At 40.6% G+C, this 120,148-nt stretch overlaps 3 protein-coding genes and 2 pseudogenes across 4 annotated transcripts; 1 reads left to right on the forward strand and 4 right to left on the reverse strand.

The window, feature by feature from the left end:
- Positions 1-13,379: 13,379 nt before the first annotated feature.
- Positions 13,380-71,261, reverse strand: hcn4 (hyperpolarization activated cyclic nucleotide-gated potassium channel 4). The gene is made up of 8 exons (XM_076077814.1): positions 69,783-71,261; positions 50,701-51,124; positions 39,739-39,900; positions 36,483-36,701; positions 26,880-27,026; positions 26,355-26,595; positions 17,329-17,493; positions 13,380-15,685 (listed from the first exon to the last, which is right to left on the reverse strand). The coding sequence occupies exons 1-8, from the start codon at positions 70,466-70,468 to the stop codon at positions 13,380-13,382; spliced, it is 4,350 nt and encodes a 1,449-aa protein (XP_075933929.1). The 5' UTR covers positions 70,469-71,261.
- A 2,388-nt stretch (positions 71,262-73,649) lies between these two features.
- Positions 73,650-80,180, forward strand: rec114 (REC114 meiotic recombination protein). The gene is made up of 6 exons (XM_076077620.1): positions 73,650-73,727; positions 75,148-75,237; positions 78,339-78,422; positions 78,711-78,884; positions 79,785-79,859; positions 80,016-80,180. Exons 1-6 carry the CDS (start codon positions 73,650-73,652, stop codon positions 80,178-80,180), a joined length of 666 nt encoding a protein of 221 aa, XP_075933735.1.
- A 1,413-nt stretch (positions 80,181-81,593) lies between these two features.
- On the reverse strand, positions 81,594-107,919 carry nptnb (neuroplastin b). Of its 2 annotated transcripts, XM_076077877.1 has the most exons (8): positions 107,129-107,919; positions 95,793-96,140; positions 91,106-91,280; positions 90,027-90,121; positions 86,451-86,584; positions 85,940-86,213; positions 81,765-81,786; positions 81,594-81,654 (listed from the first exon to the last, which is right to left on the reverse strand). In XM_076077877.1, the coding sequence occupies exons 1-8, from the start codon at positions 107,202-107,204 to the stop codon at positions 81,594-81,596; spliced, it is 1,185 nt and encodes a 394-aa protein (XP_075933992.1). In that variant the 5' UTR covers positions 107,205-107,919. The 2 variants fall into 2 exon arrangements, with proteins under 2 accessions (XP_075933992.1, XP_075933993.1); XM_076077878.1 differs by lacking the exon at positions 95,793-96,140.
- Positions 107,920-113,201: 5,282 nt separating this feature from the next.
- LOC142933773 (UDP-glucuronosyltransferase 2A1 pseudogene) lies at positions 113,202-114,791 on the reverse strand (annotated as a pseudogene).
- A 961-nt stretch (positions 114,792-115,752) lies between these two features.
- Positions 115,753-117,797, reverse strand: LOC142933774 (UDP-glucuronosyltransferase 2A2 pseudogene; annotated as a pseudogene).
- Between the last annotated feature and the right edge of the window lie 2,351 nt (positions 117,798-120,148).

The raw sequence follows: 120,148 nt of genomic DNA on the forward strand, positions 1-120,148 counted from the left end.
CTTAGCCTAAGTAGCTGACATGAAAGAACTATTACAAATTCCTGAAGATCTCACTCCATTTTCCTCTCATAGATGAGTTATATGGCCATGCTGACTTGTTTCCGATTTGCTACTTCTTCTATTCTGTTTAATAGCGGTTTACAGCCGTGCTACCTTGATACGCAAGCACTAACTTCTGACCAAACTACACTGTAGACAAGATTATTTGTTCCAAATCAGTTAATAGAAAAGTTCCTTATTCGCAATTATTTTTAGCAACATTTCAAAAGGATGTGTCACTTGATATAAAGTTTTAATAAAACCCTGTCTTTAATGTTTCTTGCTGACTTGTTTATAAATAAGAATCTTGTAAAAGGGGTCTTAAATATGCACTTGACAGCAAATTACAATGTAATGCTCTTTAAGAGTGAGGCTAAAGCTGCATGTTACAAACAAAAAAAATCCAGCGTCCTATTGATGATCCATGTAAAAGACATGTAAAAGAAATAAGGAAAACATAATTGAGTCCAGTGAGTCCTGGTACTATGAGTATGACAAGTAAAGATATAAAGAATAAATACTAACATTCCAAGTATAACTTTTAATGGAGCCCTATCGACACCACTTTAAATTGTCGTGCCTATAGTTACGGTTGCTAAACTAGGATTGGACAAATATTCTTCGGGGAGGGGTTTCGCAAACAGTCAATTGGGCAACAGGAAAAAAGACATACAGGTCAACAAGAAAAACAACAAACACGTCTGACTCTAATCACCATATCAGAACAGAGCATGCATAATACTCTAAATTTCTTTGTGGTTGACATAAAAATCATGAAATATTCAGAGTTTAACTGCCTCCTTTAATCCCAACGGCTGTGCCAGGATTAGAAAGGAAGCAGAACTGGATGTTCAAAAACACCATCTCTTTCTCTTCCTGTCTGTCCGTCTCCTCCTCACACTCAAACGATGGAGCACACCTACAGTGCCTACAGTGCACCTGAGCGTGGCCACAGACATACTCCATCGCTCGGCCATCACCTCGCAGGACCTTTCCTCTCCCCTGCACAACCCTCACACACATAAAACACACACACTCATAGACACAGCCAAAGAGGCACAGTCACAAATATAAGAGCACGAACACGATACAATTTTCCCCACCCCTCCCTCTGTGTTTTGCTCTGGGGAAGTTGGCACCGTACTGTAACTGTCTATTGTATCCACTGCTGTGGGCTATGTGGTTACACACTCACACATACACACAGACAATTACATGCAATATAAATCTTGCACATTTTGCAAATAAAAAATAAAAAAGAATCCCTGTGAAACACCTGAGGAGGAAACATCAAAGGTACAATAGCTCTGAAGGATCCACCTCTGCTAATGAAAGTGAGTCATCCTTTACACAAACTATATCTGCTCCCTTCATGTTATGTAAAGACTCTATAGCCTCTGTGAGACCTGCTCCATTGATGGCTGTTGGTAAAGATACAGACAGATTTTAGGGAGACACCTGACTCTGAAGCATGACACTTGACTACTGGAAAAACAACAGAAAATACCTCAAAACAATACATGTTTACATTCAAGTGACAAAGAGGGTGTACAAACTATCAGTCTACGTCTGGAGCGAAGGAGGATGTGATATTATTCTTCAGCCATAAAGTCCACAGAGGGAGGAGGTCGGGGTAATTGAATGGCTCAACAAAATGACTGACTTTGACATAGGTGAATGCTATAGACCCTTTTACAGTTTGTCAAAAATGATGACTTACGGAAGTATGCACACACAGTTTGGCAAGAGCAGCTGAGAACAATAGCGTCTCTAGCTATGCAAGGGCATTAACCACCAAAGATCGAAAATGCAGCCTAAATAAATTGACTTTGATGAATGGAGACGGACTTCCAGATCTGTGTGCTAGTGAGTGAGGTGGTAGAATACATTACCAAGTAACCCAATATTTAGTGGCCGGATATATACACATATCTGGTGTCCCAGAGTGTAATGTTCCACCAGCGAGAAATTACAAGCACACAGGTCACTATATGCCTTCAACTACGTTATTTGTGGTCATATACAGCATGTCAAATACCATGACATGAAAGCAGACTTTTAAGTTTTAAGAGGACTACATTTTTTTTATCGAGTCCTCAGTCTAGTGGTAGTCAATACGTTTAATAAAGTGCAGCCGGTGTTTTGGTTTAACGAGGGACCGTGATAGCTGGTGAATCTTAGCTGAGTGCCTCCGAGGCTGCAGTGACGGCAGCTGTTGAAAACATGAACAGAAGATGTAGGTGTCCATTACAAATCCTTCATTCAATTTTAGATACTCATCTGTGTTTTATCATCTACGCCAACCAGTTACAACATCTGGCTCAGAGTCACCAGTAAACGCACTTACTCGGTCAACCAAACCGTAACCATATGATTTGAAACAATTTTTGGAAAGTATTTGATAGTAAGACCTGTTTTGTATGTCAGTCACATAGGAGTGTTTTACAAATATATCTCTCTATGTTATCAAGAAACTGCCATAAATGGTCAAACGTTGCAGTGCTGACAGGCAGAAGGAGAGAATGGCTGCATTACCAAATGCCTGAATGACCTGCACGTCTCCTAAAGCGGTGTGTGACTTAATTCTTTCTGAATTCATATTGGCAAAAGCGCAGACATCCTTTCAAAGTGCCCTTTGCAACGGCAGCAAAAAGAGGACCAGGCCTGGTCAGTATAGAATATCAATCTATTATAGGTGTTTCATAATTTAGACCATGTAGATATTGTGTTAAACTTAATTCATTTTTCTCCAGGTCTCCCTTTTCGCACACCTCTCATTCTTAAGCCTCCTCTGCCTCGCTCCTTCCTCACCCACCCCTCTCTTTCTCCCTCCACAGCCCTCGCTTTGTGAATGAGCAGCAGATTGTTCAGCAGTCCTTTAAGCCACATAGTGAGATATATTTCTGACTCTTCAGCACTCCAGAGCTGGTCAGCGACAGGGACTTTTTTATTTTCCACAATGGGGAAAGAAATCATTCAGTGAAAGGCTTTTCAGGCTTTCATTGTACTAACTAACAATCACAGCTGATTCTGATTTCACTCACTACTGGTACATGTTACAGCGCTCCTGGACTACGTATATGACGTAACATTACAGACCACTTGACATGAGGAGGGTGAACGCAATGTTGGCTGTGACTCTTTTGCCATGTGCATTCCATCCGTTACCTTGTTGATGAGAAAGATTTTGTTTATGCATGCATTGAGATGGCTACTGCAGGAATGCCTGTTTGTTTATTTCTTTGGGGGGGTTTTAATGATCAGTCCATTAATGCAGGGGATTCCCGTAATATTTGATATGGGTGCCCACCTCCCCCGCCAGTAGAAAGGACATTCATTTGTGAGATGAAGCATGGAGGTCAGCAAGGCCAGTGTGACATTCAGTGCATTGGTTGGCTGACTCCAAAATTGCTCCTCCTTTCCGCTCCCCTCCAGGAATGATTCTGCTCAACAGACTGGCTCTTCTGCAACGCTATAACTTTGGGAGTCAGTAATGACACTGAAACCGTCTTAATTATTCTGAGCAATGGCTAGGTGTAATTAGGCCTCTCTAGCTGCATACGGTTGATGATAATTTGATCCTTGCTCCCCCAGCTCTTCGTGATTCTCGCATCGACATGACTTTATCACACGACATTTCGTGCTGCTAATATTCGTTTGGTTTTCATTGCCAAAGAGAATTTGATAAATGACTGTATTTTTCTGATCCATCTCAAAGCTAGAAGAGGAAAACAAGCCTACCAACACAGCCAATCAAGACGCTGCTTTCTTAAGCCTGGCGATGGTTTACTACAAGGCCATTTGCTGTCAGAATTTAAACCCGCATGATTTATGGTATGGCTGCCATGGTCTGCTTTCTTTCCTTAGTTCAAAGGATGAGCCTAGCTGCAAAACACTCAAGGGCACAGGCTAATATGATAAACTGGGAACAGAGGCTGAGGGGGTTGGGCCTCCTGCAAACTACAGTTTACCCTCACCCTGTGAAAAGCAAGCGCTGCCGTCTCTGGAGCAAAGGGAGGAAGAGGGATGTGATCTTTTTTCCTCCCATCAACTCTCACTGGAGGAGAGGATGAGGAGGAGGAGGATGGTATTGTAGGGATCACCAGTCATGGAGGATTATCATTGCTAAAAATAAGAAAATGGTATTTTCCTCTCTTTCAAATGAGTTCCTCTGTTTCTTTTTCTGTTATTATTTTCATGAGAGAGAGTGGTTTTATGAAATACGCATGAATCATCCACTGAACGATATAGCATGCTAATATATTGAAATGTATTTGGTTTCTTTGCAACAGTAAGTTTGTTGTGGAGAGAAAAGTATTTCAGCTTACTGTTCAGCATTTCAAAAACCAGCACTAAACATCACTCTCCTTTAAATTAAAAGCCCCCAAAATATCCGCTGGAATATTTTAGTCTCATGCCAGCAATCGGTTAAGCAGAGTAGGGATCATATTTTGGATATAGTGGATATCACATTTTGGAATTAATCTTTGCAATTCAATTTCAAGGACCGAATCAATAAACAGCATTTAAACATTTTATGAGTATTGCAAGATGGATTTAGGACTCCCTAGTCAGAAATAGGCAGCTAACTGTATCAGCCTCTGAGGGTTCATCTGGAGGGAGGATTGGCTGTGCTTGGAAACAGACATTTAGGACGGACTGTTAGCAGATGGCTGGGTGACAACTTGAGCTGCTGGTTCTTGTGTTGACATATCACAGTGAGGTCGCAGCTCAAGGCAGCACATCATCACATCAAAATCTGTCTCTCAGTTCCCATTAACACTCACCGGATAACATAGAAATGGCCAGCAAAGGTTAATAAAAGAAGAGTGGACGTGAAATACTTTCAATGTATCACAGCATGTACGCAATATCAATATGGCAGGGGTGGAAGAAGTACTCATATCCTTTACTTAAGTTAAACAACCAATATCACAATGTAAGACTATTCTATTAGGTAAACGTCCTTAGCTTAAAATCCTACTTAAGTATTACAGAAGTACAGTTGCCCACTTAGCAAATTTCATCAACAATTCTTTCCAATTTGACACCTATTCACCCATTCAAACACCAATAGAAGCAAGCTACCATGCAAGGCACTGGCCTGCGCGTGGGCAGAGGGAGCTCAGGACCGCCCCCTTGGTGTCATAAGGTGAATGACGGGAGAGGAAAAAAAAATGCTCTTCTGCTAGACAAACCTATTCTTGTTTTTGATACTACAGTATATGTGGGTTCGTTTTATTTTGTACTTTGAATTTGCACTCTAGAACAGTACTTGAGTAAATGTACCCGTTTCCACCACTGACATATAGTGTCCTCTGTGTCTTTATAACTCATGGACAAGGAAATCAAATTAGACATGTTTGCATTCACCACTGAGCTAATCAAATTTCACATGTCTTCTACTGATGATAGGAAGTATTAGCGTGAAGCCTTATTTTTCCAAATACTAACCCACACATAGTTCAGCTGTTTTCCTCTTCCTCTAAGTAGGGCATATATGGCCCATTCCTGACCATCATGACATTTCAGCAAGGGACGGAAGGAGAGAGCAGAGGGCCTGGGCTTTTTGGGCAGGGGGGTTGGCAGAGCAAGAGGCAGAGTGGGGACATCAGGTTAGCAACCTGTGGCCATTTTTCTGATGTTATTCATGCGTATGCTTTCATGAACTCAATCCCAGGAGGCATGCACAAGTACAGAGTCACCCACATGCATGAAAACACACACACATCGACACACACAAAAAACTTTCAGCCATGTGCATCAAAAGCTGGAGCATTGCAAAGTTGGCATTTGGACAATATTTGTGAACAAACTGGCAGATGTCAAAAGGCTTTGAAGGCAGGGTTTTAGAGGAAAAAATGCACTAATACGGATGTGCCGTAGTTACTGTGTGCTTGTTTCTGAGTGCTCTGGGCCCCGGGCTGCCAAAATAATATAGTGCCAGCCAGGTCTGCATCCTACAGGCGTGAGAAGAAGTGGGAAAAGAAAAAGCATTTCCCTTAAAAACAAACTTACAAATATATAAGATAGATAGGGGAAAAAAAGAGGATGTGATAACAAGGTAATGGAATTTTTCATTTACTGAATCTAAGTAACAATTCTACATTTGGTCCGTTACTGCTCTGTACAGATCTTAAGACTTTCAGGACACTCAAGGTTCCCTGAAATCCACCCAAATACCTATGTCCCTCTCAAATGCCACTGTTAAAACATCATGATAAATGAAAAAAATCGAGGCTTTCTCCCTCCTCCAGTACCAGAGTGAAGTTGAAAGGGGTTATCTGTAAAAGGAAAACACTTGAGACACACGCATATACAGTGCTTTAACCCCGAGGCCTGCAGGGTAATGGTAGGATTAATTACTGTTGAGTTTGACCCAAGAAGAACTAGAGCAGATTATCCGAGATGCTGCAGAGGAAGGCATTAGTGCTGGTCGTCCCGCTATGGCAGCAGAGAGACAGCCACCTCAAACGCGAGGATGTCACCATGACCTCGCTGATTTGGCCCACTGTACAAAACCACACCGAGGCAGCATACAGGACGCTCACGTGGCAGCAGCGGCCAAACAGCGATTACACCACGCTCCTGTGTGCTCTCTTGTCGCCATCAGATGCCGGTTGGGCGACTGTAAGCCAGCTCCTCTCCACTCAGCAAGCAGTCATCAGAGAAGGAGAATAATGTGTAATTACAATAGACAATGTAAAACAAAGCCCTTTACTTTCAATGAGTTGCTCTTGGAGATGGGAAGGTTACCTCAAGGGGGAATTCTAATGAAGCAGATGGCTGAGTGCTCACAGGGGCCGACGCAGACTGTCCCTCGTTTTACATTCTGCCAACATTTCAGTATTCTGAGGAGTTTCACCTGCCTCTTGACCGCTTTTTGCGTGCATCTGTGAGTTGATGTGTGTTTGCTTATAGACACATCGCACAAGATGGAGGGATAAAACAATTAACCTCACAAATTTGTCATTTCCTGTACATGTATAGGCAAAAATGTACAATAACAATTGCCTCAGAATACCCTAAAGAGGTGCATATATTGCATCGTGCTAAGCATCTTAGTGATGTGCAATTGATAGCATGCTGCATCTTAACAGAGAAAAAAAGACTCAGGTAGAAGTTCCTTATATTTATGCTTTACCGTTTTATTTCATCCAGTATGTGTGCTTATCGACAATGCAGGTTCTGCCTCACTCCTTTGACCGCCACACAAACCACGAGTCACGGCTTCTGTGTGTGTGGCTGTCGCATGGGTCAGTGCAATGTCCTGCAGGTACACATCCAGTCACACCATACCTGTACAGTTCCCTTATTGCTTTTTTCCCCCATAGTCACCATTTGAAATGCAGAAAAAAATAGATATCCATTGATCAATAGCAAAGCGGTCAAAATACTGTCCTCCCCAAAAGGTCATGTGTCCTTGTAAGAAGTGATGAACCAGCCGCTGCCTCGCAAACCAAAAAGGTTGAGCCTTCAGGTAGAAAGTCTTGTTCTGTAGCATGATGAAACGATAATGTCCCACTCCTTAAATGTTTCCTTAAAAATAATGGATATGTTATGAACTTTGTACATACACACAATTTGGTGAACATTGCTTATCATAATGGAGATGATGACACCACTTATTAAGAGAGCCTAAAATAAATACAGAAATATAAATAGGTTCTATGGAAATCTTCTATAAATCTGTATAAGTACCTTGTCGACATTAGGTTCCCAACATCAGATGAAGTGGAACTATAGTACATACTTGCGCAAATGAAAAGCAGCATTGTTAAAGTAAACCCTTATCTCATGTAGTATGAACATGCCCTTTCTGTTTTCCTCCAGACTAATCCAGTCAAGAGCAGCATCCCCTTTGGCTTCCACACAGGACTTTCTGATCAGCTACAAACAGTAGATAAACATATGAAACCATGTATTTTCAGAACCAAATCTAAACATCTAAGTATATTTCTTAGTTTACGGAACCATGTCAAAATTGAATATATGAACAAGCAGAAAAGTAGGATGAATCACTGACTTTATATTGACAGCTACAAAGAGAGACTCCTGCCTGTTAGCTATACATTGCCGTTACCGTGAAGGATCCGAAGGCGATACAGTCTTAGTGTGAATTTATTTGCTCCCCACTATTGCATGCTTTCCCTAAACTAGGTCATATCCAGGTTACACTGCCCAACAGCTCACTTTGTGGTCAAAATAACATTATTGTCGTGTTATTCCATCTCACTGGAGTGGCAGCAAAAGAGGTCAGTTGTATTAGACGCTACGATAAACACAACTTTTCACCACATATAGGAATCTTCATATCATATTCAATCACTCTGAGGTACATTGTCATACGGAACACCTGATTCTGGTGCGTGTGTACGAAATAAATTGTGCGATCGTGGAAGGGTAGGAGGGATTTGTGGTCATGAATGAATAACGAGGGCCTCGGAAATAACGCCCGTGGCTTTTTCTCCCCAGAGAAATTGCAGGTTCGATTCCGCTGCTGCTGCATCTAATCCTCAATCACAGCAAATGATTTCATTAGTGTGCATCGCTGATTCACCAACCCATATTCATGGACGAGTAGGGCAGCACAAAGAGAGAGGGAGGCTAACATTAGGCAGCAAAATTGGAAGTGCACCAAACAGAATCTGAGAGTGCTGCTTTACAGAAACAACCATGAATTTGGAAATTATAGAGAGCTGCCATGTGGAGCCCCACCAATGCTCTGCAATGACGGGTTACGCTGAAGCAACTTACAAACCTGCTGGCTGCTTCACAACACATCTCGCTAGGGCCAACAGCAGGACCAGAGCCAGGCCTGGCCTCAGGCAGAGGAGAAGATGCATTACTTCTGCCAGACATGATGAATTTATAATCATTTTCCTTTTGTACCCCTTATTCTCAAGACTAGGTAGCCCTGACCTAGATTAGATTCAGTTGAAAAAAAAACCGCTGGCAGCTATTGTGATCCTTCAACCCTTCATTGCTATTTCCTCTGTTAATCTCATACAGCCGTTTTCTTGCCTTGTTTAAATGGGTGACATGGGGAGACATCATGAAAATAGTTCCCCGCATGAGCAGGTGAGCCACAGATGTTTTTCTTATTTTGCTTCTCTCAGAAGACACAAAGTTTCAAAGGCTCCTTATCTAATTCCCAGCTGATTCCTGTAAAAAACACTGTCTCTATACTATATTACGCTACATACGAGGCTGCAGTAAATAGTCTGGGAGAATGGAGATATCAAATCCCCTTTAACAATAAACATTGATGTCAGGTGGAAATCTTGTTACTCCCAGTGTGGTTATTTTCATGTCTTTATTAAGAATGAAGGATAGTCTTCTGTGAGTTGAGACAATTATTATAAACCTCTTTTCATTTACATTACATCATTTCAAAGCTGCAATGCCATCAATGAAAAACTGCTTTTCTCAATTCCAAGTTGGCAGTTTTCTTGCATAAAAAGTAAAAAGACAGATGTTGGAATGATGTAGGCCCAAATGAAACAGACAGGACATCATGCAGATTGTGTCAGCTCTCTAACTGACAGTGACAGATTCAGCTTATCCACTGTGCCAAACCTCCCCTAAACCACTTATCTGTGGTAATGGACCAGACTACGTTCAGGCCAACTAATCAATCCCTGTTCAATGTCTATCTCTCAGTAAACTACGACCTGTGCCTCCCTTTCCCCACACTCCTCCGACAGCGTCCAGCCCCAGCCATCGACCCTGCTAGGCAGTGTGGGAAACACACACAAACACTCACACCCAAACACTATAGCTGCTAGCTAGATAGCAATGCTCCATATCCGTCCAATTAATTGTACATTGATATCCATGAGCTATATGCCACAAGTCCCCAAGATAAACAGATACCCTGTCAGCATGAGGCCACCCCATAGGGTGCCCGTCTACCTGTCCTCCCCATGGCTAAAAGTGTGACTACATCATTCCCTCAGTGCATCAATGTCTCCTCACATCTACACCTTTGTCTCACAGATCGACTTCAAACTGTTCTCCACCTCAACGTCTTAATAAGTTCATATTGTGAGGAAAAGAGGAGACTTTACCTGATGTGCGAGGCACAGCAGTCTGTTTGATTATGTGCAAGGCTAGCAGATACAAGAAGACCAAGGCTTTAACGCCTACACTGTGTAAAGACAATTAGTATTCCAGATGTGAACCTGTTCGATGTGTTTACTTTGTCATTTCTGTCGTAGAGCAGTGTCCATCCCACCCTTTAGTCACTCTGGGTGGTTCCTACCACGAGGCTCAAGGCCAACGAAATGTTTCAGAGCCTATCAGCTAGCTGTTTACTGCCGATGTAGACAAGGTGTTTAATGTGGGAGAGGTGAACAAAACACTGCTCAAGCTATTAGTAACGGCTACTCCATCTGTGAAGATGATCATGAAAAGGTCATGCGTCTCCAGATGAAAACTATGATCCATTATTGATTTCACTTATGTAATCTAAATCAAGAGTAATTCTATAATGATAAGCTAATCATAGAGTTATTGCTGTGTCTACTTCCCCTTATTCTGCCTAATTAAATCATATGTCAGTTCTTGATAGACTACATTTCCCATGACGAGCAACACAGATCATTCCTGGGGATACTGCATTCAGCTGTTGGTTATGCGGGTACTTGCAAAATTTGGCAATTCTGATAGAATGACAACAAAGATGATTGCTTAATCAATGTTATCATTTTGCTTTCTGGAATAATCTTGACATTACATAATAACGTCTTCATGTGGCCAGTTATCCAAATGAAAATGAGAAAATGCATCATCAAACACTGCACCCTAAAATGCAACACCTCCTCAACAGTGTTGCTTAAAACTGTTTTTCCACAGTGTTCCATGATAGGCCTTTCTTTTAGGTTGATGATAGAAGACTTGTTTTATAATAGTGTTGCCCAATTTCTTGCAAGGCAAATGATGAATATAGTGATGTATTAATACCAAGACTACCAAGGGTTACAATGCATGTATTAATGTCTTCAACACAAATAATACATAAAATCATTAATCATGAAAGTGCTGGCTATATAAACTGGCCTGGGTAATCTGACTGCAATAAGAAAGTGGAAAATCAATTGGTCATCGATTAATTTACTGCAAATTCAGTAATTTCACAAAATGCTGCACAAAAAAGTATTGTTGAATATTTATTATTTTTGCAAGGAGAAGTAAATGTGTACTCTTGTTGTTGTGTGCATTCAGTAAATGAGCATACGTGCAGCTGCGTGTCATGTCATGTGTATCACTATACCTTATTATAGGGACTTATGGGAACTTTAATGAGGGAAGAGCGTGGTCACTGTGCACCTCTGTGTGTGAATCCATGATAGCCTGCGAGGGTCAAGGGATTACAGATATGTCTTGTTAAATTAGACTGCTGTGGCTGAGTGCTGTGACTGAGTTAGGGACTCAGCTGTCGGATTGGAACCTGGGTCTGTCTTGGTGATGAGCTACAGACAAACATGTAGAAGCATATCACTGCTCCTCTCCTTTGGGAATTTAGTGATACCTTCCTCCACTGTGTATTCAGTTTTCTTGACCACTTTGAGGGTCTCTGACTGTTCCACCAGATTCTGAATGAATACACATATAATGTATGACGGAACTTTTCCCATCTTTGATTTTTAATGCGAAATCTAGATATGCTCCATGTATGTCTTGTATATTACTCAGACATGTCTACAGCAATGTAATCAAAACTAAAGTCAAAATCTGTCAACAATGGTTGTCAAGGTCTTTCCTGCACCTTCATTTCAGCAATTTCTCTCAGAGTTACAAAAGCAGGGCAGGAGTATGGCAATACTTAAAGGAGAACATGCAGTAAAGTGTGGGCTGTTTTAGGCAACTTACTGAGTCGTATATTCAGATTGCCTCACACCAATTGAGTCGATTCTGTGTCTTGCTCAAGGACACTTTGGCAGAAGAAATGGTTGCTGATGAAAACGTCAAAGATATTTAACCGATGACCAATATAGTTACGGAACAGTCTCTTAAGCCCCGGGGCCACAGTGCATCCATTGTTACAGTACCTACTTTTAGCAACACCAAATGGACATACATTCAACATCGCAAACTCAGCACTGGCCCTCAATGAGGAAACATGTCTATATTGATCATATAGCAGTTTTAGTAGACGTAATGCAGAAAACAAATATCAAGTGGAATATTTCAATTTTCGGACATTTCAGCTTGTATGTACTGCATTTGCTCAATGACTGTAAGTCTAGTTTTGGGGTCAATATACAGTATATTTGACTATTTTTGAACAAATGGTTCACAATGTAACACACAAGCTGTGATTAATGGAAGTCCTAGGGTTTGATTGAAAAAGGCCAACATCCTTTTGACCAGTCCAGGGTAAAGTCTTTACTTGCATCCGGCTGTTCCACTGAATCACACACTTATCCGCACTTACTCACACATTATCAGTTGCACACAGTCAGGAAGAAAAACAACACATGCTTTCTACACACATTAGCGGCATGAGCTTGGAAGACAAAGTTAGCTTGTTAGGACATGGTTGAGGACTCTGCAGAAAGCCAGCCACTCACATCTGTTATACCTCAATATTGAGATGGAGGGTTGCTCCTTGAACCCCTTGCCCCCTGCTTCAAAAAACATTATTACGATAAAGTGGTATAAAATAAGAATTGACGGGCGAAGAGGAGGTGAATGAACCCCACAGGAAAAGTATTTTTGGTTTCCTAAAATCTCTTCTCCATCTCCTATTACGTTTTTAAAAGTTTATACAGAGGATAAAGAAGTACAATCTAATAGATACATTTAAGGATCAACAATATGTGATCCTGTATGAGATAGTACAAGATTGAGCCCGTCTTGAAGCATTTTGTTTTCGCTAAAAATTTAGATAATTTTTTGAAACACACAAAAAGCATTTATACATGCAGGTATTAGTGCATAGGTTCCTGCAGAAAAAGAGTATTGTTGTGTAATCAAATTAATTGTCTTCCAAAACTTCACCAGATGAATTTGGCATAGTTATATAAATAAAGAAAATGACTGTCCTTTAGATTTCACACCCTCCTAGTCCATTGATTAACTTATCATTTAAATATATCTCTATCTATGTACAATATGTATGAATAAAAAAGGAGGTCAAAGCATAAAACAAATAGAGTATTCTAGAGCTCCGAGTTACCCGGTAAAGTGTCATTTAAATCACAGTAATTTTTAAGATCTTGGAAAAATGAGGTGGAACACAGTGAAGTCTGAAGACAGAAAAAAAAGCATCTCACACATGGAGATAGTTTGTGTGTGTTTCAGTTTCGAGGAGCACAGGAGGGTGTGATCAATCCTCACAAATTTGAAGGGAGTTTAGAGCGGACAGTTTGAGGTTCTAGATCTGATGAGTAGGCAGCAGATGCCCTCTGTAGAGGCAAGGCCGGGGAGGCCCCAGGGGGCTGAGTCTGGTGAGGGTGCCCCGGAGATATGTGGATTGGAGGAGTCATGTGCTCTGGCACTGAGCTACAGGGTTTGGGCACAAGAGTGGGCGAGGAAAAGGGTGAGGGGTAATATCCAGTTTCCACAGAAGAGCAAGCAATATGGTGGCCTAAGGCCTGGGCCACCTCCTGGGGCAGAGATTGGTGCGAGCTGGATAAAAGCTTAAGGTTCTCAGAAAAGTGGCCCAGTGGAGAATCTGTCTCTGTTGTGTGTGGCTGGCTGGGAGGCTGTGAAGGGAGCGAAGACTGAGGCATGAGCGGATAACTGTGGGATCCTGTGGCACTTGAGGGGTCGCTGTAGTGGAAAGTCCTGCCCGCCACTGGGCTTTGAATAGTAGGGCTGGGCGCCACTGGGGTAAGGCAGGGGGAGGCGTTTGCTGAACCATACTGAGCCAGGGAGGCCAGGGCAGACCTCTCCAGGGACATCTGGTGAGGCAGAAAGCCAGACTGGAGGCCTGCCAGGCTAAAATGGCTGAGAGAGGATGGGGAGCCCTCAGCAGGCTGCTGGCTGTGCTGTCTTCTGGTAGAGGATGGGGAGCCATGTGGAGGGGAATGGAAGAGGTTTAAGCCACTGGTAGTCCTGCCTCCCCCAGCAAACTGCTGCAAAGGAGCTACCTGAGGCGGCTTGGGAGGCGGCTGGCTGTGTAGAAGCTGACCAGGCAAAGGGCTGGATGAGCCAGTAGATATAGGACTCTGAGAGGAACCAAGAAGTCCAACTCTAATTCCAGCAGAAGTCCCTCCTACAGGAGAAGCTGTAGAACCCCCTAAATGGCTCCCAACTGCTCCGCCTGATGCTCTGCCAATATGTCCTCCAATCACTGCTCCCCCTGGCCCACTCACACCTCCTATACCTCCTATATGGCTGGTTGTGGATCCATCAGAAACCCTTCCCAAGAATCCTCCAGGATTTCCTACCATAGAATCACCGGACCCCTCTCCAACTGGTCCCCCAGAAGCCCCTCCTGTCAATCCCCCAGAAATCACTCCTATTGATCCACCAGAAGCCTTTCCCAACAATCCTCCAGTGGTCATTACCACCAGTGACTCTCCAGAAGCCCCTCCCACTGATCCCCCAGAAGCTCTTCCCATTGATCCCCTAGAAGTCCCTCCCATTGATCTCCTGGCTGCATCTCCTATTGACCCGCAGGTAATGCCCCCCACTGATCCCCCTGATGCCCCACCTGTTAACCTGCCACAAGCAGCACCCACTGATCCTTCAGATATCCCTCCCATTGAATCCCCTGAGATCTCGACTGATCCACCAGTAGCTCCTCCCAACCCAAAGTGCGCCCCAGGCAGTAGCCCTGTTCCAGTTATAAAGTCCTCTCCAGCCCAAGCAGTGTCTCCTCCCATGGCTCCTTCCACAGACCCACCGACTGCTCCACCTGAAGACCACCCTGTAGCACCACCACAGGCTCCAACTGCCCCTCCACTTATTCCTGACCCTGTGCTTCCAACTGTAGATTCTTGGTTGAAGAGGTTTGAGAGAGGTGGGGTGCTGGAGCGAAACAGCTGTTGATGCTGTGGTTGTGGGTGTAGTTGGGCCATACTAGATGAGGGTGAACCAGATGAGGAGTATGGTCCAAAAGGGAAGGCAGAGGCCCCTCTTCCACTGGACTCAGAGCCAGTCCCACTAGGTCCACTCTGGCCTCCGCTACCTGAGGCCTGTTGGCTAGTGCCAGTTGGCCCTGTACCTGACGTCATGTGCAGGGCCCGAAAAGAAGCCAGCAATGGCATGTCCATCTCAGCGCGCAGTTTAGAGGGTGTGCTAGAGGGGGAGTCCCCAGCAGAGCCAGGTGCTGTGGATTGAGAAACAAATGTGTGAAACTTCTTGAGCCGGCTGGGAGGGTCCTTTAGGGACCCCAGAACAGAAACCGGAGGCCTGAAAAGAGTTTGTGGAAAGTGGGGATGGTGTGTCAGGGCAATGGCTACTGAGGTGGTGGCAGCTGCTGCCTGGAGAGGGGCCTGGATGAGGGGGGCCCAGATGACAGGGGTAGGTGAAGGAGGCGTCTGGGGTGGGGCGTTCTGCAAGAGGTGGGCACAGTGGGCCATATCCCTGTCATGCTGCACAATCTGCTGAATGATCTCACTCTCGTGGTAGTTGAGTACACCAGAGCTGAGGTCGTGTTGTACCTTGTGCTGCAGGATGGAGTTTTTCTTGCCTGAAAAAGCACACGCAAACACAAAATCAGACACATAAAGAGGGACAGTTGAGAGAAAAAACAAGGAGAATGTTAGAACCAGTTTGACATCTATTTTCTAACAATCCTTTCCAATAAAAGAAGCTGGCACAGTGATTCCCAGGTAACAGGGACAAAACATAAAGCAAACATTGTACCATAAGATGCCGGTTCAGCCTGTGATAGAATGTGAGCTGCACTGAGATAATAGGTCAAGCCATCTCTCTGGTGTCATGTTTTCTTTCCTGTTATGGGTTGTTAATATCAAAAAGAAGTATCTTAAAATCAAAGATAAACTTGAAATCGTATTTTTCTCAAATGCTATAACTTCTGTGGGATAGGCCACCTGATGACACACACAAAGCATATTCACACAATTTTAAATGAAATATAAGAATGGACTTTTTCATAATATTTTTGCTCCTAGTTGCTTCCCTTCACTTTCCGCCTTACGACCACAAGTACTCTGAAGTCCCTGTGAGCTGAGCACAAGGTCAAAGAGACAAGTTGAAGTTGCATCACTATGACAGGCACACCAACTGCTGAGCCAACCTTACAGAGAAACGTGTGCAACTCTGACCGCAGAGTCCATTAGTCATTGTTGAATGGCCGCACTAGCGATGACAGGGTTAATTCATCTGACTGCCATTTTCAATTTGGTGCGAACAAAAGGCTGTGAAATCCGAAGCTATTGTAAATGCAATTAAGCCCAGATCAATCTCTCCATTTTCTGGTACGGCTGGTCGCAGATTAGAAGAGATGCTGCATTGAGTTATTATATCTACATCCAGCTCGGCCCTGTCATCATCTGACCCTTTATCGCCTGCACACTTCCAATCAGATTGTGAGCCCATCAAGACAGTAATTCATTTGTGGATCATCGCTGTGTAAGTTACGTAATACGTGAAGAAGGGTGGTCATGAGCATCACGCCCAGGAGAAAGGACATACGTAGGAGACAGAAACATCACTATCAGCCCACCACATCTTTTCAAAGCAGCCATTTTCTACAAAGAGAACCCCTAAAGCAGTTCCTCTATCTTCCATTCCAAACATAGCTGAGGATAAAACAGAGCATGCTGCGATGGCTGAGTGATGATATAGGCGTGCCTTTCATTGTGAATTTTTCATCTACTCAGGGCTGAGCCTGGGAACAGCGATGGATATGGAAAGAATACCAATTGTATGCGTAAGAGAAGTCACGCATTTCAATACCAGAGCTCTATCTGCATGTTTATATGCAGATGACTTTGGAAGTAATTTCTGTCTTTGAGTATCAGTGTGGATTTTCTTTTCTTACAGCATGTTGGGCCATGCTGAACATAAACACTCATGAGTAAATAAAAGGAAAAAGTGAACAGAGATGCATCCTCTCCTAACATAGTATAATGATGTCTTATTGATACGCTTACTGGGTAAAACCAGATTAATCATAAGCTTTATTTGCAAATATCTAAAATGCAAATTAAGTGTTGGTAAGGTTTCCATTTACAGCTAGGACTGACACCAACTAAGGCATTCATGTCTTGATGAAAGTTTGCAAGATGCAGTCGATTGCATCTTGTTTACAGTAATGAAAAATCTTCAAGATTTCCCTCTGAAATTGTTTAAATTATATTTTCTTACCAATACGGTCCAGCCTGTCCAGGGCAACAGTCTCAAATGCCCTTCTCATCATAGGATACTCCTCCAGCACCTCATTGAAGTTGTCCACAGACAGAGAGTACAGGCGACAGTATGTGTCCGCTCGGACACTGGCTGTCCTTCTGCCCAGCGTCAGCAAACAAATCTCTGCAACAGAACATAGCAGACAAGAGATGGTAATATAGAGTTAAACCCAGGGGCTCATATGTCTTTGACTTGAAATTTAAAACAGTTATACCAGTTATATATTTTTATTTTTCCCCAGCTGTTACTGTATGCTAAGTGACATTATCTAAGCAAAACGTGAACCCAAGACTGGTTTTATTTTATCTTTTAACATTAAAACCTACAACTTTTCTGTCATTGATCAGTCTGGAACTCACAGTAATGCCATATTCAGATCTCAGGGGTCTGCCAGCCCTCATCTGCCATGCCCAGGAAAATAATGCTCCATTAAACAAGCTGCACGGCTGTAGAGCCCTGGCAAATACACGGTGTGTGTGGGTGCAAGTGTGTCTGTACTGTATGCAGATGAAGCATGTGCATGCATGCATGCACTAGTCAAGTGGGATGTGTTTCTGCGTCAGTGTTTGCACATACAGAAATGTATGTGAAAGTACATTTGTGTGAAAGCATGATGTCCGTGTTTTATTCATGAGAGCAAGGCAGTATGGGAGAGTAGGTCATGGTGAAATATAAAGGTTAGATATATTGTATATATACTTTACATACAACATGTAAATGGATATACTTATATATATGTTCCTATATATATATATATATAAATATATATATATATATGTATGTATATATAACATTTTATATAATGTATGTGTGTATTTATATTTTTAGGGGTTAGGTGACTTTTATGTATGTGTGCCATGTGTTTGTATACATTCCCTAATGTATTTTCTCTTTAGCTTTCATCTCATCTTCTGCCCTCCCTTCCTGTGTTTGCTATCACACTCCCTCTTTCTCAGAAACCCATTTTCAGCTCATCTTCACACAAAAGCTCTCAATTCTCTCACAGACTGCACTTTCCCACCTTCCCCCCTGTAGCCTACATCAAATCCATTTTTTAAATAATTCTTCGTCCAAGTTATCTCCTGAAATGTCATGCATAGTTTGACTCTGCGCCATAACTGTATTTTTCTCCAGTCTTCCAGTCCCTCTTTGGGTATTGCACATCTATAGATCGTTGATGTTTGTGGGTTTTGTATTAACATTTCCCTGACGTGCAGCCACACACACACACAAACAAACAAAAACGCGTGCACACACACACACACACACACACACACACACAGTCTTGGAAAGTGTCTGCTTTAATCAAAAACATGAGTAACCCTGTTTTTTTTTCCGTGCACGTTTCATATGTGGGTATGATGATATTGAGCTGTGTGTGGTTGTGTGACAAAAAATGATGCCGTCAACGAGCCTGGGTGTGTTAGAGGATTGTAACAACCATGGAAAATCATGACAGCTCCTCTTTCATCTCCTTTAAAGCAGTTCTCATATCAACATATTAACAAAACCTGAATCTGGACAGTGTATGCATGCTGAAGGCAAATGTTATGGAAGCAGCACATTCTTGGTCAAATATTATTATTAACTTCACAACTTAAAAGATGAGATGGTACATGAAACTTTTTTGTTCTACCACCTTTATGTTCCATGGGTTGACATCTATCGTTTCCTAAGGAAGTCAGAGTTCAGCTGATTTTTACTGCATAAAATAGGAAGCTGTGTGAAACACCAGGACATAACAACACTACACAGATATAACTAGTTTGGCGTCAACAAGAGAGTAGACATTTGAGTGGTTTGTTGTGGCCTTCTGCTGTTTATGCAAGATTTGATCAAAGTAGCCAATTGCAATTTGACAATGCACACCACTCACATTAGGAACTGTAGGTGGAAAACTTTCTGTAAATGATAGCCGCATCAGGCAGCTGTATAAGGAGATAATTAACTGAGAGGAAAAGCCTTTCAGTTAATTAGCCACAGCATGCTAGCTGTTGTCGATGACAGATGCTTGTCAGCACCAGATATTTAATCCTCCCTCTGCCTTCCTAGCATTACTGAATAATCAGTTTTTTTCAAAATCTGTGTAATTTGATGTGTACAGGTAGAAGAAAGTGAAAAGACAAGTAACATGAAATAAACAGAAAAGTTGGACCTCATGATACAGCTGAGAGAAATCTTAGAAAATATTCTCTATGGACAGAAAATAATAACAACTATACCATAGAAAGCAATCTTAAACAACAGCCCTACAACACACATATTCCCTTTGTGACACATAGACCTGCACTTTGTGACTGCAAAAACACCTCTTAATATGATTAAAGTCAATAATCACCACCAATAAACATGGAATCTAAAATTGCTTTGGAGCAGAGTTACCACATAACAATGTCAACACTATACAATTGACATTATGAAGCATTCACGACCCAGCGATTGTAATCGATTACATTCGATTTTACCGGACTCTGCATTTTTTCTGGTCACTGAGTGGTTATGATGATTTTTAATGATGCTTTAAAAAAATAAGACAGGTCAGTGGATAAAGGGAGAATGCATGATTTGACAGGGCAGAGAATGAGGAATATGTACTATGTAAGTGGCATAAAAACAACCTCGTGTACAGTGCATTACTGTTTATGCATGTATGTGTGAGACAGAGAGAGCATGGGTGAATGGACAATGGCCAAGTTAGAAAGAGAGCTGTGTGAATGTGAGAGAGTAAAAATACCACGCTCTCCTGTTTGTGCGTGTGTGTATACACCATGTGTTTACATGTGTGTGTGTGTGTGTGTGTGTGTGTGTATGTACTGCAAGTGTGTGTTAGCGGGACAGCCCTGGCTGTAGCTGTGCTGGGGTTCCATTTCCCACAGCACTGCGCCAGTAATCCCCTCTGGAGAGGAGCATCGCAGCTCTGTATTAAATCCACTTGTCCCGTGGCCTTCTGGATGAAGCCCACACAGAAAAGATGAGGTAGTGAGCTGGAGTGGGCCCTCTGGCCTCATCTAACTGTCTTTGCAGAAAGCAAGTGAAGCTGAGTGCTGAGCGTCTAAATGCATGCGGCTGCTCTGAAGCTCAATACTCTCCTGAATATCTAGACTTTTAAAATTAGGAGCTAAGAGAAAAAAAGTACTGTCAAAGTATAAAATATGTGGTTTCACACAAAATGCAATTAAAAAAAAAAAAGAATAGAAAAACTAAAATAACAAAAAATCTAACAACCACATTTTTTTTTTTACTAATACATCATATACTATTAATCTACCATTGAACAATTCATTTCTGATTTTGAATTCTCAGTTTTTAAATTTCTCCGCAAAAATACATTTACCGTTTTTGTATGAAACCTATCATATTGTTTCTACTAATGTAATAGCAATGTGTACATGTCACAAAATGTGAAATGCTAAATGTATAAACAATAATTTGTGATCATGCATAAATTGTGTAGAATACATATGAACCGATGAATTGTCAAATAATTTAAGGACTTTTTAAAAACTAAGCTTGTCATTACGGAATTTCTTTTTAAATTGAATTTAATAAAAAAAAAAAAAATAATCCCAATCACATTTTTATTTCATGTCATTTTTCATGATAGTGGTTTATCACCGACCCTCAATTCAGCCAAATGCACTTCACGGTCGAGCTCAAACCGGCTTTCGCTGATGGTTCGTATATTTATGAATGCTCTACTCCCACTGCTTACTCACATCTCTTGTGACTCATCGCAATGCTGCCGAAATCCTGCATGAAATCATAGGACAGGCTTAGTTGATGTAGCTCTGCCTGTTTTCTCCTCAGACTGACTGCCGCCTCTACAATTATCCATTTCTGGGTGGTCCTTAAAAACAATGAGATGATTCATAATCAGCCCAAAATTGTGGGCTTTGTCAGCTCAAATTAGCAAAGCTATAATATCGTCATCACACAAGATAAATGATCGTCTCTGAATAAAATGTCATTGTACTCAATATTTAGTTAATTCTAAAAACAGCATTTTGAAAAAATAATGAGTAAAAGTAGTGAAAGCAAAGATGCAGCTCTGAGAATAATCCTAAAGGTCTACTTGATAAATCCGCCTGTCTGTCCTGTCCCCTGTTTTGTTCTGCTGTGAGTTTATCTGGCCCAGCTGTTATTGTTCCCAAAACTGTGTTTGGCAAGTGTGTGAGTTACAGACACAAAAATGCCTTAGTTTCCAGGAGAAAAAATGCATTTATGCACTAGAAGATGTTACTTTGCCACAGCTATGATTCGTTTCATTTTCACGCTTAAGTGACAATGCATTCATCAAAATTGAATGACACCAATTAAAATTGGATGCTGCTCAGGGAAAGGAGGACTACGACGTCATGTGCTGTGACCTTAGTGAGAACACATTTGACTCGTCTTTTGTGGGATGTTGCAGTCCACGTGTCCTAGGCTCTTACTGGAAAGATGCTTCCCCTGAGTCCCTGTACCAGCTCTCAAAGTGGAGAGTAGTCTGCGTGCATGCGAGATGTCCGTGTGTGTGTGTGTGGGGGGGGGGGAACCCAAGAAAAGAAGAACAGGGCACACACTTGTCTGCATTACTTTCTTTACCTTATGAGTACCGTATGCTCACAGCGTAAAGCCATGTCTGCATGTTGTACAGATAAATAGAGGGCAAACAAATATGCTCTCTATGAGTTCTTATTGGCTTTCTCCTGGCTACAACTGCACTGGGAGCAGAAAGCTGAGCAAAATACAGTCAATAAAAACAACTCTGTATGGAGGTAAATCTGGTGAAGCACTGAGATACTAACACCTATGACATTTTAAGCTCTAAAAATCATTAATACCTCAGAGATAAGTCTTTAAAAAATACAAAGCATCAGTGAGTAAAGGGTTGAACTTATCAAACAGTTCATTTAGACAATGAACACACATGGTAAATGGAAGAAACTTGGCAAGGTAAAATGTAGGTATAAACCGTAAATTGGGATAAAGACATCACTGAAAAATGCAACTTCATAACACAAATCTCACTCAAACCAAAATCAGAGAGATCGTCTGAGTAAAACAAATTATGTTTGTCTCATAATGTATTTTTAATATGTGTGTTTCTAGATCTACATTTAAGTCTATGTGAGCTGAAGCAGATACAGACCACATGCAAAGTACTGTGCGCCAATCTGAGTGAATGTAAATTGTGGCCTTTGAATGTGCTTTCAAATAGGTCTCAGTCTACATATATCTGCATGTGATATATGTGTGCATGGGTACCTGCCGTCCTCTCTGCTTATAAGTGTGCATGGCTGTATATTAACGAGTGTGAGCAGGACTGGTCTGTGATAAAGTATCTGTGTTCCGCAGCCTGGTCTGGCAAATCTCACCTGGACTCTGAGTCCTACTGTCAGCTTCCATCTCCCTCCCCAACACTGCCCCCAGCCCCCAGAGCGGACGCTCTCTAACCTTTGAAACATCCGCAGTGGGCCGCCTGATTCTCCATGACATGCCATGCTCATTCCCTCACAACATTAGCATAGCTGCGCAACACCTTAGGTTTGGCCAGCACGCAGACAGTTCGTACATTTCTGGTGTTTTTCTGCACTGTGGCGGATGCTGAAGTCCCGTCACATCTCATTGTCTCTTTTTCACCCCCTGACCTGAGGCTGGTTATGTTGGTGAGGGACAAAAGACCCAATAAAACAGCATTCAAAGACTGGAAGATGTTTGTGTATAGCTGCAAATCCACCAATCAACACATTTTTTGTTTAATAAGCCTAAAGTTACATGGGCACGCTGTACTTTTAAACAGAAATATAGTAATTACTGACAGAGAACACAGCTGACAGAGAACACAGAGAACACAGCTGATGATAGCAACACATATCCACTGTGGAAGCTGGTAAAGTAATTGCAACTGTGAGTATTGCTTGACCAGTAAATGAGAAATTTTTAAAACTACTGCTCTGCATTTAATTTTATTGTACCACACCTCTGTCTATCCAATAATACCATGCATACTTGTTTGTATTTGTATAATGATATTGTGTAATATCGTATTCCCTCTTTCGCATTAAGCCCTTAGTGTTTGGATGATGTAGCCAAATGATGTCTCACAACATATTGTGTCGTATCACATCACACATTGTATGAAAACACAGTATTGTATTGTCTTTGCCTATCCAACCTGTCATATTATATGAGACTACTCTATATATCATCATATCCCCCATTCTGTCACTCACTCAACTGCTGCAGTGCCTCGATCTTCAGCTGATGCTGCTCCAGAACAAGAGGTGCAGGAGTGTTATCTGGGTTAAGGACCGGGAGGATTACCTGGGCCTTTGCTGCTGCCAGGCCCTCTCACTGACTCACTCAGTCAGAGGGTCAATTTGGCAGTTCTATAGCACAGCCATGTCTAAGCTCTGAGAGGCAAAAAAAAGCAACAAAAAAAGGTAAAAGTCAAGGGAGATGGGAGGAGTTTTAGTTCTCTGATCCAGGACTACAGATGAAAACAGCCCCATTCACAGAAAACCGGTCAGAGATCTGGTAAAGCCAAAAAGATGAAACAGGAGATTGCAAACTGTGCAGTCAATGTACTTCCCTCCTTTCTCCTTACTCCCACTCTGACTCAGTTTCACTTTCCTCTATAACCCCCGCTCACATGTCTGCTACAAGCCACTCTCACAGAGGCAAAGTGAGCCATCTTAGAGGTGCAATCAAAGGCAGCTTTTGATAAGCACCTCTGACTGGCATGTAGGGCCACTGGGTCACCGAGCTCTGCTTCAACTAAGAGAGAGGCATAGTCTGCACTGTGCACTGGCAACACATCAATTTCTGCAGGCAACAAAGGATGAACTATAACAAAACAATAACCTGCTCAGTCTGGGCACTGAGCGGGCAGCGGAGATGCTGTTCAGATAAGTGTTCCAATACTGAACTATAAGGAGAAAAAGAGGGAAGTGGAGGCACGGGTGGAGGGTGCATGTTTTCTTTCTGAGCCCAGAGCAGCGTCCAGAGAGCAGGCTTGGCAGCTATCCATGTGTCCCTTGGCGTTAGTACTGCAGTCACATTACATTTCCCCTCTCCATTGGATCGCTGTGTGCCCAGCCGACGCTCCCATCCAGTTCATGTCGTGTCAACTTCAGACTTTAGGCTCTCTGGCTCGAGCTAATCCAACAGCTAACAAGCTGGAGCAGACTGCTGAGTATATAATTGTGTAAATAATTCAGGTCATTGGAATGAAAGAGTTACGGTACATGAGTTTGATGGGATGTTGATGAGCACATACGCATGCCATTTGCCGTACTGTAAACTGGAGCCTGCTGACGCGGAGTGTCTTTGACAAAAAAAAAGAAAGCTCCTCGATGACTGATGTTGCTCCACATTCACATGCTCACTCATTCACATGCAGGATGGAGAAATAATTACTGATCCTGTTCTTAAGATTAAAGCGAGCAAACCAGTTTCTGTTCCAAAACCAGTGCATTTGCACTTTTGTGGGTTACACTCAACCTCCGGCTCTTCCGAGTGAAGCAGATGCGAAATTGTCTTAAAACTTGTATTCTCTCTACTGACCAGCATGGGGCGACACCTCGGGTTGCAAGAAGGAGTCCGATTTTTTTGGAATATCTATGAGAAAATAACCCAACTTCTATTGAGTTTATGGTCTCAATCGCTAGTTTTAAGTCTTCTTCAACACAGCATGATTGACCTTAAAGCTGAGTATGCTTCCCAGTGGGCTTACTGTGATTGACGCGTCACTGCCGCTGCTAAAGCCGTGTACGGCGCCTCTACGTCACTCTTCTGCAATCTAAATATGGTAACCTCCGTTCATTGGTTGCGAAAAACATGGCGACGGCCGTAATTCAAGATGGTGACGGCGAAATCGGCAAACTCAAGGTTTCAAAACAGCAGTCCATAAAGCAATGGTTGATGTCACGATGACTACGTCCACTTCGTATACAGTCTGTGGTTACAGTACTCGTGTACTCAAGGAAAAAAAAAGTTAAATGTAGATGTATTCAATCTGATGCATTTGAGGTCTAGAGTACACTCAGTTCAGCTTATTTGAGCAGCAAAATGTCCAAGCTGTCACACAAACTGTGCCATTACCACAAAGCTTGAGCTAGAAACAAGTATATGAGGTCTCTTTAAATCTGATTTCTGCCTTGCCGAGGAGGAACCCATTTGGACAACATTTTAGACAACATGGCCCCAGCTCGCTCAAGGTCCATGTTGTCTCAAATGTTGATTAGTTTTGGCATGTGCAAAGATAGATTGCCTGCCATCTTTTCATTATTTCTCTGGAACCCCCCTGGAGAGAGGACATGGAGATGGACTTGAGCAGGCAGGGCCTAATTAAACTTCCACAGGCAGGTCATGTGCTGTTAAACGCTTTGCCACCATTTCTCATTACTTAGCAGCGTAGACTAAATGATACGCTGTCACTGGGCAAATTAATTGGTATTTGGTGAGGGCAGTATGGCAGCATTGTCTCCTACATGTGTCATAGGCTCTGTGGGACCATGAGAGGGTGATGCATTATCTGACCCTGATTAAGAGCATAACACGAGTTAAGTACATAACAGCACTGGGTTATTGCACAAGTCGCATTCATACAGTATGTCATTTCACAGATTTCTGTCCCCTTTGACCGTTGAATGCATATTTCCCATTTTGTAATCCAGCAAGTACAGTCTTCTTAATTTGGGTTTGCCCTACATTAAAGAGACAGCTCATGATGTGAATTAAGGGAAACGTCCTGCATGAACCATGCAGCAGAATTTTAAGTGAGGTGACAAGCACTCTACAACATACCACTTCTTCCTCACGATGAGCTAATAACAGAGCCAGGACAGACTTTTCCAAATGCCTTAAAAATATAAATTTAAACCCAAGCCAACCTCTCAAGGTACCAAAGGAGAGCATTATTAATATTAAAACAGAGAAAGATGTGTGTGTGTATGTGACCTTTGCGTAAGTGATTCTGGTGCAGCGCCAGCTCGTCTTACCTCCAAAGTAGCAGCCATCTGACAGCTTGGTCTCTTTATTGTCTTTGGTTAGTACGCCGACAACCCCGTGCTGTATGAAGTACATTTTTTTGCCGATGGTGCCCTCCCTGATGATATAATCCCCAGGCTGGAACACCTCAAACCTCAGCTTGGTGAGCATGGAGGTGACAAAGTTGGGGTCCGCGTTGGCAAACAGAGGCATGGACGCCACCAGCTTTCGACAGTTAAAGTTGACGATTTCCTTTGTGAGCACAAAGAGAAAGCAGTTAGCAAGAACAGCAGAAAAGAGCTGGCGCTTTACAAAGGGCATTGGCCTGTCACAACAAGAGAGGTATTAGGGTAACAACACAAAAATGTCGGCTGTGCCAACATTTTTTTTTTTCTGAGCTCTTCTCAGTTTTACTCTTGTTGGGATTCGGCCACAAGAAAACAAACTGAACTGAATAAGGGAAATGTTAAGCAGTACACAAGCTTTTGAATGCAGCACATGTGTAGAAGATCCCCAGACAGGAACTCTCATCCCACCTCTCGCAGCGGCTCGTTCAGCTCTCCCAGGATGCTGTCCTCATCGAACATCTTGCCCTGGTAACGATGCTCGTAGTAGTCGTGGATTCTCTGCCTCATATCTGCTGGCAGCTTGTGGAAGGACATGTACTGCTCCACCTGTTTGTACTGAAGGGACACCGAGACACACAACAATTAGGTTACTCAAAACAAAAGGCCATACTGCTGTAGCACAGATACACAGCCACAGGGAACAGCTGGCACCGAGGTCACACTCACAAGGAAATGGAGATTGATACATACATTGCAAGTTGTGCTCAACAAGACAGTGATTTTCCAGTCTTTGATCATGCCTCTTACAGTCAATACGTTTTTATTAATATTTATATTGTGTTAAAAAGCATACAAATGTAGAAAATGACAATAGGCATGACAATCTGTAGGTGTTATAGTAACAAACAAAGCCCTCAGGCTCCTCAAAGACCACATACACCAAAACAATTAACAGAATGTATGTGTCTCCACCCTCCAGTCTTCATGTTCGTTGTTAAAAATGAAAGTATTAAAATGTGTTAGATGGCCTTTCATTATTTTACAGTATAGGAAGCAAAGATGCAGATCAAAGTAGACTGAGAGCACCTCAGGAATAATACCAGGTAGAACCCTTGACCCTCAGTGAGAGAGAAGAGAGAAAAAAAAGAATAAGAACTTAACCATTCATAGGGCAATGCTGGAGGTGCTCTTTGATCACCATTTCCACAGTGCCAGTAGCCTTACCACTCAACGACATTGGCTGATCTCAGATGTCTCCCTCTTTGTTATTCCACTCTACTACCCTAGTCACCACTTTTCTTGTAGGAGATCATCAAAAGGCCATTCTTTTGGAAATATAGCACAGTGAATGAGGGCAACGGTCTCATGCAAGTCAGATTGTTTTTTGTGATAGCAGAAAAGCTGTCAGGGTTCCTGAAAATCAAGAGATGTGATTAGAGTTGGAAAGAAACACAGGGTTAGATTCCACAGTTAGCACACTTTGGAACAACCCACTGACACCCTGCTGTGTTTGTAACACAATTGTTCTCTATTGTCACCCTTATTTTTGCCAAATTGTGATAGATTTCAGTTGTGTTTGACCTGTGCCTTTTGAGTCCCTCACACACAAAAGAAAACAGCCTGGAGTTAGTCTGTGCGTATAGATGACACAGCTCCCTCGTTGGTGACCAGTTGTGTTTTAATGCCCCAGCTTATTATGATTTGTAATGCCTTGTTAGGTATATTATGTGTATATGAAAACACATGCACACACAGCCTATAACAAGAAATGCTGACGATAAAGCAGATTGGTTGAACAATCATATTGTATGTCCAACATAAAGAAATGACTCACCTTCTATTACTAAAATATCTATTCACCTCGTCAAGTGAATGATTTAACAATATATATGTGCAGATGCCGTGTAAAGTCAAATACTTGCAGAGGCAATAATAAGATGTGGAAAGGAACTTTTATATATCCAGTCTCATGTACGTATGTGGAGAGATGGATGGGGGTAAGGGTTTGAGTTTTTATCCACATAATCCCTTTGGCATAAAATTGAGCATTTACTGATCTGATGATGAAATAGAATCATCGCACAGAGAAGAACTTTCACTCCCCTAATACAAGAGACAGACAGCTCTAGAAAACAACCACAGACTCCAGTCCTATTGGCTGCAGAGTAGTGCAGCGAAGATGGCTTGTCTGCGTGGGACGCCAGGGTGAAGATGACAGGTGTAACCCACATTCTGCATCTTGTCTAATGTCTTAATGTCTCCTGCATTAGACATGCCCCAGCATGGCGCTCTGTTTCAAAGGCGTGGATTATCATCTCCTTCAGAATGTCTTTCCTTTTTTTTACATTCATAAAAAAAAATAAAAAATAAACATTTATCCTCAGCTTTGCAGCATTTTACAATTTGATTCCCCCAGCATGAAAGGGCATTAGGCAAGTGAACAAATGCAAGATAATGTCTTATTTTTGTAAGGACACCGACCGCGGTGGGACGGCGCTCTCCTGATGCTGCTATGGGCTGATAACACCCCCTGTGATGGCAAAATATCTTATTTCTGCACAGCTGCCATCACACTGTCACCAGGAAGACCCTTGCTCTACTTGGCTAAATCAAATCATAGTCAGCATTATGGAGGTAACCATTCCAGCATCAGCCACCCTTCCTGCACTCTGAAAAACAAGGGGTTCTGGCTGCAGGGGGGCTGTTCAAAATGTAGGAGTAGCTGATGAGAGCCACAGGATTGATTCTCTCTTCCTTTCCGTCTTGCTTTAGTTTGACATTTGGGATTATACGATGGTTAGATTAAAAGAGACATACCCCTTTCATATCTGTATAGTATCCACGAGCAGACTGTTAACTTACCAAAAGGGGAGACAGCTAGTCTGACTTTGTCCAAAGGTAACTAAATTAGCTTACAAGCACCTCCAAAACTCAGTCAACAGAGACTCCACTTGCCAGGCAATAAGGGCAACCTCACGGTGATAACAAGACTAGAGGGCAGGACAAAGTTTTACAATGGTGGGGGTTGAGCCTGTTAGCTTCCAGTCTTGGCAATATTACAGAAGAAGCATACTCGGCCCACTGAGCTATACAGAATTGCATCTTCATGCTATTTCATTTCCCAAATCCTTTCTCGCCTTTTCTTAGTTTTGATCTCTCTCCACTTGGCCATTCTTTGGTTTCCCATTCATTTTCTTTTTCTTTCTGTCCCTCTACTCCTCTATCATACTATTTATTTTTCCCCCAATTCCCTTTTCTCGCACGCAGCTCTCCAAACAGATGCAAATTTTTCCAAAATAAATATAAATAATTAATTTCCCAACAGAGATGTCAGCCACTTAATTATACTTTCTAAACATTTATTTTTCTCCACTGTTCTGTCTCCTACTCTATAACCATGGTCAAAAGGTTTGGGTCATACAATAAGGCTAACTGAAGTCTTTGATATTTGAACCCACCAATATATGCAGGAAAAAAGGACAACAGAGAAAAAATAACAAACCCCTTTATAGCGAATGCTCCACCTGCTTTGTATGTGTAGGAGGACAGCTTAGTCTTGCGCATGGGAATGCACATGAGAAGCCATTTATATATTGAAGTAAGTATCAAGCTAATGGGAGACAGGTGGTTTCATAAAATGACAGCCAGCACCTGTACGTATTATATCACAGACTGAAATGTCTAAACTATTGGATGCATTGCCATTAAATTGTATACAGAGATTCAAGGTGCCCAGAGGATGAAGCCTAATAACCCGGGTGATCGCCTGACTTTTCCTGTAAAGCCACTATGAGGTTCACATTTACTGTTTTTGGTGTCAATGTCTTCACAACTATTAGATTGATTGCAATGAAAAGGTTGGGACTAATCCTGATACTGAACCTAATTTTGTGTTCAGCGCTAAGTAGCAAATGTTAGCATGTAAATAAGAGAACTAAGAGAACATGATAAATGTTATAAATGCTTAACATCAGCATGTTAGCACTGTCATTGTGAGCACAGCAATTAGCTTAAATCACCTATGTGTAAGTATAGCCTCACAGAGCTGCTACTGGAGTATGGCTGTTGACTCTATTTCATTGCATAAAGTCTGCAATAAAAGCTTCTTCATTATGGCATAAATGCACTATATGCTCTTCTAGAGGCCTCAGAGCACATCTTGATTTTCCCTGGAAGATCACTAGAAAAAGCATGCGTGGGAATGGCCATACATAGCCAACATCAGCAATCCATATGTAGGCTAACGAAGACTGCCAAAACATAGGCAAGGAAGGAAGTATGTACCATGCATTGATTATTTAGTGCTGTATTATTTAGTGATGTAATTAGGCCAAAGTTAGTTAAGAGGGTGTTGCATCCTAGCCTAGTTAAGGATATCCCCTTGTTCTTCACAAACACCATGTTGCTACTGCATATCTAATGAAATGCTTGTTGAAATGTCTGTTGAAATGACAACCTTGACATGAATACTGCAGATACTGCAGAAAGCAAACATTTACCATGATATTGAATATAGAGAATACTGACATTGGTTGCATTATATTAGCTCTAGGGGCATGTCAACAGTCCTGGACTCAGCAGTGAAAGTTGTGTGGCAGACAGGGAGGAAAAGGGAATGTAACAGGGTTTAGATTATAATGTCATCAGTCAGGTCCAGACTAATGAGAACGTCTCTCACTGTAAGGCAGAATCAGACTTAAGCTCCTCAACATGTTGACAGCTGTATCCTTGGGATGATTGTATGGGTAAAGCATGACTTAACCTCTACAAGGCCACACAAAGTTATTGCTATTGTTGGATGAAATACATCCTCTTTCAAACTGGGGTTTTAAAGGCCTTCAAAATGAATAAACACAGACATGACTGAGTAAATAAATTAGCTTGAATAAGGAAACACTAGCATTGCATGTTTTACTAGTTCCCTGCCAGCATTAATACATTTCTTCCACTCTTGGAAAGAAAGGTACAAATCTATAAGTGCAAATATAGTCCCCCTCTGATGACTATTTACTGTATTTCCAAAGGTCTTGATTGGGGGATTGAAGTGGGGGAACAAAAGATCTCTAGAGCCTCTTCACCCACAAATAATCAGCTTTGGGCCTCTTATTAACTGTTCCCCAAAGAGCTGTGCCATGTGTTAATTAGAGACTTAAAGGGGAGGGACTGCAGCACCCAATTGCCATTTCTTTTAAAGCCATTTGGGACTGGCATGCCACAACACGCGTCTCATAGTCCCTCCTGGGCATCCCTGATTTCATCTCTACCAACAACAAACAGAACATCACTCAGTTATCCCACGCTTAATATTATTAATAATATACTATTGAAAACCTAAGAGGAGAAATGCTCAAAGGGATCAGAGGGTTTCTATAAAGAAAGTAAGACTAAATGAATCACAAGTCACCTACAAATGAATGAGATTATCTCTTTTGTTTGGTGTCCCTATCCCCATCTCTCTATGCATTTCCACTGTAGAGGGCCGTAGTGACAGATAAGCAGCGGCTTACAGAGAGCTGGAGTGGCAGGCATATCCTGTATGCACAGTCACATGTGCAGCCATCTTGTGCCCCCAATCTGGAGAGATGTAATTCTCTTTGTGTGATAATGGCTCTAAACATGTCTGAGACAAGAGGGAGGAATCCTTGGGGGAATTTGGCAGATGCTTAACCCATTCTAGCTCGCAATGTTTTAAACTAACTGCTCGCTGGTAGGGATGAGAGACCCCAATAGTGTATTGAATAATACTATTACTGGGGTATTATAATGCTACAGGAGTCTGAACTACTATAACATACTAAAAAGTATTGTACTATTGTGTATTACAGTGTAATTCTACCAGCGTAACATTCTTCTCCTGAAGTGACAGTTAATTACCAAATTAATGTTGGTACAGATACTCAAAAATAAAGATTAAATCACTGCCGCAGCTCAAATCTGTTGTCATATATAACTAAAATATATCAAATACTTAAACAATTTAAACAACACTTATTACATTTTACATATTTATATAACAACAAATGCTTATTTTTTTAATGATGTATTCGCTGCTTCATCCGTCTATTGTCATTGTAAATTGAATATCTTTGGGTTTTGGACTGTTATTTGGACAAAACAATCAATGTTAAAGACGGGATATTTTACTTATTTTACCATTTCATAGATTCATATTTGATTTGAAAAATAATTAACAGAAAATTAATAATGAAAATTGATAATGAAAGTCATAGCACCACTTGGTACAATTGAACTCTACTTAACTAGCAAAGAGTACAGACTTTAAAGAACGATAGCGTGTACTTGAAAATGTAACTAAAATACTATGGCTAGAGCACTCAGCACCTCCAGCACATGGGAGACACTGAGTAGAAAAAGGAGTGCTTCAGAAAATCTAATACCATGTCCAGCTTCAGTCTGTCTCTATTCCATTCACATCTGATATGGACCCAACCTAACCCATGCAGTCAGATACATCTGCAACAAATTGAGTTGCAAACAGGTGGAAAATGCACCTACTTTAATATTCTGCACCAACAGTCCTGCGTTTACACACAGCAAAAGACGGGCATAGTGAAGATGAATCTAATAAAAAGCAATTTCTCATCTCACTGTGAGCCACATTTCAAACCCTTGTGTTTAGTGTGATTGTTGGAATCTCTATTTTGTGTAACAGTTAATAACAGGCTGCCTGATTCCTATTTAAGAGCTCATTTAAGTCTTCTGACAGCCCGGGCATTTATCACATGGTGCCACATTGTAATAGAATTCTATTCAGAAAAGATTATACCCAGGCTTTCTGATGATAATTTCCACCATCTTCGAGGGCAGAGCTTTTTTTTTTCTCCCTACTTCCCTATTTCCCATCTGTACTCTTCTGAGATTCCTTAATAGACTGATTTTCTTCATAAAATTCCCCCAGAAGGGGGGTTACATTTAAATGTAACCGTTTCCTGGACATTACCTCTGCATGCCAACTTCACGGCTGACATACAGATGATACACATCTTGTGTATCATGTGTGCGAGAGCTCCATGCTCTACTTTTTGCAGCTCATTTACAGCGTATAAATACAGAGCCGGTGTCAAATCAAACCAGTGTGAGGCATTTTAATGTGGCGATGGGTGGTGCTGCACGGCTCAACGTTGATCTGCTTTATGAGGTCTTTTTAACAGAAGTCAGTATCTACACCACTATGAAAGTAATTTGCATTGTTGCCCATTGGCTGTTAACTGCTTGCAGGTCAAATGCCATTCACAAGGCAACTGTAATACAGTTCCATGGTAGCTAACGTTCATGTTTATCAATAGTGCCAACCACTTTTGAACTTTGTAATTACTGTGTAATAAGCACAACTATCGAAACACATGCCAGTGACTTATGGGGCTGCATAGCGTCTACATTGCAGATAAGTCACAATGCATGCTACTTCACAGAGTGGGGGTGTATGCAAATTATGCAGTTTTGTAATGTTGCTGACAGCGTCTTTGGAATATCAACATGGGCATATTTGGCTTTCCAACACAAAAACTCCAAACTGCAAACTACAGAGATCCATCTCAGCCTGCCAATGGAAAAGAGACCAGCATTAACTAATATTTCACGGTCTGTAATCTGCCACATCAGCTATGCAAGTGTTGAGTCAGCAAGCCAAATTATTTACTGAAAATGTCTGAACACTGCGATGTTGTTCAGAAACAATCAAAGGCAGTGGGACCAAGATGAAAAATGCATTTTATGGAAGAGCTTTAGTTTAACATGCTTTTGAGATTTGAACATTTTTTCCTCTTAATTTTCATGACAAACAAAAACAATCACTTTGTGCAAACCCGTTTTATATAATGTGTTACAAATACACACTGCTTTTGATGAGAATTAAAGCCTCTCAGTGTCCTTGTACTGTACCCACTCAGAGACTGAGTTTGTGAGTTCAATAACAGCCATAATAATGCCCGACAAGAGATTAATATAAACAGATATACTATTATTTAAAGTACCCACCATGCATTATGCAAATATCTAACAATAAAAAAAAAAGAAATCTTTGAAGAGTGTCTCTATTTGGTATTTCAAAGCAGATTCATGTTTTTTTATTATGCAGAGTGCCTTGATACATCATTCATTTCACCCAATATGTGGCATTCTTTTTAAAGTTGTGTACCTGGTATATGCTGCCGTGGATTTGTATCAGTGTGTTATCATCATGTATCTTATTGTATTGTCATGGTAATCATATTACCATTCAGATATTGTGTATGGTTTTTGAATGGTCTATTAACATTAAGCCAACCTGCAACGTACAAATGCCCTTCCATCACATCTTAGGCTGCTTTAACAGGTAGCTATTTGAGATGTTACACAGAGCCCCTGCATCTTTAACTAATGAGACAGCGTAAAATCACAGGTGTGTATAATAACTTTGTGCACGGTGGCTGCTGTGTTGTTGGTGTCTGGCAGATTTCTCTCGGGGCTGAGTCCCAGCAGAGAGGAACAGCTGCTCCTGTCATGGCCGCCCAATGAAAACAGCCACCTGCCTTCTTAAAACTCCAGGGATTGACCAATGGATTGTCCACTTCTTGAGTGCACGGATTATGGTATTAGTCTGACACGGAAAAGCAGAGTGGAATCTCCAGGAAGCAGATCCCATTGTCACACAACCGATGCGAGGGCCAATGACAAAAAGGTTTATGTCTTTGAAGGAACTAACCCTGATAAGCAGGGAGGAGGAGGGGCAATAGTATAGTAGAAATTACTACTATCCAGCATCCACAGCCAGATGTGCACGTAGTGACATTGCACTCACAGAGCGCCTTATCACTGAGGCATTTGGAAAGATAAATGAGAGAATTCGCACTCTTAAAAATTAATTGCAGTCTGCAGTAATAACCTTTTTGCAGGCAGGCACCGTGGGAAGCTGTGCGAGCACAGTGGAGCCTTTTTTAGCTCACTGGGGGATTCTTAAGGCGCCTTAGGGGGTGATCCCAGAAACGGCTGCAAATGGCTTTGGTACCACATGCTGACTAGTGCTGAGACAGGCCAGCTGTTCAGTCTACTTGGCAGCAAGGCATCTCTAAAGCAGAGCAGCAGACGCGTGGAGAGTGCTGAGCGGGGAGATGGTTTACTCCCCTTTCATTAAACAGCTACTCAGATCAGCAGGATTAGTCATGTGTCACGTGTTTTACTTTTTGGATTTTTCCCCTTTTTAGCTGGTTAGAATCTGGTTGAAAACAAATCTCTTTGTTACTCACCCCAAGGTTAGTGAGGTGTTAATTTATCCTGTACCCTTTTTCTCCTTTTGAAGATGTAGTAACACACACCTATCATGTCAGCTAATCCGTTGCTCTGCTTGTCTGCCTTCAACTTTTTATCTGCCCTCTTTCACTCCCACTCTCCCTTTTTCATTTGGGTGGGGTCTCTGGAGCCTCTGCCTCCATTCCCTGGAAGTCGTCCTCTCCCGTCTTCTCATCGCCACAGACAGTAGGCAATGTGGCAGCCTCGCGGCTCAGCTCATTATCGCCCACACTGCGCAAACAGAGGGCACGGCACTGTGGAGCATGACTTGGCCTTCACAGCCAACTGTCAGGGGTTTTCCTTTCCCTGAACTGGGGAGGGTGAGGTTCTGGTCACTAAGAACCACTGCAAAAACCCGTCCGGGATAAAAAGTCCGGTTGCAGGAGCAAAGGAGGATGTGGACACCTTGCTCAGTATGCCCTAATAAAACCCTTTGCACTGTAATGCTGCAATTTGCTTTTTTTGACCTTGGAGTAGACACGGCAGTTGTCTCATTTTTGTCTATGAGGGGGCTCTACAATGTCAGACTCTGAACACCCCTGGTTTAGAGGACGGATGTTTGTTTTCCCTTTTTGGAAGAGTGAGAATGGAACGCCTAGATGTCTGTGTGGTTGCACAATCACCAAGGAAAATCAATATGGGGGTGAACTGCTGCATTGAAAGACAAAATGAAACAAAGCTTTAAGACAAGGACGATCCAACATCCTGCCTTGCCACCCACTGTCCTCTCTTCAAAATAAATCAAGGCAACACAGCTGTAAGCAACACGTCATCTTGACTCACCTTCTCCTGGTACTGCCGTCGAGATGAGTCCAGTGATTGGATTAGCGCGGTGGCGTGGCCCACAAACATGGCGTAGCAGGTAGCACCCACAATCATGCTGAGGATGGTCAGCCACACGTCTGTCATGCCCACCGGGGGGTACATGCCATACCCAATACACAGCATGTGGCTCATAGCTTTGAAAAGTGCGTAGGAGTACTGCTGTCCCCATGTGTCATTCTGTATGAAACAAGAGGAGATGAGGTGAGTTAGGGTGACAACACTTTATCTTTTCATCTTGCTCTCTCTCTCTCTCTCTCTCTCTCTCACTCATAATGGTGTTGATGGCACATTAAAGGTCAATGAGCACCCTGACAGCTCACACACATACACGCACACATTCAATTACTTAAGACAAAACTAATGGCAGACGTCCACTTCAGACTTCCTTGGTTCAATACAGAGCAGCTGGCAGGGTAAAACGTGCTTTTCAATCTGCAAACATTTAGAGAAAGCAGCAGACATTTGGGCAAAAGCCTAAAACAGAGCCCCGAGAATGGGGGGATGGAGCGTGAGACACTAGAGGTTTGCATGACAGAAAGTAGGTCAGCTATTTAAAAAAAAGAAATGTGATTTCTCTTCGAGTTTTCTCATTTGTAGATAAATTGCCCCTTTTCCTTTAGATCCCGGTAGTAGTTTATGGCAAATCAATATCAACTCTCTCCTGGGGGTGACATGTCCAAATTGCTTTCAAACTCATTTCCACAGCGGAAAAGCTGAGAGAGATAGCAATTGTATTCGTGCCCTACTGAAAAGGTAAGGAGCGATGACCCATCAAGATAATTGGACAGCTACTGTAAAAGAGGACAAAAAAATGTCTCCTAATGATTCTAATCAGAGCCAACCCAACCGTGACTGAGTCAATCCAAACTCTTTGTCTAGCAGGTAATGCGAGCCAAACATGAGGAGCTTTCCATCAGAGAGGTGCCTGCCCTCGAGGCTTGAATTAATTCAGAAAGATATATTTGTTATTGTCGTCACATTGAGAGCCATTCTTCTACGTAATACAAATAATTAGACAGTGTTTACTGTGGGAAACAAAACAATCTCCATGTTGATGTTAATGAGAGGCTACATCCCTCACATGGGATTTTAAACTGAGTACATTATGAGTGTCTCATATCTCAGGGCCTCTGCACTCCTAGATGCAAAGGGTGGTTTGTGGGTGTAGAAATCTGAGGAGGCAGCCAGTGCAACCTCTTTGGAAGTTTTGGAAACATGTCTCTGAGGAGTAAAAAATGGCTTGATGTAATTCAGAACTGCATGAAATCACTTGAGTCCATATTCCAGAGTTGCTGAGATGAAGGTATACACATTTAGGAAATGAAAGACTACATTATCACGTTTTAATGGGAGTAAGTAAAGTTAGAAGTAAAGCTTTTGTTCAGAGTAACGGCAATATTTGTCTGAAAATGTAAACATATAAAAGGACTTTTTCATTTTTTTTGGGACAGCTAATTATCATATTGCTTTGCAGGATTTCTTTGTTGAGGTTTTATTCTTTTCTGCGCCTGCAATGTGTTTAAGGTTCAAATATGTTTTTAAGATTCATACAAACGATCATATCCTTGTTTTCACTGATGCAGAAAAAGCTTTAATGATGAACCATAGTTTACATTACGCTGCCTAACAGCTCAGCCTCATGTAATTTAATATAATCCTCTTGCAACTTGGCTTTATGCATATTGAACTTGTATTAAAATGCATCTTTTATTGAGGTGAAGGGAATATAACAAAAAAAATGGATGTGGGATATAGTCACGGTTAGGATTTCACCACATGCAACATAGAACTCTGAATGTATTTCTTTTGATTTAATCCACATTATTCCATACAATAGAAAAACAAGGAGGATGGTAAAGGGTTGTTCAACGAGGCTGCTGGTTTGATCTCCAGTACCAACGGTGTCCCTGAATAGGACCACCTCACCTGAGTGTGTGTATCAGGTATGAAAACGAGCTAAAATTAGCTAACGTGTGTAACATCTCAAGGGACAGCGGTTTGCAGTATCTGTCGTTTCTTATGATTAAATATAACAAGTGAGCATGCCAGGGAGGCAGTGAGGCATGATGAACCAAATGCATCATACCTTGAGCGATGCAACTACTCATGTGACATCTGTTCTGCCACGGAGAGCTGAACACACGGCTGACTAGTGCTGGTATGTGTGTACCTCAATGTTGCCACAGTTTAATCTGTCATCTTTCCGGTAATAAATGAAGTGTTCCATCTTTGACTTGAATTACTTAATTACTTTAAACAAGTAATTTCTGCCTGTATAATAAATATAAAATTCTGATAATGACGTTATAACACAACGGGAATTGTTACCATTGGATGGATACTGAGTAGCTAAATTCACTAAACTGACTGAGGCAAACCTGTTGATTGAAAACGTTGCCAATGAACCTACACAATCCAGGAAGCTTTTATTCCACCATCTGCACATCTTTTTATTTTTCTCTGAAATGAGTTGCCAACTACACAAAAGTGCAAACATTGCCCTATTGGCACTTACATTGAATTGTATATTGATAAGCCATCAGTTAGGGAACACTCTTGTCAGCTGCAATCCTTAAGGGTTAAATATATGTTGATTTATTGGTAGGTTGCACTGAAAAGAGAAGCATTCACTGATGTCAGATCGATCCTTATTGAGGTCCCCAACAGAAAACCTGACAATAACTCTGAAATATCATGCTAATTTAGCATGAGAGCCATCAGCTGCGGGTGATTCAGAGTCACACATCAGGTGTGACACAGTCCGCTTCCATAAGCAAATAAAAGATAACTTTATTATGAGTCGGCTTTAACAGAGACTCTACTACAGCAGCTGTTTTAACAATACAGCTAAATTAAAGCGCAGCGTGAGTGCTCACTGGAAACTGTCAATATTCAACCAGTATTGTCCAATATCTGTCCTCCTCAGAAAATCAATGTTTCCTGCACAGCCTCAGTGTCTCTCTCCTTTCACAATATGGACAGATGTTGGGAGCTCCAAATAAATGAAAAATAATCAGCAAATTGAATAAATGTGTGCAAACGTAGCAGATAAATATATTTGATTTAGGGCTTAAAATTACAGATACGTGAGGCAATCTTTCCCAGGATGCTAAAGGGTTTTAGTACAATAATTACTAAAGCTGACAGATGAGATAAGACAGGGCATAATCGTATTCCGGCAGGCAGGGGGACTCGATGCTGGAGAAGCACTCACCACCATCTTATTTTTGGACACCCAACAGTCGACGGGGAAGTCTTGCAGCATGGGCACCAGGAACTGCAGGCAGCCGTCCCAGTGACACAGCAGCAGCATCATGCCGATCAGGTTGACTATCCTCACCATGGCACTGGCTAGGTCATAGGTCATGTGGAAGATCTGAGGAGTGGGAGAGGAAGTAACCAGGAAACGGGTTAGGGTAGGACGATTTAATACGCTGATGGTCAAATCTCTGATAATTCTCTAGATCACAATGCACACACACGTCCTCAACAGAGCTTGTCTTACTCCAACATCAGTTGAATGACTTTTGGGTCTATTCTTTGATCACATCATGCACAAGGTTTGTGGTTTAGGAATTAGACAACAATGTACTAGCCCTAACAGTGATAGCCAACCATAGCGTTTTACATTGCACACGGATGAGCTGGTGGATGCAGATGTTGCTGTTCTGAGAGCAGTCCACTGGGGATGGTCAGCAGACTGGGACCAGAGCTTTATCTCCCCTGGTGCTGAAGCGCTCTTATCATCAGCCACTCAGCCAAACACAATAATGGTACAAGGGTAGAGGTGGCTGCACTCCTGGGGTGGAAGCGTTCACAGGCTGCGTTTGTTAATCCTGATGATAAATATACTCATAAGGCGCTCGAGGACTTCTGGGCTGGTGTAGACTTTAATGGCCTCAAACATCCAAGCCACTTAATCCCATTGAAGACCACGGTGTGCACTGCTAACTGCTCCACTCCTTATTAAAATCCACTCAGCGCCTATTAAGAGCTTGTGACTGAGAGGGGATATTTCATCTGCACTTTGTTGTTCAGCAGTAGGTGAGGATGTAGAGGAAGATGAAGAGATCCACATATTTGTCGCCCAACATTCCATCTTATTCCTTGTTCCTAAAGCACTGGGCTTGTTTATTTTTCATTTCCATCCGAATGCATATAAATGTGAGTACGCATCTGTGTAGTTTTTCTGTGTGCGTGTTAAGAAGAAGGCTGGCAGGGATCAGTGTCGTGTTTGTCGAGGACAGTGTGGGTGCTGCTGCACCATCGCATCACATCAATTTAGCTCCGTCAACAGGCCAGCATGAAGCCAGAGGTATGCCCGGGAAAATGTGCTCGGGCTAGGAGGGGAGCCAGGCTCTCTCAGAGTGGATGGAGACATCCCCACTCACGCACTCTCTGTCTGTCCACACATACACACACACACACACACACTGAAACTCAACATGTCTCTCTACCACTCTGTCCCTTCCCTTGTTTTTTTGGGCTCTTGTTCAAAATGTTTACCCTGAAGCAATTTAACATCACCTAAGCTGAATCATTCGCTTAGCTGCATCTTTTCTTACTCAACCCACCAAATCCCCCTAATTTTCTACACTTCTGTTCACAGCTGCACGACAAATGTGAGCTAAGCAATGTTGTGTGATGTCAGATATAAAGCATAAGCATAAGATATAAAGCATTCAAGTGCACAGTGCATTGTTTACATTTTAAATTAGTCATTTGACATTTTATAATTATTACCATTGCAATATTACATTTAATCTCAGGCTCTCTGCAAGAGGAAGCTGGATATTTTGTATCTGTATACCGAATGTTACACAAGCAGGATATTTAGATGTAAGGGGGAGATATAAAATGAAAAATTACCTCATGGATTTGTTTTTTTCCAAATCTCTTTTGTATATAGGAAAGCCTGTCAAACAGTTTGACAACAGTTTAATTTCTTCTGTGGCTCTGGGAGTCTGAGTCTGAGGTTGTGTCCGAAATCACTCACTACTCACCAGCGGACTCTGTAGTGAGTTTGCCATTTTGTAGTGCTATATGGTGAGAATTATTACACCCTTTATACTGGACTCAAAATATCCCACAAGTCATTGTGAAAAGTAGAGTACAAGTGACTGTCAAATCAGGCAATATATACCATCATGCATCAGTCACGACTGAGACAAAGCCACAATTTTTGTCACAAAAATAATATAATTAATGTGAGCAGAGCAGCAAGCAATGGGCATTTCATTTGATTACCGTGTATACTGAGCATAGACTTTATAGAAAGATGGACGACAAGACAGTGCCCCAAAAGTAAAGCCAAAACATCTTGATCGACCCCTGGTGGCTGGTTGCAGTACAAGTCATAAAGCTCGCCCCCTCCACGTTAGTGGATGAGACACGGGCGAACCGTTTCCAAAAAAACCTCCCGAAATTATGCATAGCGTAATAAATTCCCACTAGCGAATTTTGGGAAATTACTCTTTCTATGGAGCATTGAATGGTCTACTGTCTTTAGTGTGTTATGCACTGTTCCATCCAATTGTGTAGGTTGTCCTTGAAACTGTCAATATACTGAATACTACTGCGTTTTCTACAGTGTCAGCATATTTCTGAGGCAGGATAAATTCCTTTCAATACCTTGAGGCGCAGCTTGAATGACTCATTACTGTTTAACAATAACTCCCGGTACATTCTTACTGTAGCTGTGCCCTAAAAAGACGTAACCACCGAGCGGAGAATAAAGCCTATGCGAACTGTCATGAGTAATACCATGCAAATCCTCAGTTTGTAACCCAAAGTGTACTTTCACTGGAGGAAGGTGATTCCCATATCTCTCTCCACCGCTGTAATCAATTCAAATACACCCATGCCAAGCAGGAACAGACTTTCCAGTTATAAAAAAAATGTTCCCAAGATTGGGTCTGTTAGAAGGTTGTTAAAGGATCATTATTCTGAGGCAAAAAATGAGATGTCTGGAACGCTTCTCCCTCTCGTTTTATTTCTGACACCTTTTGTGAATTGATAAAAGGCCACAAACAGCAAGACGTCTGTGCTCTGCGCAATTTAACATGTACTACAAAAATGCAGATATACACTTTTTTAACCATGAATGTGTATTCACGCACTGTTTGCATACACACCATTTCACAACATGCATGGCTTGTTACATGGAGGTTGATGGATTGCCGACCACTTTCTTTTAATTGATAAGGAAACAGAGTGAGCCTGGCAGTATTAACATCAGCATAAACAAGAGAGCTTTGATTGATGAGGGCACCGAGATGCAACACAAAAGCTTGTTGTTACTCTCACTACCCTCATTAGGCCTCTCCATATGAGAAGCCATGCTGATATCTGCTTGCCTTTTTTTAATCAAAAACATGGTTCAGATCACATAACCTATAGTAAGTCAATGATAATGATGTAATTTCATAAATGCAACTAATGAAATAGCAGTTACAAGGTTGTAAGCACTTTGAGTTTAAGGGTGTATTTTATAAACAGTAATTGTGGGGAAAAAACACTTTAACCTCAGTTACAAGGCAAACTGATTATACTACTGCTACTAGTACTACTGTTGCTACAAATACTGTATCCTAATGTAGTTTTACATATAAATGCAGCTAAAATAAATGTGAACACAAATTGACTTTACAAACCAAACCAGATAAACCAAAAGGTATTCACAGACAAATAAAACCAGTAAATAACAACGAAAAATCAGAACAGGGGTAAAAACAGGGTTACGCGCTAAAGTCATAAAGTAATCTGTGTCCTTGTGGGCCAGCGATCAGGCCCACACAGGCACAGAGTGGGTGAAGGCAGCTGCAGAATCATCTCAAACAGATGGAGTAAGAAGAGTGTGATCCAGGTGAGAGAATAGATGCATATGTCCCATGGTGCTGATGGTAGCTGCCCAGACATATTTGATATAACACTATACCGCGGCATCTGGTGTTTGCTGCTCGCGCTGCTAATGATGATGAATGTGTGGCATGATGGCCACCCGACACATAAGAGAAAGCTAAATTCTTCACAGAGTTTATGATTGTGTTCAATGCTCAAATAAAATCATGTAATTTCCGTGATTTCTTAGTTTTGAAGACTCAGCACCCACACACAGTGTAGCTCAATGTTTTGATCATCTGCTTGTTTTACGAAGACATGATTTGAAGACTGTAGAAGTAGTACTAATTTATTTAATTTACAGCACTGTATATAGCCACATGCTGCATCTTCCAGTTTTTGAGCGAGACTAATTTTCCTTTGCTGAGTAACAACATTGATCAGCTCAATCAATCCAACATGTACTGGTGTTATTTTTAATCATCTCACATGATGGCAGATTCTGGGAGCAGGCTGTGGGCAAGGGTTAGATTTCTCACTATAAACACCTTGACCAAAATGTCACGCTCATGCATGCTGCCACAATGGATGAAGCACATGTGGAGAATGAGAAGTAGGCCTGGGAGTGTACCACTGGGAACACCCTTCCATCATCTGTCTAAACAGGCCTGGAGGGCTCGGATCACAAAAAACACTCTAACTCTGCTCCCTACAAAGACGCGCCATTGGGTTTCTGGAGAATTACACATATTTCGTGTAATAGTTTAGGCAAATCCACTGTGGGTATTGATATCACACAAGGCTCATTCAGAACATTGAGGACCTGTCACTATTGCTGGCAAGCCTCATTGTGCACTCAATAATAGCCCATCAAATATATTCTTCCTTCTTTTCTTATCTCTGAAAAACCAGTCCTTTTTGCTAAGGTAACGGGTCAGTGAGTGGGTGGCGGGTTAGTTGATTTACCTTATTTAAATATTTTTGTATAGATTTACTGGCTGGAAATTAAAGGCATTGGAATTATCTGGACCCACGGGGCAGCCACATGGCTGACTTCTATCAAAGCACCTGAATATTTTACTGACATATGCCTTTGTTTCTCCCTAACTGCTGCACACAGCAGGCAGAGTCATAGATCTTAACAATCCAAGATGCTAATATTAATAGAGATAGACGATCTGCCACCTTGAAATAAATGAACACAGGTGGTGTTGCACAGCTCCGAACGCCTTAAGTCATTTGCTTCACACCTTACTATAAAATATCCTCTTCTTTGCCTTTTCATCTCATTCACGCTAAAAGCAATGTTTCCTGGGTCGGCCAGTCGAGACTGTTATGTTGTAGGCATCAGACACGATAGGAGGAAGCCCTCAGAGCTTAGTCATTAGTGCACTGCCTTGAATCTGATTTAACAGGATGACTAATCTCATCCAAGTCACTGGTTCGTCAACAGGAGACAACTCCAATGAGGAGAATATCCGGTCACAGTCTTATTTTTATCCCAGTGACAAGAGGAAGCTGACAAGAGGGAGACAGGGGAGACGCCAGAACGGCAGTCTGCTAGGTGATGGATATCTGCACACCATGCTATTATGCATGACAGTGTCATCACTGGCATATAGCCACAACCACCAAAATCTCCTGGTTTGTAAACAGCATTCTGCCAACATGGCTGTTATATAATAATTTAAAACAGCTGTGATGAAAAAAGGAAATAAAAAAAGAACATTGATGGAGATTCATGAGCTGGTGGGGGATCCGGGTATTGCGTGGATACTGATGGTGTTAGTGGTGTTTGGATTACAGTCTTTGAGGGGGTGAAGATGATATGATTGCAGTTTCAGACGTCACTTTATGTGCTAGAATGTCCTGGGAGAATTCTGTGCTTTGTAAATAAATTAACAATAATAAAATATTGTGAAGACACACTGGTACAACAGAATTTACATTATTTAAGGAACAAGCTTTTCACTGTCAGACAACGTAAATGTAACATCCCAAAATTCAGAGCCAGTCAAGAAGAATTGCGTAAAATACTTCTCTCCACATATTACTATACAAAGGGGATTAGTGGTAAATCATTTCAAATCATCCTAAAAATTAACAGGAGATGCATCATAATCCTTGAGATAGTAAATATGTACAATATTTATTTTATAAAGTATAAATATACTTAAATCCAATGGGGGAAGAAGTACTCAGATCTTCTACTTTAGTATCAATACCACATTATAGAATTACAAGAAACAGTTCCACATTTATTTTATTCTATTTTTTAATTTAAGTATTAGCATCTAAATATTCTTAAAGTAAAAGCACTTATTAAGAATGTCTCATTTAAAAATGTTGGATTATACTTATTGATGCGTTAATGTACAATTTAACGTCACAGCTGGTGTAAAGGTAGCTAATTGTAATGTACAAGTTTTTGCAAGCTGAATGTACAATAATAGATACAAAGTAATAGCTTATTCATATATTTGAAAAAAAACACTTAATTGTTTGTTTAATGACAATTTATAAAAGAATGTAGTCCTGCTTTGATCCCAAATCCCCTCTGTTGTCTTCTGGGAGGTCCCACTGGAGCAGTTTAAGGGTCAAGCATCACGCTCAAGGACACAACAATTTGTAGTTATGCGCCAAAATGTCTGAGCTTCAGGCAACTAGCACAGTATTAAGGACATGCATTTATAGTCCACGGCAACAAAGCCAACAAAAGCATGCACACACTCACGCGCAGAAAGAAAACACTCGACACACATACAGTATATCACAATGAATGGACGGGCAAATTGATTGCAATGCCAAATATGTATTTACATGTGTGTCAGTAGATTTAGCACCTTTATATGCCTCAGACATGTTATTTCACTTATAAAGTACTGATGTTGTGACCGAGAACTATACTACGTGTGGGGAGTTAGTTATTGCATGTCCCCATACGAGTATGAAACAGATTTATGACGTGTTGCACCGGGGTATTGCTGTGAAGGTCCAAGTCACACTGCAATTTGTTTAGTGAGGATTAGTGAGGATGTGAAGCTAATGATTAGCCCTTTGGCAAATGTTCCTATTTGATCTTTATGGTCATTATGCTACTTTGATTTTGTGAATCTATTTTTGACAACTTCAAGAAATCGTTGACGACCCCCTTTAGGCACTTCACGTTTAATGCTTTTGAGCTCTTTTTTTTGGTATGAATTGCTTCTCCATCACTTCAGTACATTTGCCATTGTTTTATTCCTTTGTCTCGTTCTGAATTCCTAAAAATCTTTATTCACCGCAGAGAATACATGAGAAAAGATTCAAATTTTACATTTGTTCCCCACAGTATCACTCTACGAGGCATTAAACCATGCAGTACAGTTCACTGAGCTGTATTCAACATTTCCCGGAGTGTGTCCTCTGTGTGACTTCTTGAGGAGGAAACGGAACTCAAACAATAACACTCCAAATGAATTAATGTCGGACTATATATAGCTTGCAGATACTTGTGAAATATGAGTAAAAAAAAAAAAAAATCTGCTTTTCTTTTTGGAGGACATCACGACATCAAAGGTCTGCAGCTTCTGCAATGTGATGTCAGAGAAGTGCACCTTATCTCAGCGCCATATTTAGAATGGAAAGCTGAATGGCATTAAATGGGCCTAAATATTGCACAGTTGTCACGGATGACGAGGATCCTGCCTCAAGTCTGTGAAAACTAGATATAGTATAAAATAGTATTTATAGTATAAAAGCAAGAAATTTCCCTCTCAAAGCCAACACGTCCCAACTTGTCAAATACAGCAGCTTGGTCAGTGGCCCTACGCTCTTCGTACCCCCACAGCGTCAGTTTTGCACACGACAGTTTCATCTCGTTACATACACTGTCTTCTCAAAATTAACTATCGTGTTCACTGGTAACAAGTTGGTTAGGTTTAGGCAACAAAACTACTTGTTTAGGAAAAGATTGTGGTTTAGGTTACAGTCAGAACGTTACTTCAAGTATGTCAACATTGACTTTTGGTTTCACATGGGACACAAACGCCTGTCTCCTGGGTGAATGTCCTGTCTTCTTTGAACAGTCTGTCCACCCCAACCTCCTCCCTACGAGGACGTTTTTGCTCTTTGTACTATGCCACCGGATTTCCTCATAGTTTGAAGCTTAGAGCTACCGACCAAGCTGTCGTATTTGACGATTTAGAAATGAGAATGTGCTGCCCAAGCTCGATATGCCGATGGATAGACCAATGTTGGGCCAGTGTGAAGTGGTCCCAAAATATTCAAATGGCGACGAGATGCATACACGCTGTCTGAAGTGTAGCTGTCAATAGGAAAAGTCAAAAAGTCAGTTATGTGGTGAGATCTTGGCGACAAGTTATTCTGCACTGACAGATGACATTTATGTGAGGTTTCATCTGGAGTACTCTTGCGCTGAGGCAAAGCTGGCCTTTCACTCTGTCTGCCAAACTAGCATTCATCAGCAAACCTCATACACACACACACACACACACACACACACACAGGCATAAAAAATGTAAATGGCAGCTGGCTCTATGCGTGTGATGTCCCCTCTCTTCGTCGTATTGTATCCGTGGTTTGTAGATGCTGCAGTCATCACTGCCCTGCAAAGTCCTTGCAATTATATTGGTGACAAAAATATGATTTATTGCTTTGTTTTCTTATCTCACCTTACTGTCTTCCTTTCTTAACACAGAGGACTAGTCTGGGGTGGTGGTCGATTACAACCAAACAACAGCATCTATAAGCTAATCCAATGGGCTATACTGATTTTTAATCTCTTTCTCCTTCCTTTTAGTTCTCTCTGCCATTTCTTCCTCTCTCCTCTCCTTCCTTTGTTGCCTCATTGCACAGGCTGAACACGTGACAGCTCACTGTCAGTGTGTCCACCCTATTCAAATGAGGGCTGGCCTCAACTGCGTGTATCTCTGCCTTCATTGTGGGCTCAGAAGTACAGCAGCAGGCATTCATGGAGGCACAAGGTGGCAAAGGGATTCTCCCCCATGATTCATTTGAACTTTTCCTCTCTTTGAAATGGCATCACAGAGGCCTTGCATGATTAATCTCGCCACACTTACACTGTTCTACACAGAGTGCCGGCTTTTAAGAATGCCCGAAGGCACGTCTGCGAATATTGTAGTTTGGTTGGCAATCAGCTTGCTAATCAACCTTTTCAATTGTCCATGTAATGTCAAAAATTTAGGTGAACACACCCACCGACTAGACTAACTGAATGGCACTGCATTTTGACAACAGTGTGCAACAGGCTTATTGAAGGGTATCAATATTGTATTGTGAGTATATGTGAAACTAGAGCAATAGTAGTCCACACAGCCGAGCCAAGGATCTCATTTCTGAAAAAGTTCTGGATTTAATTAATTGTTCCATGATTACTTTAGAGTTTGCTGGTATTTGTCCATATGAACCAAAATTATGTGTACTTGTGTGCCTTTCATTTTTAAAATCTAAGGGCTCCAATCAGTGATGGCACAAAGAGAGACATAACACTTATAAGTCTGTTTGGTCTCCAAACTACATCAAAACACAAGTGAGAAGTGATACCGGGAAAGGCGCATGATAGGAGTTATTTCCTCCATTCCACGCCCGTCCATTCCAAAAATGGATGTTTGCAAGAAGCTAGCAATCCAAGTCGTTTGTGTGCTGATTTGCAGCAGAAAAAAACAAGGAAAGAGAAAAGAATATGGAGGAGAGATAGGTAGCATGATTGTCTCTTCTGCAAAGAGAGTTGGAGGTTAAATAACAATAACCCTAACCCTAAATAATAACCCAACTTCCATTGATATTTCCCTTGTCCCGTGTCTTGCATTCTCATTGGATTTGGGTCGTTGCTGCTGTCATTGCCTGTCAAAAAAAATGTTTACACTACAGGATTTGGACTTGCAGACAAGTCCAGATATTTAACCTGCTATATATCTCACCGGCATCTGCAAAGCATTGGCACATCTCTTAGATTGCGTCTTTGAAAATTCACACAGAGCAATCGTCGCTAATGGTAGCAAGTGCCATTTTGCTTCTGATTTTGAGCTTTTAGTATGCGATCTCCAACAACTCACAAAAATGTAATTCATAAGCTATTATTAGCGAGAATTATGCAACAGCACAGCAACAACATTTTATTTATTTCCTTGATGCAAAATGAAAAAAGTAATTCAGTGATCAGGTGAACTGTATCCGGGGACAAATATCTACACTGGGCAATAAATAAGATGTATGGATTCCTTATGTTAAGTGCAAAACCCATCTGTTAAATGGCCTCTTGGCCTCGAGGTAAACAACCTGACAAGTAACTGAAAATGTTGCTTTGATCCCTGACATCAAAAACAGTATAAATTGCAGAAAAGCAATATAACATCTGTTGTCCATGCACGCATCTTGTGTCAAAGTACTCTTTATCAACACTAACCCTGAACTAAAGCCCCCACCCTGCACCGCCCATTGCCTCTAAGAAATACAAGTTTGTCTGGGGCTTTGATTATTTTTAGGGAGGATATGTGGAATGACAAACAGCAGTTCATTATAAAGCACTGAGCCTCGAAGGAGTAGTCTGACTCGTGGGTAGCATTTATTAAATGATCCCGTGTTTTCACTTATATTGGGACTGACCAACAGAGCAGCCCTGACTGTCACATATTATCCTCTAGTGGAGTGTCTTCTTGTTGACTCCACGCTGAGACTCTGATGCTTCACTTTGCACCTTTTACCTCTGAGACTAAACAACAAGATCCATCCAGTGAGTGCAATGGGAACTTTTCTAATTATTGCCACAATCATAATCATGCTAGTATCGCAGCAAAGCCTCTCTGGGCTCTGTGGTCCCGTTGCGAGCTGGATGGGCTCACACAGGGAAAAATGCTAATCAACATCCGGCCTCATTAACTTATCGGTGACTGGGGTACAGCAAAAGAGCCTCTTCACTCCTTTCAAGGGTGGATGTAATCAGAAGCAGCATCTATCCATATTTCCTTCTCAAGGGAAAGGGAAAGGTATACATCTCCGTAAACATACTCACAGTAACTCCTCAGCATGGGAAAACGAAAAATTTGGATTATAATCAGATTCAAGAAGTGAAGCCCAAAGTGTTTGACTAGCTTAATCAAATAGTATGATGGTATGAATGTCAATCATTGAGATTTCTATTGTATTTTCTCTGAATCTGTCTTTTTTGTTCTCTGTGTGAATCCACTTGTAGATATCAAGGGAATCCAGTTTGCCAAGGCCAAATTAAAAAGCAGGCATCACATACATCATACAGGAAAGTGGCCAACGTTCAGCACAACTATACAATAAAACACACTATGGTGCAATTTCCTACCTCTTCCCACTGGTGGATGTAGCGAATGAGTCTTGAGAGACGCAGGAGCCGCAGCAAGCTGAGAATCTTTGTGAAGCGGACAATCCGCAAGGCGCGCGCTGTCTTGTAGAAATCCGAATCGATGCGCGTCTCCACAATGAGGAAGATGTAGTCCACAGGGATGGAGGAGATGAAGTCCACCACAAACCAACTCCGCAAGTACTTGATCTTGATCTGTTGCGGATCCAGGATGATCTCCGTGTTGTCCTCCTTGACGATACCAGTCCTGAAATTGAGGACCAGATCCATGAGGAAGAAGGTATCGGAGACCACGTTGAACACAATCCAGGGGGGCGTGTGCTCATCCTTGAAGAATGTGATGCCCACGGGGATGATGATGAGGTTGCCCACCATCAGCAGCAGCATGGTCAAGTCCCAGTAAAACCTTATTGCAAGTAGAAATGTAGAAAGACAGAGATGGGATGGTAAAAGAGTCAGAACATAGCAAAATGATCTAGCTAACTCTTAGCAACATCCTTTAGAGGGTAACACTAATCTTCTGTGTGCTTTGAAAACTCATTCTATATGGACTGCATGATATACAAACTGTATCTCTTTGCATCATGAAGTATATACACTATTGCTCAATGTTTGGGGTTGTCTGCCACAAAAGCTCGATCCGTTACAGTCAGATGGCTGAGAGGACTACTACTCATACTTTGAGGTTGTAGAAAGACCTATTTTCCAATAAATGTTATTTTGTATCAACTACTTGCAAAGAAAGTCATGCTTTGTAAATGAAGAACAAAATGCTGTACATTGGTTCAACCAGAGTGACAATTGAAAGGGTCGAAAGAAACAAAGATCCCTCGAGAAACAGTTGAATGAGAATAGCAGAAATTGCCTGCCATTGCTAAAATAAACAGGAAGCTAAGTATCAAAATGTGTGCAGATTTAAATAGGAACAAGGTCCTGTCCAGCAAGGTCCTGTCAAGTGCACAAAATAAATCGTGGGGTATTTGGAGAAAAACAACTGTATTCTCCCCTGACATGTAATACTTCTTTTGGGGCCAAAACTATTTCAAATGTAAATAATACATTTATTGTCTGATTTATAGTCTTTTTGTCTCCATTGAAATGGTCATTGTTGAAGGAAAGAAGAAAAACATCAATACAACAGCTGACCCAAAACTTTTGAGCTGCTGTGTATTATAGTAAAACACAGCTTGTGGCAAAACACATTCCAAGGGAGAGTTGCCATTTTTTCATGGCTTTAAAAATACGATGTGACACGGACTATTCTTAGACTCATCAAACAAAACACAGTTAGAAATACATAAAAAGAAAGAATTAATTTGTAAATGTTAACCGAGTAATGTCTTATTATTGTTACATTTATGTGTAACCTCTATAGTATAGTTTTTTCACAAAGGACATTGACATTTCACAGTGGGAAAATTGTTAATAATAAACTAATGATGGCTGAATTCCATTTAGCTGTTTCAGCATCAGTATATTGTTCATCATTGTTCAATTTGTTTTTTTCACTGTAGTGAGATAGGTCACTCCTAAGCTACTTCCATTTTCAGCTCCGGAAAAAAAACAAAGGTTAATTGCTTTTTTTTTTTAATTCTTTTTTTACCATTTGCCCAAGTTGCTAGATTCACCAGCACGACGTGACATTTTACTGGGCAATCAGCCACTACTTATTGTTGAGCCCTGGCATGCTGGCTCACTGGCATGGCTTACTGAGACACCTGAATAGAACAGAGTCATCAATGTTATTAATAACACATGTGCTTTTCCTATTAAGAAAAATGAAATGATTGATGTGAAAGCTATTTGTGTTTGTACTGTAAATCACAACTCAAAAGGTCAATGAGGGTTAAATGTTAATTACAAACTGTACTGCCACCTCGTCCGTCTTCCAGGCCCGAGAGTTTGGATATAAATTGCACTCTCTGCTGGCTTGGTAATTGAATCTAGATTGGCTCTTTTGTGTTAAGGGTGATATATCCTGGATATTCCATAGATCGCACCGTGGGGAGAGGGGGGGGGGGGGGGTCCTGCATGGTGGACCAGCCCAGTGAGCTTTGATGATTTACCCACCTCATCATTAACTGGGCCACAAAGATCTGTTTCTGCGCAAAGCCAATTTCAAGAGCAGGGCCAGGAAACAAGGAAGAAAGGATACTACATACATAACCAGGGTAGGATACGCTTTTTTACTGCAAGCTAGCAAGTCCACAGCAAGTTATTACTGCTCTTTCACTCTCTTGCTGCAGCTGATGTTTATTGATTTCATGGTTGATTCACAGTGTTGCAGTAAATAACAAAGGCTTTAAAATGAACTGCTGCTTTGCAGGATGACACAGCCTGATCCAAAAAGTCCTTGGGCCCATGTAATTTCAAGTTGATTAAAATGTACCTATCAGTACAGATACATAACGTCTGCCTCACCAGAGCAGGAGATAACCTGGCACATACCCCGTTTCCTTCCTCATGAGATTCCTTTTGTTTGTTTTTTCTTTTCTTTGCATGCCTGTGTTTGCTTTGTTGGAGGTTTATAGTTCATCATTTTATTTAGGATTAGTTAGATCTAAAATTGCCTTTTCTCTTCAAAGTCCTTTGAGATTTGCTTGTGATAAAGCACAACAACTCCAAGTAGTTTTACAATAATTTGAGATTTTGTTCTATTTTCTCTGCTGTAAGCATGACTAAACATCATTGCTGATTCATTACGGAGGTAAAACAAAAGAAATCTATGATGGCATGAGTGATGACATGGTGGCATTTGGACACGAGAGGTCTCTTCAACTCAAACACATAAATCTGTGGAAAAACGTAACATTACTTTGAAAAAGTAATGACTGTAAAATACAGAAAAACTACACAGGCTGCTATGGAGCAGACGTTTAAGTTGTAACGTGCTAAGGTTACAGTTGATAAGAGCATTTCACAGATGCATACATACATTCACAGCATACACAGACACACATCTCAGTTTCATATCTATTGCACACACAGAAACATATACACATACACTGAGGGAACAGGGACAATAATTGGAATCCTTCAAAGTAAAAGGGTATCTACTGTTCCAGCTTGTTGTCAAGTGGAGTTATATTTAGACAGACCTTGCCACCACTGGGTTTTCTCATGAATGAAAGCCCAACAGGACAAGAAAAACTTATGAAAACACGAACAGATTATGACATTTGTTCTTTATATTGCCATGTTATCGAATGTTAAAAATGCTAGATAGCGTGTGCATTTGTTTGCATCCCCTCAGGTACAGCTTACTAATAGGATGCAAGTGTGCTCCCAGCACTTGACAGAGTATATCAGTGATGATTTAGGGTTATCTGTTTCTATAGAAACGGATGCAAATATTTCCCTTCGTTTTGCCATTTGTATCAACTGTGACGACTCAACTGCCAACCAAGTCACCAGAAAATATTAGCATTGTTGGTTTTTGCCAACCACAGGATACGTTGAATGTTGAGGTGTCAGAACCAAAAAGGTTTCATAAAAGTTTCACATCAGCCGCGTGTCATGCTCGCAGAAACGCACAATTACAGATGGTTAGATGGTGAAACAATTGGTTAGCTTTAAATAACAAAACAACAACCGCCATTAGCAGACTTTCTTACACAGCGTTACGTAACAAGTGTACCAATGTTACACAACAACCATAAAGTCAACATTTAGTTTTGGTTTCACACAGGACAAGAACAGCAGCCTCCTGGGTTAAAATCCTGTTTGTTTGACCCATCCACCTTGGTCCCACCCGCCCTTAGTGGACTTTCTTGCTTTTTATACTTGTAATTACACCCAGGTAACTTTATGTCACTTTTAGTACAGTGACGGTACTACATCACTTGCTGTGCACGTCGCTTAATGTACTAAGTCACTTGCTCTGACCGAATGAAAAAGTGTCCACATTTAACATTTCCATGGTCTGCAGAAACTTACAATGCCAGCATATTTTCCTGGTGAATGGACTGCAGCAGCACTGATTCTGAGCTTACCATGGGCCAGATAGGGTGCCGGATGGCCTTCTAATTCACAATGACAGTAAATTGATTCAAAGCTTTTTCATGTAAATAAGGTGCCAGGGTATTGCTATTAAACAAAATAGCACAAAGTACAGTTAAAGCTGATGGGGATGTCATTCATTTTGAAAGTATTTGATGATAAACCAAAGCATCGAAGAAATGGACTTTAAACTGATGATGCAGGCAATCCGAATTCAACAACTGGATGTTGCTCAAAACCAAAAAAGAACAAGACAAGCCATAGAAGTGAAGCCTGTAAAATAGATCTGGCTTCAGTTAGATGATGCTGTATGAATGAAAGAAATAGAAAAATAAGTGCTGGAGGAGAGCTTCTCAACATCTTTGCAGAAAGCACAAGACAGCATTCTGCTTGAGACCTCTGGACGGCACCCTGGCAGAACACAGCCACTGCTGCCACCTGTTTGAGTAAGCCTCACTTTTTATAGGATTGAGGGGATAGGTGAGATTGATAGCAGCTCTTGTATGCTCATAGTGAAAATGCATCTTTCTAAATATGAAGGGAAATGCACCACGCAAAAAAAAAAATCTGAGCATGGTACCTTTTTGTTGTACCATTGGATTTTAAAATAAATCAATCTACTAGTGGAAGACGTCCTATGACCATTAGTGACTTTGAGGTCCCCCCTTAAACAAAATTGTAATTGACCCACAACAATGTTTTGGGATAAGGACATCGCTCAGTATGCAGAATTTCAAAGAGCTGTGTAGGAATCCTTGTGGATTTTAAGTGTGTGTACGTGTAGACTGTGGTTTTACATGCACGTGTGTGTGTGTGTGTGTGTGTGTGTGTGTGTGTGTGTGTGTGTGTGTGTGTGAGCATGCATGTGGTTGCCTCCTGATGGAGGTCAGGCCGCCTAAACATAGAAGGGATCCATTTACTGTGTTGTATTATTCACTGGGACCCTGACATAGAAGAACATTGTTCTATAAATACAGTTGGGCGAGTGCGGGATGTTAGGCGGACATTTCAAAGGCATTAAACAATCCTATACCTCTGTATGCATCCCAAATCACTGACTCACGCTGTGTGCTGGTATACCACCTGTCTTGAAATATAATGAAAGCAAAATGCAGTGACCTAGCACTGGTGCTGTGAAGGTGATATTACCAGGTGTTAGGGGTGAAGAAAACATCTCATTTGAACTGTTCTGATCTTATTTTATTAGAAAAGTCCAGTTTATGTTTATTAAAGCAATGCCAGCAATTAAATACTTATTTTATGTATAACAAATAATGACAAATAATAATGATAATGAAACTGCTGGTGACTTTTTCGTTTGGTTGTAAACAAAGCTTTGTAAAAATAAAAAAATAGATCAGATAAAGACGTGATAATAACAAGATATAATCACATTCTATTGAAAAACGCGGCCAGAGCTGGTGTGTGTTCGTATGATTATGTGACCACTGGGGAACATCAGAGCTTTTCCACAACGACAAGGAAGTAGACTAAAAATATGTTTAAACTAAAGACCAGCAAAGCAGAGAACCACTAGAAACATTGGGAATAAGAAGCAGAATAGCTCACACCTAACTTGTTGTGGGGCTGAGTGTTCAATGTACTGATGAAGGGAGCCCTGACATTTTGCTGTCTGTGGGGATAGAGCCACAGCCCACTCTGCTCTCCGGTGGGGTGACCAGAGACAACAGGAACATGTTGTCACCCTCAGAGTGCATCTGACTACACGATAAGCCTCTCTCAGTCTCCTCACCCTGCCAGCCAGGCTACCTGAAAGGGACTGTGAGCCACCAAAAGCAGCCTGAAATGAACATACACTTACCCTTCAGGAGTAGCCTATATGTTGAGGGGGCACAAGGGATAAAGCAATGGGGTGTATATAGTCCTGCACATACAGGGCATATAAAGGGGGTATATGTTTGTGTTTGCGCATGCATGGGTGTGTGAACTTAGATTTCCCTTGTGGAGATGTCTATATGTTGGCTGTGATGCTGGGAGAGTGATGGCAAAGCTTGCAAGCAGATCATCTGTCATGTCAGGTACAAGTGGTAGACAGCATTTAACAGTGCCTCCCTTTATTCTGCACCACACTGACTGAATGGGAACAGCAGAAGAACAATGAGTGCTCCCAGACTGCACTTCAACAAGGGCACTAGCCAACATTGTGTGCACTGTAAATGTGATTTGGGCTGATTAAATGATAGGACTGTATCTGTTTTTCAATGAGAAAGCTGTTTCCTTTTTGAATAATTAATTTGTGTGTGTGTGTCAAGTGGCAACCTCCAGTGCTGAGAAATGAAGCCAACACGAAAGTGCCAAAAACGTCAATTGTTAAAATGGCAATTTGAGGCATAGCTCTAAAAGCGAATCAATCTCCATAGACCCCCATGTTAAAATGCCCAGCTTTACAGCTGAGATAAGCATGTTTACAGCCTGGTGCAAAAGAGTAAGGTATAATTGAGGGATTGGCTGCTTTGAGTGCCAGATGAGGGCCATACCAGGTCGCTAGCTGCTAGCTGTCTGCTCTGCTGCCTCACCAAGGACCACCTTGGCTCTAGCAGCTCTTCGCACATTTTTGGATTAGATTAAAAATGGTCAGAAAATCCCTCCAAAATACCAAATTAAGACACCAAGACCTTGACGAGCACCAAAGAAAAATACATCCTGTGATTTAGACTTTTGGAGATCTCTGCTAAAATAGCATTTTCCGAATCCAATATGCAGAAACTATTTTTAGAATGGGTAAAAACAATACATTATACTACATGCAAAAAACTGCACGTTTTAAAATTGTATGGGATTAAAATATATGGGATTAAATATAAAGTGGGTATATCTGTAAAAGGGAGACTCGTTCAGGTATTTTTAGGTGAGAAGTCAAGGGGCCCTGATGAAAACGGCCAACCTGTTTTTCAAAATAAAAACTCTCCAAAATGTAGCCAAACTTTGGAGCTTTATTTAGCCTCCTTCCCCCACAATCTAGCATAACATTTGTACCAATGGATGCTTTAGGTTGTTTAGCTTTAAAACTGAGCCTACAACCTCTTAGCGTAATGTCGGCCAGGATCTCAGGCGAACCCACCAGTCTGTGGTTTAAGGACACAGAATCTAAATCCAAGTTCAATTTAAAAGATAACTGACAGAGCAACAGCCTCATTTACCCCGTTGCCATATTTGAAGGAATAAATGAGGAGTATTGAATAAAAATTAAGCATGAAAGGCTCCTGTGAGATAGAAAAAAAAACTTCATTTTACACAAGATACACTTAGCAAGAAGAAAAGGTAATCTATAATAAAGCCTATCACAAAATAGGCAGAGAACAACATCTGTAGCAGCAAAAAGGGTGCCCGTTTATTCCCCATAAAAGAACAGCTCATTAGTTTACACAAGCCAGTTGGCACTCACATCAAGATTTAAGTGTCTAAGGAGAAAATAATTGGTTATAAAGGGTTAATCCTATTTTTGTTGTCACCTGCTCCAATGAACTGTCATAACGGCGCTGTCTTTGCCAAGCACAGCCAGCAGGCACACTGCACATGACACTGGGGCTGTGCAGTTGCAGGTGGCTATATTTAGGTGAGGCATGATGTTTTATCAAACTATGGCAGATTTCATCAGAGGAAGAGGCAAATCTCCCTAACCTCAGGCTACAAGAAAACAGACGGATTTACTAAATACCCACAGAGGAGAGAGGTAAAATCTACTGAAAGGAGTCAACCGTACCTAACACTTATAAAAGAGATTCAGAAACAAGATTACAAGTAGTTCTATGGGTGGACATGAAGGTGAGGGTACAGCGTACGGCTTTTCATTCACCTCTAAAGCTCTGTATAGGACTGTTATTCAACGAAGCCAAGAGAAAGACAATGCTAAAGGCAATGTCACATCTGCTGCAGAAGAACATTTTCTAATAGATAGATGTCTGCCCCCTTGAAGATTTGACACTGACAAATGTGAAAGAAGGAGACGCACAACCACCGAATCTAAAAACACAAGAGTGGAGAATGCGATCACTCTGAAATTGAACAGATCTTTTGAATCACAGAGTAACATTTGACAACAACTCAATCTAAGTTTTGAACTTTTACATCAGTACTTATAAACAGCAGGGAAATCAGCCTGTATTGAATATTATTCTCATTTATGATCAACTGACAAACAGAATACAGGTTATTTTGTCTTTAGGTCAAACTCTTGTTATGTTTGAAAATTATTTTGCCTGCATTTGGTCATACTTTTTAATTTCAAACAAAACTCACCTCCCTCTGTCTGTTTGTGGGTCACTTCGTGTCTGGTGCATTATATTTCTCATACTATGATGCCACTGGATTTGGATTTAAAATGATCTTAAACATAGAAATATGTTCTTGCTGCAACTCTTCGTATTTACTCACAGGGTGTATTGCATCAATATTCTGTATTGTATCGCAGCACATTGCTTTAATGACGATTCTCTATTACTGCTTTGAAAGGAATTTGAATCATTCAGTAGCATAATCATCACTAAATTATTTGTTTCTTTCCAGTTTGTCTTCATTCAACATTGGAGCTGTGGGCAGCGATTCAGAGGTCTGGAACCAGGCTAACCATCTTAGGGACACTCACTAAATGCCACAGCGTCGGTCCCAGACCCTCAAGAATATGCCCCAGATCCACTCATTGAAATAAGTCCAGCCTAAATTTGCACTGATGTTTGAATAGCTCACAAGTGTGCGCTTAAGAGCTTTGACTAAATCATGAAATCACCAAAGCCACTTCACAAACTCACCAGTTGTAATCAGAAAGCCAACACAGCTTCCCAGAGTGCAACCTGCTACCTATCTACTCAGAGGGAAAAAATACTGTACACAGGTAGTTAGCTGTCAGCAAACAAATATGCCCACTGTGTGGAAAATACTAGTAGAGAGACAGTGAATGGCAGAGCTGTATTGGAGAAGACACAGAGAGGACACAAAGCTCTCCAGCCAGTTCCGTCAGCATGCACTTATCCTACTAGCATGTGCCAGTATCTGTGCTCCAGCTTTGTTGACCGCCATCCTGCCACTAATTGCATCTGTTTTATCATGATGCCTTGTTATCTCCCACAAGGTCCTTAGGGTCATGTTAAAGGGGTCCCCTGTCAGCCAACCTCAGAGTGTGGCAGAGGAAAGACTGGCCAGTGCCTCCCAACTGAACACAAAGACCCCTCAACGCACCAGTCCGCTGCTCTGCTGGACAGGAGAGAGCCAGAGAGAGAGACAGCAACGGGATTTCTCATAAGATAGATGAAGTGCTAAGATAACGTAATGTCTAAAATAACAGGCGCTAGTCACACTGTACACCATCACCTTATGCCCTTGCTCTGGGCTGCACCAGTATTGAGCCATTTATCTTCACCACTTCAGGTGCTGCAATCAGCAAATGTAGCAGCCACAATGAAAGCCTTTTCTATCCATCTCCAAAACGGTGATCTGAGGTCAAAGGGTGACAAGGAGAGAAGAGATACGAAAAGAGGGAATAAGGGGAGGGAAAATCAGACTCTGTAGAACATAGGACAAAAGGACAGGGACAGCCAAGTGAGGAAGAGTATGAGGACAGATCCATATCAGTCTGATCTTCTGGAAATAGGAGTCGTGACTTTTCTTTCCACACTGTTGTTTTGAGCAACATTACACAAAGGTAGAGGTGAATAAAACCAAAATGAATAGAGCTTAAAAGCTGATGGAAAAGCCTCACTAAGAAGACACTCGGAGCATGAAATCAAATCAAATCGGAGAGGAGATGCTGTTTAGCTGATTTCTGCTGGTCTGCGTGAGTAAGCAAAAGTGAAGGCTTATCTGACTGTTAAACCAAACAGAGCAGGATTTATCATGTTTATTTGTTAGCTCTATAATTTCTCGATTGTACATGCTAAACAGGGTCAGGGTTGGATTTACACACACCAGCTTGGCTACTGCCCCCTATTCAATCAAACACTGGGGAACTGGGGAAAACCTTGGAGTTTCAAAAAAAACTCAACCCTCCGAGTGTTGCCCATGAGGCAGACATCCCATCCAAGAATAGGAAGACTTCACAAGACAGAATGCCATTGCAAACTGGGAAAGGGGAGCTGGGTCTAGATGACCAAGGAAATATGTCTCCTAATCTAGACTCTCCTTCAGACGAGGGCCTGCACAGCCTGAAGAAAGATGGGCCCGTGGATCAGTTCCTCTCAGTGCCGTCTCACTTCTCATGGAATAAACCCAAACCTGGTCATACACCTAAATTTGCTGATATTAAGCAGAAAACGGTGGAAGATTTCGCTAATAACCAACTTTTCTAAATCCAGCTTCATCTCACAGATTCCGTCAACTAATCTAGTTTTGAAACAAAATATTCATGCCGATGTAGAGGACTCGATGGAGAGGATGTGACTGGAAAACTGAAACGTTTTCATCTGTTCAAATGTCAGCAAGTACTTTCTCAACTGGTTGAAAGAACTTTCTGTTGCAATCCATTTGTTCTTTTCTACTTCCTGTTGGTATGTGAGAAAGACTTGGCGACCGTAGTGACAGCAGTAGCAGTGTGGAATAGATTCTTGATGGATTTCATCCTTAACTTGAAAGCTTTTTTAACTTATAGTCAAAAACAGGAGGTGGTGTGACGATAACTGCCTCCCCGTCTTTATTTTTGTGAAATATTAATGCAAGCACTGCTTGGCAAGACAGCAATTGTCATCTATCTTAAAAGCAATTACTAGTGCAAGGCTAAACAATAGACCTTAGTGGTAAGTGTTTTTATAGTGTTGTGAGGTGTCATAAAGATTGGAAACCCTTTTTTGATGTGGGAGAGAAGTGAAAACATTGCAGGGCAGTAAAGGAGTATCAAATAGCACAAAGTATTAATAAAAGGCCTGCTGATATAGAACGCTGCTGTAGGCAAACTTTAAATCTAGCAGTATAAATCTAACTTAGTAACATTGTAGAGTAATACAAGTTACTCTACCCCTTAGTGTTTGGAGGGGAACATACAGGCACAATCTCCACATTAAAGAGTTATGGGTGCTATCCGAAAATCATATCGGAGTTTTTTAGGAGAGCAGTCTGCTGCCCGTTCTCCAATGTTTGCAGCAGGAACTGGTCTGGGAAAAAATAGAGGACATGCTATGAACATAGCAGCCCACCCCCACCCCACCCCTATAGCAGAGAAGAGAGAGCAATCTGTCTTTTACCACTGCATGTCTCATAATCCAGTCATTTGTCGGAGTCTTCTAGACACCCAGCATGTGGCAGGGCCAGGCCAAACACATTGATCCAGGGAAGCATTGCTTGTGACTCACGCCAGCCACACGCAGAGTTCTTTATTCAGCGCACTGGACTCTGGTCCTGTCTGAGTGGAAACCCCACTGTTTCCAAAGTGCTTTAGCCTTCTATACATTCTTACAGAGTACACCTGGAGAGATCATCTAAGGAAATGCCGTCCTCCTGCCATGTCTGTTCTGCATGGATGGCTGGAGAGTTTTATCCTATCAATGGAATGAATAACAGTAAGCTAAGCAAAAAACAGAGGGATGATTGAGACGTAGAAGAATGACACGTCATGACACAGTCTTGTCACAATGCTAACTCTGGTGGTATCTCATGGTCGCCCACCTGAGTCACCTGCACATGTAACTGATTATCGTTTCTGGCACATTCTGCTAATTGGCTCTGAAATGACTAGAACTTGTCTGTGAAGCTGACTTTGTAATGGGGAGTGTCTTATGAGAAATTTAAAGTGACTTTTAATCGAATATTTCTCATATTGTATCCACCCCCCTGGAGCAGCATATCGGGGCCAGTTTGACATCTTGGCCATTTCCTATGTAGGCTGATGGGGGTGAAAAAGCAATTCAATTTCAGAGAGACAGAGGGTGTGAGAATCCACCTGGGACACAAGCATTGCTGAAAAGGTCAACCTGTACTAGATATAACAGAATCTGTGTTAGGGGCAATGAACAGGCTGGGGCTGCAGAGGTCAACACAAGGGAAGTTGAGATGAGATTTGGTAACTGTACTACAAAAACATATGCATGCATAAAAACATAGGGTATCATTTTTGAAAAATAAACACTGAGCAGTCTCTCAGCATACCATTGTTCACTAGCTGATGGGTGAATCTCGGTCAAAATATAGTTGGCAATTAACATTTGAGTTAATTCTGACCTGCATGCGGTGCAAAAGGATGGGCTCAGGTCAAAAACAGTGGGGTACTGAGATCACTTATAATATAAGTGTATTTGGACCCTTGTTGCATTGTAAAAATTAGCAAATCTCAACTATCTGGCTCCTAAATAGGCATGAAGATAAACCAAGAAAAGTTGTTGTAAAAAGGATTCCACCCATGTTTGTGTGTGAACGGCGTGCCTAGACGTGAATGTAAGACATCAGAGAGAATCAATAGCATACAGGAGGTATTTTAACTTTCTTGATTGCTGGAAACCAAGTGATTTTTTCTTCTCAAAGTTTTAATATTTTATGTGTAGTAAATTCATCAGTCATTACGAGAGATAATACTATTTATTCTGGTTATCAATTAGATCATCATGCAGAGGTCTGAATCACTGCAGCACACGTAATCAAAGAATGCCCTCTTGGGTATCATTGGAAGATTACACCTATATGTAATCTGTGTTGATGTTTATTGCTTTTAGAGCAGAGCAGATTACGTGTCAGACTGGAATTAAAAATAAAGTATGTATAATGGCATTTATAACTAGACCAACTATTTGGATGGAAAATAACTGTTACTGTGTCACAGGCCAAATAAAGAAGCATAAGGTAAAGCATCAGTTGCAAATTCAATGTTTATCTCCACAGAGGAAAAATCAGTTGCAGCCCCTTTTGCACAATGAATGTGTTAAGTGTCAGAATGCTCACAAATTCTGCTGTTACCATGTGGACAGGGAAGGTCAACAAGGGTCAAGTGTCAGTTCATTGCATGGAGAAAGTGGGCACTCGGTGTATATAGATATTGTAAGTTGTCTCTTTTCCAAACCAAGGAGTGGTGCTAAAATAACGCCAGAAGCAGAATGTATGAACAGAAACACAGAAAGGTCACTTCAAATGTGATTTGACTACACGGTGATAATTTGTTACGAAATAAATAAATACACATTTTCACCACTAACCACCCTGAAATGTTGAGATGAGTGAAACATATTTACCTCTGGTCAGTGGGGAAATAATCACATCTCTTCAGTGGAAAGATAAATAACTTTGACACTGAAATGTGTGAAGAGGAAAAACTCTTGGCTGACTAGTGTTGTGTATCCACCTGGAGAGATTATAAATTGATGTTGCAGCGCAGAGGATGGTGGTGCAGGAAGGACACACCACATTACATTTGTCAGGTGACCAAAATACATCAAGCATACCAGCTGGGTGACGGCACTTAACAGAAAAGGCTTCCAGCAGGCTTTCCCATTTTCAAAATGTATATGATGTCCAATCAATCAATATAATCTCACCTCGAGATTACCATCACTTTGCCAAGGTTAAACTCAGCTCCTGCCTAATACCTAAAGCTGAATTTAATGACATATCAGGAGGGGGGGAGGGGGGGGGGGGGGAACACTGACATGCGGGAAAAAAAAAAGTGGGAAAGAAAGGCCATTCTCAGTTGTGATCTCGTGTCCTGATTTCACACGCCCACACAAGTGGGCCTGGTGAGGTCACGCGGTACCGTTCAATCATTCTGCCACTATGACAGGCAACATTCCACCCACCGGCCACGCACATCATCCCTGGGCTCCCTCCATTAAATAAATTGTGCTGTAATAATCTCTTGGCTCCTAATATTCGTGGATGAGCACTGCAGCCTATTTTGATTACCCCACTTTCAGGCCCAGCCAGAACCATCTGTAATCCCCATGTTTTACCCTCACTAAATTAAAAGGAGGAATTATTTAATGGAGACCGAAAGGAATAGAGTGTCATTCATCCACTGTCCAAATGTTTTTTTCTCTTCCCATACATAGTAGCACTACAGTAGCCTACAACACCATGGTCCGTGAGGGCACACGCTATGACTCTAAAGCCAGGACTCAATTGATACATCTTTACAAAACGTTTTCATCTCATATGGCTTTTACAATCATCATCATTAAAAGTTGCTGCACTAAAAAAAAAAAAACTGTCAAAATCTATTTCAATGGAGCTCTGAATGTCCAGGCTTCACGTTGCTCTACTACACTAGCACCTCACCTGGACCTTTGTGTAACTCTCACCCACACTACGACTCCTGCCACCGCTACATGAAGGGGAATCACCCGTGCTGCAGCCGTGTATGTTTCTCCATCTTATTTTTCAATAAATCCACCGATGGCAAGCTAGAGGCCCCACGAGACCCAAACAAATCAATAGCAAAACATACTCTCAAATGAACCGTATTCAACTTGACTGAAATTGAGAATGATGTTATTAAATCTGATCCCATACGCTCACAAACACACGGATGCACACGTGCACACTCCAGTACGCCCTGTAGCTGTTGGCAGCTGCTAATACTTGATAAGGATTACAAAGCTAAGATGCACAATTTGTGCAGTATCTCAAATTCATCAAGGAAATAATAACCATGGGATTTATTCCCCCCCCCCCCCCCTGATTCCCCAGAAAATAAAAGCTCTGTCGCAAAAGTCAACACCACTATGCTATTGTGAGAAGCTGTCCAAAAAAGATTTTTTCAATTTGGGCTAATGGTGGACACAAAAACTGCTATGACTCATTGTAGCAAGATAATTAAACATTAACCAGAAACTGGTTTAATTATTTGGCAACATAAATGCTTTCAGGAACACAGTGCACATTTTCCTTTGTCAACACCTTGACTAAATGTTACTTTCCTTTAACTATATCACAGCCTTAATGTGCACATCGGTGACTACATCTGCTCTACTTTTCTTTAATGTATTCTCTGCAAAAAAAAAAAAATAAATAACAGAAGTTGTAAGATGTCTTTTCAGAGGATTTATTTTTTTGCAACTGTCTAGGTAAATGTCTTCTGGGAAACAGAGCTGGATGTGTGGAATAAAATGCTGTTGAAAAAGTGGACTTTACAGAGGGGATGGAAGGATTCGCCTGACTGTTGCAAAGGGATTTAACTGATTGACAGAAACTGCAGGACAGCCGACCCCCCCTCTCTGATAGGGTTGGCAACGCGTTTCTAAAGGAAAAAATAGGGGATTAATATAGCCTTCAGTGCAACAAAAAAGTTCTAATGTGCGACACCTTCTTTTCTATCTCCCCAGGGAAATGTGAAAGACTTTCCAACAGATGTGTCCTCTGGGTTCTGAATCACAAGATAATTAAAAGGCACTTGATGATCAGAGGGATGCATTCTAATATTGCGTTGCATCACTCGTCTAGAACTCTGCACAATGCTGCTGCATTGATAGAATCCACTCAAAAGGCTCTATACAACAGGTAGGAAAAAAATCCCCTGGTTTTCCTCATGCAGATAGAGGATCCATTGTGTGAGAAAAGTATGAATTTGTCAATCAAGCACCGACATATTCTTCAAAAAGGGACAATAAACACTATGACTTTTATCAATCTCTATTTATGACCACGGGCATGCAGCTTCGATAGGTCTCAGCACAGTTTATGGTACAGCAGCTTTTAAAGTCACATTTTGATAGCAGTGACAAGAAAGCATCCAGTGAGGAGCATAGCAGAGGCGGCGGTAATCCCAACACCAATCAATCATATGTATTGTTCAAGTCCTTTCAAACCCTCACAGATATTTCATGGTCAGCATGTGCTTTAAGGACAGTAATAATCGTCCTTATTTAAAAGACTCCAACTGAATCAGTCATTTTAAAAGGAAGGCTTGTGTCCTTTTTTTCCCCAGTTGAAGTTGTCACTGTGGTTAACTGACCACATCTGCTTACTAGATGCTTGTTCATAATCGAACAAGGCTGTTCAGCTTTGGATCTGGAAATGAGGCTGTAGATTGGATTATGATGCCATTTTTAATCCGTCTTTTTCCCTTGCAAGATATTGCTCCTCCCTTGCTTCTTAGCGTTATACAATACTTGACAAGAGCAGATTTTGCTGAATTTCGGAGCAGTGATGACTAGTGAATCCTTGTGACACTCTAATTTGAGTTTATAATGTCAAAGCTTTGATGCAGACATGTGAATAAAACTTTTCGTCTCAGAGACCCTTCTCTTCTCTGGGCCCATTAAAAGGTCCCTCTCATCTCCTTGTGTACTTTAATTACAGCCATCTTGTCCCGTCTCTGATCCTGATTTTGGAGAAAGTAGGCGCTCAAATAGCACGTTTCTCCTTCAGTTCATTAAAAATAAAATACTAGCTGGAACTCATCTCACCACGCCGTGTTAACTCACTGACATGATGTACTATTTATCCCCTATCTCTCATGGAGATTGGTTTCAAATATTATTTGAAGCATTTCATGCTGATAAAAAGGTATCATGCCAACTTCTTTCAGTAATTAATCAATAAACTTGAATATTTGTCAATCAAGGAGTTTATGTATGCTTTGACTTTTTCATGTTGGTCACACAAAACAAAATGTACAAGAATCCTTTCCCATAGTTAGCATAAGCTCAGCCTCAATACTTTTACTCTCCTGATTGAGTACTACGTCTGTGGCACTCAATCAGCAGGGTGATTATGATAGAGTTGAATGACTAAACCACAAGCAAATTGCTCTCAAATCGGCAAAATGTTTAATTATGGTAATATACGGTGGTTGGCTAACCGAATTTTTTAGAGCACTCCCCTCTCAGTGCATTTTCATTATTTTGATAGATCTCAATGAGACTCACACATCCATCTAGTCCACTAAGTGCAGCATGGAGCCCCGTTCCAGCATCTTGCTCAAAGGCCCTCCAAAGCTGATGACTGGTGCCAAATATCTGACCTTTCAGTATCAGGACAGTCTCCCCAAGCCCCAAATCACCCTTCCTCGTGACATTTAACACAGTGAGTAAGAGAGCAGAGGGGGTCAGACGAAACACAACCAGCTGGAAGGAGCATAACAAAAATGACAAACTGTCTAATACATGTCTCACTTCCTGATGATGACCTGTCTAAACTGTGGGTTTGCAAAAAGGATACGCTAATCAGTGTAGTGTTTTAGTATACATATCTACAAATAGTTCCCAGACAATATTATACCCTTGCTTACAGGTTTTGCCTGAGTAGAAACTGGACAAATACTATTTGGAGAGTGACAGATTTCTTAATAAGAAATAAACCAATCACAGACTGGAACCACTAAACAACACAGTTGATCACATGGGTCGGGTTATACCTGAATCAGGGATATGATTTTTCCGAAATCTGGTGTTACAAAAAACAATTATTTCCTTCCTTGAATCCACAAAAAAAAAAAATCTATATTTGGTGTTCGTATATATATATATTTATATATATATATTTATATATATATATATATACACACCACAGTGTATTTGTCCCTTAAACAGGCAAATGTGCCTGTTTTCTATTCTAGAAAGAGTCCACGCCTTTTCCACTGACACCTCAGGCCTATAAGCAAATCGCACTTCAACTCTCATGTCTCTCAAAGTCAGACATCTTGTTCTTGAGGTATGAAAAACACACTTTTGTGGTAAGTGAGTTTCTATATCACATGCCATTAAACCATCATAGCCAATCAAACACCAGGCAGGCTGGACAACATTCAATGACACAGCCAAGGAAGAATACAGTACGTGTAACAATGACAATCTTGCTCCATAAAATGTTACAACAGAATACTCTACATGATTTAAATGATAGGTGCATGTGAACTACATGTAAATGCTAAAGCTTTTAATGAAACCATTTACCTGAATTACTAAATCAGAAGAAAATGCATTAAATTAAAAAGAAGTTAAGTTTCGTTACCTACTTACAATACAGGCTATGAGGTAGTCAAAATAGATGTATTTTCCCCAAATAATTATATTTAATTAGATAGGTTGAAGGAAGCAAATGAAATGAGCACTCTCCAATCAAAACCATACTATTATACGATGCATCTCATAATAGTAAGATCATAACACACAAGTATGTGTACTATAGTGTGTACAGTATGTAGTCCAAGCCACAGCGCTGTTCTGGCAATAAGTAAGTTTGTACAAGCAGCACACTCATTGTCATCTGAGATGCAAAAAAAAGTCCATATGCACATGGACTTGAATGAAAAGCATTGTATGACAACCATTCTAAAATCCTAAAAGCAAGGATGAAGGACCGTATCTAGTCTTGCAGCTAAGAGCCTCCATGTGGCTGTGAATCAGATGTACGTATATGGCCAATAACAAACTCAAGGGCACTGACAAAAGAGCAAATCTGTAGGCCAACAAAAGAGTGCATGGACTCTCTCTCTCTATTCCATTTTGCAGCTGCAGTCTGTCACTTGACAACACTATTAAATGCGGACATAAAATGCATCGATCATTTCAAAATTGCTCTAGAACTTTAACAATTAATCCAAATAAAATTACTTAACCCTGGTATTTTTTGAAAGACCATTTATATAAAAGAAGAAAAATAAAATCAATAAGTAAACCTGTAAAGACTATGTGAAGTGAAGGCCTCATTACTAACCCTAATCAAACTCCCCTTACCACAAGTTTTCTCAAATAAAGAAGAAACCAGTTAAAGGCTTCATTTACGCACCTTTGGATAATATTTTACCAAGATAGGAGAATTGTCCTAATTAGCAAAGGTTGTGTTATCTCTGTGTGTTGTTCCATAGCACAACACAGTACAGGCCTCTATAGTAATATGTCCGTATCCTGAAATAAAAAAATTGAATTAATATACTGTGTTATGGCAATTAAAAAAATGAATAATTTAACTAATTAGTAGCCCGTGAGTGTTTTCATAAAGCAGCAAAGTCAATTGATAACTTTGTCATCTTTTAAAGTGAATGAGTAGAATGAAGCTGAATAAAACAAGGAATGGGCTGCTCTTAAGCTGATGAATATCGTTATAAAAACATCTGGACCTGTAAAAGGCAGCGACGCTCACGTGATGCTTGATTCTAAAACCTTTTGTTGTTCGGAGAGCATGAGCCATACATTTACCTGAAATCACTGTACGGGTGAATTATCCAAAATCCGGCGGATTTAACCCGCTCTTGTTCCCGTTCAACCGCCTTCTCACTTCCAAACATTCTCAGGGAGAACTTGTTGACCCCTGGTTGAAGCATTGCTCCAAGCTGTCTGTGTATGAACCCAGCTTGATATAATCTCTCGTCGTCCGGCAGAATTTGATCAATGCCATCCAACTTTATAAACCCTGGCTGCTGGTCTGTGGAGTCTTTTAGGGTACCCCCGCCACCGCTGGCCCCTTGCGTGCCTTGATCAGGCGGCCCATCACCGATGGCTCCGGGGGGGCTCTCTTCGCTCGGGGTGACATCCCCCTCGGTGATGAGGCGCCTCTCCTCCGCCGAGTCAGAGTCGTGCACATGGCGACTTGTGATGGACGAGAGGCTGCCTCGAAATCTCCGACAATCCCCGTTTGAGCTGGTCTTCATCGGTCTCCCTATGTCCGTCTCCATAATCACAGACTCCCCACTTTTGGTCTCCCCGATGCCTTTGCAGCTTCCCCCAGAGGTCGGCAACGGTGACGGTAGAGGCTTCATCCTAAGACTCTTCCTCCGGGTGTCCTTGTCTGCGTCTTCTCCTTCGCCCATTATAGATGCTTTCTGTCCAATATGCTGTGGCAAACTGTAGAGCCTTTTACGCATGGAGGAGTGTAACCTGTCCATTATGACATTGACACTTGGTGAGGAAATTAAATAAATCCAGATTGTTAGGCTGTATAGTAACGATTATTTCCACCAGCTCCGCGCTCCCTATCTGTTTGCGAGAGCGATCAGTCTGGAGCTAATCTGAATCCCTGAAAGCCTGCTACACATGACATGGACCGCCGTAGCTCTACTGAAACAGATGAAAGATACTCTTTCACATAGTTAGACTACCTGACAGTTTGCATATGTCCTCATGCACAGCCTGGGCGGTCCGCTTGGCCACTGCGTCCCCGATGTACATCTTTGTGCCGTTCAGACATTGTGCGCAAAAGTGGAAAAAACTGCTTGAAAGTCACCTTAGCGTGACATGTGAGGGACGTGCCGACGGACGGTGATACGGAGACGAAGGGAAGGTCATGCACGACGAAGGATGCTCTTTTCACCAGATGTCTTGCCAGCTGCCATCAAAACAACGCGACACAATCACGGAAAATACAGTAGAGCATTCCAGGGACCGCTGACATCACTGATCCATAGTCAGGGTGCGTTTTGGCGAATTGTGAATATTCATGATGCTGATCTATTGGGTTGCCATAGGAGCGAGAACTGCAAATAAGCTCAGCCCACCTTGTTTAAAGGGGAATGCTCTTCCCATTCTTAAAACGCTGTCCTGTTCTCTTAAGTTAAGGTTACAGGTATAGGCAATGCAAACCGATTGTTCAGCCCTGCTGTGGGCTTCACAAAAATACAAATCGCCATATCATCTGTCGGATCCGCTGCGTAATTTGCGCACACAAATATAGTGGAAGCTGGAAAGAAATTGTCTGGGTGTTTTATCAAATAGACCTGCGAGTGACCTCTCAAATGCCAATACATGTAAATAAGTGGGCTGCTGTATACAAAATATGGAGACATAATTTGATTTTATGTGTCCAATTAACTATTTATAATTCACAACACATCAATCTTGCATATCTTGCCACAACACGGTTAAAAAAAATCATAATTTTATAATAAATATATTTACAATATTTCCTTCCATCTAGGCTGATGACAAACAAAAAGCAATAAAGATTTTTTTTAGAATAGAATAATGTAATTTGACATGTGACCTATATATTATGTATTATGATGTGTAATGGCCATTAACGTCCCCAATATTTCCCCCCAAATAATTAAACATTTAACACATGAAAAAGGAGGCACATTCATTGTCAGTGACAGATAGCATGGGTTTATTTCATTCATTCACAATGCCCTCTGTATCCCCCCCATTCAAAAAAGTGAATGAATTGCATCATAGTCACAAATACATTGCTCCCAGTGAGAGTCCTCAGTTGTTTGATTTCAGTACACATATTCAAAGCAGCCCCTTCCCAGAGTTGTATTAATGAAACCACTTCTTGGCTAGGTGCAATTTCAAGGAAATAGAGTAGTAAACAAATAACTACTGTAGAGTTGCAAAACAAAACAAAAAGTAGTTAGCACGTTTAATTTATTCAGTTTGTTGTGAACTTCTTTCAGAGCCATCATTCCTTTTCTTACATACGTCAGTCTGATGTCTTACCTGTGCTGTGCCTCTCTTGTTAGTCAAGTTAGCATCCCAACCTGGGAAGAATAAAAGAGGGAGCGGAGATCAAAATACTGGATGTTGGCTAGCAAACTTCCATGTCTAGCTCAATGCAAACTGCATTGAGCTACATGGCAGACATAGCTGGACCAACAAATCAGCCAGGCCGATACATCTGCCGATTATAGCGTGTCGCAGGTGCAGTATACGTATAATAACAATACTCTATCTATACAGCATTTTTGCTATGCTTTAGCTAAACCAGGAACAGAACTTTCAGGATGGTCATGAAATAAAATTAGACAATTATTCAAAATAAAAGACTCAAAAGTAAAATAAAAAAACAAATAAAAAGCAATAATATTGAAAAGATAAGAAATAGATATAAGTTGGATGATAAGAAACAAGATAATGCAAGACTGAAATGCAAACTATAGGTCTGAGGTAATTTTGGAAACAGTGTCACCTTAGTTTGTCCACCAGAGAGCACAGACAAGTCAAATTCTTTTAACTGTAAAATGTCCCACTCAGTATCTTGGTCACAATAAAAATACAAATCTAAGGGATCTGTATCAAGATTGTTTGTTCACGTTATGTTTACAGTTTTGTGCTTCTCATATATTCTCACATAAGACTTTTCATTGATGACTACAGAGTCACAAAGAAACACGTCTGTGGTTCTAAATTCAATCTGAACTTTGAAAAAAAGTCAAATTTCACAAAACTTAATCTATATGGGAACAATAAATTGTTTCCAAGCTATTGAAATCAAACAAAGATGGCAGCTGATTACTTATTTTGTACAAAGCAAGAAAAATATCAACTTTTAATATGAAAAATATCAAATTAACGAGAAACTAAAAGTGGCACAAACTGGGGCTATACCAACACAGTATGACTACATCACAGCAGGCATATTTATTAATAGCAGAAAAAGAACACAACCCTCCAGGGGTTACCATCGCTCCTTAATATACAACCACCTGTTATCATGTCTTCCAAACGTATTAGGTCCCATTCTGGGACATGAGCCAGCTGTATTTGCCCAAGAGGGAAGGGTGATGCTGTCAAAAGCTCAAAAAGCAAGTGGTCCTTTGCTTTCGTTACACAGTTAGTGACGTTTCAAAACTGTTCCTTCAATACCAAATTTCCTTACCACTATTAGATATTATACCACTATTATACTGTATACATTACAATATATAATATAGTTAGTGTAGTACAATAAGCTTGCACAGTCACATTTTCAAGAGGTTGGATATGCTTTATTTTGCCAATAAAACTAGCCTTCTGTAAAACTTTTTTTTGTATTGCACAATACCAACCAGGCCCCAACTTACAAATACAACTTTGTCAACAGTCTTTTTATCGATACTGTAAATATCTATAGATTTGCTTATCAAATTCAAAATGGGTCTTTGTTGCCAAAGCATCAAATTGCACAGACATGCAGTCTGTCTATTCATCTAACGATACAGAAGTGTTTTGTTGTTTTTTTGGGTAAAACAGGCGCGTGTGGTCGCGCTGCACGTTAACACGCGATCAGACTCGCCCACTTACACTATTTGTAGCACACGGTTGGTTAGCTAGAAAACATATCGACCAAAAACGTCTCCAACGTTACCGGAAATGGCCACTAGTCAGGCATGGAGGTTAAAACGCTATGCGCGTTTCCGTCGAGGCTCTGCAGGAGGAAAGCCTTGGAAGGTAAATACATTTAAAGTTACTGGACCTTCTCATACTAGCTAGCGACCATGAGCTAAAGCTAGTTTTCCTACTGAGCTAACGTTAGCGTCTCGTTGCATCGTCTTTAAACCTCCCCAGTTGAAGGGCTATATTAAGGCTATTATTCTTGCGTGTTACAAGTTGTACCAAAAAATAAATGTTTCAATATAACAATAAGGGACTTTGAATTTGTTGACATGTATGAGTCAAGGGTTTTTGTAGAGGGATATTTGGATCTCTTATCACTCCATAAATCAGAAAATATACTGTCAGACATAACCGCCATGTCTTTAGGGATACAATATTGCATAAATCAGGCTATCAGTCTTTAAAGATATGTATGGTAAAATTGTGAGTAGTGTTTTTTATACATAACCATGACACTTTCCAAATTGATTACCTACACCACAGCTTTTTTTGTATTGAAAGTTTTCTTAAATTGTAATTCTAATGCTCACTTTTGGTGAATTTAGGATAAATCTACAGACGCAAATACACAAAGTGTAGTAAGATGAACACCTACATGTGTATGTTGGACGTTTTCTTTCCACTAGTCTGAGAGAAGGCATGTTCTGGAAGCAACATAGCCCATCCAACATGTTTTTAGAGTTCAAATCAATTAACCGAAAATGCATATTTTGCCAGAATAACAGTCAGAAAACTTAAGTAATTCATTTAGATGTATTAAAATGAGAAAAGCAGCTACAGAAACTAAACAAATAATAATTTAGAACCGTTTCACTTTACGTTAGAGAGACATCATGTTACCTGATAAGAGCTTTGTTTGAAGCAGTTCTGCAGTAATTCCCAGCCCTGTTTCGGTACTCGCATGGTGGTTGATACAAAAACAAAAAACTCACACACACTTCAAGACACAAAAACAGAACTCCAGAAATAGATTGAAAATAAAACGGTAATTTAATCAAAACAATGTGAAAGAGACAGCATCTGTGGCAGCATTTTGACTTGTCAAAGTAGAAAAAGCACAGGAGTTACAAACATTTATAATGGATCCGTTTCTATTATTTACACCTGTGACATGTCAAATGTCTAATGAAAATGCCTGTTTTAACACTTAAGTGAGATACCGTGCGTCAGGCAAAGTGCGCAATTTTTTCCCTTACCCGTTATTCATCTTTTACTTGTCATTTATCCGAGTAGTGTTTTCAGCTGTGAGCTGGGACTGCAGAGATTTAGTGACGCTGTTGTGTCCTGTAACACATTTTGAAGGTCTAGCTTTAAGGATTGTGGTTTTGTCTTAAACAATAACTAACTCATGCACACGTTGGTTTTAACTAAAAACCCTCCAACATGAACAGATAGACCCATTATGAGTTGATCAGGAAAAGTAATCACTCACTTCAACTTTGCACCAGCTAATATTCTCTTTTCTTTTCACCAGATATTTGAGGCAAATGGCAACAAACAAGAAATGTTCCTCACAGTTGTGGAATCTGGATACTTGCTGGTATTGCAAGGACAGGACAGCTTGGTAAGAAGACCGTGTGGCTAGATTTACCATTTCACTTTATGATATGCACACCTGGCTAAGCCTTATTTTCCAGATCCAGCCTTATAAATGTGATCCGTCAGGTTAGAAGGCCTATTCTGACTAACTTCTTTCTTTACAGCTTTCAGAAACTTTAGATGCGATTTAAAAACATACATTTGATTCCCTTCATACATGATTCCAGTGCCATCATGTCACTGTAGAACCATATTATCTTTCAAATGGATGTTATGCATTCATTGTGATTCCTACATACAAAAAGACCTCTGTTTTGGGTTTCAATATGATAATATATATTCTGAATGATTAATAATAGATACAATTTAACTACATTAGATCAACATGATTGTAGTTTAAAATATGAACATAGGTTATTCAAATGTTGACAAAATTAAAGTAGACTTACTGTAGTCTTGTGTATACAGAGAAATCATACTTTTTAAATTTGTGTACAGTCACAATTCGGAAATAGCAGATTTGGACCCAAATACTGATCATGAGGCAGCAAGTGGTGTGCAGTGATTTAATGACACATAATAAACTTACTGATGCAGTCCAAAAACAGGCAGGCAACAGAGGCAAATACAAAATACAAACCAGGAACACCAAAACATCTCAAAGCTAACTCCTCACCAGGAGAGACGACAAACTGACACACAGACTAAATCCACAAGGAGAGCGGAGTGATTAGACACAGGTGGAGCCAATCAGGGCGGGGCCAGACAATCACAAAGGCGGGAAAACGCACAAGGAAAGAAGTAAAACAGAACAGGAGGAGTGAACCTACAAAATACAACAGGAAACAGACAAAACTGTGGTGAATATCAATTCATTTTGGATGTTCACTTACAGAGTTCTAGCTCATAATGACCATAACAATTCCACTCTGGACTGAAGCAGGTGTCACTGCGTTGCATAGGTGTTGCGCTGTACCTTTACTTGAAGCTCTGCAATTCAAAAAAATAAATTGTTGCTTTTGGGAAAGTGCTTGAAATCCTTTAAGGCTGCAGCTGTGATTGTCATGCTCCGACACTAGCAATCTGAAGTATGTCACAGTTGTATTACTGGTTGCCCTCCCCCATATGGAGGTAACATTGAATATGGATTATATTAAATATTAGCAATGCTGCTCCAAATTTGACAGTCCTGCATGGGACGTGACTGCTCTGCCACTCTCTTCAAAGAGTGTACATGTGCCATGGACCTCTACATTTTAGCTTCTGTGTTCATTTGTATGCTGTGTTTTTACTACAGCTTCTCTGTGAATATAAAGAAATGAACAATCTGCATGTTAACGTAAAGACAGTAAAAGTATTTTTCAATTACACCTTTCACAAAACGACGAAAGAAACAGTGCTCCATTCTCTGGGCAGATTTTCTGGGATGTAAATCTGTGAAACAGAAATCTGCTTTCCGGATAAAAGGCTTCGATTGAAGGCCTGATGAAGTATTCTGCTGAAGAGCATGACATTTCTGTTCAAATCTGATGGCATTTGATCACATTGTTTTGGTTGGGTGACGCCAAATGTCCCTCAGAACTTTTTGGGTTACAGGTTCAAAATCAGTAATATTATTTGAAAAATGTTCATGTTCAGGCTCACAGAAAGCTAAAACGCACTTCAGCTTTTTGTTCAGACTTTAAAATATTATATGTGGTAGACAGAGTTTACCTGCCTCGATTCTATTTCTATTTTATATGACATTTGTTGCCCTTTTTGAACATTGGTTTGTTGCCAACCTGGGCACAGCAGAGTGACATGTACATCTTAATTCCACAAATACCAGTTGTGGACAGTCAGGTGAAGAAATAAATTACCAAAGTCACAACCACAAATAATAGGCTTAAGCAGGTAACTCTTATCTATAGGTGTGATACACTGCAGAAATAAGCCGGTAACATTGTAAAAGTAGGACATGATAACATACTAATTATTGTGGCCTTTAGACATAAAATAGTGAACTTCCTGCCCGACAGATGACATAAATGTGACGGACTACTCAATGTCTCATTTAATGGAGTTCTGGCAGGTGACACAACTATCTTGCTGCGCCAGGGTGTCGAGCCACATATTCAGGTCAGCCTGCAGAGAGCTTTCGCCGAGGATGATGGACCGGTCTGTTAGGTTGGTGCAGTGAATGCTCAGGAACGTCTAATAAGGAGAGCTTCGGCCTATAGGCTTCAATAGATATCCCCTCATTTGGTGTTTCGCTGATGATGGTCGAGAGCACTGGTCCAAATACCCAAATGTCTCCAACTGGGTTGGGAGCTGAAGGCCAAGAAATATGATTCACATCATTTTCATATTCCTCAAACCATTCAGTGACCCCTCCTGCCTTGTCTGGACACATCTACATTTGATAGATTTCTACACACATTTATTCAGATTATTCCTTTACTTAATTGCAAACTGTACAGTTGGTCACCGACATTTGCATTAGAATGAAAATTCAAATCCAATAATGTGTTTTCCAAATTGGTATGTAATAAAGCATTTGAATATCCCACAGAAAACAAGCGTATCCAAAAGAAAATCATAAGTCTGTCTTAATTATATACTTACTTGTTTATTTCCATAATTACATTTCCAGAAATATATCTTTTTTGCATTGAAACTTGGGTGAGCTTACTATTACTTAATTATTAATCATAATAATGCTATCAGTTTCAAAGATGTGTGTTATTAAGACTGGATGTGGAATGACTTCCTGCATGGTGCAGTGCCATTATTCAGAGGAATATCCTCTTGATATACCTACATTGTTATTTTCAAAGTCTTAAAAAAAAGCACATTTAACAAAATATGCTGATCACACTGTTAAGCTATTGTTGTTTAATGTGCTTGTTTGATTCCCTGCGTGAAAAAGCTTCCGTAAGCCTCAAAGCTGAGGCTCGCAGGTTATTAAGCAAATAGAGACCCCTGCAGACAGTTTTCGGTAACCATTTTAGAATGAGTGGAAACATGGAGTTGCTTTTACATGGAGCAGTACAAAAGAAGACAATTATACAATCCTAAAAATACCCCAAAAATATTTGATTTCCTGTCCTGGCTGCTGAAACCGTTTGTTCTCTTGTCTTTCCTCAGGATACAATCCCTTTGCTCTGTGGATCCGATTTTCTCAAAGTACACCAGAAATCTGATAACCTGATGTTGCGATATACTGTGATGGTGAGTCTTGAGATGCATTTCAATCCCACATTTGGTAGTATTTTCTCCAGTTATGTCCTAGTACCTTAATTCCCGCTCAAGATCATTACATTTATTATACTATAACTAAATAAAAACAACGACTAGTAGTCTAGATCTGGATTTTATGTGTTTTTTTAATACTGTTTATTCAGGTACTGTGGTGAACGGCATTGCGTGAACATTGCATTTGGATGTCTCCTTGTGTAGAAAATGGTGTTTTCATTGGCACAACTCAGATTGACAAACACAGATTGTGTCATTTTGCAGGGAGAGAGCCGCATGATGAGGATGCAGTTTGATGGAAGTAGCAGGGCCGAGGCAATTAAGGAGTGTTCAAGTGCTGTGGAAAAACTGATGGAGTACACGTCTGTCACCACTCTGGATGACACCCCATTGCCCCCCAATCAGTCCCCCGCTGAGGCCTCTGCACCAGTGATACAGGTTTCCCACTTTACAATTTAGTAAATAAAATGTCTATATTGTAACCAGCATCGTACAGTATTTTGTGAATTAAAAAAGTATCTCAGCATAATTTTAAGTGCCATAATTAAAGTTTTATAGTCCGTACTGATTGCTTAATCAACAGTATCGTGCTTCAGTGCTGTGGTCAGCTTCAGCAGCAGTGGCCATGTTATCCTCACTAGATGGCGCTATTTACAACACTGACTCATCCTTAGAGGTGACATTACAGTTACAGTAGGTCGGCTGAGATAGAGAATACCTTGTACATGAATCAGTAGCCAATCACAATACAATGTATGGTGTCGAATACAGCGTGCCCCACCCTAAACACACACGCACAGACAGGAATGTAGCATACTAATATAATTAATTAACCTCCTTTAAACACCGAAGAAATTGGTTCTTATTGCCTTTAACAGTCAAGTTGTTGATTATCAAGACAAACACTTTTGACTCAAAGCTTATAACAAACAACATAACATGCCAGCATTTAACCAGTTGAAGTTTACACTATAGAGGTGAGATTGTTGGTGCTGTATCATACTAGTCTCCTTCATTTCAGTAGCAGCCTTTCGTTTACTTCTTAAACTTGAAAACACTCAAAGCATACGTTTAATTAGTGTCTGGATACAGAGCAGAACTTAGACCCAGCCAGCTGGCTTACTGCATCTAACATCAAAGGACAGAGGGACGGACTCTGCCGTGGGTTTGAATGTGACCTTTAGTGAACAGACCCACTGAAGGAGTTCACAGAGCACATGAAAGGACTTTGAGGGGTGGTTGTGTTTCAATTAGTAATGAAGCCATTGATTGGCCTCTTGACCCTGTGGAGTCATGCTGGGTCGGTCAAATACTTTTCTTCTTCTTGTGTGTCAGCAGACTTGTCAGGGAAAGGCTGTGGAAGTTGATCCCGAGGTTGTCCAAGGATCATTGTCCATCAAGCGTCTTACCCAGGTAGTGACTGTAAAAACATTGAACATCCTCTGTGCAACATATTATTTGCAATTTTGTGTAACTTTAACTAATGTGCATTAATGTGTTTTTTTTACTTCATGAGATGCAGGGTGTTCAGTTAATTTACTTTTTAAGTATTTGTTGGACCCTCCACAGCACATGTTGGGAGAGACTGCTGTGACTCTACCTCAAGTATATCGCCACGGCTCTTTGGCACAAGGTGACTTGGGGCCCGTCCTGCGTATTTGTCTGCTGGATCCCAGCTTTCCTGCATTCGTGGAGAAAGTGGAAGGGGAGCTGAGGAAACTGCTTCAAGAGTGACGAATCTCAACAAACGCTGAAGGCAGAAAGGTCAATACAGTGTGATTTTGGTATAGTTCGTGTAGGCGGTGCCTCTTGGCGTTGGAATGTTTCTTGCTTGTTTAAAATGTTACACTTTGGTTGTTATTGTGTATATGTGGCCTGAAGATGATGCTTTGATGGTTTGGAATGTGGGTGATTAAAGGAAGAACTTGCAAAGCAATACAAATCTGGATTCAATTTTACATTTTTTATTCAGAAAAAAAAAAATATTGGTCTCACTCATAAGTTTGATCGTGGCTATATACTCTGGTCCCTCTTTTCCCACCTTAATGCAGGTCCATTTCCACCGCAACACACATGGATACATCGTATTGAAAGAGGAGTCATGCAGCTACAGCAGTGAATTTTGCTATGCCAGCTTCCAAGTGATCCCACAATATTAAAGCTTCACTGAGTAAAACAAACTGCCCTCCATATATCTATTTAAGAATACATATTGCATAGGATTATAGCCATGCTATACAGTTAGAGAGGAAAAAAGAAAAAAAAACAATTAATGAAATTGGGAAATATAAAAAAAATACTTTTTAAAGATTTCCTATCATTTGAACACTCATACTTCAACATATACAAGACACCTAAGTTACTCTGGAAAGAAAAAAATAATAATACACTTATCATTTTTGTTTAGATAGTTAAACACACATAAGTCATTTTCTGTAATCACTCTCAATTAAATTTAAATACTGCCATTGAAGCCCTTGCTTCACAATAAAGTGGACTCATCGTCACAAAATCAAACATAGTTAACTGACCATGATATGCTGTACAAATTCTCAAGAATAAAACCTATATATATATATATATATATATTTATATATATATATACTTATATCATAAGGATGAATCCATAAAAAAACAGGTCATTTCAGATGCAAAAAAAGCCACACGGGGGATAACAACAGAAAATGTCTATTCTGAGTATCCTATTGCGTAATTATCTTGCATGCATTGTACATGATATGTAATACAAAAGGGATCACCTCAGTTGAGGATATGATAAAATGAATAAAGGAGACATCAACAGCACATTAAAAATGTGTACACCTTTGTGGTGGTTTTAGTCATTATTCGTCATCCTGAACTCTCCACGCAAGACTGAATAAGGCATGCTTAAGACAGCCATTATGTTCTTTTTGTTGCCAGTGTTATGCTGATATTGTTTCTCATAAAATGAGACAAGATATGCTTTTTTTCGAAACTGCCCGGAGCTCTATCCACCTCTGATACCTTCATGTTGTCAAAAATGCAGTTTAGCCATTTTGTCTGTGAAGAGAAAATCAAGAGAAGGCGTGACCACAGATAATCCTCACAGTGAGTTCTATATTTAGCCCACATCCCCTACAACAGTGTCTTACTTGAGTAAATTGCTTATTTTGTATTCCTCTGGCGAGTGTTTTTGTCCTTGTGGTTGTTTGTTGAATTTGTTTTCCTAGAAAAAAAAAAAGGAGTTATGATTTAGTGACCTACGGGTGATTCAGCCATTCAAATCCCAGTATTTCTGTATGAATTATACGTGTAGAAATAGGAATATTTACTTACGTTGGTCCAACTGGTTCATCATCTTTGACATGAGAAGAGAGCAGGACAAAAAGCAGAACACAGAAGTCAAATATGAGAAAAGCTAAATATCTGTGTTGCATGTTTCAGCACATTTACTGCAAAATATGTGTACTTGATTTTCACAATTGTCCTTCATTTGGTGTAAAAATCCATTTTCAGAAACTTGAAATTGACTCGAGATCACCAAATCCAGGGGAAAAAAAATACTACGCGAGGATGCAGCTGAAAGCACAGATTGCTTTGAATACTTGAATAGTAGTGTGGCAGAGTCGTGCACTGGTGGGAAGCTCTGACATCATAGACATGGGAGTCAGCTGCTGAACAAGCCTGGTGTCTGGTGAACAGGCTCAGATGGAAAGCAGCAAGCAGCATACACAGAGGTTTCAGCATTAAAAAAAGGTTTTCGGACACTAAAAGCTGCTAATGGCTGTGACATATTTGTAGTAGAAGGGCTGAAATGTGGAAAAGAAAACATTCTGGTATGGTCTCTTAAATAACCACAACTTTAACTCCAAGCATTGAAAACATAACCTCACATGCTATCTGAATCCATGGGGTTCCTGTTTATTTCAGACTAAGCATATATGTGTAGGAGGGTTACAGATGGCTCTCTTAAAGCCATCTTTTAATTACACTCAGCATTTTCAGAGTGATTTTGAAAGAGCCTAGTACATGGGTGTGACATTGTGACTGACTTGGCATAAAAAAATGAATCCCTTCAAAGCTCTGCAGTGGTTGTTATCACTTTATGCAGTGTTAATTCCATTCAGATTATCATCATACAATTTCTAAAAATACACATTTTGGGTAAAAATGTTCTCAGCTGGACCACAAAACAAAATTCTCTCATTCTCACTCATCATACACCAGTGCAATAAATAACATACATAACAATGTAACATCAAGAAACACTGTAGGAAGAGGAACTTGTGTATATTGTTGCATTGAGTGACAAGTTAGTGCAAAAACCCCACATACTTGGGGTCAACAAGGTGGTTGGTGTCTGACATACAGATGAAAATGTAACCAGTTACAGTGAGATATTTTCCATGCAGTTAAAAGTCGGAGATAAGGAGCATTAGCAGCATTCCATGGCACTAATATGGAGCAGAAAATGGCAGTTACGTTAGACAAAAACACACGGTTCTGTGATCACTTGGAGGAGGAACATCTGTCGGCATATCCCACCGTTTTCACACCTCACACCACGAAAGCTATGTTTACTATAATGCCTTTGCAAGCACACAACAAATAACGGATTTTTACTGTGTGAGATTGATGGTTGACCACTGCTTAAAAATAGATTCATTACATAAAGTAAATGTGTTTGTTTTTAGCAAATCCTCACACAGCAAAATTTGGAATTTTAGCAACTGGTTTTGAAACACAGAGTAGAAATGTCAGCTTCTGCCTCACAACCCTTGGCTCTGGAGTATAAAAGTGTTCAAACACAGCAAAGCCATCAAGAGACCAGAATTCATAATGCACGCCGACAGGGGCCAAAACCTCTGGGAATCCGGGATGCTAAGAGGAGATTTTAGAGAGGCTGTGCATCGTGAGCTTGGGGGTCCTCATTCCTGATTTGAATGGCATAAACATGGCAAATATAATCCACCGTAATCGCTTCATTTTTTTCTGGTAGCTGAAACCAAACTAGAGGCCATGCACAGAGCTTACTCGAGCTATGTTGTTGGTGTTTGTGCATGTCATTTTCATGTATTTTCAACATTAGAAATGTGTTCCAGTAGCTATTATAAACTGAAATCTATAGCACTTAGTAAAAATAAATAATTTGTTAATATGTTCAAATTATGTAATTACAACTGATATTTATACTCATTAATGGTTATTTTTAACCCCATTAAATGATACATTGTAAGTCTGTCACCCTAAGCCATACTGTGTGATTGCCTTAAGTGTGGGTAGAGTTAAGAGGGAGAAAATGGAGCATCACATCACATCATATCACATCACATCACATCACATCACATCTGATGAACACTTCAAGACATTGACGTCTAAAAGAAGTATATCTATTTAATATTGCTCACACATTTGATAAAGTAAACCTTGTTTTGCTCGGACTACAATTGCAGTTTTATACAGCTCCCACAGTGGGTAAATAAAAATCAGGATGTACCCTGAAGCTCTATTTGTTTAGTCTGCAGTAGAGTTTGGAGTACAACCGTTGGAGTGCCCAGTTGGAGTGATTCATATTAGCGGTATTTTGCTTGCGTTCATATTTTATTCCAAAATGAAAAGACGACAAAGCCACATGAGTAGAGAGGTCAAACAGAACCTGTGGTGACTGGAAACGCCCCTTGGCTTTCCAGACATTTTCATCTCGTCACATTCTTATCGTGCGATTTCGTCTGCCTCCTGAAGCACGGGCCATTGCTTTTGTTAAATGGAAAAGCTGATCTTACGCAGGGAAAACTAGACAAACAAAGGTAAGTGGAAATAAATGCACAAATTGGTTATGTATGTTGACAAAATCAACAGAATCGATTCAGAATTAATTAATTATTATTTCCTGTGCTAACTTTTGCATTCTTAGGCCATTAGTGTTTTTGATATTCTGGCATAATGTTCAGACCCAGACTGCAGACACTATATTGGCCTTAATACAGTGTTTACAGTGGTTTCTTTTATTCTATAGATTACATTGTAATAATAACAGTATATGTTCTTATTGAATTAATGCTTTGCAGCCTCAATATTTCTAGGCTAGATGGGTCTACCTGTCCATCTACAGTGTGTCTAATTGATTGACTCAGCCCAAAAAGATGAAATCAATTATAGGTTTTTGCTTTAAATTATATGTCAGTTAACATACAAATAGAACGGGGTATTCAGCAAGCAGTGGCCACAGCTACCCTAAATAATTGGGAAACTGAAATAAGGCATGCAGGCAGTTTGGATTTGAATATGTGAAAGTACAATTGAATATTGAGGAATGTTCTGTTGTTAACTTTTTAGCTAACATGGTGAAAGTGGATACCTTTATCTTCTACTCCCAAGCCTGAAGGTGTAGACTTTAACTGTTTTTCACTCACATGATTAGGTTGGGCTGTAACATTAGGACTGCTAACATACAGGTGAGCATTTTTAATCACTTGATTGGGCTTTCAATATAAAGATTACGGCTTTTTGGAGATTGAATCCATGTCAAACATTTGACTATCTCCTGTGGAAACATGTCGGACCTTATGGGTTCAACCTAATGAAAAGGGGAATGAAGACACATGTTCATTACACAATAACTGATATAAAAATAAACTCAATACTGTGTTTATATCTCTGCAAAGATCATCATGTTTTGGATGGACTGTAGGCTCGTAAGAACATACACATTGACAGAAATAAATACAATCTCCAAAACCGTGCAGGATCTGTCACTTACCACCCATATAGATTATGTTGCCATTTGGAAAGAAGGTGAAGGGGAAAATAATAGTAACCAATTAAGTTAAGCGGACTGATATCTTTTATAGCTACAGGCTGATAACCTCACGTTTATGAACACTGTTATTCTGCTATCAACATGGAAAGAAATGTGCAGTTACCATTACCTAAATGGCACTGCACAGCAGATAACTCTTGGAAAGGTGTGCTTTGGACCCTCTGTTGTATGCCTAATGTAGATTTATAAAGGATCCTATTCGCATGCATCCAATATGTGGCTTATACGTGACAGTGTTCTTCTTTTCTCCCTTCGCCACATCGGTCGAAAAGCAAGGAAGCCAGCCGTTTGATAGACAGTTGGCCACTACAGATCTCCTCTGAGAGCAGATGCAACCTTGTGGTTCTTGCATCTTTTAACATCTCAGTAGCTTACAATCTAATGGGCTCCTCTTTTGATGACATTAAACCTTACAGCCATTGTCCTTTTGGAAAAGGGAGTTACTGGGTGATTCCCTGTACACATTTCTTATCTTACAGTTTTTCTCTGAGTTTCAGGGCTGCATGTACAGTAATGTACTTGTAAAATATTGCATTACCCTAAAAGCAAAAATCAGACACCAGACAAAATATAAACTTGAACCTCTCAAAGGATTCAAATTGGAATGCTGTAAATAGACCACAAATAATCTACTTTCATAATTTCATAGTTTACTTATTACTGCTTGGAACGGAGAAAAAGTTGTACTTACCCTCAACAATGTCGTCCGGCCTCTTGCGTTTCTCGTACACAACGATGATGACTACTAGGATGACAATTTCTGCGAGCACACCCAGGAAAGGCCAAAGCGGTGCAAGGTGGCTGCGCACCCGAAGTATAGTGGTCTCAGCAGTGTTTCCAATCACATTAGTAGCATTGCATTGGTATATTCCAGGATCGCTGTTTATATCCAGGTTGAGTATGTTGAGCTCCGTGTAGTTGTCTCTGATAGTGATGAGGAAGCGTCCAGTGGAGTTGTCAATGTCCTGGAACACAATGACCATTTCTCAAAGTTGATTACATCGAAAATGTAAAAAAAAAGCTGAATTTGGAGAAGATATATAACATGCTCTCTATTGTGTCGACCTATTGTTCACCCACATATCAGTCTTTCTGTGTCTCTCTCTCTGTCTCTCTGTTTTCAAATTTATATATATATATATATATATATATATATATTTACAGTAGGCCTATATGTATATATTATATATAAATGTACATACCGTGTAGGATGTTCCGTCCGTTTTACACCATGTCCAGGTGGGATATGGGTAACCAACAGACTTGCAGTAAAGCATTGCATTTTCCCCCTCGTTCTTATTTTCACTTCGCTTGTGGCCAGTGACATACGGTTTTGCTGGAAAGGTAAAATAAATAAATAAAAAGGATCATTAGCTGAGTTGGCAGAAGCAAGACATTCAAAGGCATGTTTTAACTCCTACCAGATGGCATGAGTAAGGAAAGCATGATTGGCTGTTCTGACTCGGGTAATAATTTGTGTTATTCAGATGTCTATTTAAGAAAGAGAAGTGTAATTAAGAGTCTCTGTTACAATATAAGCGGCTCATTTTATAGCTTCAAGCTATTGAAGTCAAGAAGAAGCATAGTCTTTTTAGTTATTTTCAAAAATCATATGCATCACATTGCTTTATTTAGTTAGAATCATGTCATGACTTCATATGTACTTCACAATCACGCAGAGGTTACTGGATTTGTGTTGTACCATGTTTTCTTCGTTTCAAGGCTTTCCTCTTTTCCACTTGACTCAACAATTTGTATTATTATTATTCTTTCCCTAAAATGAAAAGCTAAAACATGATACAGGGGTATTGATCGTGTATTTTAAGGTAAATGGGTATCTACCACTGTACTTGCTAGTATAGTTTTAACACCAAATCATTTTAGCACATACTGTAGCACTAATTACATTCTAATTATTAGAGTATACTGCTCCCATGAGTCTTTGACACAGACGCGCAGTCCAAACCTCATGGGGGCTGGAATTGATTAATGCTTACAAAATAACATTACTTTTGCTAAAATAAAAAGGTTTTCTTTAGTAGTAGAAACTAGCAGGTTTTCTCAGTAGTTGATACCTGATAAGCTTAAGAGGAGACACCCCAGACAAAATGCAGAACTTCATGCAGAACGTTTTTTCAGTCTAGTGGAAATAAATCTTCCAAAATACATGTGCACATTTAGGTGTTCCACTTACTACTTTGTCTATTTGCATCTGTAGATTTAGCCTAAATTCACCAGTTGTTAACATTAGATAATGCCTCATTGCATATACAATTACAGAAAACGTGTAATGTATTTTTCCCCTACTCACCTGGGGTGTCTCCCCTTAAAATATAAAAATAAATATCCATAATGACTTTTAAGCGTATCGAAAGATAGATGAAAGAAGCCATATTTGTAAAACTACATTGAGTCCAGTAGAACAGAGGCTTGCACAGGAGTAGAGGTGGACTACAATTATTAATAAAGGATAATCTTGAGGGTGCAGTTATTGGATGAGCACGTACACCCCAACCACAAAACCCCAGCAAGAGAGAATATCACTCTGGTTGAGATAAAAAACATTTCAATACAATTCATAATGAGGTCAGGGAAGAGGGGGATCAGTATGATATGAGCGTTTCCAGATGTTCCCTTTCAGAATAATTCCACTCTGAATTCCACAAAAGAGATTTTGAGCCAAAGAAAAATGGGGTAAATTGTCTCTGATTAATGAATTCACTGATAATAAAAATGCAACACAAAGGTTATAAATTCAATAAATGCTGGCATATGTCATAAAGCACTGCAACAGATGCCAAGTCAAAGGGATCCATCAACAGAACACAGTATTTCCCAAAGGTGAGACACAGACTCTGCCTGTAACTCTGCAGAGCATCAGGAAGATAACTGTTCCTGCTTTCCCACTAATCCTCAAAATTACAATAATTCCTTTCATGCAATTAAGCAGGATAAGAGAGAGGCCTGGAGTGAGCATTTTTCAGCTGGAGGGAGCAGGAGGGGTCTGAGCTCTTTGGTGACATCACCCCACTCTAATTATGGTGCACACGTGCCCCCTGAGCAGGGGAGTGGCCAAGCTCATTTGTGCCTTATCCTGACTGTATTATCTCAGTGACAGACAGCGCAGAGGCAGCCCTCGGAGTGGCGCTAAAACAGGCAGAAACCTCCATTTCACACTGCTGACTACAATTACAGTGATTATTAATCTGTGTGCTAGACGGAGGTAGAGTGACGTATGAATGTGAGGAGGAGCAAGGTCAAAGCTGTCAGAAAGATAAAGAAAAAGATTACATCAGATGTAAAAAAAGACATTCAATCAAATCCTTTTTTTGTGTTTAAGTGTTGACATGTTTTGATTTTGATGATTTAAGTGAAATTGTATAAACTTGGACAGTCAATATTTCCTATCTTGAGGAACATTTGTCAGCACAACGTGCTTAACATTGAACAAACTTTAAGAAATATGAGGTACCAAATATGTATCTGTGGTAAGCTTAGTATCACAGACAATAAACTCCACTGCTGCCACAGAGATGGCTGGGACCGGATTCAGAGCCTTAATCCTACAACATCACAGAACCCTCCATCTGTTGCCTCTGAGCTGAGTCCTGCAAGGATGATCGTGCCAAGGACACTGTAGGCGAGGGATCTCAGTGAACTGCTGCCAGAAGCGCAGTGCAAAGCTGGCTAGCATAACAGTGGGCTTGCTACCTTGGGTCTCGGGTCACAAAAGATCTCAAACACCTCTAGAAAATCACAAGAGTGTTTAAGAACTGAAGAAAATGCTTCGTTTAGGTCCAGCAGCGGCACCGGCTCTAAACTCTTCCGTTATTTTAATGTGTTTTTAAGACATCCATGGCCTATTTAAAAGGGCATGCATCATCAGTTTAGTTAAGGAACTGACTTTTTCTCCGGGGGACAGACATCAAGTCAGAGGCCTGCAGCTTAGTGATGGCTAGGACACTTCAGTTTGAATGCCGATGAGTCCCATCATCTCACAATCCAGTGAAAGCAGAACACACACGGTCATCACCCATGTTATGCAATCAGGCAGCGCTTGAAGACCGCCGCGGAGTAAGAGGCAGGGCACGTTCAGTATGCACCATAGCCATGCCACGGCAAATTGGCTTAAGCATTACACACGGGCAAGCTTCTGTTGAACAGAGTTTCACTTTGCCCTTTCTCAGAAAAGATTCCTTATTCAAGTTGATTGCTTTGCTGTCAGCTTGAATGAAACCAACAGAGTAATTCCTCGGTTCGGGTTTTTTATTTATTACATAGACTGTCCGAGTTAACTTTCTCTACTTTTACTCCCATTGTCAGTTCTATGAAATATAAAAGTAATAAGCAAACCTTAAACCGTCAGTTTTATTCAGTGTTCATAACTGTATAACTGCCTTCATGGACTTTTGGTCCGCATATGCAGTGCCTGTCCATTTTGCTACACTGTCTTCTCAGTGAAAGCCAAGAGTGACAACCGCCCCAGGATTGCACCCCGTCATCACCGCTGCACAGGATGAATTCAAACGTCTTCGTCAACAAGAACCGTCTTCACGCGGCTTCGGATGGTTAATGTTTGTAGGACACTGTTAACGCTCCATCTCTCAGTAGAAAACCACAGATGATGAGGTAAAAGCCAAATCTAAAGCCTGGGCTTTTTCGGAAATTTGAATACATCGTGAAGCAAATCAACTGTCAGACAGTGGCATTTTCTGTGATATTTGTGTCACGCACATGTCAAAGGTTGTGTGTTATATTATGTCACAGAGAAATCTTACCTTTTACTTCGATTGTAGCATTTGCATTCGGTGCCATGGCAAATGCGTAAACGCACATGTATTCCCCAGAATCGTCTGCCCGTGGTTTAAGGATTCTACAACAAAATGCAAAACACCAACTGATTCCATAACTTCAATTTACCAGTCCCTTACACTGTACGTAGTCAAGCAAATAAAGTAAACTCATTTCAGTTTAACTAGACTCATTAGTTTGGACTAGAGTAGTGAATGCTTGAAAGCTATGGGAAACAAAATGTTGGCATACGAAACAGCAGCTCTGGATTTTACAGGGAAGGGCACCACGGGCATTTTTAGCTGTAATCCTCAGAGAATAGCTGATGTAATGTGACAGGGAAGTGACCAATTGGTCTCATTTCGTGGCTAGGGAAAGTCTGGTATGTCTACGGGGGCGACAGTAGCTCTGTGCTCCAGTGATTATACTGTGTGACAGCAGGAAGTAACAACTAGTTGCTACTTAAGGGTATGGTGGTTGCGATGTAATCAGATGCATAACTTTTCATGATGAAGAACACAACCCTTTTTTTCCATCGAACATTAGAAAAATGTGTTTATTAATTGCCTCAGTAACGGCTTGAAGATGACGTGTATATTCTAAATTTGATGAGTTGTTGTCTCTCCCGTGTTTACGGAAAAAAACGTGCCTGACATGCACATTGGCCACTTATTGTACGTGGTCTGACCCATTTACAAGCAAATACTGACAGTTATCCAAGCAGAACAACAAACTCGAGTTAATATTTCTGAAAATGTGAGCCACACTCCTATTTTGAACTTAGATCCAATCAGTGTGCTGCCTTTTTCTCAGCAAGGTCCTGCTTTCCAACATTTCCTCACAAGACTATCTCCAGACCCCCACTGTTTGAGATCGAGATGTGACGATGCAAGATTACCTCAGCATTGTTGTTGATGGGTTTTTTCGCTTGCGTAGCCACTTCCATTTTACATAAAACATTTAGATACATTGTAGGTACATTCTCATTCCATTGCTGGGAGCACTTACTGTCCGCAATTTCCTATGTCCTACTTACTTACTACATAGAGGCAAAGCTGTTTGTCACCTGTATGCTGTGCTCCTCAGCTCTGTCCGTGTGTTTTTGATTTCCTGTCCATTCTTCACCCAGAAGCTTTCCTTGTGGGGCGTGTGGGCAGTGGTGAGGTCACAATGCAGGTTGATTTCTTTGCTAGGTGTTTCTGCTGACAGGACGGTCTGATCAGAGGCATTGATCTTTGGTTCTGGAAGACAGAGACAGTCAAACCTTATCACAGAAGTGGGGCTCAACACAGTGTCAATGCTTCCTGATGATGTAGTAGCTGTAGGCTCTATGCTGTTTTTATACGATCTGTGTAGGAGGGTGGCTATGTAGTGAAGACAAAAGTGCACACAACAAATAAACAAAAGACAAAATGTGAACATGAAAGAGCCTTGTATCAAACATTTATCTTTAAAAAGGAAGGGATTAAGCAGTATTTCTGGATGGATAAGATGAGTATAAGAGAAACTGCTTACAAAACGTCTCTCTGATATTGAGAAAAACTAAAAATGATCAATTTAGGGCTGGGCGATATGGCCATAATCTATGGTCACTATATCTTTATATAGCATGTATTCAGCCGCTAGCCTATTTTTGTATACCCCTGTGTGATTAAGAACTTAAGTGTAATTATAGAGAAAAAATATTTCCAGCTATACACTTTTTTGCACTTTACATGCGTGCACACAAATAGAGAGTAATCAGATTTGGACAATAGTTTGATTTCACTGAATTTGATCAGATTTACTGAGAAATTTCAGTTGGTATGTGCTTGTTGTTATCAGCTTAGACGACTTTATCGTGTTTCACAATATCTCGATACATCATTTCATCACAATACGATTCCATTGAAAGACGACAAATGATCTTATTGAATTATCGCCCAGCCCTAAATCAAATATTAATTGAATTGATTATACCAATCTCAAACCTATTTCTGGTAAGAGCACTGCACTGAAAGATGATTTTCTGAATCCTCTTAATGTACAATCACAAAGTCAGATAGCAGATATACCGTAGCTGATAACTGCAGTCATTTTATAGTTTCATCTGGATGGGCTGTCCAAGATGGCCGACACTAAGATTGCATGTTTTTTTCATCAGAATATACAGGTATTAAAAAAAGCCATGTACTTGGAGATCTGAGCTGCAGATTTATAAACAGAACAGTCCTTTGACATTTTGCATTACGGCTGAATGACTACCTGTATAACTTGCCCTCTAAATGCCCTCTAAATTGCTCAGCACACTAGGTTACGAAACAATACCAGGGTCCATTTCTCAAGGATGTTCAGGGAAGCAGGAGGTGTCATCTGAGAGCGAGGCGCCCTTTGCTCTGCCTTGAGTAGTGAGCAGGAAGCCTCCTCCACTCCGCCCCTCCTCCTCCTCCTCCAAGGCGGGCCAACCATGGCAACGATGGAGCCCCCGAGGGGAGGAGCAGAGAGGAGAAGCATCATAATCCTACTACTGGCTGCTGCTGCAAGGCCACACTAGCAAGGCAAAAGGGGAGGAGAAGGGGAAAGACGGGCTACTGAGACCTGCAAGTGTCTTCTATTAGCATTCATGGCACCTTCTTTTTGCAATGCTGTATAGTCAATAGCTAACGGGATATCTCTTCCCACCCCCCTAACATCGCTCTCTCCCCCCTCCAAGCAGAACCACATGTACTATTAATAGCATCTTTGAGACATGCATACACACACAACATGAGGTACATAAATTAACATTTAGCAAACACGGCACAGTGGTCCATGGGCGATTTTACCAGAAGGTTGTTTGTAGGACACCTTGTCAGAACTTAAAAAGCGGTAACTGTTGGATAATGTATCGCCATGTCAGAATGTAACGAAACATAATATGTTGCTCCAAGTGAGTCAAGATGTCGTGAAATCTGATCACCTTTCCTCTTGTTGGTACTATAATACAGTGCTGCATTTAGATCAATATTGTATCCAATTAACTGCCAGATTGATAAATAGATTTGATTGAATATCAAGTAGAGCTTCATTCTGTTACATTTTGCCAAGATGTATTAAATCGATTACACTGAATAGCAGAGCCATAGAAACCAAGGTCTATATTTAGGGGAGCATTACATCATTGTAAAAGGCAAAGCTAGGCCCAAATCATGACACTGTAGCACATTACAATGCAAAAGGTGCACCGCCAGAGAGATGTCCCAGTAACTGTGCTGGCACAGAGAGAATAGTGGGCCTCCTGAGCACGTGGTTGAGCTAAATGGTTTGAACCACTCATTCTTCATAAGGATATGCAGTTTTCAAAACATTCTTGTGTCTAATTTACAACACACATTCGTGTTAACTTTGCAATACAATCAGTATAACTTCACATATCATTATGGCAGTTTTAAAAAGCAAAGTCTCACAAAGATGCACTGTCGAATACCTAGTTATTAGTTAAGGTGATGAAACATCTGTGTGTATGTATTTGAGTATGAAACACTCACCCTTGGAAGGCTTGACATGTGTTTGAAAATGGTTTGAGATTTACAGAGGAACCAGCTGTGTTCAGCCTGAATGCTTTTGGGCCTCAGTGAATTCCGAATGCCAAATTTCACGCTGGAAACAAAAAATGGAAAATACTCCACAGAAACCTCGTAAAAACCACTCCTGCACCATAATCTACTCCTCGGACGTCTATTTGTATGATCAGTTACATTCCAAACTGAAATTTCCCCAAAATACAGCAAAATTAACGTTTCAAGAAGGGTGATGAAAAGGCAGTGCGACACTGAAACACTGTATTTAGCCATATTTTGGTGTCACGTTACCAACAATGATGCAAGAGTGGTAAGAGAAGTTTCCACAGACGTTTTGAAAACTGGCCACCATTGGAATCAGTTGTATTTGACATGAAATAAAGCTGACCACAGCTGATGTTCTTTAGGGGGATATGCTTTCTTGCTAGGAGTTAGATGAGAAGAACAATCCACTCTCAAGACTTTAAAGTGGTATCAAGGTTCTCATAAAAAATAAAAAAAAACATTTTGCATTTCTCAAAATGTCAAACTATTCTTTCAATAAGAAAACTACAATTTCTTAGAGAGTTTCATACTCAAATGAAGACATTATATTGTATATGGGGGGGTGAACATTAAAATTGCATTTGCCTAAAAATCCAAATGCCAAAAAAAAAGTGATTAACAAACTTTGTAATGGGAATACATTACTACATAAATATACTGATTCTGGGTGTGTTGATTAAGAGTGATTCCATTCAAAAAAGGCAAAAACAAGACAATCAGACTTTGGCTTGTTTCCCCACCTGCAAACTATACATTCATATCAATGAGCTATTATGTATAGCCTGTTATGTAACAACTTTGATATTACATGCATATCTGACGGCAACCCGATTTACTCCTCAGTAATGACAGAATATATTTGGTGAGGACTTGAATTGCAGATTTGATAAGTTACATTGTGGCAGGAAAGTAGCAAACAAGTAAATGTGAGAGGTTAACAGCTGGTGTCCTTTGCACATCTTATAATAGTTTAAATTACATCACCTTATCAAATAGTGCTCACACAGAAATCAAAATTTGTCAGTCCAATCAGAAGAGCAAGCAAGGATCAAACACCTCTAAGCTTCTCAGAGGGCTTCACTATGACTAACAACATTCCACATATCCCTGTGCTCCACTGAGCAGAGTACTGAAGCGTGTACAGATTAGAAAGATCCAGTAGAAATTCAGTTTGTTTGAATGTTTGTGTGCATAGAGCAGAGGGTTAAAGGATATAATGTCATTACTGATTCACAGTCACACACGTAATGGCTGAGAAGGCACAAGGTTACTCAGCGCTCAGATTCTGTTTAGTAAAAGTGAAATCTCTGCCTCATCTGAACGAGAAATGAGGCACTCAAGGCCCTCACGTGGGCCTATCCTTTATTGGATTACCACACACAAATTATTTGAAAGCAGAAAATGTTTGCTTTTATCAGGAAAGAGTTGACAGCAGGAATCACTCTTTTACACCTCAACGGATCCCTCCTTGTGTCTTCTTACAGTCCCATTTACACTGTGCCCAGAGTAAGAAAGCCTAATCAAAAGCACCATTACTTCAAAGCACCACTAGGTTTCCGCTGCATTTAGCAGGCAGGGCTTTGGAGTAAGGAAAGCAATCCACGTTAACGCAAGAGACACAACATAATGTTAAGGGAATAAGTATCACAAATAAATCCAGGAACAGGACATGGGTGAAATTAGGCTACAGAGAAAAAGATAATGATCAGAATATTGTAAAAGGACACACGAGACAGTAAGACCAAAGGTTTGGTGTGGGAGGAAAGAAGAAGAAATGTAGATAGAGACTGGGTAACGTTCCTGGGTTGTCATTTACAACAAGATGCTCAAGGGATTTTGGGGAAGGAGTTTACTGAGTTCAGTAGAGAACATCAATATTTACCAAAACAAATAAAGAAACAAAATGTAATGAAAACAGAACATAAAAGGCAACCACTCGCATAAGGGATTTAGACTATTTGATTTTTCTTTCTACCAACACTTGTAAAAAGCAACCTAAAAAAATGAAAATGAATAAATAACATTAGAGGTGTTTGTTTAATTTTCGTCTAGCCAGTGACCGCTGTGTTGAGGGTGGGCTCTTGAGAGGTTTTTACGGTCTGGAGTGGTTGGGACAGGGAATTAGAAGTTTGTTCATCATCTAGGTACTACAGGACATAGACCACTCACTCTGTAGCACCAAAATGGTGGCCTGGGCGCGGATCCAGGTGGTGGCAGGGTTTTGTCGAAGGTCATTGCGCTTGGGGTCGTTGCTGGCCCGGCACTCATAGGTCCCAGAGTCCTCCAGTGTGAGACGCGTGATGCCGAGCACACTGACACCATTGGCGCCGTAGGCCGTGTTGATCGATACCCGGCGCTTACGGGCTCCTTCCCACAGCTGCTTGAAGGAGTCAGCTCGGTTGATCTCAGCATACCACCACTGGATCTCCGGAGTGGGGTTGCCAACCACGTCGCAGTACAGCTCAAAGGTGTCCCCCGTAAGCTTAGTCTCAGACATTGGCGACTTCACAAACCCAGCTGGAGAGGAAAAGTGTATCGGGATGGCAGGGAAGGAAAGGGTAGAAGAAGTAGGAAGGTGCGGAAAGGCCAAGGGATGGAGAAGGAAATCAAATTTAGAGTACATACAAACAAAAGAGTCGATGATTAAAGGCAAACAAAAAAGAAGAAAGCATCAAATCATCGATAGAAGGAAAAAGTAAAGGTTAATGATTAGCAGTCCGTTCAGCGTCAGGGTTCCTGGGCTCACTAAGGCCATACAACTGTCAGACCAAGTCAGAGCCACCCAGCCAAAAGTCCATGCCAGCAAGTAGTGCTGGTTTCTTTTCCTTTTCTCTTTTCTTCCTTCTCCCCCACATTTAACCTTATACGGATGAGCGCAACAGGATTTTTGAATTGTACCTTTCATGCTTATGCTCGAGCAAACAGTGTAAACGTGGGATAGTATATCTTAATAGTACATTGAATGCAGTACATGTAAAGCACACCTTACCATAACATTTTATAAAGACCTCTATTTGCACATTCTCACCGAGTTTAATCGGTCACCTTAAAGGTTGGTTTATCAGACAGCCTTGTCGAGTAGGTGACCAATCACTCGAGCCCTTTCTACACTCCCTGTGTAGCAACAATCAGTGGCACCACTCCTACTTCACCACATTGAGGGTGCCACACACTAAACTAAATAAAAACACTGCATAAAAAAAAAATCACAGGATTTGTCAAAATCATTGGCTTGGAAAATGTTCCCCTTGAGCTTAAGTCTCACTGACACCACTCAGGAAGAAATGTCTTATGAGTTATTAGACCTGCTGAAATTAAAACGTGTACAATTATGTGTATTCCTGGGTATAGTGAGCATTGCCGGTCGTAAAACTACCAGGTCCCCGATCGATAAAATCTTGAAAGTTTGGCCACAGGCAATGGGACGAGTTATTCCTTTTTGGTTGGGAAAATACCATAACACAGTCGTTAACAAAGCAATTTCTTTTCGCAGAAATTATATTTCACCAGTTAAATTTGTCTCATTCTTCATTTGTTATATACGCTTGTATGAGTTTGTTTGAATTTTTCATTAATCTTTTAATATGCCGCAACAGTGTCCCATAATCCATCAATCCATTTTCTACACCCACTTGTCCTGTTCAGGGTCACTGGAGTGCTGGAGTCTATCCCAGCAGCACACATGGGTAGGTAGGGTACACCCTGGACATGTCCCCAGTCTGTCACGGGGCTAATGCATTCAGACGGACGAACACATTCACACTCATATTCACACCCACAGGCAATTTAGAGTGTCATTGGACTGCGGGAGGAAGATCCTGAAGGAAACCCATGCAATTCTTGTCTATGATATTCTAGCATGTTAAATGACCCTGTTTTTTAAAAACATACTGAAGGAAAATGCTCAGTTTTGAAGGTCTGCATTCTGTGTTGTCGTACAGATATTTCACTTGCTCACATACACTGATACCAATTTGCATGGTTTATATTTGTTTCTCAGAGCTTGAAATGCCTATAAAAAGCATTTGACAGAAATTGTCACAAATAGATGTAACTGTATGTATGTATAAACCTAATCTCTTCATCCATATCAGCTTTTGCTGGTAACGTCAGGAATTAGGTCAGCCAGCTCTCATTTTGAATAAGCTGGACTTTAAGAGCAGGTTTTCAAAATGCACATGTGGTCACAGTGGAATAGGAGAGTTAGGATAGAATCACACTCGGCTGACTTGTGCTCTTAAAGCAAAATTGACTTCATATAAGGTGGAACCTGAACATGCATTCATATCCCCAATACATCACGCCACTGGCATCTGATCTTATAGGGTGTTGTAAAAACAGACCCCATTTCTTCTAACAACCTTGCTGCCTTGTGGAACAGGAAACACATTTCAAATATGAAATGCAGGGGAATTAAAAAGAAAATAGGATCCATAAGCATTATTACCACAACTGTGAGTGAACCATGCTGTGCCTGTGCCTGATTCATGACCCTGTTTCACATCAGTAGTTAGCCCAACAATACACTGTCAGCCTTAATGAACCTCATCTAATGACAAATCACCTGGACCAGAGATACTGTTCTCTGCCGCCCCTGCAGCCTGTCAGCTGTAAACCACACGTGCTTGAATAAAATAAAAAAAAGACATTGCCTTAACTCTGCCCTGAATTGTTGTAGAGGAAATGGGAACAAAGACCCTGTGGTCTCTCGAGTGTTAGACTGTGTGTTGCGTCTAAATACAACAGCTTACAGGCCCTCCAAGATCTGTCTGCCCTGCTCAAAGTAATGTATCATAAGCACATAAACAGATAAGCCTGTGGAGGCCTGACGAAGGAGTGTAAACAACTACATCCAGCTCTCCCCCACAACGAAGCCAGTTACATTTCATTAAGAGAAAAGAAGATAAATACCAATGAAAGGGTTTACAGTACATCGTTCTCTGTGCACTGGACTCAACAAGGCTGTCAAAGTACAGCCAAATTATTTCACATACTTAACAATACAAGGATTGTAGTTCGTGCCATGGTGACAAGTCTGTTGCTTAACACCAGTTTGTGACTCACATGAAAATGAATTAGAGCTCAGAAAGAAAGAGAGGATCTTTTAGCAAATAAATCTAATAATGAATGCAGCATTCCTGCAAGAGATGTGTCAGAGGATATTTGGTGCTTATGACTTGTGTTCCTGTGTGCGATGCCTAGAGATATGCAGAGTAATTAGCATTTGTTTCTTTTCTCTGGAAACATCTGGGCCCATCACGCTCACCCCATAATCCCAGAGGGTGAATCCAAGCCTATCCGCCTACATTGTTAAAGCAATATTTCAGTTTGACAGAACATTTACTATGGCATTCTTAACTATGACTATGGGTATGATGACAGTAAATAGGCTCGGCACATGGCACAGATAACTAATGTCTGCCATGCATAAGTGCTCATAATCACAGGATAGTATCTGCTTTAAAAAAAAGTAATGAATGTCCTCCAAGGTGATGGCAAATTAAATCGGAAAAAGGAACAGATGACTTCATTTAAATTCAGGCTGAGGGAGGCTGTGTGGAGAAATACTCACAGAACAAACTACAGACAACACTCGGCCAATGAGCAGACCAATTTTGGTGTTGTTTAAACAAGGAGCTTATACTGGCAGTGAAAACAAAACACTAAGCAGCCAGCCGGTACTCATAAATTTCAAAAGCGTGCTAGAAGACAAGAAGTGGCAAAGACAGGAGCAATGGATGGTGATCAGATCTCAGCAACGTGAAAGAAAAGACAAGCAGAGTTACGTATCGCATCATCTTATGCTATGAACACTTTCACTGTTGTATGGCGTATTTAGATGTATAGTAGGCACATCTTTCTGTTTATTTATTGTACATGGAAGTCAGAAAATCTTGTTAGGGCTACAACAGACAGCAAGTCTTAACTATCAATTAATCTGTTGATTCCGTTTTCAACTAATCAAAAATATTGTTTCGTCCAAAGTGTCAGTAAACTGTAAAAAATGTCCTTCTGGATTTCACAGAGCTGAAGATAATGTCTTCAAATTTATATTTCTGTCCGACCAACAGCCTGAACTCAAAGATATTCAACCAAAAACAATATAAAACTGAGATGCAGTGATTTATAAATTACTTTAACAATTAATCTCTAATCAAAATAATTGTATGAACTAATCAACTAATTCATGAATTGACTTATTGCATGGCAATAACTTTTGTAAAATGATATATATACAGTATAGAAGTTCCACAACATGACAAATCCACTGCACAGTTAATGTATATCTGTATGTGCAAATTAAAACAGCAGACAACAAGCTCTCTAAATAATTAAACAAAGTAAGTGAATGTATTATTGTAGTATTAGTTCCCATGAACTAATAAAGACCTATCGACTAAAAGCTTATTGCCCTTTCCTCAGTTGCTAAAGGTGGCTAATTGCTATTTCTTGCGGAGCTAACATGGGGATGTTCTAGTTGGTGTGTATTGTAATGTTACATGTTAAACTATTAAGTTTGCAAGACCAACACAAATGAATACACACCAAAATATTAGCCAAACAGACCTAGCTGTGGTGGGGCTGTTACATCAATAAATGTAGCATTCTCAAAAGAATATTATAGGTAAGTTAAAACAAATGGGAGCGCAAGAAGAGACATTGTGTTTTTCTCTGTTTGAATTCACAATAAGGCTAACATCTACAATTTAATGTGTGCAGAGGTGTGGTTGCTATGGTGGCTGGTATGCAATCAGACCAAGGAGGTCAAACATGTACATGATGCTGCAGATGATTTAACAGAAAATGATTTAACACAAAATAATGAAATCCCTCACAGTGCCATGTCTAACTATACTCCCTCATGACATGTGCATGATAGAATCCCAGAATAACCTGTAGGGTTTTTTTTTTTGTGACAAGCTGTCTTATGCTGTGTGGAAGTCACAGTCATTACAGCCTACCTACTCCACTGATGTAGGTAGAGAGGAGAGCTCCCCTGAGGACTGACAGCAAGCCACACACCACCACCACCACCATGCAGCCTGAGAGTGAGTCAGCTTCCATCCTACAACCAGAGAAAGCAGCAAGCAGGAAACCCCCCGAGGGCCACTGAACTGGTCATGTGCTAGTAGGCAGTTGGTGTGTGTTTGTGTGCGGGTGCATCTTTGTTGTACCTGCATGGTACTGTGACAGATATGTGCATGACACACGAGATCATGTAGTTCTGACGATCGTTTATACGTCAATATCTTTCACCCACTGTTGTTATATGAAGGAATTGGTAGCAGTTGTATTATGTGACAATAGCACATACAGTGTAACAAGTCGCAACAACTCATGTTTGACCCTCTTAGTCAAGTTTTTTTTGTTTTGTTTTACTTTTCTTTTGTTACTTACAAGTGACAGATTGGTGAAATGTAAAGGCCACCCGTATCCACACAGGTGTTTCAGTTATTCTTGACGATTTTTGTCCATAGCTATCCTGGGAATGTGTCACGGTCACCAGTTACCAGACACCTAAAATAATCAGAAAGGTACAACTTACCCTGCCCTAATAGGCCACAAAACAAATGAGGAGAGTCAGGGAGTTGTCATTCAAGGACGGTTTGCACACACCCTCACACACGTTAGAACACCGGTGTGAGTTTACTATGGGTGTCTATAGATCAGCCACAATATCTTGATATTTTTTCATAATCCGTTCGTATGGAGTCAGCCTTATCATGTTTTTGTTTGTTTTCCTTTTACATTTTTTTACTGAGGGTGGTTAACACTCTTCGACACTGACTACAACACAAGTACCGCTAAAATGTACCCGCTGTTAGAATGCATTGATTTTCATGGTATAAGGTTAATTTATGTATCAACACATGTTTGTATAATACAGTTATTTACGTTCATAAATATCTTTATCTTGTACATAGTGAAGGTTAGCCTTTGACTTTCAAAGCACCTCTATTACACACAGTAGTAGGGAAAAAAAGCCTTGCACTATGGCAACCAATCGAATGGTGCAAAATGAATAGCGTGAAAATGACTGCATTCTCTATGGGGGTTAATTCCAACCGTTGGCCCTTACAGGGTGCTACATAACACAACTTTAGGAAAAGTCACAGACTGGGGGGACTTGAATATTGTATTGAAACAAAGTTATATGCAATCGGAGAGCAGTCGTTGGTCATTTTAGCCCATGTTCTGATTCTAGTGTTGAGTTAAATGTGCACAATGTTATCCTCCTTTATGTGTCAAACAGGTAAACATTTTTCAAGCTTAATGGGCCATATTGGTGGTTTTGCATGTTATACCCAATTAACTACGAGTCACAAGTACTGCATATTACTGCCAGCCATTTATGTAAATTCTACAATATTTACACTGAGTTTTAAAATCATTTCCAACTTAAGCTAAATTACACTACTGTACACTGAGACTGGTGCATAGCTATATTAAATGCGAGCTGTTTGGCATCTGAAACATACACTGTGTTCCAAATGGCATACTTTTTCTTTTTACCTTTAGTACATACTGCAGCTGTCCTTACAAAGTACATACATACAATGCATGTAGTACGCATTCAATGGGGAGATACTACTTCATCATAACATTGCACCTTGAACTTTGACGCTCTTGCTCATATATCTACTGAGCAGAAGACTGTGGGTCAGAATAGACAGAAAAGCATGCTAGCTTGCGAACGGATGCAGGAGGACATCCTGGTAGTTTTGGCATACTGTATTTGATGTACTATGTATTGGGACGTACTAAATCTTTATTGGCATACTAAATAGTACACTTAGCTCATGAATGAGATTTTGAAGGGCTTTAATATTGAAATGCTACATCAGAATGTCCTGTTTCTCTCTGAGTGACACCTTGAGGTGGTGTGCTATTAACCTGTAGTGAAATGATTTTGTAACTATGCACCATTTCCTCTAAAATCTAATCTGAAATTAGACAAATTGTCTCATGAATGTGATTTGAAGTTAGCTCATGAATGAGATTTTAAAGGGCTTTAATTTTGAAATGCTACATCAGAGTATGGGTATTGGAACACACATATGGGTGCTCGCAACTAAATTACCAAAATCACTTCATCAATAAATGAATAAATTGTTCTAATGTTTACTATGATGAAGCACATGCATCTGTATTCGCTAAAATGGATGTAAAATAATGTATGCATGGACAGTAGGTAATTGCTAAATGGTAACAGCAGTTGCAGTAATGTGCATGTCATAGTTTTTGTTTATGACACCAATACATGCAAAACACCCAGTGTAAGTCCGAAAAGGCCATTTTCAGTCCCTACATTCAAATGTAGTAATATCAACATTGGCATGTTATGCAGGAAAAATGTGTAGAAGTCATATAATAGAAAGTTTACTTCAAAATGGACCAATTCATCAAGTATTCATATAAGAACTTCAGATACAGTTTGGAATATACACTTTGAAGGTGTGATATGGAGTGTGCAGCTAAATTTGTGTCAGAGAGGCTGCGATGATGTAAAGCTTTGAACACACTGATGACGGGAGTAGTTATAGCTTTCCTCGCTGACTTTACCGCACCACTGAAATACAGCATATGCCTCGTTTGATGTCACTGCATTGGAGCAACGTGACAAAATATTGCAATTACTTGCCAAGCTGAATTTCGAGAAAAAAGAAGGCGTTGGGCCGACCGTCTCCATTTTGCTGGTAATACTTCAGTCTGTCATTCAGATCACAGAAGAGAGGCAACAGTTTAATGAGATTTAAATCCCTATAACCCCTGTGCTGGGCAGAAATGCTCTAATCCCATCCTCTAATCACAACCAGCGAGCACTTCCTATTTCTCTTTCAGAGGTCAAAACAAGGGAATTCAAATGATTTGATGTTAAACCCAAGAAGCGCTGAGAAAGGTGCATCATGGGACACTGATTCTCATCATCGAAATAAGAAAGAAAATTCTAAAATTAGAAGAACCACACCTTCAGGAGAGTCTCTCCCACGACTAGTTGTTCTGTTCCAGGGTGATGAATGCTGTTCCTAAATCTCCTACTGAAATGAGCCTGGTATTCTGAACATCAGTTGACATGAGTTAAAATGCTCAGGCGGATGGGAAAAATCAGCACACTTAACTGCTGGCTGTTCCGGCAGAACAGGGCTGTGGCTAAATTGGGGAACTTCCAGCTGTGAATGTGTGTAACTGTATATGACTGTGAGGCAAGGTGGTGCTGAAAGAAACAGCACGCATGATGAGCAAAAACCTTCCCTTGACAAACCACTATTGAGAAAGAAAGAAACTTTGCTCACCTTACAGTTGCGCATCTAAATACCTGCAGTGTGTCTTATACTGCTTGATGCTGCTCCTAATCAGTGCGGTCCATATCAGATTTCACAGTGGGCAGGCGTGACTCAGTATAAGAGCTGGCTTGAGTCCCACAGCATATTTTCCAGACTTACAAATGTGCCTTTGTCCAGAGCATAGACAGAAACATGATAATGGACAAGCTGCTGCATCATATAGGTCTATCGATTGAATGGTATGTAGCTGTAAAATGCTCATCTGAAAATACAATGTTGGCCTTAGAAGAATTAGGGGGCCACTTATTGACATGAATAAGTCATTGCAGTGCATATTGCAATATATGTGGGCATATAGCTTTCTCTACATCGTGTCTTTATACTTTGATTGTGTAACCTCAACAAGAACCAACCTTTGCTGTTGCGTGTGCTCAATCTGACAGAAAACAAATATAAATAGTTGATTTTTCAATATGGAATTAATAATATCAGATTGTAATGCTAATGGTTGTCTTCGATGTGTTTTGATTCACAGGGGCAGCGATAATAAACAACAAAGTTGGCAGCAGGAGCAGGCTACATGCTTCGTGGGGGGGGGGGGGGGACTTATATAAGGCACAGAACCACTTCCTCAGGTCAGCCCCAGCCACCTTCTCGACAGCCTTTATTTTATTTGCATAAAGATCACATCATCTCTCAACTTAAGTCGTTCACAGCCACCTAGCGAGCCTTTAGAAGGCCGTGCAGCTGTGCACAAGGCGGCCGTCCATTAAGAGTTAATGAATTCACTTTCACAAAAGGACCTTAAAGCCACAGTTCTCCGTGCTGTGTCTCGGTGGTAAAAATAGAAACGAGGCAGAATGGACGGATGCTATTTACAGTCCTCCAAATATCTGTCGCAGGAACTGGCCACCTATAGTAGGCCTACTTCTCCCTGAACATGAGGAAATAGAGACATGAATTCCCCCAGCTCCCCAGACACAGTGATTACATCTCATGGACTTATAATTATTATTATCCCCCACGCCACTGCCTGAACTCACAAGAAAACCTGGGATTGCATAAGAAGCCGTGCACCTATTAACTTTAATCTGAACTGTGAGAGAGAAATGAAATGGCTTTTGGATGCATGTGATGTGAGCAAATATTAGAATATTACCTACAGTGTTAAACACCTACTGCAGCCTGTTACTGTGATCAAACCTGGGATGAATGCTGGGTCTATTTAATGAAAGTTAAATGCCTGTAGATTAGCTATGATTTCAGGATTTCTACCTTAAACAGACAAAGCACCCATGCATTTAGTGGCAGGATGGCACCAGTCTGTCTCCCACTGACCCCATGGTTGTATGTGTGTTTCTGTGGTGTGACCTGGGCCTCAGTGAGTGGGCACTCACACTGGGCAAAGACCACATGAAGTGTTTGGAATGCCTTTGCTTGAGCTTTATCAAACAATGGAGGGCTTATTGGGTGTTTGATTTTCCAGATAGCAAGATCAGAGAACACCTCACTGAGCGTGCACACACTTCAAGCACCTCAGAGAAATTAACAAAGAAGAAAGAAAATAATTCAGGGGGATAATATTTTGTTATATAACTGCTGTGGTATTTCAGTTTCTTTGTGTCCTCACAAGATGAAGACGTAGGTTGTTTCTGTGCTGTCTTGTAAAATGGTCTAGATTTTACTTATTGTGCTTCTTTTCATTTCTGCATATTGTGTTTTACTAAAGAAACGGCACAAACGGTTCCAATATTTTACAGTTTAATTGTTTCGACGTAAATATTCTGGAATATTTCCCATTTCAAATATTAGAGAAATAAATCCTTAAAAGGTAGGACAGCGCTGGAGTGGTTTTACACAACCTTCCCATCACAATGCGTGTCTTATTAATTCTTGTGGGTTTCCGATTATCCCACAGAAAAGACGACGTGGACATTAAGCATTCAAATTTGAATGCCCTTGCCTTATTTTTCTCTGAAAGGAGATTGTATCATCTCAGTGATACCGATTTGGTGTCTTGACACGTGGGTATAGAAGCTTCCTAAATGATATTAACACAGGAAGTGATTGTTCCATTTCTATATCAAAGCGCCAACATCTTCACAATCATGTCAGGGCTGCTCGAGGGACCCATTGAGGTTCTTTTAAAAAATGGAAGAAGAAAAAAAAATAAAGATTCCACTTTCATCTCATGGGTGGCTGCTGATTTGTGGGCCCCTCTGGGTGATGTGATTCAACAGAATCTGAAGTCAGGACATGCTGTGTCAGAGGAGGGCAGCCTGGAACACCCCAACAGCATGCTACTGACAATTACCTCCACCAAGTCACGTCAGTCTTATTATGAGCAATGTGAAATTAAAGACACGAATGAACATCCTCTTTGAACTAACTTTTTTTTGTTCCCCGTCTTTAAATATTTGGAAAGGACAAACAACTGGTGCTCAAACATGATCACCTTTCAACTAAATAAGGCTGTTATTTGTGTACGCGTTTAGTTTTGCAAAGACAAAGATCAACTTAAACTTGCATGACAGGATATAACATGGGGAGTAGTTCTGTCAATCAAAAAGATGCGTAGGCCCAATAACTGTGCTCAAGAGGGGCCTGGTATTTACAGTTGGCCTACACACGGTGCGAGTCTTAAGCCCATGTTGGGTGTTGATAATATGTTACTAGATCAGCAGCCTTAGCAGTTTAGTCTTGCTTGACACACTCTGCTACCCAAACCCCCCTTTGACTATACAAACTGCACACTGGCAGCCTAAGGCTACCCAGAGGCTACTACTAGCATGTAAATATCCACAACTTATTCCAGGATGGTACATACCTCAGCTTTGTTCCCAGCAGCACTACTTATTGTCTGTTTTAAAACACATTTGAAAACATATTCAATTCGTTTTTCCTCTCACAGGCACACCTACAGCACAGCCTACTCAGTCTGTTGACAGTAAATAACCTTGCCAAAAAAAAAACAAATGTCGCAACAACGTCAGTTTTCTTTCTGGTGCATTAGTTAAGAGTTCCGTTTTGTTGTCAGTAACTGAATCCCATTTAACTCTGGCCTTGTCGAGACGCGTGACACTATAGTAGGAGCGTTAACGCAGTCATTTTCAAAATCCTCTTTAGGAACATTTCGCTCGGGCGCCCTCGCGCAAGTCAAGTCACTTTCCCTTCAACGCGTTGTTTACAATGATGCCACGGTCACAGCTGCTTTCTTACCGTTTTGAGCCGAGATGAAAGGCAGCATCAAGTTCCCCAGAAGGACCACCGCCAGCATCACTGCGTTAGGATGCATTGCTGGGGCTCGATGAGCGTACCAGGGTCTCCGTCGGACGAATGTGGGAGGAGAGATCGTGTATTAATCACAAGATCTAGAGAGATGGGCCCAGCATAGCACCGGGTTCTTTCAAAATAGTCTGCCGAGGATGATTAAAAAAAAAAAAAAATGTTTGAGGAAATGTCTCCCCGATTCAAAGACCTCTTGAGGACAGCTTATGGGTAAATGGTCCGGGACGTGGCCAGCGGCTCAGGGATGCCGATGTGCGGCCATAAGGCGGTGAAGAAGCCTCGTCGGATTGCAGAGGAGAGGTCTTTGGATGTCAGGGAGATTGTCCACAGCGTAGTTCTGAAGATTCAAAGATGCGCAGACCGATGCGCATTTGCGCGCTCGCGGTCACGTTTTCGGTGATTAAAATGAAAGTAGCGCAGAAATTATTCCCGATGTGATGGGGATGTATCCGAAACATACGTCTGTTCCAAAAAGAGGGAATAGATGCTGGTAGGACACCAACGGCAGCAACGACAAGCTGCGCGTGCCCTATGCGCTCACAACCGTGGATAAATACACACACACACACACACACACACACACACATATATAACACGTATGTGTATGTATCGATGCTGTTTGTGAAGTCAGGCAGTTATTATGTGCCTCCTCAGCCTTCATTCCCTTATCCGCGGACATAATTCAATTTGTATTTTTTTTTTCTCGAGATTGCACATTTTCCTCCCCTACCATTTAGACCATTTAGTTCCTGCTCATACAGTATTTACTGAACTGCAGGCCACTACAGTAATAGCCTGTCCTGTGTTATTTCTCCACTCTTTTCATCACCTCTTGCAATATTAATGTAACTATAAATTGTTATCACCGGAAGTCCAGACAGATTTGTCACAAACTATGCAGAGACTATAGATTCCTCTACAGTCTAGATGTGAATAGCAGCATTTATAAAAAATAAAAAAAAACATTGCAATGGTGATGCAGACGAACTAAAAGCAATTCCAGCCACAGTTTCACCAGTCACATTTTTCCAAGCCAGTTCACAGTGGCTAAATACTTTCTCCTGTCATGACTTAATGTGAGGAGATTATGGTGATGCTCTTGAGCTCGCTAAGGTCATTTATAAATTATGTCATCACATCAGTGGCCTGGGTTTTCTCAAGCTCTATGTACCACGTCCCCTTGAAAGTTCAATATGGCCTCCTGTAATCCTCTCTATCTTTAATCTGTGCTACATGGGCGACCTCATGTGGCCAGTTGAAATAAACTAAACAGTCAGCGTGCATTCCATTTTATAATTGCGGACAATGAATAGAAACAAATAAACCAAAAGGCACCTGAGCACTTGCTACATTCATAACTCGGCTTTTAGTTTTATGAGACGGATTCAGTGACCTTTCTTTTGTCAAATACCCGTTTTACTTGTAACATGTCCTTCTTCGCTTTAGTTTCAGTGAACATTTGAGCCTGTAATTTGATTCCTTAAATATTTCACGTCCATCAGAGCTGTAAAAGTCACTGATACATGCCTTCTGATAAATGCTTACACCTCCATGCTTGTTTTTGTGCTGGACTCCTGCAAAGGGCCAGTCTGTGCAGAACAAACTTCCCTCCAGTTTACAGCACTCCCTCCAGTTTCTCCATCGGAGACCACATTTAAAATGTAACCCCACCTGAAACCTCGCACAGACCAATCGGCTAGAGAAATGTCAGAGCGGTCGGCACACCCTCCTTTGTTCAAAACCAATCAGAGTGGAAGTGTGGCATGTTGCCCGAGGGGAAAACTTACCCCTGGATACGTTAATTACGCATCACTTAGCTGTTGCCAATGTGTTCACGACGGTGGACCCTCTTTTGGGCTTTTTGCAGCGGTTGCCTTCATTTTTCGGTCAATCTAGTATGGAAAGTAGACAACAATGGCTTACCAGGCTGAAAAATGAACTTAGCAACAGTCCTCTGGTATCAAACGTGGCTTTTGGCTTTATCCTCATGGGACTAGAGAAGCTGGTGGAGCTGGAGTTTGAGTGTCCTTGCAACCCTACATGGAACGGAGTATTTTCATCAGCATTCTTCATCATTCCTGCCGTCATGGCCTTCACCTTGATGCTGATCATTCAAGGATGCAGATGTGATACGTGGTGCAGGAAAACGGTGTCCCTCTCCAGTTTCGTTCCTGCGATCGTGTGGCTGATTCTGTTGTTCCTCGATGGCCAATACTTTGCTTGTGCTATGACAGGCTGGGAGGGGAGATTTGTAATAGTTGACAAGGCAGCTCCGCAGAAGTGGTGCGAGCCACTTAGTGAGGGAGATGTCACTCCACAAGAACTAATGCTCCGCTCACAGCAGCTATTTGTTTTCTCTCAGGTGAGTTGAATATTTTCTGGTTTACAGATTATTATGTAGGATGAGTGGCGTGAAAACACCTCCCCCTCTGAGTATGCATGGGAAATAATACGTAGACATAATGTAATGCTATTGGCCTTTGGAAACTATTAATGTAGCTTTGTTCATACACTTTGTTAAACAAAAATAAACCTCTTCTGTGGATGTTTACTGAACAAAGTGTTGCTCTACTCTTTTGTACTCCAGGTTATAGGCATAGTCCTCCTCATTTTCATATGTGTGGGTCTCATAGTGTATTTAGTCAGAGAAAGCTGCCAACAAGAGGTGGACATGCAGGATGCAGATGTAGCCGAGCTCACTGTGCTCAGGATGAGCTCCCTACGGACCAGGACATCATGAGGGGACTTACACCGGCCACCATACCTGCCCTGCTGGCATGGACACTTTGTAAATACCCTCCACAGACTTTACTGTGACTTTTCATAACTGTTGTCAATAAGTGTTGCTTGAAAGTATTTGCCCCTATACAGATTCGACATAGGTCTTGAATGGTCAATGATGCTGCCGTATGAAGTTGACGTAAATATGGATATTATTGAAAACAGTGTTTTTTATATTTTTCTGTATTACCAGTGAATATGTAACCGGTCTTGTCTCTGTGTTCATCCCAAATTGCAATGCAGCGACTTATTTGCTTTTAAAGGAGTTTTTAAAAGAATAGTTTGATATTTTTGCGAAATATGCTTATTTGCTTTTTTAGTCAGATGAGAAGATGGATGTCTGTCCATTAAATATGAAGCTACAGCCAGCAGTTGCTTAGTTGAGCATAAAGTATAATAGTATAAGTATAATATAATATAAGTATAATATAAATAGTCCGGCACATAACCCCCCTGTGAAAGAGTGAATTAACGCTTTCCCCTTTTTTCCAGTCTTCATGTTAAGTTCAGCCGACTGGCTGCTGACTCCAGCTTCATATTCAACGTACAGATATGGTGGTATCGATCTTCTCATTCATCTCACAGCGAGAAGGCAAATAAGGATATTTCCCAAAACGTCAAACTATTTCTTTGAAGTGATGTTTCACTATGACTCATTGAGTGTGTGTTTAGTGGACAAATAGTCAGCCAGAAACACAGTCAGTTCAGCTCTCTTACTTATTTCATTTTGTTTTAACCAGGAAGTTTTCTTCGTGCCTTCTGTATTAGCTATATTGACACAAGTGGAATCCACCAGGCAGCTAATATTGATCTGACTAACATTGGCTGACTTGTACTATTGTTTGAGGTGTATGTGCCCAAAATGAAAATGTTCCATCATGTGAAATTCCACTTGAAATGCTTTTGTTTTCCCTCCTGGGTAGCAAATGTCTCCAGACTTATGAAGGGTCGGACCCCCGTCAGACTGAACTGATATTCCCAATGATTTACCTATTTGACAGCTAGAGATGTAAAAACATTTACATGATGATTTGTATCATGGCTGCAACCAGACTGGCTTTCAGCCTGTGTAAGATGTACACAAATTATGTAACATAATTTTCAGTATGTTTTTTTTTATTGTTTTGTAATAAAATTATTTATTTATTTAAAAAAAAAAAACTCAGGGATTTTTTACAGTCATGTCATAATAGCATTGAGCAAGTAGATAGTTTCCCCAATCCTCACAAACCTGCACTATTGGGAACTTGAGTTTGTCTTAAAGTGTGATCAACTCAGTTGTGAAGCTAGGTTTTATTGTAACATCTCTCTAGCGAGTGAATTCTACTAATACCACGGTGGGACAGAACAGTATGGTAACATGAGGAATACCCTTTCTACTTTGGGTTTATATTAAATGCAGGACATTCAATATATTAAAACATCTGAAACAGGGGCCCTTTGCTAAGACAACAGCAGAATAATCAACGTAACACATGTTACAAATAGCATGCTATCTACAGAGGAATACAAAGACTGTGGATTCTCAGGTTAGCAACACCTTTGTGTCTTAGCACATCTTTTATCCAGAAGAGCCTGTGGTTTGATGGCTTTATTTGGCTGATCTCTGCAGCCTGGAGCTTCTGTGCAAGTCTGCTGAAACCTACACATACAGCAGTAGTGCAGCTCTGACTTGTATTTCTTGTTATTTACAACATTTCCCTATTGCCAGTTAAGCCCATTAAGTGTAGAAATTGGGGCAGACCCTGCATGTTCATCCTGTGGGAGGGCTTATTCAGGACTTCCTGTATGGCCCAGAGGAAGTTGTTGTCTTTATCCACTCTGCTTTCCTCACTGTTACACACAGCAGGGCATCGCATTCATTGGCAAACAAATGACGATCCAAAACTGTGACTCATGGAGTCATGAACTAATTTTCTTCCATGAGCAATAAACTGCTTGGACGACCTTGACGCCCAGAGTAGCCGGCCTATCACTCTTATGACTTTCAGAGGTAATTTGGCAAATGCTGCAGCTATCTGTCTTTTTTTACAACAAGACTTTCACCCACAAAAGTCTCCAGTCATATCCACATTCAAGAATTAAGGGACAGCTTTAGGGGCAATGGACCAGAGAGATTTACACACTTAGGCAACTCTCCAGAGCCACAGATACTATTTTACAAGCCTCCAGGTCCAAAGTATTCATCACAGATAACACACAACCATTGTTTGACAAATAACTCACCCTCAGCATGAAGAGCGTTTTTAAAACCAGACCTCGGCCAGTTGTTCCTTTATTACGCCAAGGCAAAGATGGCTGCATTTGTCACATACTGAAAGTATATCATGAGCTAAGATTTAATATTTTATATTACACCTCATACTGGTTCAGTTACGATCAGCATCTTTAATGTCTATTAATGAAGTTGCCTGTTCACCCTTCCCCCATGAGGGGACAGTCAAAGATGCAAGAGAAGAACTCAGAAATACTTTAGAACATTTTTATTCTTAAAACGGTTACATTCATGTGGAAAAAGCCATTTTAGGAGTCATTACCTCAATATATTGACTTCTAGAATGAAATGATTAAAATGAAAGAGGCTCTCCATTAAGATAAATGTATGTGTTGTCCCAAAATATTGTACCATATTACAAAATCCTACAGGTAAAAAAACACATTATGGCTTATGTAAAGAAAGGATTTAAGCATTTAAAGGCCCAGTTTAGCCCTGGTATGTCACTCTAATCTTTGTGTGTGAAATTGGATGTTTAAATCCACACTTGGCAATCCAGTGTCAGAGTGAATTTGTAACATCTTGGAAATCAGTGGAGCAAAACATGCAAAGGTTATTTCCACTGTGTGCTAATTAAAGAGGATAAACTCATGAGCACTACCCACATATTTTGAAAATGCTTTTCATTTCTTCCCTCTAAGGCAGCAATGTTGCAGCACATTTTGACGACATGTTTGTTTATCAGGGTTTGTGAAATAACAATAGTGTAAGAATATCGTGAAATCAAATATAATCAGCCTTAAATATCTATGTTCTTCTTTGTTTTGATTAAATAAAGCATTATAAAGCACTGAATAATTTAGGCTTGTCTTTTTTACTAGAATCTTTACTAGTTTTTTCAACTAACTATCAATGTTTTTTTTTCCTTTATTCCTATTTAATCACAGTACAAATAATTTCTCCAACATTTTCATGTTTACATGTTGAAATCATATTTCATTGTGATCGCTACTTAATTTTTTTAAAATCACATTTACTTGTTCTTCTCAGACACATGGAGCATAAACACCTTATCAGTGCAGCAAAGGTGCCTAGAATTATCAGCACAGCTCCACTTAAGAAGAGGATCACATCAACAGAGTGGTAGGAGTACCAGGGCATTCTGTAGGACTCTGTTCTCAGGTGAGCTGCACCTTTGTGTCTCATGACAAACTCTATCCAGAAGAGAGCGGTATCCAGCGGCTTCATTGGCTGATCTCTGTGCAGCCCGGAGAGCCTCTGCATGTTCATCCTGTAGGAGGGCTCGTTCAGGACTTCCTGAATACCCTGAAAAAAGATGTCCTCATTCATACTAAAAATATCAATTATCTTCCCTGCTCCTCTTACTTCAATTCTGAACAGATTATCACGCTGATCAAAAATCAATGGAAGCCCTACGATAGGAACACCGTGGTAGATCGCCTCTTGAACACCATTTGTTCCTCCATGAGCCACGAATAGTTTTATCTTGGGATGTCCTAAAAGGTCATTCTGTGGCATCCAATCTACTATCAAAGTGTTGTTGCCCAGATTGGCTGGTCTGTCACCTTTATATCTCCAGATGACTTTCTGGGGTAATTTAGCAAAAGCTGCAGCGATCTCATCAGCTAGGTCATGGGGAAGCTCTCCAATCAAAGTCCCCAGAGACATGATGATGACTCCGTGCTCTCCAGAACTCTGCACAAACTCCTCCAAGTGTTCGGGAAGAGGTTTTGCAGGTTTACACTGGAACCCTCCCATATAGATAACATTAGGCATGGTGGGACGAGGGAACTCAAACACAAAGTCCACTCTCATGAGCCACAGGTCTGCTGCTTGAAACAGGGATATGAAGTCTCTATCTGGACCTATGTATTTATCAATTAAGCTGACATAATTTGGTAAAACATAATGTGCAATTTGGTATTCTGTGAAGCCAAAAATGATAACATTAAGAACTCTCTCAAAAAAGCTCATTTTATCTGAAAGCTCGGTCCCTGTCATTGGAACATAAGACAGAGGAGAAGGCGCAATTGAAAAATGGCCTTCACCTTGACTAGTCCATCTGACATTGAAAACAAGAGGCAACCTGAGGTAGTGGGCAAGTATAACACCCCCTGGTATAGCAGGGTCTGTAAGGACGAGGTCATAATTGGCATCCCGTAGCGACCGTATAAGTTCTTTGTTTTCAAAAAGCAGCTCAAGCATTTTGCATGTTTTCTCATGCAGCTGAGAGGTCTGTTGTGCTTGTTCCATTTCCAGTTTAAAACGTGTCCAGACAGACTTCCCTTCCCTCTGGATTTCCAGCAACTGGGTCACAAAAGTACTTATAAAGTCTTCATCAAATCCAGATTCCGTATCGAGCGTGATTGAAGTATAGAATGGCGAGGTTTCCTTGATGTACCAACTGTCTGTCGATCGCACAACAGAAACCTGATGGCCCCTTGAATGTAGTTCCTCAATGATGACTTTCATGTTCACCCAGTGGCTTCCGTCCAGTGGAAAAACAAGAACCTTCCCACCGTAAATCACAGGCGGACAGAGCAAGCAGAGAGCGATCCAGACCCAGGAAGGATGCATTTTTTTGCTAAAGTTGGGAAGGAAACATATTGCTTCTTAGCAAATGCATATTTTTTTATATTTTTATCAAACCACTACAATCAATGAATTATACTGAATAAGGTTTACTTCAGTGTCAATGACAATAATTAATCTTTAAAAAGTGTATAATTGAAAGCATTTTTTTGGAGTATGAGTAGCCTGTTGCATTTAGTTTCATCACGGAAAACTGAACTGTTGCATGCCAGTTAAAAATTAACTTTTGGAAAAACACAGTATTTTAGATAGCTATCAGTCATATTGGCAAAATATTAAAAAAAGATTACCTTATTGGCATCCAATGTGTTTTGTTCAATATTCTCCTTTACAAGAGAGCAGAACACTGGCTAGTGCTTTCTGGCTCCAACCTGAGCAGGACTTTGGTACACAGCAGTGTTATGTTCTTAATAAACGCACAGGTGATAAGAAAGTGCAAAGGGGAGGGAAAGCTGTCCAAGGTGTTCAACTCTTAAGCAATGAGTAGTAACAAGACAAATGATTGAAAAGTAAATAACTTTGAATAAAGCCGGATTATGTTCCTGTGTGTCAACTGTTTAGTCATGTAAAAGGTTTCGATTGTGATAACATGTCAATATAAATTGTTTTGTTGCAATTCCATAACTCAGGCCCCTATAAAAATCTAAAGCAACATGATGTGATGATGTGACCAGCTAGTTTTGCTATGTGGCCTACAATGCACTGGTGTGTGTTCTTTTGACTTCTGAAAAATGTCATATTTTAAAGTAGCTTGTATTTTACTTTAACAGGATAGGGAAATACTGTAAATGGCTAAACACCATCACCTGCTGGCTGGGAAAGGTATTGACAAATCCTAATTATTTTTAAACACACCTATTCATCAAACCTAGAGGTTTGCCATTCTTTGGGGCAAACCTAAGCTGGTTCAGGAAAAAAAATAAGAAATAAAAGTGCATTTAACTAGTCCAGTTTTACAGTCAGCTTGTTTTATTAACAATGGGAACTGCTATTTTCAGAAATCCTTTAACAATGTGATTTTAGCATAATGTAGTACACAGTAAAACAGAGTATAGAAGAGTTGGAATTTGTAACTTGGTTCATGCCATCCAGCTACTGTACTCGTCAATGGTAGTTTGCATTTGCTGTGGGTTCTCAGACTTTCACTTTGTTAGAAACACAAGTAAATGTGTACACAGTTGCTTACATATCAACAAAAATGACTTGTAATCACACAGACTTTGCTCTTGCAAGTTGCCTGTCAAACTGGTTATGACATTTAATTTCTTTACTGTACACATTTCTTCTCGAAACATTGAGTAACATTTCAGGGAAAACATCTATTCCTTTCAATATTCAACTGATCACAGCTGTATTAGCTGTCACATAGCAAAATATGAACTAATGTGAAAATGATCATTCCTTTTTTCCGGTTTAGTCAGATTTTACTTTTCTTTTACAACACAATCTAAAGCATGACCATACTAACCCAGCAACAAATAACAAAACAAATAGTGCAACTGTTAGTAAAAACAGCATCACATCAACAGAGTGGTAGGAGTACCAGGGCATTCTGTAGGACTCTGTTCTCAGGTGAGCTGCACCTTTGTGTCTCATGACAAACTCCATCCAGAAGAGAGCGGTATCCAGCGGCTTCATTGGCTGATCTTTGTGCAGCCTGGAGAGCTTCTGCATGTTCATCTTGTAGGAGGGCTCAATCAGGACTTCCTGTACGGCATTCCGAAATGTTTTCCTGTCCAATTCAGAAACATCCATAACCACTGCAACTCCCTTTGCTCTCATTCTGGAGAGGTTGTCGGCTTGATCGAACACAATGGGAATTCCTACAATTGGCACTCCATGATATATGGCCTCATATATTCCATTTGTTCCTCCATGACTTACAAACAGTTTCATATTTCTATGTCCCAGGAGGTCATTCTGTGGCATCCAGTCTACTAGTAAAGTGTTGTTGCCCAGAGTAGCTGGTCTGTCACCTTTATATCTCCAGATGACTTTCTGGGGTAATTTAGCAAAAGCTGCAGCAATCTCATCAGCTAGGTCATGGGGAAGCTCTCCAATCAAAGTTCCTAGAGACATGATGATGACTCCGTGCTCTCCAGAGCTCTGCACAAACTCCTCCAAGTGTTCGGGAAGTGGTTTTGCAGGTTTACACTGGAACCCTCCCATATAGACAACATTAGGCATGGTGGGACGAGGGAACTCAAACACAAAGTCCACTCTCATGAGCCACAGGTCTGCTGCTTGAAACAGGGAGAAGTAGTCTACATCTGGACCAATGTAGCGCCTGGACAATGCAGAATAATGTGGGCTAACTATCTGCTTGTACAGATGCATCCTCATGGTGTAAAAAACAACGTTTTTCACCCTCTGAAAGAAAGTCATTTGATCTGTTAATTCTGAAGGTGGAAGTGGGACGTAGGAAAGGGGAGAGGGTGCAATAGCAAAATGGGCTTCACCATGAACAGTCCATCGAGCATTAAACATTAATGGCAGTCCGAGATAGTGAGCCAGCATTACTCCTCCTCCGTTAGCGGGATCCGTCAAAACCGCATCATACTTGGTATCTTGAAAGGACTTCATCAACTCTTTATTTTCAAATATGTACGTAACCACTTCACAGATTTTCTTGTGTAATTCAAAGAACTTGTCCTTTAACTCCATGTCTAAAGCAAAACGGGCCCACGCTGATGCCTTGCTTCGTTTAATCTTAATAACTTCAGAGACAAAGAAACGAAAAAAGTCCTCATTTGCACCGCCGGCAATATCCACTGTGACAGAGTTGTAATGTGGAGATGTTTCACTGATGTACCAGCTGTCTGCAGGTCGAATGACAGTCACAGTGTGGCCCCTTGAATGCAGCTCCTCAACAAGTACCCTCATGTTCACCCAGTGGCTGCCGTCATGTGGAAATACCAGAACCTTCCCACCGTGGGCAGCTGGAATGATGCCAGCCAAAAGAGAGATGACGGAAGCCAAATACAAAAACATCTTGAAATCGTCTCAAACTGTGCTGTCTGAAATACAAGAACAGGAAAAAAGTAAAAGCTGCTACTTTAGTATTCCAGGAAATGTGTGCACAAAGGCGTATGATGCATGAGAATGTCCACAAAAGATCTACAGTGACGTTCCTTTCAATTGTCTCTCTATTTGAGTGGATGCTTCTATTTGTGACAGCCCTCACGTGGATGTAGCAATTAGGGTGCTGTTTGGTGCCAAGTGCCCCGCATGTATTTTGTGTTGAACCCCAATCTCCCTGAGCAGAAGTCTTTTTACAACTGGAACTGTACATTCTGCAGAAATATTACGAGAGTTTCCATCCAGCAAACACATAATCCCTGTGTAACAAATCCCATGCACCCATTGATCAAATGTCTAACAATTGACTTGATTCAATAACATTAGCTGCAAAAGCTAGAAACAAATGTTTTCCTCTCAGTACTGAAATGCTGGTTAACACACTCTCGACAAAGATCACTAACTATTTTCTCATGAACCAAAATCTTTAAATGTCAAGATTACAGAGAAAACTTTACCAGCACTCTTGTAAACAATGTCTCTCACCGGTTAAGACCCAAACAAAACAAAGCAGAGCAGTGAGGAACTTTAAGTCGCATTAGTGTCGCTATAAAACACTTCCTGCTTTGTTTTGTCCCACCCACACAACAGTTGCAAAAGATTCTTGTCCCTTAAGCTTAGTCATCATGGTGCAATAAGCCAGTACTGCAGTGTTGCAGGAAAGTGTTACTCTATATGCATGTGGTCTAGATTACTTCATATTTTTACCTTTCAGACAGTCATGGCACCTTATTCTTTTAAAATGCAGTGGCCTTGTGTGTTAGAACTGGTGATGTCTTAAAAAACAAGTTTTTTTTGCTGCAAGATTTGAATCCCTTAAAAGATGCAACTTGTAAGATCTTGCCACATGCTCCAAACAAATAGGGGCAGCATTTCACCTCTACGACTGAATCCATAGAATCTAAAATAACTGTCATTTGGTTATAAAAACAGAAACAAACTAAAAACTAACCAACAGCAGGACAAGAATATGCATAATTCTAACATACTGCTTAACCTCTTGGATGATACACTAACTGAGCAGTTTAACAACATTTTCTATGACACATAAAGTGTGACATTTGTGCAAAAAACAAGACCCCTCACTTGGTAGTGTTGTTGAATGCCAGTAGTTCAATGTATGATACATGATACAACATGCATTATATATGTAGTATATCAAACTCCCTCAGCAGTTGCACAGAAAAGTATAACACATTTCTTACATACATTTTCTGATGCACATAAAAATGCATGGACCCGATTTTGAAAACGATGAACTTTATCTTTTCATAAGCTATCAGACCTTAGATATTTGACATTTTCAATATAGCAGTTATACTCCATATAAGAAAATATATACAAATCTTATGGCACGAAGCAGGAAACAAATCTATAAATGCTAAACATACATCAAAACCTTCTTGGCTTTGCTAAACTTCTGCTTTATACTGTGTTGAGGGAGGACTATGAAGGGCCGTATACAAACCCGTGAGACTGATAAACCACTTCCTATTTTACATGGTTTGTCTCGCCCCTGACGACAGTTCTGCTGAACCAAATAACATTGAATTATTGTCTCTTTAAGAGACATTCAGACTCTTAGTGTAATGAGGCAAAACTCCAAAATAATCTATAGTAAACGTTTCCTTAACATGGTGATACTGACATTAGACATTATTATAGAAGTGAAATAATCTGAAACTACAAGACAACATTAACAAGCTGTAAAACTAACACAGATTAATATAACTCAGTCAGCTGAATCTTAAGTCTAAGGTCAAAACACTGACAAAGTGTACACTTTGATCTAAGATTACCTTATCTTGAGCTTTGGACCGGTAAAAAGAAGCAGGCACTGATTACGCCTATAATCATGATGCCCGCACAGACCTGTGCACACACTTAAGGTTGAGACTCCACCTCTTGGTAAACATGTTTATTGTAGGAAGTCAAACATACTATCATGAAAAACCTGTATAACAGAGTGCACCTATTATCTACCCTTAGAAAGCCACTGAAAGGCTGCTGCTGTGAGACTTTGCAGAGAAACAAATAGATTTATTGTATGGTTCTTTACAGCTTCGCCATTCGTTGATCCAGTATTCTCAAATGCTTCCCCTGTCAGATGTTCCACCAATACTACAAACCACAAAATGGCAGGAGCATGTTAAAAAACAGAATACTTGTCACACAACACAAAGCAGCAACACCTGAAGCTGAATGCAATGACCTCCTTACACCTACATCGGTTGTGTCAACAACAAAAAAAGATGCACCACCTG

This window comes from Anarhichas minor, unplaced genomic scaffold, assembly GCF_050575085.1.
Source record: "Anarhichas minor isolate MPS153535 unplaced genomic scaffold, ASM5057508v1 ptg000062l, whole genome shotgun sequence".
In the NCBI taxonomy this organism is placed as follows: domain Eukaryota; kingdom Metazoa; phylum Chordata; class Actinopteri; order Perciformes; family Anarhichadidae; genus Anarhichas; species Anarhichas minor.

Excerpts from the sequence above, each read along its gene's own strand:
- hcn4 (XM_076077814.1), bottom strand. The coding sequence starts at position 70,468 with ATGGACAGGTTACACTCCTCCATGCGTAAAAGGCTCTACAGTTTGCCA. Across the intron at positions 51,125-69,782 it reads CACCCGTACAGTGATTTCAG|GTTTTACTGGGACTTGACCA; the intron begins GTAAATGTATGG and ends ACTTGCAATAAG. Across the intron at positions 26,596-26,879 it reads TGAACGAGCCGCTGCGAGAG|GAAATCGTCAACTTTAACTG; the intron begins GTGGGATGAGAG and ends GTGCTCACAAAG.
- rec114 (XM_076077620.1), top strand. The coding sequence starts at position 73,650 with ATGGCCACTAGTCAGGCATGGAGGTTAAAACGCTATGCGCGTTTCCGT. Across the intron at positions 73,728-75,147 it reads CAGGAGGAAAGCCTTGGAAG|ATATTTGAGGCAAATGGCAA; the intron begins GTAAATACATTT and ends TCTTTTCACCAG. Across the intron at positions 79,860-80,015 it reads CCATCAAGCGTCTTACCCAG|CACATGTTGGGAGAGACTGC; the intron begins GTAGTGACTGTA and ends GACCCTCCACAG.
- nptnb (XM_076077877.1), bottom strand. The coding sequence starts at position 107,204 with ATGCATCCTAACGCAGTGATGCTGGCGGTGGTCCTTCTGGGGAACTTG. Across the intron at positions 90,122-91,105 it reads CTGAGGAGCACAGCATACAG|AATCCTTAAACCACGGGCAG; the intron begins GTGACAAACAGC and ends ATTTTGTTGTAG. Across the intron at positions 81,655-81,764 it reads GATGAACCAGTTGGACCAAC|GAAAACAAATTCAACAAACA; the intron begins GTAAGTAAATAT and ends TTTTTTTTCTAG.